The sequence below is a fragment of the Mustela putorius genome, unplaced genomic scaffold (assembly GCF_011764305.1).
Source record: "Mustela putorius furo isolate JIRA1106 unplaced genomic scaffold, ASM1176430v1.1 tig00003898_pilon_pilon_pilon, whole genome shotgun sequence".
NCBI classification, from domain to species: Eukaryota; Metazoa; Chordata; class Mammalia; order Carnivora; family Mustelidae; genus Mustela; species Mustela putorius.
This window is the reverse complement of record NW_025422047.1, coordinates 14,414,021-14,522,214: the sequence shown is the minus strand read 5'-3', so window position 1 is coordinate 14,522,214 and position 108,194 is coordinate 14,414,021. Positions and strand designations below refer to the sequence as shown.

Genomic DNA, 108,194 nt, shown 5'->3' with positions numbered 1-108,194 from the left:
ATTATTTGCCCACGATCATACAGCTGACAACTAGAAAGAGATGAAGCCAAGATTCAACTTAAGGTTGTCCGGCTTCAGAGTCCCTACACTTAGCCACTGTGCTCTGTAGGTTTAACTGTGCCTACCCAGTCTGTGATTAACTCTTCTCCATGCGGAGCCTGCTACGTGCTGTGTTGGCCAGTTCTGGCGGTTAGATGGGGGTAGGAAATTAACCAGGCACTCCTAGCTTCACAGTCGATCATGCCCCTCCTTGTTGAGACACTTCCTCACCAGGCCATACTCTGGTTTTCCTCTTACCTCACTGGCTGCCTCGCCTCTTCTCAACCGCTCTTCTTCCCCAAGATAATAACCCGAGGAGGGGCACCTGGGTGCCTCAGTCAGTTAAGCATCTGCCTTGGGCTCTGGTCATGAACATGGAGTCCCGAGACCCCACCTGGTACCGGGGGCTCCCAGCTCAGTAAGGAGTCTGCTTCCCTCTGCAGCTCCCCCTCCTTTGCCCCGCCCTCTACCCCTCCCCCTGCTCGTGCTTTCCGCCACTTTCTCTCTTTCTCAAACGTTTAGTCTTGCTTCCTCTTTCTCTGTCAGACGTTCCCTTATCTAAAAATAGTTTCTTCATAGGTACCACGTGCTGCTTTGCCCTGTTTGGTTTTTCGTCACAGCCTGTAGTGTTACGTGCTATTACCTATTTATTCATTTCACTCGTCAGTTGTATGTTTTCTCCTCTAGCATGTAAGCTCCATGGTGGACCTGAATCTTTTTTTTTTTTTTTTTTAAGATTTTATTCATTTGTTAGAGAGAGAGAGAACACAGGCAGGCAGAGTGGCAGCAGAGGCAGAGGGAGAAGCAGGCTCCCTGCCGGGCAAGGAGACTGACGTGGGACTGGGTCCCAGGACGCTGGGATCATGACCTGAACCATAGGCAGCCGCTTGACCAACTGAGCCACCCATGCATCCCTTCGATCTATCTTAATTTGGGTTCTTTTCAGATGTTCTGTTTCTTTTTATCCTTTCAAATTTTATTATTATTAATTTTACTTTAATTAATTTAAATGTTTTACTATTTCATGTTTCCCTTTTCTAATTAGGTATTTTGTTCTCTGATACTATGTGTTTTAGATAAAACATGTGTGCTTAATTCATCAGTGTCTAAAGTCTATAACAAAATTTTTATCCTGAAAATGCTTTAACATCACTTTCTTTGCTTTTCTTTCAGTATCCCAGATCTCCACCTAGGATCTTTGTCCTTTTGCCCAAACTTCTATGAGGAAGTTCTCCAGTAGGTGAACTTTCTTGATTTCTGTCAGAGCAAAACCCTTGAACTCTTCTTCAGGGATAGTGCATTCTTTGACCATCGTAGAAGAATGGAAGAGGTGAGAACATTCAAGGAAAATTATAATTCCCCATAACTGGATAGTTCTGCTATATCTGAATTCAGAACATTCCACCATGGGCAAAAATACTTCATTTATCATGCCACAGTTCACCTTTACCAGATGTATTTGTAAGCTGAGAAAAGGCAGAAGCCATACTTTGGGTCCTAGTACCAAAATGTGGAAGTTCTATGTCTCAAGCCAAGTTTTTTACACCATGGACAAAGCACCAGAGTAAGGCTAAGGATGGGTGAGATATATACCTATTTTTTTATAGAAGGGCAATTGAGGGGGCCCCTGGGTGGCTCAGTAGGTTAAAGCCTCTGCCTTTGGCTAGGTCATGATCCCAGAGTCCTGGGATCAAGCCCCAAATCGGGCTCTCTGCTCAGCGGGGCGTCTGCTTCCTCTTCTCTTTCTGCCTGCTTCTCCACCTACTTGTGATCTCTGCCTGTCAAATAAATAAATAAAATCTTTAAGAAGAAAAAAAAAAAAAAAGAAGGGCAATTGAAATAAGGGAGATGGAGAAGAAATAGTAGTATACAGGCAGATCAATTGCAATAAAAAGTACGTCACTGTGTTTGCTATCTCAATGTTTGTCCTTTGGTCCAGAATACCTCCTAGAATATCTTGTGTTTCCTTAGGAGTACCTACAATCCAATTCGAAAACACCAAACTAGCATATAACTTCTGAACCAACAGGAATGTTTCTGCCAGGCTCGGGAAGAATACAAAAATCAAATATACGTAGTCTTTCAATTTCAGGACTCCTGGGTGGCTCAGTGGGTTGAAGCCTCTGCCTTCAGCTCAGATCATTGTCCCAGGGTCTTGGGATCGAGCCCTTCATCGGGCTCTCTGCTCAGCAGGGAGCCTGCTTCCCTCTCTCTCTCTGCCTGCCTCTTTGATTACTTGTGCTCTCTGTCAAATAAAAAAAATCTTCAATTTCGTAAGAGCAGCAGCACATGGATCTTAAGCATATAAGTAGCTCAGGAGATCAACATTATGTTGAGTGTCAGTTCAGTAAACAGGTAGGGAGGTAGCAGATAGTTAACAAAATAAGCATTTTTTAAAAGATTTATTTTATTTATTTGACAGACAGAGATCACAAGTAGGCATAGAGGCAGCCAGAGAGAGGGGATAGCAGGCTCCCTGCAAAGCAGAGAGCCTGATGTGGGGCTCGATCCCAGGACTCTGGGATCATGACCTGAGCCAAAGGCACAGACTTAACCCACTGAGCCACCCAGGCACCCCCAAAATAAGCATTTATTGCTACAAAACTACTTTGGACTAATTCACAAATGGCTGCTGCCCAGTACTACAGAAGTCCAAAGGGATCAGAATGGTTAACACATAAACTCAGAACCGCAGTTTTCACTAATACACTGAATACCCAATCTCTTAACATAATCATCATGAAAAGTTGACTGAATTATGCCAGTGTGTGTGGGAGTACCAGAAGGTGCAATTTCTGTAATTACAGCCCAGAGTACGACTATTGTTATTTCATTTTAAAAATCACTGAGTTTTCAGGTAAAGAAAATAAAAGCAGATAGCTTGAGAGCCAGGATACACATGAAAATCACCTAGAAACCTTGGTCAAATGCCCATGTCCAAACCCTAATAACAACTGACTACTCAGAATCCCCCAGCAGGATTCTTGTTGGCCACCTCTGGTTAAGGACCACTGCTTTAGGGGATTTATTTCTAGAGATTCTGCTGGGGTCAAGCACGCCAGAGAGAATTCCTTTACATTTAACCAGCATCACAAGCTTCGCCCAAACCATTGTGCTCTGAACTATTTTGATAGAAACTTCATGACCTTAAATACAGAGGCCTTTACTCCTAGCAATACATTTGCAGTATAATTTTACTAAGAATAATTGCATCCCAGTCTGCCTTTAGAATATGGCTTGTTTCTTGGATAAACCAAATGGAGACCATTAAAGCAAGTCACAAAAGGTGCCCCAATCTTTAAATAGGACTAAAAGGCTGAAACTTGCTAGCTTCTAACTAGTAAGTTACTAGAAACTTACTAGTATGTGAAATGAAAATGTGAGCATTAAGAAACTTGATATATTTGACAGTTTGACTTGCAAGACTAAACAAAGGGGAAAGCACCAGGGGAAGGGTAGGATATTATGGATTAAACTAGAAAGCTTTTTAAGAACTAAGTCACCCCTAGATTTCTACGGTCTCTCCTGGCTCACAGGACCCCTTTGAAATTATGTCTCCTTCCTTCATCTTATGTTCATTTTGTTATGTTTTATAATGTAACCATGCCTGCTGACTGGTTCCTGATTCAGAGATTAATTGTATGATCTACCCTGGCCAGAGTAGCCAAGTTGGTTTCACTCCAGCCCACGGACACTTTCTGTCAGCACCGCAGCGTAACTCCCCGTTACGCTGACTGCAAACTGTTCAGTGTATTCCTTTCATTAAACACGTTTGGTGATGGAACCACTGGAAGATTCTGACCAGTGTCTCCAGGGAATCTTTTCAGGTCATCTTCAGCAATTCTCACTAACCTTCCAGCCTGCTCTGTGGCAGGTCCAGAAGAGGCATCTCAGATCTTCTGACATGCAGAGAAGCTTAGTTGGAAAATGATTGCCATTTGTAGCCTTTTGAACAGAGGAGTTAAGCAAGTAGAGTGACATTTGACCAGCGTTTGGTGGAATACGAATCTCAAGGATGACTCAGAGACTAGAGAGACTGGAGAAACTGTCAGTTTTATATTGTGCTACTCTAAGCTTGAGGTGATAAAGACTGCATAAGTTTTCTACTGCTGGTGTAACAAATGACACAGGGAATCACCTTGGTGGCTTAAACAATGTATTGCCTTATAGTTCCTTAATCCAAAAGTCTGCCACGTGTCTCACTGAGCTAAAATCAAGATGCTGGCAAGGCTTCAATCCTTTCTAGAGTCTCTAGGAGAGAATCCATTTCCTTGCCTTTTCCGGCTTCTGGAGGCTAACCACATTCTCTGACCTCCATCCTTCACCTCGAAAGACAGCAGCATTAGATTGAGTCCTTCTTATGCTGCCGTCTCTCTGGTTCTCTGATGACAGCTGGGAAAGATTCTTTGCTTTTAAGGACACATGAGATTAGATTGGGCCTACCCAGATCATCCAGAATAATCTGTTTCAAGGGCAGTAGTCTTTTTTTTTTTTTCTTAAAGTAGGCAGAGAGGCAGGCAGAGAAAGAGAGATGGGGAAGCAGGTTCCCTGCTGAGCAGAGAGCCTGATGCGGGGCTTGATCCCAGGACCCTGGGATCATGACCTGAGCCGAAGGCAGAGGCTTTAACCCACTGAGCCACCCAGGTAAGGGCAGTAGTCTTAATCACATCTGCAAAGTCCCTTCTGCCCTATAAGGTAATATATTGTTGGGTTTGCCGCACCTGGGTGGCTCAGTCTGTTAAGCGTCTGTCTTCTGCTCAGGTCATGATCCCAGGGTCCTGGTATCGAGCCCCACATCAGGCTCCCTGCTCAGCGGAGAGTCGCTCATGCTCACCGTGGCTATCTTTGTCTCTCTCTCTCTCAAATAAATAAAATCTTTATATATATATATATGTATATATCTCTTTGGGTTCTAGAGATCAAGGTGTGGATGCCTTTGGGGCATGATGTCTACCATAAACACTCAGAACAGATATTTTAAGCAAATACTTAACTGGGTCAGTGGCTCATAAGTCAATTTGGTATAGGAATGGGGTGGAAGAGGTACAAAAATGTATTGGGATCAAGCATTAGTCATTTGAGTAATTTTACCACTTTTTAATTATTCCAAGATATGTAAAGACCTCTTTGCCCGCTGCCTTTAACAGGAACAACTTAGTAGTCAGAAAAGCATGGGTGTCTTGGGGAAGCCTCTAGATCTGGGACCAAAAAGCCTTAAAAAGCAGGCCTGGTTTTTTCTTGAGTGTTCCTAGGGATGGGTTTATTTTTTCACCCTCCCTGAGAGCACTGGTGCCTTTCCTTTTGGCTCCTAGTTGCCTGGGACCATCTGCCCCTTTCTGCTCCTCTTTCTCAATATGGGCTCCATTTCAGTCAAGTCCATTTCCTGGTTGAAGCAAATGGACCCAGGAAACAGATACAAGAATGAATGCGGAAAAAGACGATGTTAGGGCCACACTGGACAAGTCCAGTGTAAGTGGAAACCCAGTGGATGGTTGGTTTGGGTCAGGCAAATGTGTGACAATCACTCTGAGCAGAAACTGAGCCTGAGAGCCTTTCTATAGCATGGCGGGTGGTTCCAGGAGAAAAGGCGCTTGGTTAAAACACTACCTCAGACAATTTTGATCTCTCTATTTCTCAGGTCTTGTTGGTTGCACCTGATTTCCTCCATGACATTAAACAACTGTTGTATGATTTTTCTGTTGGTAGAACACAGTTTTTCCAAATTAAAAAAAAAAAAAAAAGACAGGAACAAAAAGGTTATGCTTTTCATCTGTGTCTGTGCAAACAAACCCAGTAATTACCATAACTCAAATTGCTGCTGAAATTCTCCATATTTTAATGTGCACACAGTCGCTCTTGCTGCTAACTCTATGCATATATCCTGGGAAGTTAATCCTGAATTAGGAAACAGAAAAACTGATTAAGATAAAATTGGGCCAAGTCCATGATTTTTATATTCATAAGATTCAAAATTTCTGTGAGGAAATGTGCAATGCAAATTGAATTATCTTCCAAAGTAATAACAGAAAGAAAGAAACAAACAAACAAACAAACAATGGTAAAATATGGGTATCCATGCAGAGAGATGTATGAATTAGGCCTGCTAAGGTTTCAGTTGATTGTATTCAATATTCTGCCCCTCTGAAACAGCCTTTACTTACTAGGCTGCACAAACTCTATTCTGTTCTGTCTTTAGTGCATATTACCCAGTTTTCATGTAGCAACATTTCGTCAAATTTTATACTCTGATCAAAAGAGGTTTTTCTGCTGAACTTTGAAGATAGCATTATTAGTCCTTATAAGTGTTTTAATCACTGTCCTTACTGATCGCCTTAGGACAAAAGGGCAGTTGTAAATGTTCAAAGAAAAGTCAGGAAGTTTTTGTGAAGTTTTTGAGCCTATAGGCATAGGCTGGGTGATATTGAGTATTAAGGAAATAATGTAGAAAACCCAAGTCTCCACATTTTCTTTCAATAAATTGGACTAATTGGAATGTTTTTATTACATCTCTTTCTTTTTCCCTCCAGACTCCCTCTCTGTCTCTCTGATCTCAGCCCCAGGAGGCTGAGATCTTCGGATCTCACCAGTGAGCTCTCTTGTCTTCTGGCTTGCCTTGGGGTTTGACAACAGAGAGCCCCAGCAGGAGGTCAGAGGGAGTGGGGGGGAATAAGTTCTCGATCCTCTCTGGATGTCCCTCCACTGAAGACCACTGCTCTTGCCAAGGTTGCCCTGTATTCTAAGCTCTGGAAACTACTTTCTCCCCTTTCCCTTCAGGGCTGCCACTATTAGAAGCTGCAGGGTACTACACTCTCCTTTGTAGTTTTTTCCTTCATCTTGGCCCATAGCTTTGTAAATACCTTCTTCAGTCAGGAGTCCCACACAGGCCTGGAAGTCCAGTAGCTACGCTCTAGAGTCCCTGGCTTGAGTACCAGAGGACTACCTTCAACATGGGACAGCATGTGCCTACCGTCACAGGTCAGCTAACCTGTGTGTATGCAGCCATCAGGATTAGTCCCACCACCCTCTATCCATCACAGGGAAGTCCTGGGCTTCCCCTTGCCCCAAGTGCCTCCATCTTCTCTGTGTCATACACCTCCCACCCCCTAATAAAAGAATAGCCCCTAAAGTAAACTGGGCTCAAATCACCCCGATTTGACTGTGCTCTGTTTCATATCACAACCCTTATAGAGACAGACTCCAGTTTATCCAGTCCCATATTTAAATTCTTCTCACATTCTGGGGCCACCATCATCTCTTACCAGAACTACCAAGAGATCTCTCCACTTCTACACTTTATGCCTCAAAATCTTTTAATGTTTTGCTATCACAAATGTAAAATCCAAATTCCCTCCCATGGGCCAAGGCCCTGTATGGTCTGGTTCTTATTCAACTTCACCTTGAGTCATACTCATCTCCTAGGTTCTAGAATACACCAAATTCTCTTTTGCCTGAGGACCTTTGTCCATATTATCCACTCTGCCTAGACATTTCTGTTCCCTGATCTTCATGTGGTTAGCACAATCAAAGACAAAAACTGAGTAAGGAGATAGATTTTATTCAGTCTGTTGCAATAGGGAAAGCACCCCAGATCCAAAGATGAGAGTGTATATTATTTTCTTATGGTTGCTGTAACAAATTACCACAAAGTTAGTGACTTAAAATCACAGGAAGTTATTCCCTTACAGTTCTGGAGGCCAGAAGTCCAAAATAAGTCTTAATGGCTAAAAGTGAGGTATTGGCAGGGCTGTTCTGCCTCTGGAGAGTCTAGGGGAGAATCTGTTTCCTTGCTTTTCTCCACATCTAGGGCTGAATTTCTTGAATCATGGTCCCTTACTCTACCTTCATAACCGGTGGTATAGCATCTTCACTCTGACTGATTCTCTCTGCTAGAAAACACATGACCACTTTCTGTCTGTGGTCACATGTCCTGCATCCCTCTTACAGAGACATTTGTGATTATATATAAGGTTGACCCAGATAATCCAGGATAATTGTCCCATGTTGGGCTCCTTAATCACATCTGCAAATACCCCTTTTTCATATATGGTAACGTTTATAGACTTTAGGAATTAAGACCTAGAGATCTTTTAGGAGTCATTATTAGCCTACTATACTATATCCTAGGACAGTGGCTATGCCCTAGATCTTTATAGGAAGTTGGAACAGGGAATAGAAAACATTTATTTCTATGTCTAGCTAGTTTTAGGGGCACAAACAACTATAATGTCAGCTAATTATTCAGGAGCCAAAGAACTAAGAAAGTCTATGTCTGACTTTGTCAGCAGTTGTAGGCAAAAAGGAAATGGTTTAGGTTTGCTCTTGTCACAGGTAAACATGAGTGTAGAGTTCAGGTGACATCCAACATTGTCAACACCTTCTCATTCTTAAATATTTTTCAATAACTACCCTAAGTACTGTGTTTCCATTATTCTGTCACAGTTACCCCTTTCTTTCTAGTATTTTCCATAATCCATAATTCTTTTGTGTATTTATTTGCTTGTCTATCAAGACCATAAACTTCTTGAGGACAAGGACATGGTTGTCTTATATTTGGAGAGTTTAGAACAATGTATCTTTATATCTTTAGAACATTTTGGATGACTTGACCAAAGAAGAAACACCAGATGGCCAATAAACTCAGAAAAACTATCTAGTAATTACCTCCTTGTAGTCAAAACAAAACAACAAACAAAAAACAAAAGCAACAAAAAAACACACAAGGATTAAAAAAAAAAAAAAAGAGTCAGAAATCCCATGCAGGAGGACCCACATATTCTCAGAGACACACAGAAGTATGTGTGAAATGTGAGTCACAGCTGGTGTGGGATGAGGTCTGAGCAGGCTAGGGTGAGGCTCCACAGTGAATGAGAAACCAGACCCAAGGGAGCTTAGGTTTTATACTTCTTGTTCCCCTCTGTGCCCTACATTCATTCATCTTTCTTTTTTTTTTTTTTTTAGATTTTATTTATTTATTTGACAGAGATCACAAGTAGGCAGAGAGGAAGGCAGAGAGAGAGGAGGAAGCAGACTCCCTGCTGAGCAGAGAGCCTGATGCAGGGCTCCATCCCAGGACCCTGGGATCATGACCTGAGCTGAAGGCAGAGGCTTTAACCCACTGAGCCACCCAGGTACCCCATCATTCATCCTTTCAACAAGTATTTGTTGAATGTGTTTCATATGCAAGGCACTGGTCTAGACTTTGGGGACACAGTAAGGAACAGAACAGACAAAAATAAGTTTGACAGTAAGTAGAAGTGATAGAAATAAACAGTTCTAGTGTTAAGGAGAAAAATAAAGTGGGTGAGTAAGGTGTGGAATGTAGGCTGTAATTTATAGAGTGGCCAAGAAAGGACTCAGTGAGAATATACTATGTGCCAGGTGTGGAGTTGCAGGGGAGGGGGCCCGTAATCATACCTAGAGGAAGTAATATCCTGGAGAAGGGCATTCCAGGCAAGGGGCACAGTAAACACTCAGATCCTGAGGTGTGAACTCAACTGTAGCATGGTGGGTTTGGACTGAAGAGAGTGACAAAGGGTCTTACAGTTGTAGGAGATGAGATCACAAAAAGGGGAACAGGATCCAGTTGTAGGGCCTTGTAAGCTTCTGTAAGGACTATGGCTTTTCCACTGAGTACACTGAGAAGCCACTGGGAGATTTTGATAAGGGGAGTGACATACTCTCTCTTCATTTCACAGGATCACTTGGGCTGCTATGCAGAATGAGACAGAAAAGAATCAAGGCGTGATTCAGGAAGACCCTTGAGAAGGCTGGTTGGTGATCCAGGGGAGAAATGAAGGAGGTAGTATGGATCAGGGAGGTCACAGGTATGGTAAGAAGTGGCTAAATTCTGGGTATATTCTGAAAATGTTAGGGGACAGAGAGAAGTCAAAGGATGACCCCAAGATTCATGGCAAGGATGGGTCATTGCCATTTATTGAGCTCTGGAAGAGTGCTAAATAAGCAGCTTTGAGAAGGAAGGTCAAGAGCTTGGTTTGGGAGAGATTAAGTCCAAAGTGTACAAGTAATATTTTTCAAAAGATAATTCATCTTGTAAATGTACCTGTAAGCATTAGGATATCATAGAACAAGGCAATCATATCTCTCAAATGCGCTGATTGCTTTAGTGGCTGGCTGGCTAGCTTCACACCTTTCCAGACCTGTCACTGCTTTCTTCCCTGAACTTCCCACCTCACCTGAGAATGTTTCTACCTCTTCTTTGTTGGGAGACAGTACAATAGGAAAATTTGAAAATCCAAGTATATAGTTGCTTTGGAAATAGTAACAGCACAGCCCATCTGTTGAAATAACCCCTTTTCCTAACCTTTTGGGCATCCAGAAGAGCTGATAAACTGTATTCAGAAGCTCAGGAAAGCCACCAACTTTCCTGAGGGAAAGGGCTGCAGCAGAACAGAGGCCCACGCATGCTTTGGCCCCTAGGGCTCTGCAGCTGGGTCCACAGCTTGGCACGTCTTTCTCTGGTAAGTCAAGTGCTTAGCTTTGGCCCCAAACAGCCCTCTGCTGAGAGGTCATCCAGGCAAGAAAGCAAGCCAAGCCTCTTTGCTCCAGATGTCATTGCTCTCACCTTCTTTGAAGCAATGACATTCATAACCTGCATCTTGGCCTCAACTTCTGAGTTTCCCTTCCACAGTCCTCATCTTGAACTACCCAACCTGAAAATACATTCTTTAAGTCTTATGCAAGAGTGCCGTGAATTCTGCTTCATCGCAGTCATTCCATGTAAATTAATTTTCCAGATAACTGAAGCTTAGCCATCCCTTGACATCAACTATATGAAGAAGAATTTTTCCGAGGATGAACTGCACCTATTCTTGCCGTCTTAACCAGAGTATATGGAACAAAGTCAAACTTTTCGGCCATAAGGCTGTCCTCTCACAAGTGACAATGTCCTCAGGCTCTCGTGAGATATGGAGAGTCTGTGTCTGCTACATTGAACGACCTCAGACTGCCATGTTTTTGAGGTGGGATTTCTTCTTAAAAACGTGTTTTTGATGTTTTGCTGCATCATCCCTGCTGACATTTGTTGTTTATTTATTTGCTGCTCATTTAACGTGCTGGAAAACACTGAAAAACAATGTAATCAGAATTGTGCATGAACATTCTGTCCGAGAGGCTTGGCTTAGTGCTAGAGGATCTCTGAGGTCTTTTTCAGCTTTAATTTATTTTAATGGTCCTAGTTCCTGAGAAAGGGGCATCACTCATTATGTGTAGATAGTGGGCTTTTATTTAGATACAACTCAGGGCATTTTTAACTTATTACCTAATTGCCAATTCAGCTCTTAGTGGCTGATACATGAATCTTCAGAAATGTGAGGTAACATTTGTGATAGAATTCTAAGATGGTTCCTTCATGGTCACCCTGTGTCAGCGGCTTCCCTTGAGTTTGGGCAAGACCTATGAGTATGACGGGACAGCACTCCAGTGATTAGGTTACCTTGTATGTTTGACAAAGGTGAAGAGACTTTTTTTTTTTTTAAGGTGAAAGGTTTTGAATATGTAATTATAATTTTTAATCAACCAGTGTTAATTTAATCAAAAGGGAGACTGACTCAGGTAGATCTGGCTTAATGAGGTGAACCCTTTAAAAAAGGGTCTAGAAGAAAGAGGTTGTCTCCTCTACCAGCCTTGAAGAAGTTTCTGGCCATGAGTTCCTCAGTTGCAAGGAAATTAATTTAGCCAAAAACCATGTGAATTTGAAAGACATTGAACCTCAGATGAGACCAAAGCCACTGCCAATACCTTTACTGCAGTGTTGGGAAACCCAGAGCAGAGGACTTGGTTAAGCTAGGTCTGTACTCTCCACCCACGGGAGCTGTGAGATAATAAATGGGCATTGTTTTAACCTGATAAATTTGTGATAGTTATTACGGAGGAACAGAAAATTAAGACAGCATCCTAGTTGGATTTTGTGTTTAAAAAAGTAAAAAAGAGCATACTACACTTGCCATGCATGGGTTCATACAAACTTAATTATATTATTGTAATGACCTCATCCTACCATGGATAATATCAACTCTGAGTTCTATGCAATCCAGGAAATAAAACCCAAGGATTTATGAAGATTATACTTGTCCTCTCCTGAGCTTCAGTAAATAAAATGTGCAGGGTTGTTACTGACTGTTAAGCCCAAGCCAACATTTCTCTATCACTGTTTTTATCTAGGAGAGAATCATAAGTTTTTGTTTTTGTTTTTTTTTAACTCTCACATTTAAAAAAACAAAACAAAAAAAAGACCTAAACTAAACTAAACTTAGTGGGTAGGAGGTAGGATCAAAAAATTTTTATAGTGATGATTTTGTTGCTTATTTTATAGGTAAGTGCAACAGAATCTAATGATGGCATAATATCTTACATTTTTCTGTGCTTTATAAAACTTTTTAAAGCTTGTTACATGTGACCTCATGATATATGTCATTTCAACATGAGTTAGTTAAAATACAACCTGGCAGGCAAGTAGTTCAGTTATTTATGGATTTCACTTTTTAAAATTTTGATGCCAGTATAGTTAACATACAATGTTATATTAGTTTTAGATGTACAGGATACTGACTCAATAGTTCCACACATTATGGATTTCATTTTAAAATATTATTTTTGAGGGGCACCTGGGTGGCTCAGTGGGTTAAACCTGGGCCTTCGGCTCAGGTCATGGTCCCAGGGTCCTGGGATGGAGATCCACACTGGGCTCTCTGCTCAGCAGGGAGCCTGCTTCCTCCAACCCCTCTCTCTGCCTGCCTCTGCCTACTTGTGATCTCTGTCAAATAAATAAATAAAATCTTTAAAAACTATATTATTTTTGAGTAGTCATTATGACAGATTTAAAATTAGATCTCTCTCTCTCTCTCTCTCTCACACACACACACACACACACACATACCTGTGCTTCATTCATCTTGGTTTTTTTAGAGTCAACCCTTACTGGTTATCTGAGCATTCTTCCAGAGGAATTCTATGCAGTTACAATTAAATATTCAATAATTATGCATCAATAAATGGTAGCTAATGCTCAATTTAACTGATTTTCTGACAGTAAGGGTGGGTATCTGTATTCCTGATTATAATAAATTATCACTTGAATATATCGATAAAATTGAATTGTTAGTCTTTCATTTGAGATTTTTCCATGTTTATTCATACAAGAAAGTTATTTGTCCCTTCCAGTTTTTATGGTGTGTCATCTCTTGGTATTGCGATCATGAGAGTTTCCCAGAATAACTGAAGAAGAGAAAGACTTTTATCTTGCTCCATTCAGCAACAGCTTAAATAGGATTGTAATTATCTTTTCTTTGAAATTTTAAATGGTGTCACCTAGAAAAAAAAAGTCCCTTGGGTGGATACCTTTCTGCAGCTAATTATTTGACAATCCTTACACTTTATTCCAAAGTATTAGATTTTGTCAGGCATTTTTGTCTTCTTGTGTTAATTTTAGTAAAAAATGTAAATTTTGCTGGAAAGTAATATATTTCACTGGAACTAAAAAATTTACCAAGTTAGAGTTTTAAAAAACATTCTTCTTCAAAGTTGTACTAACAGTCTCTAGCCCATTTGTAAATTTGGATATATTTTTTATCTTTTATGCTTCGATGATTCTTTTTTGTTTTAGTTATAATAGCAACAAACAGCACTTGAGTTTATCAGCTGTACTCTTTTTGTCTTTTATGAAAATAATAACAGCTAACACTTAGTTAAGTATTTACCATCAAGTGCTCAGCCATTAATACACATGATCTCATCTCTTTGCAACAACCCTCAAGGGTAGGTTTTTTAAATAATCCTCAAGTTACAAATGAGAAAATGGATTCTTCAGGAGGCTAGGGAGTGGTCCCTGCACTACTAAGTAGGGACACTGAGACTCTCAGTCTCCTCTCTGATTCCAGACCCTGAGTTTTTTATTTCAATTCCCTCCTTCCCTAGTTTTTTCTTCATGCTTTCCTACAGTTGCTTGGCACAGCTTCTAACTTCTTGAGTTGAATGTTAACTTCCATTTTTTCTTAGTTATGAATGAATCTCTTTATAGGTGTAAATCTACTTTTGAGTCCCGCTTTCTCACCATACATTTTGTTACATGTAGTTATCAATGTTTTGTGTTAATTATTCTAAAATTGCACTTTTAAATTGAATTTAGAAGAATTTTCCTTTCCCAGGGAGTAAGGTTTTTGATGTTGCTGCGTATACATTTGTAAATAATGTTAGCTGGATTGTGATAAAAATATATTAACTATTTCCACATTTGGCATTTACTGAGGTATCTAATATATAAATTGTTTTTATAAACATCCTAAAGATTTCTAAAAGGTAGGGTATTCTCTGTGTATAAGCACTATCATACCTATCAAATTCATTTTTATTTATTTATTTATTTATTTATTTATTTATTTATTTGACAGACAGAGATGACAAGTAGGCAGAGAGGCAGAGAGAGAGAGGAGGAAGCAGGCTCCCTGCTGAGCAGAGAGCCCGATGCGGGACTTGATCCCGGGACCCCGAGATCATGGCCTGAGCCCAAGGCAGCGGCTTAACCCACTGAGCCACCCAGGCGCCCAGCACTATCATACCTATCAAATTCATTTTTAAATGTAGTTTGAATTCTCTTATCCTTGGTCTGTCAAAAGTTGTGATACAGGTGAGCTGTTTCCCAAGAGCACTAACTTGCTGCAACTTTCCTTGTTTCCAACAATTCTTATATTATTTATGTCAATGTTATGCTATTTGTTTACATAAAATTCATTATTATAGCTATCTTGTGACTATGTATTTTTTTTGAAACATAAAATGGTACTTTTTCTTTCTAGTTCTTTTAGTCTTAAACTTTTAATAATACTGCCAATTCCTAGGTGTCTGGGTGGCTCAGCGGGTTAAGCCTTTGCCTTCAGCTCAGGTCATGATCTCAGGGTGCTGGGATTGAGCCCTGCATTGGGCTCTCTGCTCAGCGGGGAGTCTGCTTCCCCCTCCCCGCCACCTGCCTTTCTGCCTACTTGTGATCTCTGTCAAATAATAAAATCTTTAAAAAATATTGCCAACTCTTTTTTGTTTGAATGCTTCTGCATTTTTGTTTATTCTTTTGTTTTTATCCTCTTTGCTATATAATTTAGGATACAGTGCTGGCAGATCATGAACAGAGTTTGATTTTATTTTTCATTAAATTTGAGTCTAAATTAAGAAAGATAAACACATTCATGGTTTCTGTTTATTTCTTATGTGCATGATCTTCTATTCTTATGTGCATGATCCCATGATATAATTTTTTTCTTGTAGCTTTTTCCCTAAATTTTGTGCTCTTTATGTATTAAAATTTACACACAATGTTTTAAATTCCATTAGAAGACACATTTAAGTTATTTTTTTAATAAAAATAATACTTAGACTTACAGTTATCCAAAACATTAATGCCAATAACAAAATAGTGTCTATTGGTTTTCCCTTGTGAGAAACTACATTGCTAGCTCTCCTGGTGGCAGTGAAGTCCTGTGATGTGGAAAAATGGGGACATCAGCTCTAAGTGGAAACATGAATAGAGGAGCAGGACCCTGAAGTGGAACCAAATTTATTTTTTACTTCTCTTTCCCTTTTTTAAAATATGCATAAGAATGGCATATGATTTAAAATTCTATACTTCTATAAGCCTTAAAAAGGTATCTCTATTAATAGAACAAGAATGTCAAGTAATCCAATACCGCATCATTGTTGAAATAGCAGAGATTTTTCTTCCTCAGTGGGAACTAAAATAATGGTGTGTTTAGGATGGTGTTACAGATGAGAAGAAATCTTATATGTTTTTTTGAAAACACTTTTTCTGCACAGAAAAGGAAGGCTGAGATCATTGTTTCAACATCAGAAATCCTAAAAGAGGTATGTAAGACTGGCCACGCCTCACTGCAGAGAGGAGGTTGCACCTGGTGACCTGGGCTGCTAGGGTGTGTGGGACAGCGGGGGATTCTGCAAGGGCCCCTGGGCCACCTGCTGGGGTCAGAGCAACAGGCTGACTTCTGGGCTCTAACTGCAACTGATGGGGGTATCATGATCTGTGGGCAGTTGGGACAGAGTAGCACTAAAGTGAGTCACTCCCAAAGAGAAATTTCTCTTCTTCTCCTCTTGTGGAGCCCAGACAGATCTCATCCTTATGTCAGCGTGTCCCTAAATCTCTGCAGAGGAATGCATATCTAGGTGACCCGGGTGGCAATATCCAGACGGCAAGGACCCCAAGAGGCGTAGGGTCTTTTAAACCACACTGATGACAAGGAGATGTGGTGGGACTTGTGTTGGACGCAGGGACCTCTACCGCACCACCCGGTTATTGTGACAATCTTCCTATTTCATCTGCCCCAGAGGCTTGCTTGATAGCAACTCACCATTACCAGGTTAGTGACCTGAGAACAGAGACCAAGGGCCGGGATTGTCCCTCTCTATGACTTTTCTTCTTTGCATTAAGAGTTGTGGACTGAAAGTTGGTTTTTCCTCTTTGGCTCGGCCTCTATAGCAAGCACACATCCTTCGTAGCTTTCAAGGGCATTCATGAGACGCTCCATGGCACGAGCCATGTCTGCTTCAAGTGCTTGGGGGGACTCTCTGGGTAGTCTTTTCTGGATACTATCTGTATCCCAGCAAAACAGACCCCACTCGGTGCTCTTCTCTGCCCGACCTCCAGTTTCTCATCTCCAGATGCAAACTGTGGAAGGGGGTTGGTGGAAATCTTTCAGGGTCTCCTGGTGATTTTTTTTTGCTGGAGTACTGGTTGCAAGCTGACCTTTGATAGATTCCTTTAGTCTGGTCCCAGGTAAACCACAGCTTGACGGTTTTTAAAAAAATATTATCATATGGACGGCATCCTTCCGTCGGGGGAGCTGATAGACAACGGAGGAAGTCTTTGCTCTAGTTGTGTGTTTTGGGTACTTTTTTTGTTTTTTTCCTTTTGAACAGAAGTCTGGTCATCCTGCATCTTCCTGCATCTTACAAAGAGAAACACTGTGAATGTTGGTAGTTGACTATTTGGATCTGAGCCTTTGGGGACACGTGGGTGAGAAATATGAATCTGAGGAACACAGCCCATGGTGGCAGTCAAGAGACAGGAATAGCAGAGACTGCCTGGAAAAGGTTCTAAAGTCTTGTAGATCACTGGTCCTTCTCCCAGATTCTAAATTAGTAGGCCTATGGGTCCCAAGAATCGACCATCTATTTTTTTTTTAAGCCTCCAAATAAAGATTTCTAGAATTGGGTATTAAGAGAAGAACTTAAAAGACAATGCTCCCAGGATGGTCCTATTTAGAAAAGAAAGGTTTATGTCTATTACACATAGATATGTGATAGGGATGGGGGCAGAGTCCTCAACTGAAAAAACTGATGAAGGTTTTGAGAAGTCACTATGAGGAAGAAGCAGGGATGCTGATGGAAAACGTAAACAAAGTGAGAGGGCAGAGAAAGTTTGACACCAACGCACATGGTCACGCAACTTTCTCCATCCTGCCCTGAAAGCTGAGGATAGATGTGGAGATGATGAGTGGTTGGCTTAGTGGAGCTGGGTGAAGCAAGGGACAAGGGCAGGACACCAAGGGCTATAAGAATCTTCTGGTGTCTGACCACAGCCTCCATCCATTCAGTTTCCTGAGACACTAACCTATTCCCAATACAGCTACTCTGGGCCTCAAAACTGCCAGTTCCTGCGGCCACCCGTCCCTCCTCTCTCGGGCCATGTACCCCTCTTTCACTAACCCAGAATCCAGGGACATCACCTCAGTCACTCTCTTGCCATTAGCCCTCAGGAAATTAAATAATTAGTTTAAGGTCAAACCACTAATAAATGGTGAGATGAAATCTGAACTCAGACCAGTCCAAGTTTTTTGTTTTGTGTGTGTGTGTTTTTGTCTTGGTTTGTTTTAGACCACTCCTTTATAGGACCGCTGTGGCTGGCACAGTGATATCTCACCAGACACTGTTTAATGAGGGACTGTACCCCAGCAGCGGGGACGGTGATCAGCAGACTGGACTTGCGCTCTCAGGCCCCCCAGGGACGCCTCAGCTGCAGAGAACTGCCTCACCCAAGGGCACGCCCCTTCCTGGGCAGCACAGGTCTTAGTGAGGGATCAATGCAGGCGTATAGAGGCCTGGCTTTCTCAGCCCAGCTTGGAACGACTCTGAAGGAACTTTCTGTCTCCAGAGCTCTCTGTGGGGTCGGCTGAAGCTGTCCTTGGGCCCACATTAGAGCTTACCTTCTCCTTCTCCCTCCCTGCTCTCTTCCGCTCCCTTCCTTCCTCCCTCCCTTCTTCCACAGGTGTTGATCCCAAAGGTCTTCCTCAGTAAACATGCTCCATGTTCAATACTCTTTCAGAGTCTGTTTCCCAGGGAACCCAGTGTGCAACAGCCTCTCAAGGATACAAGAGCCAGACTTTCCTATTACAGAAGTTGTATGGCTTCTCACATTTCCCAGAGACCCTCTGAAGTGTTAGTGAGAACTGTCAGGTCCAGATGAAGCTGGATATTCCTTCCCCTGGGTCACTGTGACCATGTCTAGTGTAGTGTTTGGATTTCAGGCATATAGGGCTCAAGAGAGATGGTTTAAATCTGGGGCTCAGTGACACACATGGCCCCGGACTGGGGAAGTGGCCAGCCTGCTGCTTAAGTTTTACTGTTTCCCCTTTCCTTCCCGGTCATCCTGAGAGGAATGTGGGCTTGGAATTCTGAATCCTGACTGCCAGTTTTAGACAAGCATCAGATGAGGCAACCGATTGAATTTTTAATGCTCACATCTGCTTACCATTGCACGGTGTTCTTAGCAACTTAAAAGTAAAAATGTGACCTGGGCCAAAGCAGACAAATTTCAGGTTCATTGTTTCCTTTTATTTTAACAGAATAAACAGTCAAAACATGTTAAGAAAAAAAAAAATCAACTCATCCATCATAAAAAGAAATTTGTTGGTTTTTCAATGTGATTAGATATTACAGGAATATTAATAAACATGAAAAAATCAACACTTGTACATTATACACAACACACAATTTTGTAATTTTGTCAGGTTCTCCACTTCACCTTTTAATGATTCCTTACAATCCATACAATCAGTATATAGACTAAGTAAGTATATGATTCAGGATATATTTCTTTATCATGGTTTGAAAGTTGGTGGTGTTTGGTTTTCAATTAGAAATCTACAAAGATCTCATCTGTGTTAACCACTTCATTAGAAACAAATATGCAAAGTCATCCTACGATGGAGATTCCAAAATGTTTAGCAGGCAAAACAAATTTTATATATTAAAAATGGAATCTAGTTCATCTAATTGGAACATTGTCGCCTTCTAATCCAGCTGACATACTCTTCTGTCAGCAGCAAATTGAGGCCATAGGTTATCAATGATCGCTCAGATCTCTCTAAGTATATACGCTGTGTTACATTAAATAACCTTATTTAGGTAACTGCTTTAAACATTTTGTAGACTCAAGGACTTCTTAAAGTTTTCAGTTATTGATTTTCAAATCTTCTTTGTAGGTATAAGCCTCTCAGAAGGCCAAGCATAATCGTGGTTCCTGCCCAGCTGGTCTTTGCCTTTGATAACCACCTACGGTTACTGGACTAGCTTGTCAATAAGCATTTAATGAGGACCTGCTGTGGGGCTGAGGCCTCTACAGGGGCCTAGCAGCAAACACGAGATTAGGTTTGCCTGGAGAAGTTTACAATGAAGTTTGTGATTTTTAGGAGCACAAGCCAGCATGGTTTCCTTAATTTCCTTGTTTCTCAACAACCGCAACAATAACGATGTTTTTCTAGGGGTGGCGCTATCCGAGGCTGATAGAAAAGAAACAGCCCCCAATATCTGATGAAAAAAAAAATGCTGACACGGTTTATATGGAATCCTGTGCGATTGTCTCAGGTTTGTATATCCACGGATCAGATTTACAACATAAAGCATGAGAATGCGTTTCTGACTTATTCATACATGAAGTTAAGATGTGTTCAAATCTTTTCATGGATTAAGAGTAAAATGTCAGTACATTTTTGTGGTTTCCTCTAACTAGTAAAACAGGAGGGAGGTTCTTGGTGAGGATTTCCAACCAAGCCATGTACAACCAATCGGATATAGATCCTTTTCTTGCCACTGGCAGGCTCCTGACAGTATAGAAGAAAAATTTTAAAAGCGACAATTATTACAGGCAGTAACATCACTAATCATCTGAGCTATTTAATAACCAGTGACCTGAAACTTCTGTAACCCTCCCCCCCAACATGAAAGCACTGAAATTATTCTGAATATAGATATCAAACTGATGTATTTCTCAGATAAGACAAATTATCTGTAAACCAGAAAAACAGGCTTAGGCATTGTAGAGCAGCAACAAAACAGAACTATCAATTCTCACTCCTCTTGAAACAAAATTTGATCAACCAGTATCTCTTTTTTTTTTTTTTCCTGATGGAAATGATTCTCCCAATAGCTTAAAGCTCTCATATCTGGCAGAAACCTCAGAAAACAGCTAGGTGAAACCTTGTACCCAGTTCTGGAGACTGTTTGAGGCCTCAGGTGGGTAGTCCCCCAGTGCAGACCTTGAAGACATAGGACTCTTCATACACAGGCCTCAGGTCATGAGGTATAAATGTGAAAGAGGGGTTTTTCATGTTCAGCTATCAAACCTTAAGGAAACATTCCTATTTCCAGCAGTACACCTCGAACATTTGTGGGGTGAAGAGCAAGACTATAAAGGGAAGAATCTTCTTCCTTTTTTCCTTACCTTGTCCTCTTCCAACACAGAGAGGAGCCTCCCGCTCATGCTGTGGAATCTACCACAGGAGGACGCGGGGAAGGAGCCCGTGAGCCTCAGTGACTGACGAGAGGCTTGTTGGGCGGGGATTCCAGGGGCGGGTTCCCGGGGCACCGTCGGAAGGGGGAGCCAAGGTTCTGCGGGCGGGGCCTCCAGACCGAAAGTCTAAGGGGCAGGGTCCTGAGGTGCCATTTATTTTCCTTCACTAAAATTCCACATGTTCCATTAAAAAAAAGCTTTCCACCTGAATCATCATGACTTTTTAAGTCAAATAACCCATTTACCTACGATTCCCCCTTGGAACATTCTTCAGTGTCTGCCGTGGTACTTACAGGACAATGAGATTAGCGGCTCTCGAGTGCTCCTGTAACAGTTCGTTCAGTCGAACTTGGCGGTAGCTCTGTGGACAACATTCAGATTTTGTTGAGGGCAGTTCTACCCAGAATTACGGAGGAGAATCTATCTCTTTGCCCCAAATTATGGAGAAGTAGAAAAACCTCACTTGAAAAAAAAATTAGTTATTTCCTTCAGGTTTGGAAACTAATTTTTTTTTAAAGATTTTATTAATTTGTTTGACAGAGAGAGACACAGTGAGAGAGGGAACACAAGCAGGGGAAGTGGGGGAGGGAGAAGCAGGCTTCCTGCGGAGCAGCAACCCTGCTGTGGGGCTGGAGCCCAGAACCCTGAGATCATAACCTGAGCCGAAGGTAGACGCTCAACCGACTGAGCCACCCAGGCACCCCTGGAAACTGATTTTTTAAAAGCTCATGAGAAATTCTAGAATTATAAAGAATAAGACCAGGTGGTTGTTGTACTAGAGTGGCTTATTAAATTCTAAGGGGGAAAAAAAAGCGAGCAGAAAACATGGATAATAGTAAAGAGAAGGTGAGAATGGTCCAATCTGGATTTGAGGGGGAAGAACTAACTAAGGTTTGAGGGGGAAGAACTAACAATCTTGATACCAGTTTGATATCCTAAAAACATAAATTATATCCTAGTCTACATTGTTTAGGCTCTTTGAATATTTTATCAGCAGAGGGGACTGGTTTCAACTAAAAGGCAGCCAAGACTCACTTGGAAAAAATAACAGTATTGATGATTTTTACAGTGGTGAGAATAATACTTATTACTGTATTTCAATGGTTCAGAAACCAAGGCTTAGATGTATGATTTGCTCAATTACGTGAAAAATCTTTGTTACAAGTGGGCAGTTTATTAAAAAGAGAGGGAGAGAGAGGCAAACCAAAAAGCGACTTCTAACTACAGAAAATAAACTGAGGGTTGCTGGAGGAAGGTGGGCAGGGGATGGGCAAAGTATGTGATGGGCTCTAAGGAGGGCACTTGTTGCCAGGAGCCCTCCGTGTTGTATGGAAGTGATGAATCACTAAATTCTACACCTGAAACTGATATTATACTATATGTAAACTAACTGGAATTTAAATTAAAATGTGAAATTAGGGGCTCCTAGGTGGCTCTGTTGATTTAGCGACTCTTGGTTTCATCTCAAGTCATGATCTCAGGGTCCTGAGATAGAGTTCCACATCTGGCTCTGGGCTGGGCATGCAGCCTGATTAGATTCACTTGCTCCTTCTCTCTCTGCCCCTTTGCAAGCTCTCTCTCCCTCCCTCTCGTAAAAATAAAAAAAAAAATTTAAATTTAAATTTAAAAAATCTTCCCAACCCCCATAATAAATAAACAAGCAAGCAAACAAAGAACTGAGAAGTTTATTATGCACAGTTTATAAATCTTAGCTCAGTAGTTTCTCCACTAAATTTGAAAGGCTTTAGTATCACTTGTTCTAAATTGTTTCAAGTTCAGCCCCTAATGTAGTTTATTTATTATATCCCTCCTACAACATGTGCCTCATCCAACTTTCATAATCATTGTTCCAATTAAGTATTTTCTCAGATTGCTTTGTTAGTTTTTGTAACCTCATCATTTTAAAATTCTTTGTCACTGTGTTAAATTGTGAATCAATTACCTTTATCTACTTTGCACACATATTGACTTGACTTGAATTATTTTAGACCCATGGATCTCTCTCCTGTTCTATAAAATTAAATTTGAAAGGAGACTTCACTATATATCAATAATCTGTTTTTTAAAAAAAGAATTGATTTTATATTAAGTAAAAGCCATTTTCTAAATCCTCATATGCAGTAATGTGATTGAAAGCACTTGAAAATGCAGAAACCCTAGATCTTGAATAATGAAATTCTATAACAGATGTGTTACTTGTTGATTTTTGAATCAATCACTGTTTTCTTTTTCAACTAGTTAGACAGTAAAGTAAAAGTTAAGACAAGTCCTCACCTTTTCCTTGACTGCTTCCAGTTCTGCATCTGTAATTTTCCATGGGCTTTCTCTCTTTAATTTTTCAGCAGTTGTTAAATCTTTGCAGCTTTCATGGAGACGATATGGTTCAATCATCTCTTCAAAGACTTTCCAGCTGAAATTGGAATTATAAAGGAGGGCTCACAGTGGGAAACTAACTCATTATTTCACAGATACTCAAGGTAGGACCGGCTCTGCTGGCTGCAGAATCAGAGATGAATGTCATGGAAATCTTTAAGAATTATCTTTGCAGGGGACTTACTGTGAGTAAAGCCATGGATATAATACAGCCTCCCTACCCAAGGAAAGGTCTTAACATGTTAAAGCCTTGTTAGCCTACTGTGTATTAGATTCTCAATCTAAACAGACCAACACACAGATAGTAATTATTCTGCAAATACATTTTCTACCTGGTATAGCCCAAGACACCACTGTCATGTAGACACTTTAGCCCATAAGTAAGTTTCCATCTCCTTAAATTGAGTTTCCATCTGCTTATTGTACAGACTGTCTAGGAGGCGTTCATGAATTAATGTTGGAGATGAACTAGGTTGCTTGGGATGGGAGTTGGCTAGGCCTGCCCTCTCCTTTAGTCCATGTAACCTTCCGCTTGCTGGCAGTGGGTGGTCAGTGGGGCAGCTAGAAGAATAGCAAATTCAATGGTTAGAGAGCAATTTGAATGTTTGCTGCAAATAATGTAGCCTTTGTCCTTCTGATGACTACTGTTGCTGTCTGAGATTTTTAAGTAACTATTTTTCAGGTGCATGTTAGAGGAAAGAACAAAAATCAATAATATTTCAATGTCTACAGATCTGAAGCCATTTTAGAGCAATTAAGAAGAAAGTCATTGAGCAGAAAACTAGCAGCAGTATCACACAGATGTGGAACGTTTTTAAAAGTGCTAGACAAATCTCATTCTTGTCTTTCATAAGAACCTCAAAGATTTTTTTAAAAACAGTAGTACAGAACAAAGCTTACAGTTTATGAGAATAATTCTCTTCAGTGTGCTACTAGAAGATGAGGTCAAATATAAACGACACCTTTGGTTTTATATAATGTGGCTTACTTACAACTTAGTAACTTTGGGATGAAAAGTAACTAGAATCAATGTGCTATTAGGTTAAGGAGTTAAGATATGATGGCATGAGTTCAATGATCTCATCGCTTGCCCTGATTTAGGATTTGCAGATCTAAGTGCAGAGGTGATAAAGGAGAACCTACTAGTGCCTTCGTTAAGTAATTGAAGAGATGCTTAATGTGGTAGATTTCTGATGCTGATTTGTTTCGAATGGTGAACAGCAATAGGGAGCCACTGATATGCCCTATTATTCTTTCGACTACATAATACTTTTATATGCTATTCCTTCCAAAGGTGCCATGCCTTCAGAGACCTGTCACAGTAATCTGTGCAATGGAAAGTTGCCAGCCTAGGACAGAAGAGCCTTGGCTCTTGCACTGGCTCTTCCATTGTCCTCCTGGCCCTGGATAACTTTGCCAATGAAAGGAGGTAATGGTGGCTGCTCAGGGCTGGCCTGAAGATTGGTGTAATGGTTAGATGATGATTTGGGTGACTGTGCTCTGGAAAGTGTATAGTGCCCTGCAAAACCAAGGCATTCATTTTAACAAACAGCCACGGGACTGAGTTTAGCAGTTGAGAGGCTCTCTGTTTAAGCTCTACATACACTTATTTTGATCAGGATAAAAGTTTTTGCATCTCAGCCCAGGTGCTTATTAGAAAGACCAGTTCAAAAGTAGTTTCCTAAGAAATGGAAGTGGAGTGGAGGTGGCTTGTTGTCTCCCCAGCAACCACTGTAGTCTGGGTGGGAGTGACTCCATCGCCAGCATCAGCTAATCACACAATTCTATTCTGTCTGCCAGAGTGTTTGGCCAGGATAGCCACATAGCCCAGGCGAGCTTCACCAAGAGGCACCTAGCATTCCACTGACCAAGTAAGTGGCTCAGTGGCTTAGGTTGGTACAACTTTTATGGAGCCCGTGCCCTGAGTTCAATGACTAGAGAAGAAACAAACTTACTCTCCCACTGAACATAAATGAGTGAGTATGTAGCCCTGGTTGCTGTCATCTTATTTTTATGAGCTAAATCAATTTTGATGATTTCATAATGGACCAAGGCAGAGTACAGATAATGGAAAAGAATTAGTCCTTGATTATATATAAAATTAACCTTCTAGATCAAGCTTTGCCTGAAAGCCAAAACATAATTGGATTTTTCAGTTATGCTTGCCAATAATTTTATTACTTAAGTCATTATAAGTTTTCTTTTCTTTGCATTGAAGCACGATAAGTGACATAATAGGTTATAACGGGAATGTATTTGCCCATTCATATTCTCTCAACTCTTACTGTTTCTTGTCTACATTAATCTTTGACTTCATCCTAAGGTTCATCCCTGAACTGGCCATTTTCCATTCTCCTAGCTAGGTGACGCAAAGGTGGCTCAAGACTTCTATCCTGATTCTCAGTATATCTAATTTTTCATATAAATATTTTTTTAATTGACTCTAGAATAGGCCAAGTAATTGAGTCTAGAATAGGCAACAGACTCTAGAAGAGGCCAAATAAGTTACACTATTGAATATAAATGACAATTAATTCAATTTAAAAATTAACTTACACCTGCCCTGCCTTCCCCATCCTTGTTCTTTTTTTTTTTAATTTTTTATTTTTTATAAACATATATTTTTATCCCCAGGGGTCCAGGCCTGTGAATCACCAGGTTTACACACTTCACAGCACTCACCAAAGCACATCCCATCCTTGTTCTTCATGATAACAAAGTTTAAAAAATTTTTAATTGTTAAAAAAAAAACTCTTTAAGTTCATATAAGATTTCCTTTCTCAAGTTAATATAGTAGTTGTTTTGTGGCCATTCTAATATCTTTTTTTTTTTAAGATTTTATTTATTTGAGAGAGCATGTGTGTAGGGAGAGGGGGAGAGGGGGAAGGAGAAGCACAGGCAGACTCTGCGCTGAGCACAGAGCCCCACACAGGGCTGGATCTCATGACTGTGAGTTTATGCCCTGAGCAGAAACCAGGAGTTGGCTGCTTCATGGATGGGATCACCCAGGTGTCCCACCACTCTAGTATCTTTAAATTATCCGGTTAATTGCTTCTACTTTCTCTTTAACTTCTGTATAAGGATTGTTGTCTTTTTGGCCTATGACTTTTTATTCACTCTATTCTATAAAAAATGAAATTTAGCCACAAGAGATTTTCAGTTTCTCCAGGCTCAATCATTTTCTCATTAACTTTGCTTTTGTACTCCCTTTCACCCTTGCCCAGACATCTTTATGAAGTTTCTATGGTAAATATCTCCATCCACACTTACTGATGTTTTATGGGTCGTTGAAAGATTTATTAGAGACAATTTAAGTATGTTTAACATTAGCCTCCAACATGGAAATAATTGACAAACTATTTTTGACATTGTGTGCACCTGATGACCGAGGAAAAACAGTGATGGGGAGATAATTGTTAATGGTAGGTACTGGCTGTCTGGCCAAGGAGAGCTGAAATTGAATTGGTGCTGTGAGCATTCGGCCCTGGGACAGGGCCTGCATCAGCCTGGAGGAAGAGTCTTCTTTCTCTAATTGAACTCAGAGGAATTGCCTTTTAAAAATTATCACAAAGTCCTCAACAAAGTAGGCTTAAAGGGGACATACCTCAACATAATAAAAGCCTTATATGAAAAACCCACATCTCACCATACTCAATTGTGAATTACTGATAGCTTTCCTCCTAAGATCAGGAACAGCACAAGGATGTCCACTCTCACCAATTTTATTCAACATAGTACCAGAAGTGCTAGCCACAGCAATCAGAGAAGCAAAAGAAACAAAAGACATTCAAATTGGTAAGGAAGAAGTAAATTTTGACTACTTGCAGCTGACATGATACTACATATCAAAACCCTAAAAATCCTACCCCAAACTACTAGAACTGATAAATGAATTTAGTAAGGTCACAGGATACAAAATCAATGTACAGAAATCCATTGTAATTCGATACACTAATTGGGAAGCTAAGGAAATAGAAACTACGAAGGCAATTCCTTTCACAATTGCACCCAAAATAATAAAATATCTGGGGATAAACTAATCAAGGAGGTGAAACACCTGCACCGAAAAGTATAAAACATTAAAAAGAAATTGAAGATGACAGAAACAAATGGAAAGATATTTCATGCTCAAAAATCGGAAGAAAAAATATTGTTGAATGTCTATACTACTTAGAGCAATCTACAGATCTAATGCAATCCCTATGAAAATACCAACCACATTTTTCATAGTACTAGAACAAAGAATCCTAAAATTTGTATAGAACCATGGAAGACCCCAAATAGCCAAAATAATCTTGAAAAAGGAAAACAAAGCTAGAGATACCATAAGTCTGTATTTCGAGTTATACTACAAATCTGTAGCAATCAAAACAGTATAGTACTAGCACAAAAATAGATGCATAGATCAATGGAACAGGACAGAAAGTCCAGAAACAAACCCCTGATTATATGGTCAATTAATTTTCAAAAGGAGACAAGAATATGCAATGGGGAAAAGAGGGTATCTTCCACAAATGGTGTTGGGGAAACTGGGCAGCCACATGTAGAAGAATAAAGTGGGATCACTATCCTACATCATACACAAAAATAAACTCAAAATGGATTAAAGATGTAAATGTGAGATCTGAAACCATAAAAATCCTAGAAGAGAGCATAGACAGTAATTTCTCTGAATCAGCCACAACAACATTTTTCTATATCTCTTAAGGTAGGGAACATAAAAGCAAAAATAAACTATTGTAGTATATCAAAATGAAAAGTTTGTGCACAGTGAAGGAAACAATAAACAAAACTAGCAGGCAACCTACTGAAGAGAAGAAGATATTTGCAAATGACATATCTGATAAAGAGTTAGGATTGAAAAAAATATAAAGAACTTATATAACACAACCCAAAAAGCAAATTATCCAATTTACAGATGGGCAGAAGACATGAACATTTTTTCAAAGAAGACATAGAGATGGACACATGAAAAGATCCTCCACATCATTCATCATCAGGCAAACATAAATCAAAACTACAATGAGATATGACATCACACCTGTCGGAATGGCTAAAATCAAAAACACAAGAAACAGAGTGTGATGAAAATGTGGAGGAAAAGGAATCATTGTGAACTGTTGGTGGGAATGCAAACTGGTGCTGCTACTCTGGAAAATAGTATGGGGGTTCCTCAAAAAATTTAAGACTACCCTATGATCTAGTAATTTCACTACTGGGTATTTACCCAAAAGAATACAAACACACTAACTTGAAAGGGTATATGCATCCTTATGTTTATTGCAGCATTATTTACAATGGCCAACTTATGCAAATAGCCCAAGGGTCCTTTGACTAATGAATATAAATATATATATATATATATATATATATGCCACATCTTCTTTATCCATATATATATACACACACATAATATATTATTCAGATATGTAATATATTATACATATACACAATATATGACTCAGCCATAAAAAAGAATGAAATCTCGTCATTTGCTGCAACATGGATGGTGCTAGAGAGTGTAATGCTATGTGAAGTAAGCCAGTCAGAGAAAGACAAATAGCATATGATGTCACGCCTATGTGGAATTTAAGAAACAAAACAATGGACAAAGGAAAATGAGAGAAAGAGAAATAAACTGAGAAACAGATTCTCAACTAGAGAGAACAACCTGATGGTTACCAGAGGAGAGGTGCGTGGGAGGATGGGTGAAATGCCTGAAGGGAATTAAGAGTACACTTGTGACCAGCGCCAAGTCACGTGTAGAATTGTTAAAGCACTATATTGTACACCTGAAACGAATATAACTTGGTTAAATATATGGGAATTAAAATAAAAAACTCAATAAAAAATTATCACAAAGCTACCAGATGTGCTACCAGTGGTCATCTGTGAGACTTACTGAGTGATCACTCCCTGTTTTAAAATAGGGTCGCCTTTATATATTTGAACATTGTTGCTGACACCAGACACGTGACTGTTTTACAAAGCAATACGGTGTCAGTTACCGTGGAGAGCTGAAGGGAGGGGAAGGGCCCTTCCAGCACCTCTCTTCTTGGTGGGATTTCGTCCTCATACCAGGGTACATTAGCTGCAAAGATTCTTCTATTCCAGGAAAAATGGACCTTGTTTTTTTGCATCTTCCTCAAGACCTTGAACCATCAGAGAAAAAGATCTCCCAAACTGTGAAATCTAATTCATTTTTTTCCTAAGAAAGGGAACTAGATCTCTTCATTGCAGGATGATGAGGACATGGAAGAAACAGCACATTAAAATGGTGTCTAACTGCAAATTTAGATACCAGGACAAAAGCAAAAATGTCTGGTCCTTCGTTTTTTACTCATCTCCATAATGTTGGCTCCCTAAGGAGAGAAAAACATGGCACAAAGTTCAGGATTAGCAAAAGAAATTGTGTCTAGCCTCTGATGGGTCCCCAGACAATGGAAAGGCGCTAATGGAAGAAGTACATGGACGTCCTTGGTGATAGGACAGGTAAGTAGGGGGGAACCGTGGCAGCTGGGCAGAGACTAGCATGAAAGAAAGGGAAAGAAACTTGTGTTTCTTACAGAAAACCAGACTGATCTGTAAAGAGGCAAAGATATAGGAACAAACGAATCAGCAAGCACAGACAGCCCTTAACTGTTATTAAGAAAACAGCAGCAAGAAGGATTTGGATACAAAAAGTAGATGACGAATTTGCGCCGAGCACTGAGCCAGGGTTAATAGGAAATCTGAAGTCAGTAGGGGACACCATGACTACCCTCCGAACAACAGAAAGTGGCCCTATGATAGCAGAGCCCTGGTGGGCTCCGGCCTGTTGCAACACGGCACACACTAGGAAATCATTGTGCCTGCTGTGTTATGAAATAGAATGCATTTCCACCAATCAGAGACATAAAAGGAGCCTGTTTGATCACATCACTGTAAATGCCAAAGAGGCGATGACTTAGGAATAAAAATCCTTCAAATGAAATGTGGAAGACCACCAGAGATTACTACATGACAACCCAGTTCATAGCAGAATGTTCATTCCACTTACCAAGGAGTATTATAAACTCATCTCAATTTTTCTCAAGTATTTAAAACTGTAGAAATATAGGATTAGAAAGCATTAGTGGAATATACAGCGTGAAGAAATATTGCCTAGTGATAACCCAGGTGAGCTCTGTTGATTGTAGCTTTCTTATCACAATTAAGATGTTTTGTAAAAGCCATTTTGATGGACCCGTGGCCTTGGAGGAATCATGAGTAGCCGCAAATGATATGAAGTTCCAGGTTGTGAATGGTCAACAAGACTGTATCTTGTTTTTTTTATAAAGATTTTTATTTATTTATTTGACAGACAGAGATCACAACTTGGCAGAGAGGCAGGCAGAGAGGGAGAGAGAGGAGGAAGCAGGCTCCCCATGGAGCAGAGAGCTCGATGTGGGGCTTCATCCCAGGACCCTGAGATCATGTCCCGAGCCGAAGGCAGATGCTTTAACCCACTGAGCCACCCAGGCGCGCCAAGACTGTATCTTAGTATGGGTGATTTTCTGTTAGGTATTAGGCTCATATAGGATAACAATGAATGAAAAGAAGGGAAGAACAAGATTTAAGTGTGGAATTGCAGGCCATCAGGAGCTGCAGGAGGAAGGAGAAATGACAGTCAACAGAAGTGAGAACAGGTCCAACAGGCCAGTGAGAACCGGAGCTACACTGAGATCCTCGTGTCCCTTTGTATCCTCAATCTGGAAGGCCCACTTCACACCAAATCACATGTATTAAATCCTTTCCAGGTGCAACAGTAACTATGATTTTGGACTGTAAACAACAACAAAATATTATAATTGGTAAGTTATCACTCTAAGCAGTTTATATAGTAGTGGCTCTAATTTCCAGTCCATCTTCTTGCACCTCTGGGACTTCCTGGGAGGATCTAATCTACAAGCTGTTTTCCAGTATCATGGACTTGACAAATCAAATGACTAACGGGGGTTAAAATGATACCATGATTTGAAGACACTTAAGCAATTATTTAAATTTCAGCATTTTAAAATTTTGGAGCCAATACATCTCCTTGGTAGGCTTCAGATAGTTTTAGAGGACCCCCCAAATTCCACGGCTCTAGGTGTTGGGTCCTTTGTGCCTAAAAGTGAAAATGGCCATGGAGGGTCGGCTCTGTCATTGTGCCAGGAAGACTCAAGCAGTTTTGTTTCTAGCTTCTGTATCAGAGCTCCCCATCCAGGATGCATCACCAGTTATTTAAAAAAAAAATTTTTTTTTTTAAGATTTATTTGTTTATTTTAGAGGGAAGGGAAGGGCTGAGAGAGAGAGAGAGAGAGAAAGAGAAAGAATCTCAAGCAGACTCCCCACTGAGCATGAAGCCCAATGCAGGGCTCAATCTCATGTCCTTGAGATCATGACCTGAGCTGAAATCAAGAGTGGACACAGCTGTGCCACCCAGCTGCCCCATGAGTAACTTTAAAGAATGAAAACCTGCCCTGACTGCCCAGTCCAGACTAGTCTGAGCTTGTGCCTCCTGCTACTCTTGCCACCAGAGAAACCACGAACATGAAGGGCAATCCTAAAATGCTAACTCACCTGTGTGTCAACAATTCTCCGCCTCAAGCTCGACTTTACCGCAAAATCATTTCCTTCCTTTATGATATATTTGATCACTCTGCGTGGTTATTCCAAGTCCCTTTTTATTATATCTTATTAGGAGTTCACTACAGTCGATAGATAACATTTTTATTCTTTAATAGTCAGCACAAAGGAAAATGAGAGAGTACTGGGAGCAAACAATGGGTCTTGTTAAATGCGTCATACCTCTCTTTGTTTGGCTTAATGTTGATGTCACCAATGATATGGATATCTGCAAATTTGATCCTAAATTTGCTCAGAAGAGAAGCCATTCTGGAAATACAAGAGAGAAATACTTCATCATTGCATATGTAACTATTTTCAGGCAAAGAGTTGACGTCTTATTTCAGCTTCACAGTCAGACAAAGGCTGTGTTTAGTTTTGATTTCCATCACTGTATATTAAATGCAGACCAAGCATATTCCACTAAAGGTAAAGACAGACTCATGTAAATTCAGATCCTAGGAATAGCAAACCTAACTCTGCATTCACATTTCAGGTAAGATAATACAGAGCTGTACATGCTTCCTTACCATTTGGGAAAAAAAGAGAACAAGTTTTAACATTGTTGACTATTATCTTGCTGATCATTTTTAGAGTTATTGACAATGTGCTGACAAACTAATAATTATGATATATCATTATATATTGGTGGTTCTTCCCCTGGCAACTGAAATTTTTGATACAATTGCAAAGGTACAGAAAAATTGCAAGGGTGGTGCAAAAAAATCCCCAAATCACCAGGTGTTTATTTGATTACCACCTTTTTCTCTTGCTAGACAGCGCGTCTGTCTATCTACATCTTCCTTCTTTCTTGCTTGCTTTCTACTCACCCATCCACCTGCCCAGCTAGAGCTATTGCCCCTTTACCTATAAATCCCTCAGTATTTCTTAAGAATAAGAACATTCTCTTATACAAACAAGGTATACTTTTTGAAATTAGCAAATTTAAAATTGATGCCATGCTGTTGTCTAATCCACCAACCATTTTTAAATTTCATCACTTGCCCCAGGAAGTTACTGGAGGCTTTAAGAAAATATAAATTATTATAGCCAACATGTTAGTTGCCATTATAATATGACTCTCTTTAAGGGGAATTAAATATATATATATATACATATATATATATATGCTTACTATATATAATTTATATTATATGTGGGTATATAAAATATATTTTGTATATGTATATGCATATGTATATGTATATGTGTGTATGTATATAAAATCCTCTCAGCACAGGGGGAAAAACACAAAAAATGACTGAATAAAAGCCTGTCATTATTTTGTGATTTCTGGAAGGGCTCAGAACTTGGGCCTGCCATGAGGGATTCAGGGCTGCTGAAGGTCCCTCTCCAGATTTCCCCCAGAGATCTTTGGACGCATGGCGTTCCTAACATGCTTATTGCTCCCACAATGACTAAATCATGCTCTCCATGACTAAATCAATGACAAAGATGCAAATTTGCACTCGGGAGACTGATTTTTTTTTTTTTAAATTACAAGACTTTTCAATAGTCATCCATTTAAACTGTTTTCAAGCTACAGATGAGAAACTGGGCACCCAGGTCTGGGTCCTGGTGACTGTTGCAAGGCCCCACAACTCATGGTGGGAAGGGCTGGGATGAGGACCAGGTTCAGTGTCTCGGTTCTATTTTTTAAGTGTGCGGTGCTGGAGCGGCCACCACAAACCAGCAGTTTCGACTGGCCCCAAAGAAAGTATTGGACGCAAATTTCTTTGGGCTTTTCCTTTCGTGGATACATTCACTGGTCAACTCCAAGCAAACATTGTACAAGGTAATGACAGTCCCATTCAAGCCTTGAGATGAGGCCTCTGTGTGAAATTCCTTTTTGAAAAGCATTTGTGGCAGGGGATCAAGGGACATGAAGACAGCGATTACAAGAAGTATGCAGATGACTTAATGACCAGAAAACCAAGTAAACATGAGACCCATCATGGTGGTTTTGTCTTTAAATCTGCTATGTCTCAAAAAAAACACTTACAGTTCTTAGAATTAAAAGCATTAAAGTAACAGACCTCCAAAGGGCTCTAACGGCAGGAGTGATGAGTTACTTACGCAATTTTTTCTTCTTCGATGCGGTTGATCTTCCCTCCAACATAGATTCTTAATTTACAGTCTTTCCATTTTTTTCTGAGAGTCAAGATATAGGGGATAAGGAGTGTTAACCCTGAAAAAAGAATAAATTACGACAGAAAGAATGAATCTATCTTGCTGAAAGGAAATGAATAGCTTTACATCTTTATTCATTCCCACATTCATTGCTCCTAAATAATTTAAAATCTTGGGAAAACACTGAAATATCGTTCTCCAGCTGATAGCGTTTTCATATACCTCCCCGTGCAGTTAGTTAAATTGATCAACACGGTAATTCTGCTCCCTAGTGTATATTCTGGAATTGTTTTTACCTCCATCATCAAACAACCACCACACATCAATTGTGCCTTTTCCTTGCTTCTTTTTAAATTGGGTGCTGGCTTCTACCAGTTTCTGGTTGAACTCCCCCACGTGCATTGACTGGATGGTGTTCATGCTGCTGTCTGTAATGAAAGAAAAAGAAATAGACCTATTTGTCTTTTGAAGAAAGAAACAAAATAACTTGCCAATAAATCTATTCAGGAAAATAGAGGGAGGGCCATGAATTTGTAAGCTTTCTTATCCCTATGGGTAAACAGTGAGCTTGGAAAAGGCGAGATAAAGGTCAAGTCCCACAGTAATTTAGATCACCTTGAATAGTTCACAAGAATTTGGTATTGGTTTCATGATTACAGTTTTCGTTATAAAGCAGTAGATTATTTTCAGGTCTCTAGTAATGTGAGGGCAGAATTATTACTTAGGCAGGTAACAATGCTACATGATCTGATACAATAGCCAAAATATCCCCATTTTTCAAAATTTCAGTTATAACTCTACTTAATCCTATTTTCAAATTTACTTGAAAGTAGAAAATGTGGTGATTGATCTTCTAGAGATAAGCAATAGAATCAGAAGTGTTTCTTCATTAGAGCATTTATTTGAGTGCAGTTGGTGTCAATTCCACGAATGTCTGGATAACAAAGGTGGCTCGGGACCAGATGTATCTTGACTCTATGACCCTTTGGTCCTAATGTCAGCCTGGCTTGCTTTTCTGTTTCGGAGAAAAACTTGTGAAGTGCAGGGAAAGCCACTGAGCTATTTGAATTTCTGTGAATGAGATGGAGAAGCCAGGAAATATGGAGAGACAAAATTCTTTCACTTGAGGTAGAGATAAGGGTGCACAGAAAGTATTTAATTTTTTTTTTTAATGCACTTTCCGTTCTATCAAGGATCCAGTGACAGTGTCCTTGGGAACTAGGCCAGTGTTTGAGGAGGACCCTGGCTCCTGTTTGCCAGCAGAGGTTTTCATTGCTCCACTCTAGATATTATTTCTCATTTCCACCTCTTTTAATGTTGTGACTTTTTTGCTCCATTTCAAAGAGTTGGTGTCAGCAAAGTGCTTAGAGTTGAGCTGACGGCTGCTTCAGAGCTTCCTCTCTGATCTGAGAGGTTCTGAAGATGCTTTGTTCTGTCCTTTGCCGTTTCCATGTTTAGGGCCTGTCAGTTCTGAAGCAATTATCTTACATGGCTTCTCTCTCCCTAGGACTACTGAGAGAGAAAGTAAATATCTTTACAAAATGGACCAAACTCGACCCCCACTTCCATGCAAATCAAAGCCCTCAGAGGACCCAGGCATTAGTGCCTGGAGGTAGGGTCTGTCCTGATCTAGAACTCCAAACAGTTGTCAACCAGTGAAAGCCCAGAGAGGTGAAGGGACCTCCTTGAGGGCTGCATTTGAAATTTGAGGTGTGGGAAATATAACGTAATATCTTTTTGCTTTTCTGAGCAGACATGTTGACCTTCAGAGGAATGCATTTCTGCCGAGAGATGTGTGACGCAGAAATAGGCTTCCAGGATAAATAAGAAGTCCCTTCTCATTAATAAGAACACGATGCTTCCCTCTCCCATCAGCCAAAGAACAGTGTTGGGCTATGACTTCTGAATTTGCCACTGCTTTTCCACACTGTAACTAACATTGAATAACTGAATGGTAGAACAGATACAATGAATAGTTAACATTTCTCATGAATAAACCAAATAACTGAAAAGGAAAGAAAACAATTAGCATCCAGATGGTCTTAGTCTAATATTTACACCCAAAGGTCCTGATGTACCTCCAACTCGAGACTCAAACGTATCATTTTTTTGGACAATGTCATCTTAAAGTGGACAATACTTAATAGGCTTTCCTATAGCCCGGTGAATATTCCAGAAACCCAAGGATATTTCTATTATTTGAAGAAGGGCGATGTTTACATTTCATGTTATTCTATGTAAATATTGTATTACAGGTGAAACTGTCCTTGGGCTATAGCAGGAAAACAAGCAAACAGAACCAAACGTTTCCTGGGGTATTAGAGGGGCTTATTGAAGGATCTCATTGAAAGGGTGGGTCCTGTCAAACTAGACCAGAAGCCTGCTAAGTCTCCATTTGGATCTTGCTATTTGACTTGAAAACCCTCCCCAGAGAAATGATGTTTTCTCGGACTCACACCAAGTGATTTCTGTTACGTGTAGGATTATTTGTGGATGTTAACATTCTAATTTTCTACCAGCAGAGGTCGCCGTGGACCTCATTAAACGCAAGTGGGCAGTGTTTCTGCAAAGAAGATGATTGTCAATTTTCAAAAAAGTCAGATGTTTGAATCACCTGTTTATACGTTTTATAAAAAGCTTTCATTCTTTAGTCTCCCATGTCTGGGGTGCATACTGGACATTCAGAGGTAAGTGTACCACTCAGCTGAAATCTACAGGTAATTAGTTTCCTAGTCCAAAAGTTCCAAGTCCAAAATTCTGGTTTGCGACAAAGATAGAAGCTTTTCAAAATTAGGGTTCTCATTTACTGTCCTAGTTAACTTTTAGTCTCCTGAAATGTCTGCAAGGGGAATATAAGGGCGTGTGTGTGTGTGTGTGTGTATGTGTGTGTGTGTGTGTGTGTATGTGTGTGTGTATGTGTGTGTGTATGTGTGTATGTATGTGTGTGTGTGTGTATGTGTGTGTGTGTGTGTGTGTGTAGATAAATCCATTTGGGTATTGGTTCTTAAATTTCTATCCTCTTTCCATCCTAAGAAATGTCCATTTTATGGCACTCTAATCCACGTAGGCGCCACGAGACTCCCAAACCAAATATTATTATTTTAAAATTAAGTTTTTACAATGAGATGGCACACAGGGCTTATTGTTACTGATAAATAACTTACATATTTCATCTGTACTAATATCTTGAAAGAAGTGTCTTTCAGTCCTTTGCTGACTAAATGCCCCCAACATCTTAGATGCTGACTTCTGACCCCCAACAATACTCAAGCAGTGGCTCATTTCTGGATATTTCTTGTGAATTTTAAAGGTACTTACCTTTCTTAGGAGCTGGCTTAGTAATGTTCAACTTGCTAGCTTTTTTAAACAAGCCTCGGATGCCTCCACTTCCTTCTTCACATTCGTTATCTTTGATAGTAGCTTCCAAAGCCAGCCTCTCCTGTTCCAATTTCTCTAATTCATCTAATGCAAAAAGACAAAAATCGTTTACTTAACTCAGAGTGATGAAGTTTCTAGGAGCAACTTATAAACTATTTTAATATAAAAAACGGTGTTCCATTTGCAACGATATGGCTGGAGCTAGAGGGTATTGTGCTAAGTGGAAAAAGTAGAATATTCCACTCTATGTGGAACTTTTAGAAAGAAAACAGACAAACATATGGGGGGAGAGAGGGAAACAAACCATAAGAGGCTCTTTTTAAAAAAATTTTTTAAAAATATTTTATTTATTTATCAGATAGAGAGAGAGAGATCACAGAGATCACAGAGAGATCAGGCAGACAGAGAGGGGGAAGCAGGCTTCCCACTGAGCTAAAAGCCCAATGCGGGGCCCAATTCCAGGATCCTGAGATTATGACCTGAGCCGAAGGCAGAGGCTCAACCCACTGAGCCACCCAGGTGCCCCAAGAGACTCTTTAAAAAAAAAAATTTTTTTTTATTTCTTTATTTCACAGAGTGAGAGAGAGCACAACAAGAGAGCAGCAGAGGGAAAGGGAGAAGCAGACTCCTCACCGTCCAGGGAGCCCAAATGTGGGACTCGATCCCAGGACCCTGAGATCATGACCTGAGCTGAAGGCAACCGCTTAATGGACTGCGCCACCCAGGTGTCCCCATAAGAGATTCTTAATGATACAGAACAAACTGAGGGTTGCTGGAGAGGAGGAGGGTGGGGGATGGGCTAGGTGGGGGATGGGTATTAAGGAGGGCAGTTGTGATGAGCCCTGGGTGGTGTTTCTAGTTGATGAACCACCGAATTTTAAACCAATATTGCACTGTATGTTAACTTAGTGAAACTTAAATAAAAAGAAAACAAAAAATGAAAAACTGTGTCTATGCAATAAAATTATTATACATCATATGACTTTTTCCAAATGATTATTAAAAAGTAATATATATCGACAAGTTATATTCAGAAAGTAATAACTAGCTTGGGAAAGCAGCTCTATGTGTTGTCATAACCCATGGAGTCACTAGGTTTTTCTTTGTGAAGATAAGGCAGTCTATTTAATAACCTCTTCATTCGCTTCCAGCAAAACCCAAAAAGCCAGATCCACTGTACATAAGATCTTGTACACAGTGCACCACTGATTTCCTGACCTAAACGACTGGGTAGGATATTTGACAAGTGGATGCCCAAATTACCAAAGTATACCGGGTGTGTACCAGGCACACAACGATGCCTCCTGAATTGCGGCATAAAACTAGACAGGAATTAAGGAATGGTAACCAAACTTTATATAAAGCCTTGTATGGGCTCTAAATTGAAATTACAGTGAAAAATGCCCACTGAGAAATTTCTTTTAGAGAAGGAAGACACAGGAGGCAGGAAGAGGGCAGAGGGAGAGGGAGAGAACCTTAAGCACCTTCACACCCAGCACGGAGCCCTCAAGTCCCTGAGATCATGACCCGAGCTGACATCAAGAGTTAAACACTTGACCGACTGAGTCACTCAGGCACCCCAACAATTCTTTCTGAGAAGCAACATACTTTCTGGAATGAGTGACTGAAGTGAAAGAAAGAAAAGCTGAGGTTTCTGCGTGCCTGTCAGAGTTCAATAGCTAAGAAACATCTCGTGACACTCAAGTCTGGAGCAAGAGTCAAGCCATGTCCTGGGCTGAGACCCACCTCCAAGCTTTGATGTTGCCCCTGGCTGCCTTTTATCTTTTTTGGATTCTGATCGTGAAGACAAATTCTTCGCTGCTATGTAATGCCTTGCATTCCTCTCTGATGTCCGCTTGTGGTGGGTCAGGGGAAACAGGGCTTCACAAGCAGTCAGGGGACAGGGCTAAAGAATGACAGGCATCCTTGCTTACACTGGCCAAGGTGGCCTCTTTTCAGATCCCCTCATCTTGCTTGCTTGCTGGGAACAGAGACTTAGAAAACGAGCAGTGTTCTGAGGAACAGAGTAGAAAACCTAGCCTCAGTGTTACAGAGCACTGGTAGGGCTTCTGTAAATGTCAACCCTTGGAGCCTGTTGCCTTATCTATCTGGGAAGCGAAGCTATACAAAATCTAGATTTATCAATTATGTACTAACTAAATCTGTCAGGACAGTCACATCCCTAGACGGTGTTGTTATTCAGCTCCACAGAATTGTCTGGCCTCTTTCCAGGTCTTAGCAATTAATCTTTTGCCAGTGGCATGAGATTTAAGGTCAAATCACCCATGTGATTTCCCCAAAGCTTCAGAGGTTCTCAAGATCAGCAACTATAGAAAATCTGAGAAATTAGGCTGACGGTATTAAAGCTCAGACAGGAGTTGCTTACCCCTGACTTTCGGAAAGGTGAACAGGAGCCGCATTGCATGGAGGGGGGGTCATGACCGGCGACAGCTCTACAGAGGGCTTTATGTGACATGAAGCGAGTCATTTACTTTTCCTATGCCTCTGATTTCCTATCTGTGAAATGGAAAATTGTAACCCTTCCCCTTTCCAACTCTCCCAGCTTTGCGAAAAGAATAAACAACCGTTTCTGCAGGGTGCTTTGTGCCTCCTTAAAGAACAAAGCAACGAGCGTGTTCTATAGGTGGTGTATTTATGCAACCGCTGGAAATGGGCTTAGTCAAGCAAAGCAAATGGAGTATTTTGAGAAGCCCGGGAGTTATTTCAGCAGTTACTATTTTTTGCACACTCTTTGGGTGCCCGGCACTGTGCTGCATATGATTCCTTCTCAAATGACTCCGAGATGGCTACTATTATTACTCTCACTTTTGTAGATGAGGAAACAGAGACTCAGAAAGGTTGAGTAATCTGTCTGATGCCACCCAGAAAATAACAGGGTTCAAATGCAAAGAGGCCGGCTTGACTCCAATCCTGCCAGCTTCCCACTCTGAAGACCTTTGGCTTTTGGCTTGGTACTCTTATCTCAGAGTTGTTCCATTACCCTCCAACACATCATGGTCAGGCAAACCTCATCACTCTTGGGCGTGTGGTGTCATGCCAAGTTATTCCACCGAAACGAAGGTCCCTCCCATATGTCATTTTAAAGGCAGGACCCTGAAGACACAGGTACAAATGACAGGCTGGCCCCAGGGTAACAGGATGGGCAACATCACCCACTGGGGGATGGCCCCCTAACTGTTATCTCCTGTTTGGGGTGCTGCAGGGGTCCAGCTGTGGGGTAACCTCTTCTTTGGTGATGTCTGGAAGGTGCATATTTGCGAGTTTCTTTGGGGGGGCAATGGCTACAGCCACGCTGGAAAATGGTTTCTTTTGCTTTCCTTTTTTGGCAAGCTCCCGCACACCCCATGATGAGGAGCTAGTCACCATGTTCTTTGTCCTCGAGTTTGGACAAAGGAGGAGAAAAGATAAATCCTGCTTTGTCACAGAGTCAGCTGGCTGAGTGAGCCGGGAACTACTCCAACTATTTGCTCAAAGGTATGTACACAACCCATCCTGGACAGAGCAGACTGCAAAATCTCAGGCCCCAGAGACAAAACCAGACTTCACCGGAACGCGTCAGATCGGCAGTCCCCTCCAAGACGGGAGACAGAGGCCGACACCAGCAGAGAAAGGTCTGTGCTATGGGCTAAGATCTGCCTGCTTGGCCCTCTTGGATTTTCCCATCCCGTGCACTGTGATTTTACAAATTCCTATTAGAGCTAATTCTTAATCATTCCCTTTGTAGGTGATCTAAGGCCTCCCCCCATGCCATCCGTCCTTTCCTAATTTCAGCGCTAAGCAGAAGGAACGGTTTGATGATCTGTTCTGCACAACCTAGCTGGCGTCCTGCTCGCCTCTGTCCACACGTGAGTCCAGAGCACACTCTGTCAAAAGATTTCTTTCAACAAGAGCACAGGCTAGCCGACCTGCCAAAGTGTGCCATTGGCCACGAGGGGGGGGAACCCAGGGAGTACAGTCGGAGAGGCAGGAATTGATTTCCACGAGGCTGAGGATAACAAGCCCTCATTCCATCCCAGCTGCATCTGATTCTCCGGATTCACAAAGCCCTTTCCCCAGAGGATCTTATTTGATCCCAACGCCAGTGCTGGGATTCAGGCAGAGCTCGCAGGCATTCCCACCATTTTCCTGGGAAGGAAAGGGGCTCAGCCCGTTCAAGGTTGCACAGCTGGGGATGTACGCTCCTGCTTCCAGTTCTAGCGTTCTCCCTCGTTCCCACCCTTCCCTGGCGATGCGCTTGGACTGCCAATATCCGCCTGCTGAAGAAATACATGGTCTGCATTTTTTCTGAAGAAGCCATTGCCCCAATTCCCCAACCGGACAAATTTTTATAATGCTTTACCTTTCCACAGTGCTCTGCTCCGAACTTTATTCCAGTAACTACACCTATGTGACAGGGACTAGTTTTAAGACACATGTTTATTTTATGCTTTCTGGACTGCAAATTCCTGGGGCGTAGCTTATGTCGTATTTTGTCACCTACGTTTATTGAGAGTTTCTTTTGTGCTATGCACCATGCCAAACATTTTGGGGCCATAATATCCTTTCACACAAGACAGTAAATCTGTGAGGTAGGAGCTATGATTATTTCCAACCGGAAACGTGAAAAGTGAAACGGAAAAGATGAGTAATTTGACTAAGGCTGCACAGTCCAAAAGCATTGAGCTGGACTTTGAACCCAGGTCTGACCAATTTCAAAGCCTATGCCTAGACTTTTCACATTATTCGTTGTGCCTGTGCCTCCCTACTCATGTCTACCACCATGATAAACACTCACAAAGAGTCTGTTGGAATAAAAGGACAAGTCAGTGCTATTCAACACAGTTCAAACCATTTGAAAGTATCTCCGGAAAGGAAGGGAAACAAAAAGATGGTGGTCAGGCAGGGGTGAGTGAGTGCAAAGTCCTGTGGGGAGGGGCTACAGAAGACGGTGTGGAGAAGAAGCAGGGTTAATGCTGTATACAGAGTTATAAAACGAGGACCCAATAGGGGCTGATGGTACAAACCAGGATGCAATGTGACAGAAGGTAGGACAGGCAGGACTGAGCAGAAGAATGAGAGGCAAGGAAAGGGATCCTTTTCCTAAAAAGATCCACTACCTGAGCATCAGGTAGGAACTCGAAGCTTCTATAGTAGATAATTCTACATGTCTATCGTGATTTATAAAAACTACAATGCTAGGGACACATGGGTGGCTCAGTGGGTTAAAGCCTCTGCCTTCAGCTCAGGTCATGATCCCAGGGTCCTGGGATCGCGTCCCACATTGGGCTCTCTGCTCAGAGAGGATCCTGCTTCCTCCTTTCTCTCTCTCTCCCTCTCTCTCTCTGCGCCTGCCTCTCTGCCTACTTGTGATCTGTCTGTCAAATAAATAAATAAATAATCTTTTAAAATAAATTAAAAAAAAAAACCCACAATGCTAGAGAGAAAGCGAGAGAGCTAGAGAGAGAGAATAAAGTTCTGCCTGTCTCTCATTCCAAGAGTAAGGGAATCCCTGAGGTTCTAATGATGGAAGAAAAAGCTTAGGCCTTTCTGTTCTCTCAGTCGAGGGGGTTTCTAACCAATTCTTCAGACATAACCCAAACAGTTCTCATAGTAAGAATCCTGAGCCCCATCTTCATGCAAATGCCAAGACCACTTGAAGAACAGTTACCCCTTCTCAAGTGTTTCATAAATTGGCATTGTATGGTAACCAACTGGAGGCACTGTAGTTTGAAATTCAACTTACTCGTCATGATTGCCTCAAATGTTCTATCCCCAGTCTTTTTTTTTTTTCTTTAAAGATGTTTTTAGAAACAGGCGGGAGTCTACACATTACGATTCACTTCGAATCTCAAGGATGGAGAACAGTCAATTATCTGACAGCAGAAGAGGGAGTGGGGAAACCCACTGAGGAATCTCGTCCCCTCCCACTTCACAGCAACCTTTCTCTTTATTAATTATTAAATTATGATTCTTTCCTGGGTCCATCAGCTCGGAGCTGTAAACGCTCACATGAATCAACGTGACTTACCCCAGGTGAAGTCTCGCTGAATTGAAGGCAGGAAGCAATCCTGCAGTGGACGTCTTCCAATCAAATAATTATTTACTACACCGCCATCTGTCTTTATTTGGCTAAGCCACTCCAGCAGACACGGCAGAATCCCCGTGCTCTGAGATGGTCATAAATCGTGCAGTACTTACACGGAACACTTGACCGCAATAGACTGCGGATCACGTTTCGTCACTTTATTCCTACCAGGACAGTGTGCACGCTTTGTTGTAGTTGGCAAACTTGCTAAATACCTCTGGGAATTGAACAATATGAAATATCGCATTTTTTGATGTTGTCAGGCAATAAATTAATTTATTAAGAGAAACTATCAGCCATCGGTACTGGAAGATTTGCTGCGGTATACATGTTAGAATGTTATGAGCATCGATCTTATTTATATACAATAGTTATTCTCCTCACATAAGCCCGTGACACAGTATAGAAATAATTGCCATTAGCTGGTAAATTACCTATAAAGCTGATTTCTATTCACTGCTTTATTAACTACAGTATATGGGCACTCTGAATTGCTAATATTTCCTTTAAATTATAATCTGTGATGACACTGTGGTGCCTGTGTTGGAAAAGCTATGATGATAATCATTAACATAGTGTAATGCAATACTTAAGATTTATCAGGCTCTTATTAAGCCCTATATTACAGTATAATATAATGAAACGCAAGCTTATTTCTTCCAATTCAAAATCTAATATGAGGCTGGTGTCATAAATTACATAAACTTCAAAACAATGCATGGAAATGTGGCATAAAGTTAATTTCTATCATTATGCTGTTGTTTTTCTGCACGTTCTTCACGTAGTGATACAACACCGTTTTTTGTTTACCCTAGATAATCGGTACTTAGAATTATTTTATTAGCATCCAACTGTATTTTCCCTTTTCTGACTAAGAAGCAGAAAGATTTCAAACATCAAAGTTGATATAAATTGGATACATCCCATGGGAAATTAAAAGGGGATGCAGTTCACTGCCAGGATTTTTTCAGAAATACTACAGAATTTGCTTGCTCTGTCGACTTACAGGACTAAATTGGTGGGGTGCTTTGGCGGATGGAGCGGTAAAGGTGGGAACATTATTTTCCAGCTACAACACATCTTTCGGCTCAAAGAGGTCAACGTAATGTACAAAGCAAATGTGTAATCTAAACACAAATTGAATTTTGTATTCTCATTTTTTAGATGGGAAAACATAGCACAAAAGACAGAAAAGAGCACAGTGTAGAAAGTTAGCAATCGAGCAAGTCTCTTATTAGATTTTTGTAACTGTCCTTAATGTCATGTCTATCTTATCATAGATAGGCAGCTCCCCTCTCCCCCTTAAAGGAATTATTCCATTCCCATATCTCAGATTTCACCACTGGCTCTCTTTATCTTAGTCATTGTCCTCTCTAGATCTCCTTAAAAGTTAGCATAGTGGTTTTAAACAGACATAGATTTGAATCTTATTTCTATCAATCGCTAGCCTTATAAATCTTGGGGGAATATCTCAATTTATTAGCTATAAAATGGGGACAAAGATAGTATTTTCTCTGTAGGGTAGTTGGGATGACAAGTGTTATATGTGAACAGGAAGCATACACATGGCACATGATAACTGCTCAAAAATGGTTAAGGGCACCTGGCTGGGTGCGGAGCATGTGACTCTTGATCCAGGGGTTGTGAGTTCAACCCCACTTTGGGCATGGAGCCTACTTTTAAAAAATGCTAACTGTTGTTGCTGCTAATGTATTAAGTTCTACTAGAAAGAACTTTAAATTAATCATGGACACTGAGCAGGAATTAGTATATCCATCTGGAGATGTAAAATGTCCATAAAAGAGAATAGGGGCATAAAAAAGAAGCCTGAAGGCTCCAGAGTATCGTCTTTGCTACAGTTTTGCACCGGATAGACTTTCAGTTTTACTTTTAAAGATCTTCATGTGGGGTGCCTGGGTGGCTCAGTGGGTTAAAGCCTCTGACTTCAGCTCAGGTCATGATCCCAGGGTCCTGGGATCAAGCCCCGCATCAGGCTCTCTGCTCAGCGGGGAGCCTGCTTCCTCCTCTCTCTCTGCCTGCCTCTCTGCCTACTTGTGATCTCTGTCTGTCAAATAAGTGAATAAAATCTTAAAAAAAAAATAAAGCTCTTCATACATAATCATAGAGTATATATGTCAGACAGTGGTTCTCTAGCCCTTATAGACACTTGATCTCCAATTTTGCCTTCCTCTTCCTCTCTTACAACTCACCAGAACGGCTGCCTCAGAAAGTTCACCAAATCCTCTCACCCCACCTTCTGTTACGATGAAGACAATCCTACATGGCCAGATAGAATCTGGACCCTCAGGCACCAGCACTCCCAGATCTCTTACAGGCTGTTCCTTTCTGCTGAACCGATCCAGCAAAATCCCGAGTCTCCTCTACCTGGAGATCAAATGCCCCTAGACAAAACCTGGACAACCAGCGGGACTGCTGCACCTTCAAAAAGAACTGAGAGCAATTTCTTTTCTCCTGTTTCAGGCCCCTTCTTCCATCCACACCCTTGCCTTGATTCATCCTGCTCCTCCAGAATCTTACTCCATGGGTCATCCTTCATTTTATTTCACTAATTGATTAATTAATTAATTTTTTACCTCCTCCTTCAATCTCCTGCATTTTCTTGAGCCCATTTCCTCAGTCTGAAAACATCCCCCTCTCTTCCATTCTCAGGTCGATGGGTCTTCCTATGGTCAACCTCCTCAATCTCATTCTTCTCTGTTGCATACAGACTTCTCAAGGTGGTGGGCCACACCCAGATTCTCTGCTTTGTCATCTCATATTTTGTGTTCAACCTACTGCAATCTGGAGCCTGCCAACACCGCTCTGCAGATACTAGTATCACTAAGATTATCTGTGCCTTGTTAACCGCATTTCATTCACCATCTTACGTGTGTTTCCCGCTCTGTTGGACAGTAATGGTGATTCTCATTCTGAGCACACTGCTCCCATGGCTTCGGTGACACCACAGGCTCCTGGTTCCTTTCGCTTCCTGAAAACTCCTTTCCTGTTCTTTCTTTGGGGTCTCTCTGTCAGTGTCTTGTGCATGTCTGACTACATGCACTCTTTGTATTATTTTTTCCAGGGCTGTTGTTTCAATTTTCACCTGAACTATGATGTCATCTGTATTGGTCTACTCGACTTGCCATAACACATACCCCAGACTGAGTGCTTAAACAACGGGCATTTATTCTCTCACAGCTCTGGAGGCTAGAAATCCAAGATCAAGGTGTTGGCAGGGTGGTTTCATTCTGAAGCTTCACTCCTTGGATTGCAGAGAGTGGTCTCCTTCCTTTCCTCTGTGCTAATCTGTGTCTTAATCTTCTCTTTTCATAACAACGTCGGCCATACTGGGTTAACTCACTCTAGTGATCTTATTTTATCTGACTTACCTCTTAAAAGACCTTGTCTCCAAATACAGTCACATTCTGAAGTTAGGACTTCACCATAGAATTCACAGAAAATAGTTTGGTCCATAACATCTCCTAAATCTGCATCTCCAGCTTACACTTCTCCTTTAAAACCAGGACTGTCTAAATGCCTACTGGACATTTCTGGTAAAATTCCCCACAAGAGATTATTTAAGCCCACTCTTCCTCTGTGTTTCCCATTTCCACAGGCAGCACCACCCTTCATGTAGTCAGCCAAGGGGTATTTTTTCATTCCTTCCTCTCCAGTATCCCACACATTCAACCAAAGTACTCCTGTCCTTTCCTCTCCTCTCCATCCCTGGCTTTAGTTCAGGCTGTCCCCTTCTCTGCCTTTGATTATCATACAAATCTTTTTTATTTTTGATCTGCTTCCCTGTTTCCATTCTAGTCCCCTTTGAGTCCATGTCCCCTCAATTAAATCTCTTCAGTGGTTCCTCATTGTCTGCGGAACATGCGTACACTTTTTAATATGGCAAATGAAGCTTTTAAAATGAGGATCTTATATCAGCAGCCTCAAATTTCACTACTGTCTGTTCATACTTTCTACTTCAGTAACATGAATCTGCTTTGGGTAGCCCACACATTCCATTCTTCCTTAAACTCGTGTATTTACACCTTTGCTGATTCTCTCCTCTTTGTCCGGAATGCTGTTCCTCAAACTCTCTCATTTCTCTCTCGCCTATCATTGTCTAGTTAACTCTACTCATCCCTAGAGTAATTTCTTCCAGAAAGACTTCTTGGAGTAAGAGGTCCCCCTCTCTTTCCCATAATACTCTCTTGATATGCTTATTAGCACAGTAGTGATAATGCCCATCCCCATTTCTAGGCTGTGTGTCTCTTGAAGATACAGACTTTTATTAGCCTTGGTTTACCTAGCACTGTCATTTACACCATGCCTGGTACACAAGAGACACCTAAAAAAACCCTCTTTGTTTTAGTCTCAGTCATTAGTGGACTCTATTTTGAAGTTCATCTAAAGAGGTAAGTCACGAGTGAGGGCCCTGTCCTAATATTTCAATGACTCTTTAGATGTGTCCTTTATTTCATACATAAGAGGGTATGTTTAAACTCTTAAGATTAAACAAGTATACTAAATCCTCTACAGGGAAAAGCAGAACCACTAATCTGAATTAGTGTTTCTGCCTTGGACTTAGATTAGTGATTCACAGCATGATACACTCAGGCTCATTTCCATGTTAGCTGCAAACCAGATCATAGTCTCTTAAAAACAAAATACATGGTTCTTCAAGGAAAGAATTAATCTTTATTTTCTCAAACATCTTGCAGAAATTAATTTGGCAGTTATTTTACCAAAGGTGTTTATTTTCAATGATGCTGGCTTTGTGGTTTTATGATAAAAAGAATAATTTATGACTGCCCCGGATTACTCTATATTTCTATATATTTCCGTAGCAGGATAAAGGCCTTTTATGTTAGCAATGGGGAAAGCAGTGGGGAAATGGACACACTTCAGGTCAGCACAAGGATAAGGAAGCTCCATCATTGGGGGTTTTGTCTGTGTTGTACACTGCTCTATCCCCAACACCTAGGAAAAGGACAGGCATGGAGTAGGTGCTCAATAAATATCTGTTGTTTGAGTAAAGAAAGTACATACCTTGCACTTGAAGAACCTGAGAGATGTCAAACCCTTGGCTGATTCTGACTATGACCACACCAATCTCAAAGTCAAACGCATCACTGAAAGTAGAAGCAAAGTAGTTAGGGATTTGAAAGACTCCTTTAATCTTGAGGATTTGTACGAATAATAAGAGAGCCTAAGAGTCTCAATTCTAAGATTTTAATGTAACTAAACTATGAAAATTCACTTTAAATATAGAGAAGAGCTGACGCCTCTTTTGTTAGTTTTTTTTTCTTTCCCTTTCTGTCATTTAAAAAGGTATTCTGGATAAAGGTAATTAATTCATTTACTCTGGAATCAAATTATTCAAATAATATTGTCACCTAGAATTTTGATTAAGAACTTGCCACATACTTTTAAAGTAATTGTTTCTTTTCTAATGTAAGTACATATTTAGAACAGAGAGTTTCCAGGCTGCAAAGACCCTTTGAAATTATCAGCCAAATCTCTACTTATTGAGAAAGTATCTTACAACATTGCTGATGTCAAGTTGCTTCTTAAAGATACGTCCAGTTCCTCCAAAGAATGTTCACCATTGACTCTGAGCAGACCACTTGAAGCAATGCTTTTTCATGACAATCCTTTGCCATTAAGGTTGGCTGTTGCCTTCTCTACACTCAATCCAACAGAATTAGGTTATCTATAAGGTAAAGAAAAGCTCTCTTTCTTGTATGTCTATTCTTGTAGAATATTGTTTTCTCTGTTCCTAAATTGGGTTAAACAAATTAGTACTTTGAGTTTTATTTAAAATTTCCTCCTCGGAGGTTCCTTTGTTCAGTCTCTATTGGATCTAAAGCCTTCCCACTGAATGTCGCCCTCTATCAGAAATAATGAAGTTTGTGGTTGTCTCACCACAGGCAAACGAGTTTCGATTAGCCAAAGTGAACCTGAATTTTCAAATAACGATATAAGTAAATTCAGTGTAATGTGAACATTCATTCAAAATTTAAACCTTAAGTGATTGTCACTGAGCAACATGGATGCATTCGAGCAAAAGTTGCTACAAAATAAATTTCTGAGAAATCTTGTTTCTATTTGTCCTTGTGTATAAAAAGTGGACCACGTGTTCCACAAATAATATTTGGGTCCTGTGTCAGGCAGGATAATTTTAAACCCTCCAAAGACATCCACATTCTCATCCCTGGAACCTCTGAATATGTCACCTTCCATGGTGAAAGGAACTTTGCCCATGTGATTAAATTGGGGACCTTGAGATGAGGAGATTAACCTGGATTATCTGTCAGGGCTCTGTGTCTTTTACCACCAGGCTCCTTAAAGAACGTTTGGGAAGTAGGAGAGGAGGTCAGAAAATAATGAGAAGGATATGACCCATCAGAGCTTTGAAGATAAAGGAAGAGGGCCAGGAGCAGTGGGCTGCCTCTAGAATTTAGGAAAGGCAAGGCTAAGGATTCTCTCCTAGAGTTTCCAGAAGAGAATAGCCCACAGTTTAGCCCACACCTCGATGTTAGCCTATTGAATTAGTATCAGACTTTTAGCCCATGCATCCATAGGCTATGAAATTTGTGTTGTTTTAAACCACCAAGTCTGAGGTAATTTTTTTACAGCTGTCAGTGAAAACTAACACAGATTCTAATTAAAATGAAACCATATCTAAGAATATTTATAAACATTTAAAATCTTTTATTCAAAGAAAAATGAGAAATACTATGCTATTGTAATAATACCCCTATGTTAACAATAATACCATGCTTTTAGTCATAAAACAAAACAAAACGAAACTAAATGGAAGGGAAATATAATACAATGTGGAGGTATGATGGTCTTCCTTCTATATTGACCTCACTGCTATGGTACTAAAGTCATTTAAATTTACTAAACCAGCTAAGCTTTATACTAGTACAAATTCAAGCCACCTTAACATTGAATTTTATTACCAAGAAGACCAATTATTAATTTGGTATAAAAGCCAGAAGTCTCCTTGGCCTAATATTACTGGGTTTGATTATTTTGGTCCCTTTTAATTTCTAGAATGTTTGGGACAGTGGAGGTTGGAAGATGACCCCAGATAATTTTGTTATCAACTATTAGACGTTTAATCACTGAAGGTTTACATTAGTCTTCCTGTTTGCTCCAATCCTTTTCTTCCCAAAGATGAAGAAGAAATTTCTTTCCTTTCCACACCTCTCTGCCAGTGGTAAACATGAAATTTTACTGAACAATCTGGATTACAGAGAGCAGATCTGATCTATTTCCAAGAATGGTCAGTGACTGACTGTGATTATCAATATATCAAAATGCTGGTTGCTGAGCACAGTAAAATTCTGATCCTGATCACCTGCTTTGGCCTTAACCTGCTGAACTCAAGGTACATGGCCGCATGAGGCATCCAGGCTTCATACCTTTGGGGAACACGATTTGGGAGGATGCATTTAATACACAGGTTCTCTGTGTTAGGAAGATTTTTACGTGAATTTCTGTTTGGTCAGTAATGCATATAAATTTCAGAAGATGGAAATGGTCTTCTTCGACGTCTTTTCAGCAAACTCATACTAGAATGCTTTTGTAATGCTTCGCAAATCTCCCCCAGGTAATGATAAAAGGGACGCTCGTTCTAGCAGGGCCCAGCGACACAGGCTGGTGTAAGGAGCACTGTGTATGTACATGTTTGTTTTAAAGGGGTGAGGATTTCTTTCCTGTGTATTACAGATTTTTAAAGTGCAGTCGGACTTCTCAGGGCACACTCTTTGCCCTGTGGTGTGGAATCAGAGCAAAGCCAGACTCCAGACTGGAAATGTTCCATTTTCAGAGCTGTTGACAAAAGAGGGCTGTTACCATAGCTAACATTGCCCCCTGTGAGACAAATTCGGTTAAACATGTTCAAGCCCGGAAGAAAGGCTCAGTTTTCTAGAATGGTCACTGAAGACACTCTGAGCCTTTTTGTATGTGAAGAATTTGTTTTCTCTTATTCAGAGAAACCGAGGAACCGAGCCAGATAATACTTCAGCTCTACATATACTTTCGGAGGCAGCAGAGCATTGTGGACATGAGTCTAAACTTTCAATTCAGTAGCCCTGGGTGGGAATTCCAGCTCTGTCACAACACGGTCATTTTCTGCAGCCTAATTAATTTTTAACGTCTGTATCTCCACTTATAAAACCACAACAGTATTTGTACTACAAAGGCCTCTCGTGAGAATTCAATGGGATAATTCATGTCAAGGACGCTAGCCTGCGACCTGCTTGTCTTTTGGGGACTATCATGATTGCCCTTGTCCCAAGACTTCCTCGATGTTTAGATATGAGATGTCACGTTCCACTGAAAACTCACTTTTTGTTCTTAAACCCACACAGAAGCATCTATACATGACAGCCTCAGATCAGCAGAAGGGGAGCCGAGGAGGCTCTGGGGTAGTCAATTCCTGATCCAAGCCTCAGGAGAAGACAATGACACAGCAGGGTACACGGGCCAACCCAAGATTCTTGGTGTTTTGAATGACCATTTCCTTTCTCACCGAGCTGTCCTTGCTCTTAATCTTGTGAATAGGTTTCAAGATTGTAATGCTTAATATTTACCTTTTCCTGTGACATCGAGTTTCCCCCACGCTGCCTCCTCTGATGCTATGATCCCATGCAGCCCTACTTGTGGCAGTGTTTTTTCACTTTGGTAAAGAACTCAGGGTACCAGGGGAATGAATGCCCTCTTCCCAGGCAATTTCATCTACAAGAGCGTCTGTTATGTACTGCCCTGTTTAGTGCTTTGTAAACAAGAACACGTCTTGAAAGCCATCACTTACTGTATAATTCCCACATAGTTCTCAATCTCTGTCAAGGGAGCTTTCCTCCAGTTTTTTTTATATCCAATCACCAGAGTGTTTGGTTTCATTCTTCCTAAGCCCGAGGCCTAAACAGAGGAGATAAACACATGGGCAATCCTTTCCATACCAGGAAACTACCACAGCAAAATGAAGAATAATGTCCACAAGAGCACCGAAGTAATGTCCGGAAGATTTCTGAAGATGAGATTACATTTTAGTGCATGTCCTTCATGCCCGTACCCAAGCATAAAATAGAAAGATTAGTTCTAAATCATCTCAGCCATAAATGGATTTTAGATGACAGAAATGTAGCTTTTCTAAATTAGCAGTCATTTGCATTTCTTCTGACACACTCATTAAAATGGTTCAATAATTTAAAATCAAGTGAGGGTCAGCTTAACCGTTGGCATGCATGTTGTAACTTAGTGGTTCAAAGCTCATTTCCACCTGTTTTACCCATAATGTCATTAGCAATAAAATCCATGTTTGGAAAAATGCTTAGATGCAAGCATCACTGAAACTTTAACTTCCATTATTTCGTGGAGAGTAAGTGAGCTATGTCTCTAGGACCTAATTCTCTCGCAGGACAGTATTGCAAATAGTCATCTTCCACTGCAGTTTTTACTCCCCCCATTAGGTGATGGGATATGGCTTCTGGTTAATTAAACTTCACTCAGCAATATTATTGAGCACCTATTAATTGCAGAATGTTATGGTGGGTGCCGTGGAAGAGCAGTGAGGCATAGTCTTCGGCCCTAAAGAGATTAGAATACTGTGAAGGAGGCAAGATATACACAGATAATTATAACTCAAGTGTACAAGCAGTAGGAGCTCCTATGGAAGCAAAAAGGAAGAAACCTTGAATTCCAGCTGTGGACTCAAGGCTGGCTTCAAGGGAGAGGTGGGATCTCATTATTACAAGTTGGTGAGAGGTTGACAGGCACAGAAAGGAGAGTGGAGGGAGTGAAGGAAGGACACTTTGGATCACAGGAAGAGTGAAACCAGTGACCAGAGTGGGACATGTGAAAGGGGGCAGTAGCAAGCAGGAGGAGATGGGAATCAATGGGAGGGTTCCTGCCGCCATATTTGTTGTGTTTCTCCCGGAATGGTAGAGGTAGCAGGACAGCTCCTTAGCGCTCTCATTTGGTGCTCAGCAGGATGGACTTGTCTTTTCTGTGACTGCAGTCCGGGGAATGTGATCATTCGTCCTGTCCTTTTTTTTTCTAAGATTTTATTTATTTGTTTGACAGAGATCACAAGTAGGCAGAGAGGCAGGCAGAGGGAGAGGAGGAAGCAGGCTCCTCGCTGAGCAGAGAGCCCATGTGGGGCTCGATCCCAGGACCCTGAGATCATGACCTGAGCAGAGGGCAGAGGCATTAACCCACTGAGCCACCCAGGTGCCCCTTGTCCTATCTTTTTGTCCTGGTACAGGACTATACTCCACTTTTCTTTAAGCAAATCCAAGTGAACAAGCTTTCTGCATTGTTATTATTATTTTTTTTTACAGTTTCTTCCAGAGTTGTGTAACAATTGTTTTCCAGACCCATCTTTTCTCTCCCTGTTTATTCCATGTTAGTCCACCCATTCCTCCCTGAAAATTTGATTTACCAATCTTTTGTGATAATTTTACCTGATATGTGTAATATTCTTAACATATTTCACCAAAGAGCTACTGAAAAGTAGTAACTTGCTACAAAAGAAATCAGCCTCTTAAAAGCGCATCTATTCCCATGGCTTAGCAAATTCATAACAGATGAAAAGATGCTCACTGGGGGTAATAGGTCTTTCAGAAATGGTTTCTCTGCATGTGCAGCTACTTTGCAAGAGTTCTTCAGGAATATTAGTGACAGGAATGCACCAAATACTCTTCATCTCCAAAATACGACAGTTTAACCAATTTTTTTCTTTCCAGCTTGCGTAAGCATCAGAGTTCCTAGACAACGCCCTGAATTTTGATACTCCTAGAAATGGTAACTCTGAAAGCGAGTACTTGGTATATGTAGAATCAGGGCTTTCCAACCATATTAAAGCCAAAATGTTTAGAAAGCCAAGCCCTACAGTTTCTCAGGGTCTCCTTGGATTGTTTTAAGGATACCTCACCATTCTAAGCTATGGTCAGGCCTCGGGAAAGATTCTATATACTTATTATGGAATCGAGGAAAAAGGAAAGAATAAGGGAGAAAAGATAGAGTTGTGGGTTTTAGCGTGCAACCACAGACATTATTACATTTTATTCAACATTCTGGAAATAATTTAGGAGGATAGGGAGACTTTACACCCAGATCACCACACGTTTATTCAGTGGAAGCTAGCAGCTTGCCCTCGTGCCATTTGCAGGAGAAAAAAGAAGCAGAATGCCTGACTTGAGCATTGCTACATGCAGTATGAAATGCAAAAATAGTTTGAAGTTTTAATAGGATCCTGAATGTCGTCAACCGTCAGAACAAATTTGCATTTCAATAAGTGTGGGGACAGAATGTATGCTGGTGGCCAAAGGCAACCTCATTTTCCATTTCCAGCGTATCATCCATAGTTCATTGTAATAGAACCTCTCTGCTTTTGTTTCAGCTTTGTCTCTCCTCGGGAATTCCAAATGAATTCCTTAAGCATCTGCATTGATCTCTGGGCCTGCGCTAACTGGAGCCGTTCGCAATGGGAGCTTCATTAACGGGGGAGGGCTAATCGTCTTTTGCCTCCGTGCTCCGTGCTCATTCCCTCAATGCCAGCCTTACCTGAAGGAGACTTCGGACACCATCTCGGAAACAGTCTGCCGCCACCGCAGCATAAAAAGCCTTGATTTTGTTCTTTATAAGCCAGGCCTGCTTTTTTGCCATGCCACTGTTCATCTCTTTAACACACAGCTTGCGCGGTCCCTGTATGACACGATGAAATATTGGTTAGAAGCCCTGCTGTTACCTGACGCGCTGCTGATGTTTTCTAAAGGACAAAAATAGCCAGCAATGCCCCATCGAGTTAAGAAATGGGAAAGAGGGGAAAACACCTCACTAAACAGGGTTCACGCAGATTGAACCTTGTGGAGTGGGTCTGTGCTGCTCCCGTCACTCACTTGCCACGCAGAATGTCCAGATGCATGAACACCTGCTTAATTAACTGCCTCATGCCAATGGAAGAAATAGCCGAGGGCATCATAGCGCAGGAAAATGAAAATGCGACAGAAGAAATTCAGGAAAAATAACACGATCAAACTTTGACTCAACAGTAAAAGGCATGTTAGTTACACTAAGGGAATCTCAGCTAGAGCCCAATTTGAAGAAATGGACTGAGCTCCTGGGAGCAGAACATGGTGGGTTCTAAGTTCTACCACGAACTACCACATCTTGACAATTCTACTAGGCCCATTCATTGCTTTTTGTGTGCGGTAAAAACACCCTTGCGTCACTTTTCCTTATGTAATGTAGACTTATTCCTACCCAAATAAATTAAGATCTCCCTCCACTCATAGAATTTGGTGAGAACAGAGGTTCACAAGTCTATAGCACAGGAAGAATAGTAGAGCTGAAGAGAGGAGGAGACAGGTGTTCTCGTGGCAGATGAAACGGCTTATAATTTTAAGATTTGAGTTCTGGAAACTCATTTTAACTAAAATTTTGATTCTTTTCCTTCTTCCCCCAAAGTCCAAGCTAGCTCTTTTCTTTGTAAGTTTCAAAGCAAACCCCAAAAGTGTTTCTGATGATCTATAATACGACTGATAAGCTAAAGAATCTGCTACTATTTTCCTAGGAAAATTCTCTCAACTCATGGAGAGATTAGGTATGCTGTTGAATTGTCTTAGATTTCTTACAAGCCACTTGGGATCTTGATGAAATGCAGTGTGTAGGTCTGGAATGAGGCTTAAGATTGTGCATTCTAGGGATGCCTGGGTGGCTCAATGAGCTAAGCCTCTGCCTTCAGGTTGGATCATGATCCCAGAGTCCTAGGATGGAGCCCTGCATCAGGCTCTCTGCTCAGCAGGGAGCCTGCTCCCCCCCCCCACTGCCCCCCTCCCCCCCGCCTGCCTCTCTGCCTACTTGTGATCTCTGTCAAATAAATAAATAAAATCTTTTAAAAAAAATCTGCATTCTAACAAACCCACAGGTGACACGGATGCTGCTGGTCCTCAGGCCATACTTAGGGCCACAGTCTTAGAGGGTATTAGATTGGAAAGGGCTTGCAATGTATAAGAAAGATGCCAGGCTTCGTGGTCTGCAGAACTGGTTTCAAATCTAAATGTGGCCACTTTGGAAGTATTATTTCTGTGTTTTGGTCGATTTTTCTCAAAACAGGGGTAAAATCTCTATTCTGCAAGGTTGTTTTGAATAGTAATGATAAAGTGCCTAGTCTGATGTCTCGAAGGTAGTAGGTACTCTTCCAAAGTTGGATGATTTTTATTACCGTAAATGAATGCTTACGATCTCATGGAAGCCCCAGATTTATTTCCATCACTGTGTTTGCTCTACGACAGAGTGCTAAACTGGAAGCCAGAGTGTTGGGTGTAGATCTAGCTCTCACACTGACTGGCAGGTACCCCGGTGCCATGCAACCTCTCTTGGTGTGAGTTTTACATCTATTAAAATAAGGAAATTCGGGGCGCCTGGGTGGCTCAGTGGGTTAAGCTGCTGCCTTCGGCTCAGGTCATGATCTCGGGGTCCTGGGATCGAGCCCCACATCGGGTTCTCTGCTCAGCAGGGAGCCTGCTTCCCTCTCTCTCTCTCTGCCTGCCTCTCTGCCTCCTTGAGATCTCTGCCTGTCAAATAAATAAATAAAATCTTAAAAAAAAAATAAGGAAATTGTCTAGTTCATCACTGCCGAGTACAGTAGGCCCTGCCCATCTGCTGCTGAGCATATGAGATATGTCTGGTCCACACTGAGATGTACTGGAAATGGAAAATACACACTGGATTTTGCAACCTTAGAATGGAAAGAAAAATGTTAAATATCTCATTAAAGTTTTTATAGTGTGCATATTGAAATAATAACATTTAGGACACATGATATTAAATAAAATCTATTAAAATTAACTATTCTTGTCTCCTTAAATTTGCTTTTTCCAATGGCTGCTAGAAAACTTTGAATTACATATGTTACACATATTATATTGCTATTCCATAATACTAGATGATCTCTGTGATCACTTCCTTTTTAACATTTTATTTGAATTGATCAGATTCTTTATGTACTGATTTTCACCAGTGTATTTTCTAGAACTTGCCAACTTTTCAAAAGATTTTTCAAAAACAGCTTGGATGACTTACATTAAATTAAAAAAACAAGAGACTTCAATGAAGATGGGCTAGGGACAGTAGTTATTAAACCAGAAGACCTAACCTAAAGAAACACATGTCATTATGGATCAAATTTTGCTCAGGGTTCTAGAACGTCAATGCATTTTTGAACCATTAGTTCTTCTTGGGCTTTCTAGGCTCTGTCAGCAGCAAAGAAAGAAGAAATATTTTATTCAGGAAAATTCAATGGTAACCCTGAGACAGAAGAATAACCAACAGCTGGAAAGGGTATTGGGCCATCAGTATATTGAGTTGTACCACAATGACTATGAGCCCCTGGGGAAAGTGGCATTTATTTAAATAAATACAGTCTAATGTATGTCTATTACTGCCACAAAAATCCAGATTAAGCATTAATTGTGACAGAAAGATTTACATGAATGCCTAAATTTGCCATACTGAGAAGTCATAAAAATATTTCAGGCAGAATCTCTCTTTGCTAAAAGCGATTATAATATCTTTGTAGCACACTTATGAATGTGAGAGAAGGTGGCAACACAAATGGAATAGGGAAAAACTAACTAACAAAGAGAGAAGACATACTCGAATATAGTTATTCGACATTCAAATTTATCATAGTCACCAAAATGGATTTTACCACTCAATTAAAATATTGGAGAGATTAGCTCAGTGAGGCTCCAAAATATGAATGCATAAATTAATTTAGAATTTGAACAAAAAAGCTCCAAAAATCTTATATATATATTATAACTTTGACATCGACTAAGAAAAGGGTAAACAAATTCTATTTAGTCTACAGAAGTAGTTGATGTGATGCTACTACAAAAAAATGAGAATTATGAAAAGAATTTGCAAAGGAGTTCCAATATCATTAGTATCAAATAGAGAAATTTGGGCTAAAAGCAACATTCTTTCCAGCATTCATTTTTCAAGACACTGAGAGTCTTGCTGCTCTGTCTTTGTTTTCATTGTCACTCTGGTTGGAAGGGTGGGAGAGAGAATTTTTCCTTTCTGTTTTGGTCCATATTTTGTCTTGCCTTGTGCCTAGTGCCCATTCATAGGTCATTTCATTTTCCCTGCGCTGGGCCATGTCACTATCTTATACACATTGTAACAGAGGCTTGATGGCTAAAGAAGAATAGATGCATCTATAAACATGCATCGACTTGGTGGTTGTGAACATTAAAAAGAGGTTGAAGGGGCAGCTGGGTGGCTCAGTGGGTTAAGCCTGCTTTCGGCTCAGGTCATGATCTGAGGGTCCTAGGATCGAGCCCTGCATCGAGCCCCGCATCCAGCCCCACAATGGGCTCCCTGCTCAGCAGGGAGCCTGCTTCCCCTCTCTCTCTGTCTGCCTCTCTGCATACTTGTGATCTCTCTCTCTCTGTCAAGTAAATAAATAAAATCTTAAAAAAAAAAAAAAAGGTTGAAGAGAGAAGAAAAAATGAGAACTGTAGTTTCCCCTGGTTTGTCTGTCCTTGAAATGCATAGGATTTGGTTGCATTCCCTGACTTTTCTGAAGAGCATCTTTGAATTCCAATAGAGCTTTAAGTTTTCTTAAGATATTTTATAAATTTGGGGTGCCTGGATGGCTCAGTCGTTAAGTGTCTGCCTTTGGCTCAGGTCCTGATCCCTGGGTCCTGGGATTGAGCTCTGCATTGGGTTCCCTGCTCGGCGGGAAGCCTGCTTTCCCTCTCCTAGTCCCCTGCTTGTGTTTCCTCTCCCACTGTGTCTCTCTCTGTCAAATAAATAAATAAAATCTTTTAAAAAATAAGATATTTTATAAATTTTAAGGAAAAAAGAGAAAGGGAAACAGTAAGGGTGAAATTTTGTTAAAAGGAGATCTACATGAGGAAGCTAATCAAAAACTATCTGTTATCTCCTTTATCATGAAAGGAAAGAACAGGACAATCAAAGTTTAAAGGATGAGAAAGAGTAGGAAACATTAATCAAAATAGATCTACACCTTGGTACGTTTAGGTGAACTGAGTAGAAGAATACCAGTAAACCTCAGATAACATTGCTTTGGAGAGGGAGAGAGCCAAGAAATGGTTTTAACAGGGACTTGAGTGATGATGGTTTATTTCATTCTAAAAGTGAGTAGGAACATCCATGACAAAAATGTTAGCAGTCATTAATTAAAATGAGTAGGATATGGGTGTCCTTTAATTTTATATAGTTTACTCAGATGAAATTACCCATGTTCCACAGTTTTGACTGACAAAAGTGTAAATTTCATATGATTCAATCTACTATTTTTCTTAATGTTTCAAAATTTAAAAAATAGAAGCAATCTTAAAAAAAATCTTTATGTTTCAGCCACCAGAGCGACCAAATGTACTGAAAAGATGCTACTGCACCCTTGAAAGCCTTTTGCAACTTTAAGACAAACCAAATCTCGTAAAGAGGTAAGTGTTACATTTGGGGCACAAAAAAGGCTTTATCTGATTTGCGTTCTAAATCCCAGATCAATTGGATCACGTTTCCATCTTTAGGTTATTTTTGTCTTTGATTTGTTTTAAATAAAAAAATACCCTGCCTTTAAACTAAAACTGAGAAGTAGATGAATGAGGGACTGTCGACACCGGCGTGATGCCTGCCCACGTGGAGAAGAGAAATGTGAGTTGACACCTTACAATTTTTAGAACCAGAGTGTACCCAGAGAAAGAAGACTCCCTACGCCTAAACTAAGTTATTGCAATGATTGGTTTTATTGTCTTCCTAACTCCTATAAATAAGTGAGGAAACTGATGGACAAAGAAAGAAAGTGTGTTTTTATGTCATGGTACACGGGGTACAATCGGTGGAGACTGCAACTCCTGACTTAATACTTGCCTGTTGCCAACCCCCCTGATCTGGACAATGCTTGACAATATGAGAAGATGCTAGAAGGGTGGAGTCCTCCTCCCTCTGATCTTTCTGTGACTATAGGAACGAAGCATAGAAGAAGAAGAAAATTACTTTTGTTCAATAAAGCCTCTTTGGGAGATATATATGTTGATGATTTAGCACGTGTTAACTCCGAGGAGGAGTAGACAATATTGTGAGTTACCAAGCTGGGTTCCTTAAAACAAAACAAAACAAAACAAAACAAAAGATGCTCCTATCTGAAAGATGAAGGATACTTCTGAAATATTTAGGCTGGGTAGGAAAGAAGCAAGAAGGAGGAAGAGGCTCCGATGGGGGAGTGCTAAGAGTTGGAGAGTTGGAAGTACACGGTGGGGGGCTTGGGGTCCAGCAAAAAGAATAACTCTTTCCATTTCACTTTCAGCAGCTCCAAGGGCAAGTCCTTTAAAAACACCTTTGCTGTAGAAAATGGCAGCTGTAGCCACATACTTCCCATCCACCCACCAGCAATGAAATACCAGTGATCTCTGAGTCTTGCTCCTTCCTTGTAGCATAACCACATTTTAAGTCAGCACCAAGATAAGCAAAGACCACCAGAGGGACGGAGCATAGAGCCTGCTGTCCTATGTTTATTCAGCAGGAATATGTAGCTCATTGTTCTATCATGATCATGTTGGATGCCCACAAATAGTCCAAAATCCAGTACTGGGATCTGGTTTCCCTAAGAAAGGATGTTTTTGGTTTTGTTGAAAGGGATATATTTTTGGAGTGAAAATGGCAAGCAACTGTGCTATACCAAAAATAATGGTGATGAAAATAACAGTTCCAGCAATAACAAGTACAATTAGTTGTGTAATTACTATTTGACAGGTGATGTGCCAAGCCCTGGAAAGCTCACCTGCTAGAATTCTCACAACAGCTCTACAACATAGGTGCTAATATTCTTATGATTCCCATTTTATAAGGAAAGAGAGAAAACTGCGGTTCAGAAAGACTAAATTCTGTACAAAAGGGACTCACAGCTAACAGGTGGCAAAGAGTGATGCAGAATTTGACCGTGTGTCTCAGAAGCCCATGAGCACCAGCATCCCAGAGCTAAGAACTGCATTGTCACCTCTCAAGATCATTGTTCCTATTTAACCTTCCAATAAGGATGGCCCAACTACCGACAACTGTGCTTTTGGAAAAAGTTTTCTAAGGGTATGCAGCGGACTTCTCCCGTACCCCATTTCATCTGTTTCTTTGCAAAGATGATTGACAACTGAGCCTAGAGTTGAAATGCTGATGGCATCTGCAGCCCCAGGGGCTCACAGACAGCGACTAACTGGAGAGTCATTAACTGATGCAGCAACTCTTTTCTGTCCCCAAGAGAACCTCAGCACCTGGGAGCATGACTAGCAGGCCTTACTCAGAGAGACCAGCACTGTGATATATAACGTGGTCCAAAAATACATGTCGAACACCAGGGCCAGTGGAGGCACAGACACAGGTGCATACTTCATATGATATTCCACAATCACGCTCTTTTATTAGAGTGAAAGCAGCAAAGGGTCGATTACGTAGTGATCCAAAGGGGCACGTGCACCCGAATGTTTATAGCAGCAATGTCCACAATAGCCAAACTATGGAAGGAACCTAGATGTCCATCAACAGATGAATGGATAAAGAAGATGTGGTATATATACACAGTGGAATACTATGCAGCCATCAAAAGAAATGAAATCTTGCCATTTGTGACAACATGGATGAAACTAGAGCATATCATGCTTAGCGAAATAAGTCAAGCAGAGAAAGACAACTATCATATGATCTCCCTGATATGAGGAAGTGGTGATGCAACATGGGGGCTTAAGTGGGTAGAAGAAGAATCAATGAAACAAGATGGGATTGGGAGGGAGACAAACCATAAGTGACTCTTAATCTCACAAAAGAAACTGAGGGTTGCTGGGGGGAGGGGAGTTGGGAGAAGGGGGTGGGATTATGGACATTGGGGAGGGTATGTGCTTTGGTGAGTGCTGTGAAGTGTGTAAACCTGGTGATTCACAGACCTGTACCCCTGGGAACAAAAATATATGTTTATAAAAAGTAAAAAATTAAAAAAAAAAAAAGCTGTATCTCTCGGGCGCTTGGGTGGCTCAGTGGGTTAAATCCTCTGCCTTCAGTTCGGGTCATGATCCCAGGTCCTGGGATTGAGCCCCGCATTAGGCTCTCTGCTCAGCAGGGAGCCTGCTTCCTCCTCTCTCTCTCCACCTACTTGCGATCTCTGTCTGTCAAATAAATAAATAAAATCTTAAAAAAAAAAAGCTGTATCTCTCATCTCTATGAAAAGATCTATTCTCCTTTGCCAACATATGACTTTTTATACTCTCAGTTCATTTCTCCTGTCCTAAAAATATTTTATTGCCTGCTAAACTAAGTTTTCTCTAAATTGGGAAAAGAAAAACACCCCAAACTGCTTATTCCATCAAAACCGGCTCCTGTATTATCTTGGCCAAAATGAAATTCAGTAATCCAGGGCACCAAAATTGATAATAGAGAGAAGGGTTCTTGATAAGATTTTTAAAAGTCCTCTGGCATCACAGCGGGTCATTACTTAACCTGTCAATCTTATGTAGTCAGTAGCGTTCCTTCCACTCCCTTCTGGATAATTATGTTGAGCTCTATTGTCTCAGTTACTAGCATATAAGCACTGAGAGGAAGGAGAATATGACCAGTATGGCATCTAGAGTATTGCCAAGTGTACAAAATGCTTAAGTGCTGGTCATGATGATGTGTAGTAAATTTGTCCCTGCGTCGTGGCACAGCCAGTGGGTCCCAGAATTACACGGCTTTCTGTCAGCCCTTCTCCCTGGCAGGTGTTGGAAGTTTGGGTAGCAATGCCTGAGTCTATCGGCACTTCCAGGGACACAAGTCTGCTAAGATCTTCTCCTCATGAGGTAACCCAGAGCACAGCTAGGTGGCCTGGACTGACACCCTGCTTCTCTCACTTTCTTGTCACGTGACCCCGTGCAAGAATTTCATTTTCTTAAATCTCACTTTTCTAACCAGTAAAAACAAGAACAGAGATCCTTTCTCCTTTCTCCTCACTAGACTGTAATATAGGTCAAATAAGAAAAATTGTAGGAAAATGCTTCGAGGAATAGGTATGTCCTAAAAAAATTCATTGAAGTAGCTAAGGACTTTGAGTGGCATGTGCTTGTGTGTGTGGGAGAGACAGACAGAGATGGAGATAGAGAGAGCGAGATTGTTATGGGAACGCAGTGGAGATAGACTGGTTTGAAGGGCCTAGACTTACTATTTTGCTATAATTTTAATGCTTTCTCCTCACTTTGGAGACTGGTGATTGGTCGATAATTATGGTTCAATTTTTAGAATTTGCTTTGCATTCCTCCCAGGATAACCACCAATAAGTTACCATTAGTCTATCACATACTTCCTGAACAAAAAGGAACTCATTCATCTCTGAATGTTTATCCAAAGCCTGGGAAACTTGGTTTAATTCTCTAGATATTTGTAGGGTCATCAATTTTATCCAAATATTTAATCTAAATTCTATGTGCTGTCATTTCAGGATATTATGTCTGTTTTTCATCTCTTTGGTTAATCTACATAATAGCACTCTCTGGCTCATTCCATCCTTTTATATTTCTGTGGACAGTTACAACCCCAAATGCCTTCCTTTTATTTCTGAGCCAGTTCTCTTTTTCTTGTCTCAAAGGCCATAATTTGGAAATATTTATCACTTTTAGTTGGTCTCCTATGAAATCTGAAACACTTTTTATCCACTCGTTTAAATTCGGGATCATGGCCCTTGCCAGTCCTTGCTCTGTGAATCAAGGAAAGGGGCTCTTGTCCAAACTGCCTTGCCATTTTCCTGTCACGGCCTGTACCCACCTGACTCGCCTAAAACAATACAAGGTGAGCAGGGAGGGAGGCATCTTCCTGGGGTGAAGTAGCACTTACCACAAAGACTTCACAGCAGATGCAAAGGCCACTATTCTTAGTAAAGGCGTGAGTAATGTCCAAGAGAGCAGGTCTTGTCATTGGTCCCCCCGTTAAGACAATGCACTGGGGCCTGGAAATGGAGAAAAGAAGATGTAAGAACTGGCCATTATAGGAAGCCTATGAGCCAGAACAATCTCAGTGGAAATGGCAGGAATGGAGTGTTTGACCAACTAGGACAACCTCCCCGCTAAATATTTCTTGGGTTCCTCGCCAGAATTCTTGAATCATCCTATCTATTCATCTTTCCACCTTTGTATCCTTAGTTTATTAGTGATGGCAAAATGTGAAGTAAGGGGGCGCCTGGGTGGCTCAGTGGGTTAAGCCGCTGCCTTCGGCTCAGGTCATGATCTCAGGGTCCTGGGATCGAGTCCCACATCGGGCTCTCTGCTCAGCAGGGGGCCTGCTTCCCTTCCTCTCTCTCTGCCTGCCTCTCTGCCTACTTGTGATCTCTGTCTGTCAAATAAATAAATAAAATCTTTAAAAAAAAAAAAAGTGAAGTAAGGAAAAGGTGGTCTTGTGTTCCCTTTTTCTCTCCAGGCACCACCCTTTCCTAAATCCCCAGTACAGCCTGTCCTGCTCCAGCAGCTATCTCCAGGCCACTTTCTTTCATCGTCCCTGCAAAGGGAGGGGTGGTCCATTCAAAATAAGATATAACTAGTGAAGAGTTTAAAATGTTGCTTTTGGGGGCACCCGGGTGGTGCAGATGGTTAGACCTCTGCCTTCAGCTCAGGTCATGATCCCAAGGTCCTGAGATCGAGCCCCACATTGGGCTCTCTGCTCAGCGGAGAGTCTGCTTTCCCCTCTGCCTCTCTCCCCTGCTCATGTTCTCTCTCTCAAATGAATAAATAAAATAATAAAAAAATAAAATTCTACTTTTCCTAAGAGAATTCAGTAAGCCACAGAGCCTTAAGCTGAATGGAGACAGCACCAAGGATTAACTTCCTTAGGGGGTGTCTCTCTGAAATCGCATCCTGAGATCACCTCTCTATCTCTGTGCATGAAGGTGACACCCAGCATCACGAAAGTTTACAGCTGGGGGTAAGCTTAGCTCAGAGTGGAAGAGAAGAAGCACACATTCACAGAGATGTTGTTGTGAAAATGAGGCAGTTCTGTAGGACTCTCTAGACTTAGAATGCACCCATAAAGCATATCACTACTCGAGTGCATCTGTCTCCGCTAAAGGAAAGACACTTCTACTGTGGAGAGACACCAGGATGCCTGAGAAGCCGACTTTACCTGAAATTTTTCACGTGGTCTTCCACGGTAGTCAATTCCAGGGCATTGTCTAACGCACTGACATAGGAAAGAGCCTGTGTGGAGGAGCCCCAGTTCACATCTGCGGACAACAGAAGATTTTGGCATTAAAAGCATTGACCTTTCTCTCTGTATGCTGTGAATAATTTTTATAAGTCATTGCCTTCTATGATTTTCCTTGGCTAGGTCATCAGTGAGGAGTGCCCAAATTAGAGAAAACACAATGTAGTATTTCCTAGAAAGAGCATTGTGTCTTTCTATGAATGCTTTATGAATTTTTAGAAGTAAGATGGCTCTTTCCAGTTAAGGATCAGACTTTAAAGCTGTAGCCCCAGCAATTTTACCTGGTGGGAGAGGCTATGTGATAACCACATTGCAAGTGGATAGACTTGGATAAATGGTTAACCCCTAAATAAATTCAAAACGTCTTCACAAATTCTTGGATTGAAAAGAGGCATTTCTTTTTTTTTTTTTTTTAAGATTTTATTTATTTATTTGACAGACAAAGATCACAAGGAGGCAGAGAGGCAGACAGAGAGAGAGGAAGGGAAGCAGGCTTCCTGTTGAGCAGAGAGTCCGATGCGGAGCTCGATCCCAGGACCCTGGGATCATGACCCGAGCCGAAGGCAGAGGCTTTAACCCACTGAGCCACCCAGGAGCCCCTGAAAAGAGGCATTTCTGTCGACACGGATCATTTTGAATAGCTATTTTGAATAGCTCAGGATCTCATTTTTTGGGGTATCCATGAAGAGGTTTCAGCAAGCATTTTAATTTTTGATCTTTTAGGACCTAATCTTCGTCACGAGGGAGGTAAATACTACCATTTCCTACCCACTTTTTTTCCCTACCTTTTTTTGAAGAAAAAAAAAATTAGATGGACCCTTTCATCAGGAAGTCCCTGGTGAGAATGTACAGATTTACTCCAGAGGGCAGACAGAATCATTTCCCTAGTCTTACTTGGAAGAGTCAGGGAAATGGTGGGGAATGATCTGGAGATAAAAAGATTAATATTGCCTAAAGTGTTGACTATGAGCCAAGTATTTAACGTACCTTAGGTATGCTATTTAACTTACACTCTACTTAAAATATTAGCCCCATTATGTCCTGCTACCTTGGCAAGTGATCAAGTTTCTTCATCTGTAAAATGGGTCTAAAAATAGCCAATATGGAGCCTTATTGTGAGGATTCAATGAGTGCATGGTCTATAATAGATGCTCAACATAGTTAAATATTATGCTGTATTACATTATTAATATCCACTGTCCACATGGCACACCCAAGCACATAGGGGCTGCTCAATATACCTTTGTTGAAGGAATGGTTAGTCGAGGAGTGCTTTCAACGCCCCCCCCATACAGTCCTTATCTTACCTGGCTTCTTGTAAGTCACATAGATATAGAGGAAGAACTCAATGACGTAGGTGATGACAGCTGCCCACCAGTTGATGACAAACATAACTGCACAGCACAAAATAGCTCCAAAAAGAGATACCCACATGTTGTAAATTCCATATGCAGGTCTCCATCCTGAAAAAAAAAGTCTCAGTGCATAAAAAACTTTTACACTATTGCTTCATATCACCGCATATGATTAAAACGCAGGCAACAGTTTTTCCTAGCATAAAAATCAGAATGTTTGGGTCAAGCTCCCAATTTTGTTATTAGTTTTCTGTGATCTTGGGTCCTTGGCTTAGGAAAGTATACCAAATGAGAACGCTGTGAAATACCGAAAAGGTGTCATTTATGGCTTTCTTCCTATGTCCTGCACGCCCCAATCATCTTCCTCAACTATGAGACCTTAAGCCTCTCCTATCTCTACCATCAGGAGCTGAAAGGAGGCAGGAGAGATGAGAAGAGTGGGGTCGAGTGGGAAGGATGGGGAAAACGCCTTGGTGGCTCAAGAAAGAGGAAGGTAAGACAATGGGCTTATTGTTCCGATGAAAAAGGCAGAGCATCGTCAAAAGTCAAGCCACTAACTTTCTGCTAGTTCTGTCTTTACCTTAAGAGGATAGTACTTGGGGATGGGAGGTCGAGGTACCAGGTGGTGGGTATTATAGAGGGCACGGATTGCATGGAGCACTGGGTGTGGTGCAAAAATAATGAATACTGTTATGCTGAAAATAAAAAATAAAATAAAGGGGAAAAAAAAGAGGATAGTACTTGCCCTTTCAGAAATAATAATCTATGGGAAAAGAGGGAGACATTTCTCAGCATTGGCTTCTTAAACCCAATGCGTTCATAAGATTTTGCATTTTACAGTGAAAATTTCTCAGGGTTCATATATGCATGGGAGAGTCCCCTGTTCTCTTAGTTCCCTGCCATGCAGAAGCTGGGGAAGCTCTGATTTGAAGGGCATTTGGACAATGGACATTTTAAATTTGGAGTTGCCAAAATACAGAGCTTTCCAAGTCTTCAGGAGCAATTTCTGAAGTGGCCACAAGATGGAAATAGCACTTTGAGGACATCACTGAAAATGCCCTTATTTCTCGGAGTCTGGCTGTGTGTGTGTCACAGGGGCACTGTGTGTGTCATTTCGGGATTTTGTGTATCCACTTGTCCCTATATGGGCTGCTCTTTTTCCTCTCTCTCCTTTTCTCTCTTCCCCTTTCGCTCCTTCCTTTCCAGTCTTTCCCTTACCTACTCTATTATTTCACCTTGTTTTTCAAAGATGAACATAACGTGGTGCAGAGGCACCCATTTCTATAACTTGTATTCACCAGCTAGGACTTTCTGTTCTCTGCTTAAAAGAAGACAACACAACAGAAATAAAAATTCCTCAGTTATCGTCTGGAGCCGAGTGACGTTGGGTGGACAAAAGCTTCCCTTCCATCCATATTCTGTCTTATTGGCAGCAGGATTTCCAAAGGAAGCTGGAGACCACAGCAGGCCCTAACAGAGTGGAAATGCGTTCATATCCCTGAGAAAGACCCTCCTGGGGAAGAACTTTCTGAAGGTCAACGGTGACGAGTGTCTATTCTGGTGGAAAGGCAGAAGGAATTCTAATAGCCAATGAAAGTGAGGAAGAGGGGGAGGTAGTGAGGTAGGAAAGGTTGTTCGGTGTGAAATTCTGCACCTCTTTCAACCACAGTCTGCGGAGGGCAGGGATGTCACTGGCTTCAGCACGAATCTGCATTGACTATACTCAGCAGGTAATTATGGGAACTACTCATCCTTCTCTTCTGCACCATGGGCAGGAAACAAATTGATAGTAAGGAAGTTTCAAATATATACATTTATTCCACTTCTGTGGTCACTTTCACCCTGGAAATAAATAGTGGTGTTTTTCTACTGCTGAAATAAATGTGGTTTCTCTTGCAATGAATAATTTATTGCCGCAGGAGAAAATTGACTTTACGGTTGGTCAAAAAGGCCATTGCTCAAATGATTCTTTTTCTATATCAGAAGTCACCATCCCCCCTCCAACTCACCAAAATAAAGTAGATTACGCTGCCCACTAAGATATAAGGATACATACAAACACAGATTGATCACTTTTCACTGATTTCTTTCATCTTATTGAGACAAACTAACTGTCTGCTTAGGGTTCTTTTAGTTTTGAAGAGTCAACTTACCCGGAGATTTGGCATATGAGGCATGGAAGCAGGAGAAATTAATAAGTGCGTATGAGGCCAGGAAGAAGTTGGAGATGATGGGAGCAATGGTGTTCAGTTCCGCTGTGAACGAAGCAGAAGCGAGCATGTCCGTGTGAGTTATGCGACCAGGGGCTGAACAGCTGTCAGAGCCTGGAAGCTTGACTTTATTTGGAAATTGAAAACATAGCTAGCATCTGTCAAAGTTTAAGAAGTTAGTGATTTTTCTTTGGGATTGCATTCATTTAAAAATATATTCTCAGCCAGTGTTTCCATAAAGCAAGGAGCAAGAAAACCTCCCAACGAGAAAATAGACGACAGACAAGCCTTCTACCTAGCAAACATTCAGAGGGGCGTGGGTAGAGGGTTTGGCGACTGGGCAGATGATAAACTCCCCTGCTGCTCTTCCAGACGTACCAAATCCTGCAATCTTTCTCTGCTGTGGATCTAAGCAAAAAACTCTGCAGGGCAACAGATTAGTTAAATACAGGGACGCCCGAAATGCCTACCTGGGAATTTCTATGCCCAACTTGCTCTCCCTGACTCTCAGAACTCTTGCTAGTCCTTTGGCCTTTTCTTAACATTTCTAGAGAGTTCTACCTCTTTGCCAAAAAAAATGTTTACCCCAGTAGCTAAATATCAGCATAATTTAATCCTAGCCAAATGGTTTGCTGTATAAGAAATAATTTAGAAACATTCTCATTTATCAACCTCAGTGACACAAATGCAGGTGGTAGCTGGGCGTGATTCTAGAGCCTAGATGCCAGCAAGGACGTAGGCAAAAATAGCTGCCACGGAGCTTGTGCAATGAAGCTCATCTAGGTTGATCTGAACAATTTTTAAGGATAACATTTAATTTACACAATTTTTTTTAACACTTCGGCTATTTGATCACATAAATGCATTATAGAACAATGATTCGAGATCTTAAAAGTTTAAGGTATGTAATGGGATATTTCTGTACATAATCACTTTTTGTTTAATTTCTTAAAAAATCTAACAAACATAGTCCTACCTTCCCCCTCTTCAACCCTGTACAAATCCTATAAGGATTTAGGAATTACAGCCACTTTCTGAGTTTATGTGATGATGAAGGGCTTTTACTATTTGGCACCACTGTGCTGAGGAAGGGTCTGCCCTGCTAGACCGAGTGGCGTCACACGTGGCCTTGCCTTTTGCTTCTTTTCCTCTGATATGCTCACCAATAAAGGTGGCACCTTCGGGAGGAACGAGGAATGCGCAGGCTCCAGCTGACGAACGTGCCTCTCCAAGATTATGCAGCTGTTTCTATAATGCTAAGGGAGAGGGAGTCGAGATGATGGTCTGGGCAAGTGGTTCTCAAACCTCAGTGGGCTACAGATCTCTTGAGGAGCCTGTATACATGCAGATTCTTTATCTCCAGAGACTGTTTCTAACTCTGAGGTTGGGCCTGAAAAATCATTTTGTTAACAAACCCCAAGTAGTTGGTTCTGATATAGGTGGTCAGTGGGCCACATTTTGTAAATGACACTTTAATTCTCCCAGTAGCTGCCAGCCCAGGAGATGTAGAAACAGGTGGCAGCTGGGGAAGGCTCTGGAATTAGACGATATTGGATGGCTTGGAGGAAGGATTTGGTTGCATTTGCTTGGATGGATTTCCAACATTCGGATTCAAAGAAGAGATTAAAGTCCAAAGTCTACCTCTAGTCCTCAAACGCTCTCTACACACAAGGATTCCTCATTACCTTCTTAGTCAGACTCCAATAGTCCCAGTTGGGATATTAAACAGAAAACAGGTAATTCTGCAATCTAAAAGGAAAACCCTACGAGAAATCAGAAGAATGCTTTGGTTTTCAGTAAGACAAGAAAACTACGAACCAATAAGAATGAACGCCATGGCTATAACGAAAGTAAGAAAGTATCCTCTCAGGGGTTCGTTGTTTTTCCCATATCCCTTTGCAAAGAACTGCAAGGCTTTGTAGATGTTGTCCTTGCACAGAGCCTAATGGAAAAGAAGGGGAGAAATTCGTCATTTAGATCTATGCACAGTCATTTTCCCTAGGTGATTCAAACAAGAAGATTTGGAGATGAAGCGATACACAATACGGGCACAAGTTAACACTGCAGTTTATCATTCTTTACATTATTTGAATCGATCTTGACTATGTGGCAGACAGCATTTGAGCCAGATGCAAACGTTAAACTGTTTCAGAAAATGATGGAAAATGATGGCTGGTGAGAACGAGTATTTCAGCTTGATCCACGTTCAGTGGGAACAGACATAGGGGGAAGCATGTGCTCTTGGCCTCTATCACCTGGAACACTTTGGGCGCGCTGACGAGGGAGGCCAGGGCTGAGGAGAGCGTTGCAGAAAAGATGCCAGCTGTGATGAGGGGGCCGAACCCTGATACCATGCTCATGACCTTGAGAAAAGACACACCAGTAAGGAGACTCACCCAACACACAATTAAAAAACAGACAGACAAACCAAGCCAAAATCTTACGCAAACGCTTCCCCTTCCACTTTCTGTGATTTGGAATCTCCGTTATAAAAGCCAGTTGCTTCTAAACAGATTTCTACACCCCTGCCCCCACCGCTTCACTCTCCAGGACCATGGCAGGGGCTTTCCCAAAACTGAGATCCATGCACAAAGTACTGTCCACATATTAACTATCTAAGTCTCTCCTCCCCACCATGAAATCTTGTACCATTGATTGGAAGATGCCGTATATCAGGCAGCAATCTTCCCTGGTGATGTAATTCATGCAACTGCCTGCTATCTCCCCACCGTAGGTAATGCAACCACAGGATGTGCTGCCTCATGTCCACAGGGGCTCCCCTCCCTCACACATGAATTGTTCTGTGCTGAATTCAAATGGACCAATAATCAATAAGTTGCAAACTCAGAAGTTTCATGATACTACATGTGACATTCTACAAATGAAAGCAATAGCAATAAACATTTTTTTTTCTCTTCAAACCTGGAAATTGTTCATTAGCCCATATTGACATGGTTCATGTCGACATCTTGAGAAGTCGTAGCCCAACCCACAGGCTGCTGAACCATTGCAGTTCATCCCAGAAATGACGGTGTCATTCATGCTTCCAGTGGCATCTCGGACCACACAGGCCCCTGGGGAAACAAGCGTGGCTCGTCAGTTCTTTATAAGGGTTCTGCTCCCAAAGGATTTTCTCCCGAAAACATAGTTTAATTTGAGTTGGTGCAGGTCGACTGTCATCCTCTCTGGTCATCCTGGGGACATGGTACCTGGAAGTTCCCATTCTCAAAGACTCAAGAGCGCCCCCCGACTCTGACTATCTGCCACTTCTACTGCCTTGGGGGGTTTAGGTCCAAGCTCTCACCTACATTTGCAAGATACTTAGGGTTTGGAACTCTCTTCTTTCTGAAACACACATGGCAGTGCTTTGCACATAATATTAAATTCATATTTCTAGCTAGGTGCTACTGGCTAGGTGTTTTTCAGGTAGAACAATTTATTTCCTCATCTGCAAGAGAACTAAGGGATGGCATTTTCAAATTCTGGTAATTAAGAGAACTGAGCCCTTATTTTCAACTGATGATAGTCAGTGCATAATTTTTTAAACTATTATAATTCTACTTTATATAGAATTTTAAAGGTTTAAATAATAAAAAAATGTTTGGGGATAAAATATTGAGATTTCCTTAGTAATATTAATGGTCAAAAAATATTCTATCAAGTGTCAGTTTAATCCATTACTTTTACCCATTTTGCTATTTTTGTTATTTACCATTATAAACATTCTACGATGAACATCTTTGTGCACAATTTTTTTCTTCTCTATTTCAAAATATTCCTCTAGGATAGATCCCTAGATCAAAAAGTTAAGAACTTTTTGAAGATTCTTGATATATATTTTTTCACTAACCATCCATAGGAATTTTATAATGATAATCTCTGCCACTATGTATTTGATAGAATTATGGAAGTATATGAATATATGTGAGAAATATATAGAAACATCTCTGAACTACCTGAACTAGGATAAATATTTTACAAACTAAATCCCAAATAGTAAAACTGTTTATTTTGCTCTTCAAACTCCAGCTGGTATGAGTTTTCATGCCTTGCTAATAACTTTAAGAGAGGTCCCAGTGACAGGTACTAATGGGAACCCTTAATTTTATCCATGGAATTCATATCCTGTGAATCTGTGAAAGACTTAGAAATGACAGGATCTTTGAGTTGAAATAATCAGTGTAGGAATCCTGTTTACATAGCTCTGAGGGGTGACCGCCTAGTCTCTGCTTAAACAGTTGAAATTATGAATGTTGCTTACCAGGTAAAACCATTTGTTCCAGATTTTACCTTTTTACTTTGTTAATTTTTGTTGAGCTTTTCGGGTATCATACTTTTTGACTTCTGTATAGCACAACTCCCTAAATTTCCATGAAGCCATGCCATGAGCCAAAATTTGCACTAATGACAGGCCGAGGACCCCAAGACTATCCTCTTTTCCAGGGAAAAGTATAGAAATGGAATTTTCTCCCACGCAAAAACTGGAAGAATCTCTGAAATGAGGTCTATAACTTTACTCATTTCTTCATTTTTACATTGTGTGAGCTAGGAAACCATTTGGGAAATTTAACTTAAGGTGATTTCAATGTCATTTAAAAATATGTCAATTTTATAAGTATTGGAGTAAAATCTCTCTTCATGTAACTAAACTTGGAAGTGCCACAGCAACATACCTAACATTATCCAATTTCCTCAAATAAGAGACAGTGAGAGAAGTGAGGGTCTCAGTTGACTGTTTTGCTTTTCTCTCCAGAAACCAATGTAAGATAAATGCACTTCCCTGATTTCCTTTAAGCAGACAATTGGGATGTGCCCTTCAGTAAAATGGTCATTCGGGCTTCCGCAGTGGGGAGCTATATTCCCTAGTGTGCACAGAAAAGAGTTTTCTTCTCTGAATGTTCCACATTTCTTCTTCTCCTCCTACGGGATAAGCGTGAGGTGACCCCCAGCCAGGAGGAGGCGTGGCTGCGGCAGCAGGTGGAACGAAAGTCAGCCTAGAAACAGCAGGTGCATCCACATATTTTCTGCTTAGTGAGCAATGTGGGGGCTGACCACCCACACGGCTGGCAGCTGGATCTTGTTCTGATTTCCTACCAACTGGTGACAGTGACATTTCCATATTAGGGACAGTAGTGCCAGGAGGAGATACAACGATCAATTCTATATCTTTCATACATTCCTCAGGCTTTTCTTTTTGTTTTTGTCTCGTTTTGTTCCTGGCTTCATTTCTCTTGCTCGTTTCTCACCTGCCTCCCAGGGCAAGGGAAGTGGATGCTGGGAGTGGTGGCTTCTTTGATGGTGGGATTTTCACCTAGAGTAGCTACATGGGATTCTCTTTGTGTTCAGGGAGAATAACAATCTGATTAACTCTACCCTAGCCCTGACCCAGAGGTGCCGGTATTACAGCTTAATTATATTCAAACTCCTAAAGCGCCCAGGAGGGGAATTAAAAATGTTGTCTTTTAGAAAAACACTTTCTACTTATGATCCCCTGAAAGCCCACTGGACATGTATGACCAGACTCCTTGTAATTCCAGCATTTGGACACCAGAGACACACGACTTACCTACACAAATAGCAACTCCTATGTAGGCAACAGTGGTGATGAAAATGGCCAGCATGGTTCCTCTGGGGATGGCATCTTGGGGATCCTTTGGAGAAATAATATGGTGGGATGAAGAGACAGGGTGAAGTAAGAAACAGAAATGACTTGGAGTTATTACGGTATTTCCAATGTTTAGGCTACCCTTCCTGAGGCAGGTTCGAAAGAAAAGATAAGCAAATGGCAAAGTGGTGAGCCTGAGCCATTTTTCGACAAAGAACAGGTGTCAGGGTGAAAAAAGAAATGTCTAGAATTTTGTGCTGAATAGATCTCTAATTGTCCAGGACAGAGTTTTTATAGAAAAGTAGACCAGTTAGCTCACTCATTAATGCGTCTCCCTCCCCTTTATCTCCTGTGAATTTCATGCAGATATGTCAAACCTTAAAGTATTAGGGGAAAGACACAAACATACTCCGCACATTGATGCACCTTGACAGTATCTGTATATGGGTATTAGTTTTGTACTAAGCTTAGGCTTGCCTTAAAAACAAACAAACAAACAAACAAACTTGAGGCAAAAAGGATGATCTGCTAAGTTCTCCAATCCCTCAAATTTCCCATTTGGAATCTAGTTCAGGAATGACTGCAATGGGAGATATTTCATTTCCATAAGCAGGCATAAAGAAAGAGGCAAATTTAAGCTTATACCAGAAAATGGGCTTCTCTTTTGCTTATGCATGCATATAAATTTACTGGACTGAGCTCACATCATATGTAACATACCATTTTATATCCTATTTTGGGAGCTAAATTATAGCATAATCAATTTCCAAGCAGCATAACTTCTAAATAATTGAATTCATCTTAACAGGGATTATTTTTTTAACAGGAATTATTAAATAGAGATTTCAGTGTATTCTTGGTTATAGAAGACAGTGCCTGGCATATAGTAGGAGTCAATAAATATTGAATTGAGGGAGGCACTATCTCAGTAGATATTAGTTCCCCACCAGACAATCTGAGATGTAGTACTACAAATATGCAATAAATGCAGTCAAAGTTCGAGCTTTTCTGTTTTTGTTTTTAACTTAAATCTGCTGATCAAAATCCATCAGAGAGACCAATTCATGGTAAATTTCCAACCTGACACCTGGAAATAACTTTACCAGTAAATTTGCCCTTAATGAGACTAAGTCAGTTCTGTGGATCCGCTCTGAACATGGATTCCTTCCCACTCTTTTAGGAATATTTGCACAGAGGCATGGTTCTGCTGCATATATACCTAGCCTCCTCCTTCCAAACTGTTGTCTACAAAAGTGATTTTGGGCCAACAGGTGCAGGGGAACAGCATGTCAAAGGAAGAAGAAGGTAATTAATGGTGGCTGACATGAGCCCCACTCAATCTCCCAATTCATGCTGTGTTTCAAGTTTTGTTTTATTAACTATTTTTTGTGATCTGAGTAGAAGAGAAGATTAAATTAAATGGGAGGAAAGGAGACATAGATACAGATATAGATATATGAGGTGTGAAGGTGGAAGGCAGTCATGTACCTCAAACATGAAAACTTAGTCTTCATGTAGAACTACTTCATGCTACAAACTCCGAAGTTACTTACTTAGAATTTACCTAAGGGTCAGACTTGACCCAATATAAATTAGGATGTCAGTATCTCAATGTATGATCATATATTCACACTGCCTGCTCTGGCTCCCTTTCCCCTAAACAGAGACCAGGACTTCAACAAATTCTTCGTTTTCACTCTAAATGTTAGTTTCCATCTCCCCAGCTGTAACCTAAAAAATCTAACCTTCCTTCGCCTTTCTTCGTGAGATGTTACATTTTTTTCTTAAGACAGAATACATAAACAATCTACTAGATAACTGTTTCCTGAGGGTCAACCACTTCTTAAACTTATATTTTGCACATGATTCTGTTCTTGCTTCTCATGACTCAGAGTAAGTCTGTCTTCACCTTAGACCATGAACAGCTTGGAGGACTGAGTGCTTCTTTGCTTCCCTAGTGCCTAGCGACATGTTGGCTGAGCTGAACTGATGACTTTTTTCTAAGGAAAGTGTAATATTCTTTCATTTAAATGTGTGCTTAGGGGCGCCTGAGTGGCTCAGTGGGTTGAGCCACTGCCTTCGGCTCAGGTCACGATCTCGGGGTTCTGGGATGGAGTCCTGCATCGGGCTTTCTGCTCAGCAGAGAGCCTGGTTCCCTCTCTCTCTCTCTCTCTCTGCCTGCTTCTCTGCCTACTTGTAATCTCTCTCTGTCAAATAAATAAATAAAATCTTAAATGTGTGCTTACAGTTTGCAGAATTTTATTTATTTATTTATTTATTATTTTTTAGAAAAAAATTTATTTATTTATTTGTCAGAGAGAGAGGCAGGCAGAGGGAGAAGCAGGCTCCCTGTTGAGCAAGGAGCCCAATGTGGGACCCAGTCCCAGGACTCTGGGATCATGACCCCAACCAAAGGCAAATGCTTAATGACTAAGCCACCCAGGAGTCCCTACAGAATTTTAGATCAGTGACCTCTGATACTTTTCCAAATCTGAGGACACAGCAGCTCCACATACATAGCTAAATTTCATTAAGCAGTGATATTTAACTACTAGAATCATTTTGAACAAGTTACTTACTTTTCTGAGCTTCCACATAATCTATTTTATGCCATATCTCAACTCAAGAATTTACCATAGCACTGTGGTCCCTAATATGACAAATAGAAATGCCTTTATTCATTCACTAAATAAATATTTACTGAAATCTTCCTAGCTCTGAAGAGGCAACAATGAGTATAACCAAAAGCAAGGTCCCCACCCTCATGGGCTTACATTCCAGGGTAAGCACCTCTTGCTCCGGTCCCACCAATGCCGATTTCCCCTTGTATTATAAGGTCATCCAGCCTCGTCAGGACTTCTCCAATTAAATTGTGAGGGATCCCTTACTATTTCCCAAATCCCCATGCCTAAACTCTTCTTTAGTGTTCTCTACCTGGAATATGCTTATATTTTCTCACCAACAATCAGTATTGAGCTTTTGCTCTAAGTTCACACTTCAAAGTAACATTATTGAGGAAACCATCCCAGCTTTAACAATTACCTGTTTCTTATGTTTATCTCACAACTTATTTAAACAGTCTATATGATTTTCATTTATACGTGTCTCTTCATGGCTCTTACAAATATTTCTTGTCTTCCAAAGTTGATTATAAGTGTATTGAGGTAAAACCGGTGTCTTCTTTTGTGTATATGGTAGGGACTATTTACTGTCCCCCAATAATCATTCTCACCTTCCTCCTTTTAACACAAGAACTCCCTAAAATTCTAGTCACATGGCTGCACAGCTAGAGACTACATTTCCCAGCCTTCTTTGCAACTAGGCAAGGTCGCAGAGATTAAATTCTGGCCAATGGAATGTTAGCAGAAGTAATATATGCAAGATTCAGGAATTGCTTGCCCTCTATTCCTTACTCTTCTTCCTGTGGGCTGGAACATGATCTTGGAATTGACCAGTCATCTTTGCAGGTGAGGGCAAACCATAAGGGAGTGGTCAATCAAGGGAGGTCATCTGGGATCCTGGTCTACTGTTTGGAACAGACTTTTCTTTTTCGACTCCATGGCCTATGAGCTCAGATTTTGATCCACTAGAAAAATAAACTTCTATCTTGTTTAGGCCAGTACTACCAGTCTTTTATAAAACATTCAAACCAATATTCTAACAGTGCTCATTACAGTACTTAACATAAACTAATATGAATGCAGTGCTAAATAAATACCATTTGAATAAGTGAATATATCTCTGAATGTAATGTCATAAAAATTCACTAATAAAGTGATTTTGAAGGGGAAGTAGGGAGGGTGTTTTTGTTTTGTTTTGTTTTCCCTGAATGATATGTGCTTTTGTTCCTTAGGTGTTTAAAAGAAAAAAGTTGGTTCTGATATTTTTTTTCACTGGGATATATTCATTTTGTTGGAAATGTTCCACACTTCCCAATTTTCTCTACCCTTCCGATATCACTGAATAAGTCCATCCAAAAGGATGGACTATCAAAAATAGAATGGTCTGGCATTAAAAATTTTGGCATTAAAAGAGAGAACTTTTAAATTACTGGGGACCCCTAACAGAAATTTTGGTTTTAACATCGATAGAGAATTATGGTCACTGTTGACTTCTATAGCTCGTGCTGCTCACCAACGGCACCACCACTTCCCAGGATTACAAAAGCAGAGGAAAACGACATACCTCCAAGTCTCCTGAGATATTGGCACCAGCAAGAATCCCAGTAGCTGCTGGGAAAAAAATGGCAAAGACAGAGAAGAAGCCTTCTCCTTTTGTGAAGCTTGGCCCAAAGTTTTCTGCAAATATTGACGCTGCAACACAAATAATGAGAACATTATCTTGTAGACTTTCTTTACAGAAAAGGAGATAGAGTTTCCTTTAGCTTCTATCAATGTATCATGCAAATGGGTCCCTATATTCTAAATGGGATGAATCTGAAGATGTTGCTATACTCCTGATGAACCTCATGTTAGTATTTGCCAAGAGACAGTATATGTATCGCAGGGTTTTAGATTTCTAGGATATAACTCTGAAAACTTTTTTGTGCCAACAGAGACCCAGGCCTCCAGATATTTTTGAATCTAAAAGACTGAAAAAGAGGCAAATGGAGAATTTTTCTCATGCCCATGCTGTCATATTCCCAAGTATAACACACATGTACACTGCCTTCAACATACACAACTCATTTCTTACGTGCATAAATATTCTAACCAAACACAGCTTTTCTATGCTTTTTTTTTTTTAATTGTAGGGGGTGGGTGAAACTATCTTAAAATTTGGCTACTTATGTTCTAACCTTCCCACTCCTTGCTCCCAGAGATTAGATCTTAAATTCTATGTCAAATTGTCATACATAGGAGAATGATAGTAGCAAGGAACTTTAGTCATAAAATAATACTATCCCATAGGGGTCTCAACAAATTACTTAAATGAGAAGGGAAAAATGCAGAAGAAAAACAGAAAAGAAGGGAAGAAAAACAACAAACAAAAGATCTAGGGTGATGCAGAAACAAGGAAAAAAAATTAAGTCATGAGAAAAAGTACAGCAGGAGCTAGAAGGAGGGAAAAGAATAGAAAGGAAAAGGATGTTAATATGCAAAAAAAGACAAACTTTATAAAGAAAAAGAATCAAGAAGAAAGAGGTGATCTGATACCAAAAGGAAACAGACACTAGTGACTGAATAAATGATGAACGGAAATATTTTTTAAATCTCAGCAGTGGATTCTTGAGCAAGATAGAGTGGAAAGCTAGGAAGGTGTGCAGAGGTGGAGGAGAATTTCATGCTTTGTGACATTCCCTCAGGATGTTATGCCAACTCCTACAATATTTTGTGCTTGCAAACCTGACAGTGATGCTTAACTAGGTAATGCTATAGATAAGCAAGGTGCAAAAAAGTTCAGCAGGGGGGCACCTGGCTGGCTCAGTAGGTGGAGCGTACAACTCTTGATCTCGGGTTGTGAGTTCCAGCCCCACAATGGGTATAAAGATTGCTTAAAAATAAAATTTCTTTAAAAAAAAAAGTCTAAAAGGAAAATGATTATGTTATTATTAATGTTCTCAGGGGTTGAACAAACTGCCTGAACTCTGTTCTCTTTCCTTGCATGTACAACTCTATTTCTACTATTTGATGGCAACAACGATTTGTCCCATACTTGAAGGTTTTCAAAGCACTTTTGCATCCACTATCTTATTGACTTCTCAACAATCCCCTCAGGAACTTGCTATCACTCACACTACCTCAGGCAAATTTGAACCTCAAACGTGTTAGGGGACCAGTCTTGCTGGCAAGCAGTAGGATTAAGACTCACTCTGGATCTCCCGAGTCTAACTAACCCCCGGCTCCTCCCTGGATCACACTGGGATTCTAATGGCTGATGCAGGGGTTAAAAGGGTAGATGGATGGAGGCAGGTAGTGGAGAACCATTGATTGCAAAAGCAACTCATTTGTAACACGTACCTTGGTAGTTAAAGAAACCTCTGGACTTCTTCTCATTGTTGGATGGAATAACGGTTCCAATGAAGAAGTTTGCAATAGCAATGAGGAGAATGACCAGGAGTATCACCTGAGCCTAGAATGGCAAAGTGAAAGGAGGCCAGCTTAGAATGAACAACTTTTTATACAGTTATAAAAGTCATGTCCGCAGAAAGTCCACTGGACCAAGACTACGTGGTTATTCTGATTAGAACTACTATCCAGAGTCGGTAATAGTGTTCTCTTACAGAATGGCATCTTAACAAGACTTATCTGACCTGAGTGTGGAAGTTACATTTTCAATGGCGGCATATGCGTGGGCACTTGAAGGTGACATTTCAAAAACATTCCAAGTTCTATGTGAGTAACTTACTGCAGTGCCCTCAGGAGTATAAATGGAGCCCAGAGTTTTATTGCGGATAGCGTATTTCTTTTCTAGGCAGAGTGCCTATGGATTCTTTCCTTTCCCAGTGCTAAATGCAACAGAAGTTTCATTAATAACACAAAATTCATAGAATTCTGAGATGCCTTGTACACTTGATGTCGGACCACCTGTGTGTGCCCAGCACAAGTGGTTTGCAAGGTTGACCAACTGAATTGTCTGTCTTTGTCCCCCTTCTCTCCCTGCTGACATTTCAAGGGTCTATTGGCTTGGTATTCCTATATGCCGTTCCCTCTGTAGGGAATACACTTCTCCCTATGCTTTGTGTAACTATTTCCTTCTTCTCATCCTTTAAGTCTTAGTTACTTCCCCTGAGAGGACTTTCTTGACTGCTGAATCTAAATAATAACAGCTAACATTCATGGAGGGCTTACAATAACAGACAGATTTCACTTTATCAATATTTTTTAGATAAATAGTACCGCCAATAACTATACGAAGTAGGTAATATTGTTACCATCATTTAAAAGGTAAAGACCCTGAGGTACAGAGAGATTAGGCACCTTTCTCAAGGTCATACATTACAAGGTCATACAATATAAACCAGATTCAAATCTAGGTGCTGCGGCAACAAAGCCAGAGCTATAAACCTACCCTTTATCACCATGAAACTACATTGCCTCCCTCAGGGAACAAAGTCATTGTAAGTAGATACCCCATATTTTCTATCTTAGTACCCTGTTTATTCTTTAAAGCATGTTCACAATTTACCGTTCTATATTTACTTGTTTATCTACTTGATCATTACTCATATCTCCACAGACCAAATGCTCAACTAGGGCCAGGATCGTGCCTGTTTGGGTCACCACTGAATATCCAGTACCTAGCAGAATGCCCAGCACCTAGTAATCACTGAATTAATTTTGGTTTGATGTGTGAATACATAATCCACAAACAAATGCTGTGTAGGAATGCTTCTCATTGTCTTATGAAGATGGGTGGGTTTGGCCACTTTTCAATCTCTGGAAATCTCCTTAAGTCTAGGTACGGTATCTCCAGGGACTTAAGACCAGTTGCAATTATATCAGTAACTGGAGAGTTATAAATCAGACAAAAGACATGCTCCTATCATTCAGAAATTTACTGTATTACTACTAGTTAAATCCACCCAGTGTCTAGTTCCAGGACTTACTCCCAAAATACTGTATCTTGGAGGAGAATGATAGTTGCTGCCTCTATGCTCTTCTCCCATCACATGTGAGAGAAGCCCATTTCCTCTGCACCCAGGTCAGCTGGAAAATGAGACACCAGGGGTGGGACTGGGAGACACAGGTTTCCAGCATGGACTGTTGCTACGATCATAAGGGGCCTGGGTGTGAAGATGGCAGCAACCATGGTGTCTCTGTCAAGGTGATGACAGCACAAAGAAGGAAAAAGTGCAGGCCTGATCACGTGACACAGGAGCGGGAAGTCATGACTGCCTGGACCCCGTGTGTTTGGAGGGCTTGGATTTCCCTCCAGTGCTAACCCGCAGCTTCTGCCAGAGCAAGTAATAATAACAATTCTTTTTGAATATGGGGTTTGTTCTATTTCTGCAATTTGGTCAAGACCTCAGCAGCAGTGGTTGATAACATCATTTTGAGAAAATCACCTTTGCTTCCCATTCCATTCCAGCTACTGAAATTCCTAAGAGAATCACCACTGTGATGGAGCCTATTATCCGGATGTCATTGGTGGGATCCACCATCATTGAATTGCTCTCCTGGAATAGAAACAAAATTCATGAAAATGGTTAGAGATGGAGGTGTTTTTTTTGTTTTGTTTTTTTGCCGGTATGTTGTATTGTAGAATTGAATAGTAAGAAGAAATACTATGCACTAACGACCATATAGGATCATGGAAAAACAAGCTGTTCCTAAATCAGAGATTAACATTATTTTGTCCTAAAATAATAGGCCATTGATAGCCAAGGTTGGAAGTTGGAAATTCTAGATGCTCATTCTAGTCACAGCTTCTAAAGCTATTGCAGCACTGAGATAAGTATGGGTACATATAAACATACGGTTTTGTTTCAGAAGAATGACTACTTTTGTGTCTCAAGGGGAATCTTAGAGAAATAAAAACGAGTGATTTTCAATGTGAATATTGGAAAATAAGCGTTATTCAATTAAATAACAAACTCCATAAACCAGATAACACATTTCTTGAAGATCACATAACTTATGAACTGTATAATCCCCCCATCTTCTCACTAATTTTCAAATAAAGGTACTGCTACTAATTGAATTCAACGAATGCTATCACTACCGTGAAAGAACTAGAAGTTAGTTCACCTACCAGCTAGTTAACACTCTCAAAGACAGACCGACTAGATGGTGTACTTAAACTAGGAAATGCTTAGTTTTCTGCAGTGAGTTGTTCTAATGTTTGAACTGTCTTTCATTTGGAAATCGATACCCATGGTAGTAATATTGCTGCTGATAACAGCATCCATTATTTATCTTTTGTTTCATGTTTTACACAGTGTTTCATGCATATTATCTGTTCTGTACCACATTTCTATGAAATCTATAGAACAGTATTATTAACCCATATGATAGATTTGAGAAATAATGTTCAGATGAATGGAGGGACTGGCCATCTCTCTGAGAATCTCTCAGCTGATCAATATGAGAGCCAGGATTTCAAGTTCTGATGCCAAGCCTAAAGCTCCTTCAACTATATCCAACTTCTGCCTTCTACAGAATAAATCTATTTCCTCTCATTCTGCCATAATGATATCCCCTAGTGCCCTAAAAAGGCAAATTGAACTGAATTATCTTATGTGGCTGAAGTAAAGAGAAACTTTTAATTACCTTAAGAAGATCTACCACTGTTTCAGCAAATCCCACCACATACATGGCAACAGCCACGGCATTGGCAAAAGCAAAGATCAAGCCTATAGACCCACCGAACTCGGGCCCTAAGCTTCTGGAAATAAGATAGTAGGCCCCACCTAAAACAAAAAATGAACATGCTTTACTCTGAGGAAGTGCTAAGGGATTTAGTTTCTATGACCAAATAATTTTGAATAATTTTTTAAATATTTTATTTATTTATTTGACAGACAGAGATCACAAGGAGGGGCGGTAAGCAGGCTCCCCACTGAACAGAAAGCCCAATGCGGGGCTCGATCCCAGGACCCTGGGATCATGACCTGAGCCGAAGGTAGAGGCTTAACCCACTGAGCCACCCAGGTGCCCCAATTTTGAATAATTTTTATTCTGTTAAAAATATTGCAACTTCCCAATGATTTTGAGAATCTTGTATCACTTTAATGAATAAGTTAGCCATCCTTTCTTTGTACTCTGTGAACTATAATAGAACACAGTAGAATTATCCTGATTTAGTAAGTTCTGATTTACCAAAAGCCAATTATATTCCAATTGTATACAAATAAGACTACAGCAAACTTTACTAAAACAAAATACCTTGCCTTCTAAAAAAAAATTCATTGGTGAGTTCAAATCAGTAATGTAACCAAAGTAAAGTTTTATATTTGAAATTTCCCGGAGCAGGCAGGCTTAGGCAGAAAATGAAGTAAGTGAAGTTTATCATTGCTATTCTAACTTCCTTACTGGTGTACTTTTCTTGTATGTATTTGCTGCATTAAAAGGTGTCTGTTTATAGGTCCCCTGGGTAGTACTGTTAGTTGAGCACCAACTCTTGGTTTTGGCTCAGGTCCTGGTCTCAGGGTGGTGGAATGGAACCCAATGTTGGGCTCTGCTCTCAGCTCAGAGTCTGCTAAAATTTCTCTCTCCCTCTGCTCCTCCACCATGAAATACATAAATTAATCTTTTAAAAGGGGGGGGGGGTCTGATTATCCACTCTATAAATTGGAATTGGTTCTCTATGTTTTTAGGTCAAGAAGGCCAAATACCCATATGAGTATGGGGGTGGCAAAAGGGAAGAAAGGTAGGTTTGGAACAATCACTTCTCCTTTGGACCTTGAAAAGATCAAAATATGTGTCTATGAACTTCTTTCTGTACACATGAAAGACTGAGCTGCCTGGTTACTCCTAGAGGGTAGTGAGAACAGGTAAAAAAATACTAGGTGTAGAGAGGCCTAGGTAGCTAGAAGCTCTGATAGACTGTAGGAAACTAATGACTTCCTGCTCTGAGCTAGTCTTGGAGGTGGGCAGAAGTGGTAGGGGAAAGACACTGAGGGCGCCTGGCTGGCTCAGTCCTCAGGCTCCCTGCTCTGCAGTAAACCTGCTTTCCCTCTCCTTGTCCCCTGCTTGTGTTCCCTCTCTCGCTGTGTCTCTGTCTGTCAAATAAATAAATAAAATCTTAAACAAGCAAAGAAAAAAAAAAAGGAAAGAAGGAAAAACACTGGACAAATATATCTTAAAACAAAACAAAAACCTATCTTTTTTATTTTTTTTTTAATTTATTTGACAGACAGAGATCACAAGTAGGCATAGAGGTTGGGGGGGGCGGTGAGCTGGGGAAGCAGGCTCCCTGCTGACCGAATGCAGGGCTTGACCTGAGCCAAAGGCAGAGGCTTTAACCCACTGAGCCACCCAGACACCCCCAAAACCTATCTTTTAAGGAAAAGGAATTTCCTCCACTGTAGTAACTCCTCTGGGTTAAAGGGTCAAAGCTCTCTTTGGAAATGTAACCAATTATCTGGGTGGAGTGAATCACTTCCTTTGTCTGGAGGTCCTTTAAATAACTTAGGGAGCAAGTTATTTTGGCGAGGTCAAAAGGAGAGAGGGGCAGGGGAAGCTGTGAGTGGGGGTGTGTTTGTGGGAGGGAGGGTGCCTTAAAAGGCCCCTGGAAACCTGGATAAGGTCCCCAAGTTGCAGCCCCAGGAGCCAAATAGAATGGGAGGGGGAAGACAGGAATTAGAAGCAAAGGTAAACCTCGCGCTCTTCATTTTAGGCCTAGGCCTGCTTTTTCCTGGATGATTTAAAGGTAACTCTTTTTTCTGTTTAGTTGTTTCTATTTTCTTCTGAAGGATCTTTTCAGGCCTGGGGCCACTGGGAATGTCCTGTTGGGCAGAACTCAGGGCTTACTAAACCGGAAGTGTCGGCTGGGGTGCTGAGTGGGCCTGGGAGAGGGCCAGCCGGGCCCAGCTAAGGCACCAAGAAACCATGTATTTTACTGTAATTATTTATGTCTTCTTTCTAGACACCTAGTCACTCTCTATAAACATGTTTAATCACAGGAAACGGGTCAAAGAAAACCTTCTGGAGATCTCTTAATTTTAGTTGAGAGAATTTTGCCTTGATGTTTACATTTGGGTTAGTTCGTTTTACTTTAGAACTTTGGGGACTAATTATGAATATGAAAATTTTCCTTCCAACATTAAACCAACTGTAGACTTTACTCCGTAAGCCAAGCTTGTCGTCATAAGTAAATGAATTGACTTACCTCCTCTTACTACTCCATTTGTGCAAATAGCGGACATAGAAATACCTGTGAGTGTTGTCACCACCACACTCAGGCCGATGATGATGACTCCGAGACCTGCAAAATCCCCCAAGAAAGGAGTTTGGCTCCAGTAGGTCAAGAGGTCACCAGCAACTGGAGGAGGCAGCAGTCTGCGTCCTGTCACAGTAGGGTCTGTCTCCCCATGAAAAAACCTGAAATGTTCTAAAAGGTCCCAGTCCATGAAGGTCTCGGAAGCACCTGCAATGTACTAAACTTTAAAGCTGAAGCCACGTTGGGGAACCATTTCCCCAGAAACACCGGCAAGAGGCTTGCCGACTGGCCTGAAAAAGAAAACATTCGTCGGAGGAATTTGACACCTGGAAACTATGAATTGCAGATGGGCCCGCGAGGTCCATTAGAGGCGATCCCTCCGCTGAATGGCACGGACCAGGACTGAGCTCACGGTACCTTAGGTTTCCTTCTGCATCTGGCGTCAAGAACAGTGGGCTCCTTGCTTGCTCCAGTCAAAAAGAAATATATAAAAACTTTTCCTACCCGTGGCAAGCGATGAGGACATTAGGTATCTTAGAAATGTTACCTCCACGAACAAACCCGTTAGTCGCTATTGCAGAAGTTGACAACCCGGTAATAGAAGTTACCATGGTGGAAAGAAGAATTATGAGAACTCCAAGACCTGTTAGCAATGAAAGATAAAAGACAGTACGTTTTACTTTCCTTACTTGGGTTCCCTATTGCTGCAAACTACACTGCCTCTGATGTAAGTCTTCAAGTCCACGCCTTGGGCCCCAGTGGAGTTGCTTTCTACTCGGGAGAAACAGGCTTGCCTGGCATAAAGATCAAGTCCGAGGCCTGCTCATTACGATGAAGGATGGCTTCCAAAAGTAAACACAATCTAAAAGGTGCCCTGGAAAGGAAAAGTTGACTTATGCTGGTGTCCTGGGAAAGAAACTACCCCGGCTGCGGAAAGAGAAAACATGACATTTGACTTTCTCTCTTGCTCGAGAGGAACCTGCGTGAGAGAGTTGGGGGTTTGACAAAGGTTAAATCCTTCCCCGTTTTTCTTGCATCTGTCTTGCCTGGAGGAGGAAAAAAAGGAGCCAACTTGGATTACCTTTGAAAACACTCCAGAAAGGTCAGTGGTGAACTATCTGAGCCTGTGTTGCCTTTACCTTACAAATGATCATGCAGGTCACAAGTCTAATTACCTCCTCTGACATATCCATTTGTGGCAATAGCAGAGGTGGATAAACCAGTGATACCAGTCACTGTCACGGCTAAGCCGATGATAATCACACCAAGACCTCAGTTGAGAGAGGAAAAATAAAGGCAATTAAACAGTGGAACAATCCATTAGATCATTTACATAAAAGCCAGCACGTCTAGGGTAATCACCAAAGGACCACGTTGAAATGAACAAGTTGGCTGGAAATCACCAGAGTAAATGCTCAGCTTTGAAGTTCTCTGCCTGTAGCAGCACAGATCCTAGAAAAAGAAGAGCTAAGATGTGCAGCAAAAATTGCCCACAATTGAACAACGATGGCTGGTCAAAATTTGACAGAACCCCATTTTTTATGCTGTTCTAGATACCTACAAACATTACAATTGGTCCATCCAATTCCAAGCTGCTCATATAACTGAAGAGTAAATGTTCGTCCTTCCAGGTGACTCTCTTTTCATGTCCATTTGGTTGTGTGGGAGTGCAAAATTACATACAATATAACGAGTTGTTCATCTGGCAGATAAGTAAAGTGCAAAGAATCAAATGGAACTATATTCATTTGTTGGCTACACGACCTCTAGCAAGTTACTTATTTTCTGAGCCAAACATGGCAATAGAATTAGAAAGGAGACATGCGTAAAGTGTCCAACACACTGAGTGGCCCTGCTTTTTTGGCCCGTGTCCACAATAGTTACAATAGCTATTGTTTATTGAAAGTCTACTATACATCCAGCCAGGTGTCAGGTAGCAAGAGAAATGCAAGGAACAAATAAAATGAGATGAAAAAAGCTGCCCTCAAGCAACTTACAGCACAGAAGGCCAATGATTCTAGGAGAGAGAAAGTGATAAACCAGGATTCAGAGAAAGGCAAGGCTACTTTCAGTTTCAGGAAGGACACAGTCAGGATGATACTGAAGGGTACCAGAATCTGCTACCCTGAAATGTACCCCTTTAGGAGAAAAATTAGTTTGAGCTAAAGGCAAAAAGAAAAAAGCAGATACTTCCCCCTATTTGCCTAAAAGCAAGACATAAGTTTGTAAAGTGACTCCATTTTCTCTACAGCAGGAAGAAGTTAAACCTCAGAGCCAATTCTAGACCCTTATCAGCTGGAGGAGCACCAGAGGAACCTGCATAACGAACTCCTGATTTTCCAGTAGTCCCCACACGTGTCTGCCTTCCCACAATCTGCCACCCTAGAAACTCAGTCCTTGCCCTTTGTCTTGTGATATCTCTAAGAAAATCTCGTACTCTTGTTAAAATGCTATGTAAGCCCGCTCCTTTGAATTACTCATTGCTGAGTCTTTTGTGTGTACACACAATGTGGAACTTAATAAACTTGTGAATGTTTTTCTCTTGTTAGGCTGTCTTTTGCCAGTGTTGCAGAAAGAAGTTTGGGGGCACAGGCACTGAAATCCCGCTGGCTCTAGCCAGAATGCCGTCCCCTGAGTCTGTTTGGCATGCTCCGTAATTGTTGGTGGCAGACTGTCTTGCTCCCTCTTAGATGAGAGGCCGTGATCCCTCTGGCCATGAGAAGGGGGAAGTGGAGGAGAGGAAAGACAGACAGAAATGGAAACAGGGCACTGGAGGCTGCCTCTTTTGAAGCTCCCAGCTGTATCCTGGCTCTAAGAGAAGTCTCGAGGCTACTTCACAGTTTGAAGTGCAGTAGGAAGAGGCTAACTATAAGTCTGAGATGTAAACTTGGACCATATTGCTTCGGACCCTACAAAGTTTGGTGTTGTAAGAAAGAGTTGCACTAAATTCTTCGAATCTGTTGCAAGGGATCATCTCCACATTACCATGTGGCCTCAGTTCTGTGTACCCCTACAGATAATTTCCTCTTATCTTTTGCACACTATTTTGCTTCTGATTTTGTTTTGATGACTTTTGATGTCAAATGTTCAGCTGACCCCAGCAACTTTGCAGAACTATATAGTTTGCATTTCAGGACATTAAACCTACTCTGATTACTTCCTTACCCTTATTTTCCCTTTGCTTCTATTTTACTAACAATTCTTATTTATTCTCTTACATTGTATATATTTCTGTAAAACATTTGAAATCCCAGAACAAACCTTTATACATTTAAACGGCAAGAGATTTACTTTTCTCTCACAATCAAACATAAAATCCCAGGGTAAGAGGCAACTTCTGGAACATTCAGTTTGTAGTTTCCTCCAAGAGAGTTGAACCATCTGCTTCAGGAAAGACCTGAAGTGTTTATTAAAAATGCCCAGACCCACAGGGTACCTGGGTGGCTCAATCCATTAAGCATCTGCCTTCAGATCAGGTGGGGCCGAGCCCCACCTTGGGCTCACCCTGGAAACTACCTTTCCCTCTGCCTCTGCCTGCTGCTCCCCCTGCTTGTGCTCTCTCTCTCTCAAATAAATACATAAAAAGCTAAAAAAAAAAAAAAAAAAAAGTGCCTAGACCCACTGAATTTGAATCTTTCAAAGTGAATCCCAGGATTCTGTGGTTTTGTAACCCAGCTTTCCAGGTCATTCTTAGGCACCCCACAGTCTGGAGACTACTGCACTACCCCAGCCTATCTCAATTTGTGTTGCTTAGACAGCAAGGTTCTTTAGCTTTATCTTCAAAGAATTGGTTGGCAAATAATTAATCCAGCTCCTTCATTTTGAGATGAGAAAATGAAACTCATGGAGTATAAATGACTTGCTTCAGGTCCTACCTGTTTCATGCCTTTCTTCCATGCCTGATGTTTATTAGGAACTATCTTGCCCTAGCCAAAGTCTCTGAGACAGAGAAGAACAATTCAATGGCATTAATGGCTTATTCTACTATTGGCTTTTGGGGAAGAGAGAGCCCAAACTCATGGCCTTAGAGCAGCTACCCAAGGGCTGTAGCTACTGTGACTCGTGGCTCCAGCTTCCTTCTGGCTTCGTTCCCAGGATCTCCTCTAGAAAGTGTATTCAGTCTTTTTCTCCAGACTATCCCCACAACATGGCAAAACTACTTGGATTTGCTTCTCTTCTTACCCAATAAAAGGACTCCACAGGGACCCAGAAGATGACTTAATCAACTCATTTAGCTTTAAGTTCACAGCAAAGGCCAGTAAAACTGAGTAAGGGTGGTGATAAATTTCTACAACTCACTAAAGTCTACTTTCTGAGAACTAAAACAATGACAGACAAACCTTCATTCAAAGGAAAACCCGCTGGACACCCCCTTAAAGTAGGATATGACTACTTAAAAAAAAAGTCTTTATTAAAACAATGCTGATATCTGAAAGTAGAATACAGTTTAGCAGAAGATGGGGTTCTCCATATTTTACAATTTTATAATAAGCGTGAAACTGAGAAGACTAATGTAAAATCTGATTAAAGTTCAGATTATGGCCCAAACTCGTGGATGTTAAATAAGTTGCATTAGAAAGAATTACTCTTGCCCTTGGCTATGCTCACACCTCCAAACAAAGTAATGTTGCTTGATGATCTCAATAAGTTACTAAACTGCCCTTAAAAACTAATTTTGCATGAAACCCTGGAGCAAACACTTGGCAATGCTAAGATGCAGATTTTCCATGGAACAGCATACACTTACTTTGGGCCCTGCGGCTGTAAGCATTCATTTGATATGCATCATAAAGCTGGCAAGCAGCCCTTTGTCAGGAACCCAGCAGTTGCCAAACATGAAACGTGGAAACACTATGGGAACTGGTTCCAGTGTTTCAATTTACAGCTCAGCCCTTTCTTGTTGCGAGTTAGTCTGCCGTTGATGCTCAATATGTTTTGAGGGGCAACGGCAATAAATAAGGACCAAGTACCTTTGAATGTGAATTGAGGTACATTCTGGAGCAGTTATCTAAAAGTGCATTTGAACCTCTATGGTCTTGATACTCATGATTTATAGGTGTTCTCCAAAAGGGATCTATAATGTATTTCCCAAAATACAGAGTAGAACATCATTAATTTTTATCACATTGAACCAGGAACTTTGATAAAACTCAATCAAATTTTTCATATAAATTTTACCACTATATTCTAGATTAAAAAAAAGTTTGCCATAGGAAACGATATTTTATAAAAGACCATCTTTAAGAACATCAAATAATGGTGTGGAAAGTTGTCAGCATTTGGTGTCAGAAGGGAAGTGTTCTCTGAGTATACATAGGTGTTTTTCCTTTTGGTAACACAGTATTTGGCAATAATAGGCACTCAATTGATGTCAAAGGGATGGTGAATTATACATTAAAAAAATCAAATAATCACTCAAAATAATTTCAACATCATGCATTCTCCATTAGAAAAATTAGTAATAGTTATATATCGTAGTCATTTTATTTATTATTTTTAAGCCTCTATCTGGCAACATTTTATTAATCTTTGTTTTCTTACCCCAGGTACCTGAAAGTAACACAGTTATTTTCTTTGGAAAATGTTCAACTGATTCAGCATTAACCTGGTCACACTGTTACCACTTTTCCCACAAGCTGTTTTCGATGAGTGAAATGTTGCCAGTAATCATAAGGGAGATACACAAATGTCAGTATGTCCCCAAATATGAATAGTACTACTTCAAATGTATATGTCTCTCTATATCTGTACACCTAAAACTCAAGGGAAAGGTAAAAATATTTGCTGAGCATTTATCTGGCTAGTGAGCTGGAAAATTCCAGTCTCCCAGAAGTTAACGCTTCACCTTTCCTCTCTGACAAACATCGTCAAAGAGGCAAAGGGAAAGAGCTGGCGCACAGATTATTTCTGTGACCTTCATCTCACATTCAGCGTTCATGGTCAAAACAAGTTGTGTATGGAGTTTATCCCTGACATTGAAAACTATACGCGGGGCATGGGGAAACGTGCTTACCAATTCCAGCTTCTCCAACGATCCAGGAGAGGCGAATGAAGAGCATCACACCCCAGATGTTCAGCATGCATCTTACCTGTGGGTTGAAGGAGCATCAAAAGGGATGTGAGACACGCGAGTGGGACAAAACCCAGCCCTCTCCATAATTCTGGTGTCCAGGCTTTGCTAACCCTGAATCCCCAAGGACACTGAACAAACAGATTTTATTTGGAAACATAGGAGCTTTCTCACCAGCACACCTTTCACCCATCCAAACTTCACAGCACCGGCTTTATCCTCCCCTTCCTTGTTTTCGGCTTCTTCATCTCCAGGCATCCCATCCCCGTTAGCAACCCTGTCAGCGGAACCTGGTGCCACTGCGACGTTCTGCGTTTTTACAGGTAGCAAAAGCATAATATTTGGTCAACACAGGGACCCGTAAAACTTTCAAAAGCAAATCAGAACAACTGACACAAAATTTTAGACACGCGCAAAAAAAAGAAACATATTCTAGCATTTGAATAAAATAATATATATATATATATTTTTTTTGCCCTGGGCGCTGATGGGTTTGTTTTGTGAGTGATTTCAGGCACAGCAAGGCTGCATGGGTGGTAAAGGAACTTGGGCAGTTCTACTGGTGAAAATATTACCTTAAAAAACCAGTTAGATTTGGGTACATTTAGAAGACAAAAAAGAACAAAGGAGAAAAAAAGAAACTCAAGGCAGGGTGCAAAGCCTATCAAAGTGAATGAGGGTCTTTGAGGCATAGTAGGAAGTTAATCTCATTGACGCAGACACTCTGGACTTCTTTCCAGTAACCTCCCTGGGCTTCACTTGATTCACTTAAAATAATGATAATAAAACTTCTCTAATCATCATCTTTAAGAAGATTGAATGAAAGAACACACAAAGCGTTTCTTTAAAAACAAGAAGAAAGGGGTTACAGTTCCAAAGAGGTTTAAAGATGCTATCTGGTGACAAGAATGCTATTCCTGTAGAGGAAGTTTCTTTTACATTTGATATGTCTTTGCCTGAAAATTGCTGGATGTCCTAGTAGTCTTGTACAAAGGGTAAGAAGTCTCGTGACTGACTGACTACTAAAAAGGTAGGTTGAGTAGAAATAAGGAGTAAATTGTATAAAAAATGTCAAAAGCTTATTTAGTGGTTTTTTGTGACCTGATTTTGAAGACATTCCTTGTCAGTAGGATAATCTGAATTTAATGGGGGAAGAAAATAGCCCTGTTTCTCTCAAGTAAAGAACAAATCGAATTTCTCTTTTAGATATGACTTTGAATACTTTCAGATGCAGCCACTTGATTTAGCCTATCTGGCACCTACCTGACTCTGGCACCTGAGTTACCCACTGAGTTCCCCAAAACAATCTTATCCAATAAGGGGTGGAAACCACTGGGGATGTCTTTTAGATTCAGCACTTAATTACCATTATTAAAGAACAAGCTTATTCTATTTAAGTGCTCTAAATTAGTTTAAAGCTGGGACAACGTGTTCCCACATTACTAGTTAAGGAGTCTCAGACAAGGACAATTGTTTCCCCCTCTAAAATGGGACTGGTATGAAATAAATATTCAGTATTTATTATAAGGACTTTATTTGAAGGTGATCAAAATCCTTGTCCTTACTATGCTCAAGGTTTATTGCTTCTTTGGGCTTTGATGTATCATTAACATACCCACTGTAAGCTGACTCTAATTTGGGCTATTTGCTCCAAGTGACTGACTTCTTGTCTCCATGTTCTTCTACTGCTCTGTGTAAATAAGGATTTCCTCCAACTTTGTTTTCCCACAAGATTTTTTTCATACTAGTACGACACTTGGGTAACCAGTGCAATTCAGTTTGGTAAGTCATGGTATATTAACTGGGGGATGTGGGCTACTTCTCCTCAATGCCTGCCAAGAGCCAACCATATAGCAGGTCATCAAAAAAGAGTATTGAATCCATAAAGTGGATTTGAAGACCACCTGACCTCTACCATTGAAGAACAGATGACCTTGTTTCTTATTCATTTTTGCCTCCTATTTCTTTTCTCTTCCATCCCTATTGGGTATTACATTTCTCATGGTTTCCTCTATATAACCTACATTTGCAAAAGGGAGGGGGAAGAGAATGAATCTCAAGGCCGACCATCTTACTGTTTTTCCAAAAGAACTGGGAGTAAAATTCAGTGAAATGAATAGTTAAAATTTAGTCTTGAATTACCTGAGGAATATCTTAATTTTAAGCTCCCCAGTCCCTATTTGCACAGAAAATTGAAAACTGACATCATATGTTCACATCAGAGTAAGATACGGATAAAAAGAAGTCCACAGAAATCGAGGCTGAACGAGCAAGGCAGAAACTGATTATACCAGCTAGAGATGCAAGTCATGTGTGTAATTCAAATATTTCCAGTAGCTCCTTCTAAAAAAGTAAAGGGAAATTTAAAAAATAACTTGGGTTCAGATTTGGACCCTCAAGTTTTAAAAATATACTTAACTTTTTTTTTTTTTTTAGAGATTTTATTTATTTATCAGAGAGAGAGAGAGAGGGAGAGAGAGTGAGCACAGGCAGACAGAATGGCAGACAGAGGCAGAGGGAGAAGCAGGCTCCCTGCCGAGCAAGGATCCCGATGTGGGACTCGATCCCAGGATGCTGGGATCATGACCTGAGCCGAAGGCAGCTGCTTAACCAACTGAGCCACCCTGGCGTCCCTATACTTAACTTTTGAACAATATATTCTTAATGTTTGCAATTAATTCATTAGCTATAGTGGCATCCCACCTTGGAGGAGGAACCTGAAAATGGACTGTTTTAATAATATATTTAATAATATATTTTACTTAATAGACTTCTATAAAACATTATCATTTTAACATGAAAGCAATAAAAAAATTAATGAGACATTTTACATTGTTTTTCACACTACGCCTTTGAAATCTGGTCTGTAGTTTACACTGATAGCACATCTCAATTTGTACTAGCCACAGTTCAAGGGATCAAGGGCAGCAGGTGGCCAGGGTTATCCTATTGGAGCGCACCTGTCTGTACACTGCAGTCTATTACAGATGGATGAAGCATTTGAGGTTTCTCTCCAGGCAATTAAAAATTCTATTTTTTTCTCTGAATGGATTCTATACTCATAAGGCAGCTGAGTGATTCATATGTAACTTTCATTTTCCATAACTAGAAAATCAATGAAAGCACAGAATTGAGGAATGTGTTAAGATGCCCACGAATGTTGAATAGATTATTTCATTAAGAAATTCAGGGGCGCCTGGGTGGCTCAGTGGGTTAAGGCCTCTGCCTTTGGCTTGGGTCATGATCCCAGGGTCCTGGGATTGAACCCCACATCGGACTCTCTGCTCAGCAGGGAGCCTGCTTCCTCCTCTCTCTCTGCCTGCCTCTCTGCCTACTTGTGATCTCTGCCTGTCAAATAAATAAATAAAAATCTTTAAAAAAAAAAAGAAAAGAAATTCATTTATTTGTGGGCGCCTGGGTGGCTCGGTGGGTTAAAACCCCTGCCTTCGGCTCTGGTCATGATCCCAGGGTGCTGGGATCCAGCCCCGCATCAGGCTCTCTGATCAGTGGGGAGCCTGCTTCCCTCCTTTCTCGCTGCCTGCTTCTCTGCCTACTTGTGATCTCTGTCTGTCAAATGAATAAATAAATAATCTTAAACAAAAAAAAAATCATTTATTTGACTTGGTTTGAGAAAAACTTTTAAAATTGTCAATATTCTAGTTAATCAAGATCTCCATGGCCAGACTCTCAACAGCTACTCATTCAGGGAGAAGGCAATTTCCTTTCCCTCAGTTAATTGTGGATCCCATGAGACAGAGCCCCTGGCCACTTGCTTTTTAGAGGCAATCTTGGGAATAAAACCTATGTTTTCTGATTAAACCTAAACTTGAGGGTTTGGTGCAGGAAATTGCTTTGTTCCTGGCTGAACTCCAGAGGTAACTGTGCCCCTTACATCTGGATTAATGGGAATACCAATGATTGTTTAAAAAAAAATAAAAAAACAACAACTTACAAAATAGGCTAAAGGATGAATAAGATATTTAAAATTTCTCCTTAAATGGGCATTTCTACCTGGCAGATGCCCTTCTTCTGAGCACAGTTTAACAGTTCTTCAATTTGTCATTAGGACATCACAATATGAAGCAAAAGGACTATTCTATGAGGGCACATCAGGGAACTCATCATATATGGAAGTTAGTAAGGCCATAATTTTTAAAAACTTCAAAAATAGAGCCAGTGTAGGATGTTCCACTCTTTCTTAGGTGAATATTTTCCATCTCCTAGAGTTTCAAAGTTTTTAATATATTTATGCCATAGAGGGGGAAAACCTTTAAATGTATATTTCTTCTCTTGACTATAAAGGACTGTAGTGAATTTTTAAGTACAGAATCCATTTCCATTGCTTACTCTCTTACAGGAGCTGAAAAATCACTGCACCATATAATCTAGGAGACTTGGAATCTGGTTTCAGCTATGCAATTAATTCAGGGTGTGTCCTCTAGCAAGTTACTTAACCTCTCCTGGATACTGCCAAGGAGAATAAATCCAAGGGGTTTTCTGAAAATCTTGCTTTGAAATAATTTACTCTAAGGAAAAATCATTTTTCTGTGTTTGTCATCTTCTCTTCTAACATGGCAAAGCAAAACTTGGTTTCACTCTTTAATAGATGTCTCCTTTGTAAGCCCTACAGCAATTATAAAGTCAACTTATCATCAAAGTACTGAAAAGACTGGGTCGAGGGTTTGTGGGCACTTGATGGCTGAGAGCTATAACCAACCAGTGGCTGGCAGGCTTCTGGCTGGTGCATGTTCTTGAGACCAAAGTCTCAAAGACTAAAAGTTTCATGATTGCTGCCTGAAACCAGTTTTTTCCCTCATACTTTGGATTAATTTGTTTGTTCACACTCCATTACCATAAATGATGACCCACCACCTTTCGTAAATGCATTTTAAATTGCATGGCTTTAGGGAGTGATTATTTATTTATCGAAAGTTTTACCTGGGCATTAAGTTTTCAAGTAGGTAAAAGGAGATGCATTAGGAAGAAAGAAAGAAAGAGAGAGATAGAGAGAAAGAAAGAAAGAAAGAAAAATAAATAAATAAATAAATAAATAAAAGCCATTTCTCCCCTCCAATACTGATAAACTAGTGAAGTTTCAATCACATAAAATCTTTTACTTAATATAAAATGTGTGATTTTTCAGACCTCAGAAAAATGACAAATACTTTTCTAGCTGTCATCGAAGAAGAAAGAAATAAATATATTTATTCTTTAAATTCTACTAGATAATATTTGCTACTATGCATGTCTTTAGGTTTCACCTTTTAATCTCAGGATGGTAGAAATCTTATCCCATCATTGAGAAATAGCTCCATAGATGTTTAGGACTACATGATTCCCTCCCAATTGTTTTAAACTTTCTTTTATTATTGAAATATTTAAATATATGCAGTAGTGGGGAGAATAAATAGATCTCATGTGCCTATCACTCAATTTCAACAATTACCAACATATGGCCAGTATTATTCTACTTAAACTTCTTACAACACTGGGATTTTTTTTTTTTTAAAACCAATCCCAGTAAGGATCAGATAATTCCCAAGGTTCATTTCAGAATGAAAAGCACAAGTCTAATCACATGTCTATATTTTATTGATCAATGTTATTATAGTTGTACATTACTAGCCCTTTATGATAAAGGGGAGTATTTTAAATTTGGAAAATGAAGGTTTTTTTTTTTCTTGTTTTAACAGTTACTATAAACCATGCCTCTCAATTACTGCCAATGGTCACAATTTGTAATCACAATATTTTTACTGTACCTGAAAACACTTAGTTCACACACGAATTGACATATTTTTAGTAACTTAGGCCAAAAGGTGGCTACTGTGTGTAATAAAGAGCATAAAAAAACAAAACCAAAAGATTCTTAATATTTTCCACATATACTTCAAAGAAACTTCTGCTTTACTTACCATCTATTACTGAATGCTAGAGACTACAGCTAAAACTTCTAACAAATATTAGAATGAGTCTTTAGTTGCAGATTTTCACTCCAACAAATATTTTAGGCCACTGGTCCTTACTGACCTTCAAAGCATTTATTGCCTCAATTTTCATGTCTATTTTATTTGGCTTGGTGATATTTCTAATTTTGGATACCCCTAGTCTGAATGCTAAAGTTCCAAATTTGAACTTCAAAATACTTTAGAAAATATTATTTTCCAGAGAATGTATTTGTACACCTTTGTCTTTTTATAGACTATAAACACTTATACATCTGCCCATAATAATGCCGTTTGACATATAAAATAAATTCTGGGTAGTAGATATCAAATCTCTTTAACTGACTTTATACAGCAGCTCTTATAAACAAAAGCTTAATAAATGCTTTTGATGATGACAATGAAAAGGATTGAGACCAACAATTAATTCTATAGGAGAAGCAACATGATCTTAAGGAATCGGAATCTCCTGTTCTGCCCATCAGGACTGAGAAGCAATTTCTTCTTTGAGCTTGAATTCCACTATTTCCTATTTCCACTATTTCTTCTTCTTCTTCTTCTTCTTCTTATTATTATTCCTATCACTATCCACTACTTCCTATTTCCTAATTCCACTATTTCCTATTTCCAAAGTGCTATGGGAGAGCAGACTGAGGATGAAAAGTTCTGAAAAAGAACATGGACTCTAGAGTCAGGCAGACACGGGTTCAGCTTATTAGACACATGACCTTGGCTTCTTGACCTTGGAAGTATACTGACTTGAGTTTTTGTTTTCTCTTCAAAAGGATCCATAGGATTTTATGAAACCTTTGCTATCTATAAAATAGCAATAATAACATTAGTTACCCTGAAGTGTTGTTCTAAGGACTGAATGAGAATTTGCCAAGTGTGAGCATCCCATCTGATACATTAAAAAATGCTCAATAAAAAGTTTGTTTTTACACCAGAGCGTGTGTATTGGTTTTTATTCACAAATTACTTTTTCTAATGCTTTTTATTCACAAATTACTTTTTATCGATGATAGCCTAATGGCCCCAATGTGAAGTCACCCCATTGTTTTTATTTTGGAAGAGTTTGTAAATGGTTGGTTTCCTTTAAAACAATAGTTCTATCTTAATTTTTACATTATTTTATACTTTTCATAGACAGTTTATTTCAATAACATGAGAATGCTGACTTTGATTGAAAGGCTGGATATTTTCCTGATTTCTATATAATTATATTTTTCTGAAATGCTGACAACAATGGTGGTTAGTAAGGCTGAAAACGAATTTCATTTTGGTTAGCCCTGTAGTTAGGAACTGTGTACTAAAAGGTAGCCACAGGAGTATACTGGACACTAAAAGTGGAATTATTTTTACAAAGTAAAAATACGAGATTAAACTTGTCAGATGTCCAACAATCATTATACATGTTTTGATATGAAAAGACCTCCAATGTATATTACTTAGTAAAAATAGTAGCATGCAAGGCAATGTGTAAAGTACGTTTCAATATGTGATTGAAAAAAATTACAGACAGAAAATTAAATTGATAGGAATAGAGAGACATAGATATATTTGTATGTTTGTATAAGCATAGAAAATTTCTGGGAGGATTTATAAGAAACTGCCAGTAATGATTGTCCTACAGAGAATAACTGAAGATCTATCTTAGATAAGAAACATTTGTATATATTTTTAGTACTTGTTAAATATGTTATCAGTGCATATTTTACTTTTTAAATAAAAATCAGCTAATATGAAAATTACCATCATTATTATCAACAACCTTTTATTGAGTTTCTAACAATTGTAGGCACTGTACTACACTTTGCATACATATAAACTCAAGTATTTACAAACATCCTACAATATCAGTTGAAATTATGTAGCTTGTATAGTATTGCAGAGAAAGAAAAGGATAGAGTCATTATTTTCCTGCTTTTGACTAGTTTTTGGAAATCCATAATTCATAGCCACCTGTATAGGCATTTAGCTCTTTACTACACAGAAAATGAAAAGATTTCTTCAACTCTGATCGCAAATCATTGGGATTACAAGTTTTGTCAATATGTATTACTCCTAGAGTTTCAGTTAAGGTAGAGACTTAAAATAATGTCTTTCAAATCTATTTTTCATTTCAACTATAAGGAAAACCTTTCACATTTTTTTTTCTGACTTGGAAGTTCTAACTTGGATTTGCACAAAATCCAAATAGTCTCTGTCTAAATATGTTCTGTCATGTAGTATGAATGTACGATTCTCATATGGCTTTTTAAAGCATTAGAATCATGGGTACAAAAAAAAATGTCACTCGGGTGCCTGGGTGGCTCAGTTGGTTAAATGGCCTTCAGCTTAGGTCATGATCCTGGAGTCCCGGGATAGAGTACCGCATCCGGCTCCCTGCTCCACGGGGAGTCTGCATCTCCCTCTGACCTTCTCCCCTCTCATGCTCTTTCTCACTTTCTCTCTCAAATAAATAAATAAAATCTTTAAAAAAAAAAAAGTCACTTGTACTATGTTAATTGGTTCCCACTTTTAAATTGTTTAGGTAAACATTATCATTTATAATTTTTTGCATACAAAATCTGTGATGTGTCTGGGTATTATTACACAGCATTTGCTCTATTGATCGTTCCTAGTTGTAGTCTGAGGGACCGCCATTAAAATGTCAAGGGCCAGGAAGGAGCAGCAAGCATAGCTACATTCCACTACAGGTCCTCATCTATTATGCTGTGAAGCAGGGGAAAATAGAATCAAATTCACTAACAAAGAAGAAAGAGATGAATTGAAGAAGGCCTGGATGATTCATGTTTGATATCGAAGGAGAGCACAGAAGTAGAACATGTGGAGAGGTGAACGGGGCCCTACAATTTTAGAAACATTAGAATGTGTATTCCACTGTTGTATTTGAATTCTGCTCCTAGTTTAGCTATGTGGATATTTCCGTATGATTTAATCAAGATGAGTAAGATCTTGGTAAGTAAGGGTTGGATTCATAAAAAGAGTGACTTATTACTATACCTTATTCAGGGCATTGGGCCTAAACCTGATTTTTTTTTTTTTAAAGATTTTTATTTGTTTATTTGACAGAGACAGATCACAAGCAGGCAGAGAGGCAGGCAGAGAGGGGGAAGCAGGCTCCCCGCTGAGCAGAGAACCCGATGCGGGGCTCGATCCCAGGACCCTGAGAGCTCGATCCCAGGACCCTGAGATCATGACCTGAGCCGAAGGCAGAGGCTTAACCACTGAGCCACCCAGGCGCCCGTAAACCTGATTTTTTTTAAAAAGTTTTAATTATTTTAGAGAGAGAGAGCACAAGCAAGAGGGGCAGAGAGAGAGGGACAAAGAATCTCAAGCAGATTCTGCACCGAGAGCAAAAGCCACCACAGGGCTCAGTCTCATGATCCTGAGATTAGGACCGAGCCTAAACAGAGTGGCATATTTAATGGACTGATATTTAATATTTAATGCCATCCAAGCACCCCGGGCCGAAACCTAATTTTTAAACTATTTAATTTGCTACTTCTTTGTAGCTGAGAAAAAAGTGTTTGAGGTCAAGGTTCAGTCCTTTGTCTCATTACATCTTTCCAAAAAGAATATGATATCCCAAACAGCTGTGCAATCCGTCAAATACAGCTACTTCATTTCGACCCCGGTCATTCAGATGGCTTTAGAACAACCAACCCGACTATTGTTCCCTGAGAGGTTTTCTCCACTAACATAAAGATTGCCTTGAACTGTGGCTTTGGGAATTGTAAACAAGCTACATATCACGCTCAGTATCGGTCCAAAGAACAATGCGAGTTTGCTCCATTTCCTTTTTAATGGAATTAGAGTTTTATTTTGTTTTGTTGTAAATGAGGAGAGGAATGTGAGTGAGGATATTTAAATTTTGATGGCAGTTTTGTGAAAGATGCAGGTTTTAAAAATTATCATGTGTAATGAGGTTGATTATGGTAGGAGAGAATTTCAGGTCTTTTAAAAGTCTCATTTTCCTTCTTCAGAATAAATTGAAACCTCTTTAGAAGGCCCTAAATTTCTTCTTCTGCCCTTCCCGTATCTTGAAAATTTCTCTCCTCTTGAAACCCACTTCTCATTCTTTGCCTTCTCCCCTTTCTCTCTTCTTTCCTCTCTCTTACATGATGCAAAGTGACACCTCAGTCTGATTTCGGGAGCTTCAAATCAACCTCCTTCTCAACATTCTTAATGGGGGCTGCCATTTTTTTTTCACATTGTCACCTTGCTAACATCTTTTGATGAAAATGTCAAATATCCCAGACAAATTCTAAATCTTCTATCTGTAAAGAAACCAGCCTTTCAGCCCAGTGTTTGCCAGTATGGTCCATGGGACAAGTAAGGCTTGGTGGGGAGAAGGGATAAGGGTACAGAGTTCACAGCATAGTCTCCCCTCAGGAAGTCTCTCAGTCTCTGCTAGTAGGATGCAGAGTCAGGGATGCTGGGAATAAGGGGAATAAGTTTTAAAGATGGGTGTCCTTGTGGAAAAAAGAATGAGCAGAAACTAAAGGGAAATCTTCAACTTTATCGGCATCTCTCTTGGGAGCAATATTCTAAGACTCCCCAGAGTGGGTGATCATTTGATTAGGAAAAAAAAAATTGTTAAATGAATGAATATGAAAGGAATTGTTTCAGTTAATTTTTTCTTTCACCTCAAAAGCTGAGCAAAAGTAAACTACATTTGGCTATGTGACAGCTAATTATTCTTTTGAGCAAGTAGTTATATCCATAAAGAATGATATTCATTCCAAACCCTGTTCCAGAAGAGTAGAAAGATAAAGTGCTTCAACCTATTTTGGAGCAAGGTATAGAAGAAGCAATCTACTGAGTTTATAACTGATTGCTACAAGATTAGAAAAAGTGCTGCCTCATGCTTCTAGCAGATTTGGGAACCCTGGCTATATTCCTTAAATAATGAAAAGTTTAGCCATGTCTGTTGCTTCTGTACTTAAATTTAATTTAGTTACTTTTACATGCTTAAGAGCATTCAGGAGCCTTAGGCAAAGTTTTGAAGAAGAAGGGATAAAATGCTGAATCTTATAAATCTTTGCTCTCTCTTTAAAGAATATAAAATACCCATGTGCTCCAAAGGCTTGCATCACGGTATGAAGTACAGCAAGGGCCTGTGATTGTTTCTTTTTTTTGCAACAGCTGCGGAGGCCTTAATACTAAGGTGAAACCAGCTTAGTATTTAGCTTGACATGTTTAACCAAGTGTGCATTGAGCAGACCATAACGGTAAACAAGATACGACACATTGCCTAACTTTCAGAGCTAATTTTTTCTTTCTCTGTGCTCAGTCCATGAACGTTCGTGAGTCACTTCTGTGCATTTTCTGGTTATCGGGAAGTAAGGGGGCACCTGGGTGGCTCAGGGAAGTAGGGACAATCATGTCAGGAAGAAGGGTGGTTCGGAATAGACCTCTCCACCAGACATGGTGACATTCAGTGCGTTCTTAGAGAGCAGGAGATCGCCTGAAGGAGCAAAGGAGGGCACGTGCCTGTGCCCTGAAACTTACCTTTGCAAGTTGCTCATGAATCTCAAGCAGGCTGGGTCGGTTGACCTTGGGCCCACTGATGCTACCGGTGTTGCGATAGTACTCAATCTTGGGAACGGCATCCACCGTGTTGTGGCCAAAGGTTTGTAGGTAGTATGTGTTTGTGTGAGAATCGTAAGCATGAAAACTGGCATCTGTTTTAGCGTTTTCTCCATTTTGGAGGAAATTGTCATAGCACTCCTGATTCCCAGGCCTAAAGCTGATTCTGAATCTGTTATGGGTTTCATCCCCAAAAGAGGTTTCCTCATAATGTGGAGGGTCGGCATTGTTATCCACAGCTGCACTGCTTTCATGACTCTCGTTTATGACATTAACTTGAAAGCGATTGCTATTCCCTGGCACTGAATCCAGAAATACATTGGAAGTGTTGTTCAGAGACATCTTCCAAAGTGGATTTTTTGTTTTTGTTTTTGTTTTTTGGACTAGGCTGTCTACTTTGTGGTTGCTTTTTTTTTTTTTTTTAATCTATGTCTTTTCTCCTCAAAATAAACTCTATGTGTTTACTTTAGGGAGTTCCTGGCTTTTGTTTTAGAAGGACTCAATAAATAGATTCTTGATGCATTGTCTCCTATACAGTCTTCAGAATGTTCTTCAAAGCTGTCATTGAAAAAGAAAAATAAACTTGTTTCAAGAAATATAAATACATTTAAGTAGGGATGGGGCTATGAGGAAACAGTTTTATGTCACAAGACATACAATTTTAAGTTTGTTTCATTAAAAACTACCTATCCAGGAACTTTAGTCACCGGAACAATTAAATCCCATAGTAAATAACTGGAGAACTGTTTCAGCAAACATAATTTTCAATGCAGTCACCAAACTGTTATATGTGTTTGTAGTATTTGTTTAGACTCAGTGCAGTTGGATTTAACGTGATTTTAGAAAAGATATAACTCTACCAACTGAGTACAGGAAGAGCTGATGAGAATAGTCTCAGTTCTCAGTCTGAAACACAGTTCATTGACCATACTAAATGTTGAAACTGCAATCTATTTTATTACTGCTATGAATACATATTATGTGATAGTGATAATTTTATTATATGATGATTATAAAATTTTAAAAATATTTTTAAAACTTCTAAGAAATACATGCTATTAGTTTATAAAAATACATCCTGTGAAGAAGATAGCTTTGTAAATTTCTGGATTTTTAAAAAATTTCTGGATCTTTTACTGGCCTTTTTTTTTGCTCATACATTTATATTTTACAAATGCTATCATGGAATCTTTAAAAAAATATGAATATTAGGATAAGGAAATAAATTTCAGTCCTTAATAAAGTTGTATGCTATATTTAGGTAAAAATCACACCTTATTGATTCCCTTTAATGAAATAGTCTCAAATACATAGAGAAGCTTATATTTAGCCATGAGATAAATAGATTACATAATCACTTTACAATCCATGAGCCCATCTTAGAACATTCTTTAATTAGAATAATATTTCTTTATTGATACCTTAAATTTTGGCTTTTTAGAAAAACAGACAAATACAAACAAAACCTGCCTCTCTCCTAAAGTTCTTAAGCTATCTATTTGAACTAAAAACAAAAAACAAAAAAAAAAAGAAAGAAAGAAAGAAAGAAAATTTTAACTTTAACTTGCAAATAAACTTTTATGGGGGAAATTATAAGTGAAGTTGTCATCTCTTTAGTTTTTATAGAATATACCACTTATTATTGTAGTCTTCAACATCTTTTACTTCTACTCCACTCCTCAGAATCTACTTTATGACATAATATTAAGTGTGATTTTTACCCCACCCAACAATGTTTAACTTACCACCAGAAGAAGGAGAGTTCTTCTCAGGAAATGTTACCTGTTTCAACATCACCCAGACATATATGGGGCACTCAGCTTTCAGCCCAGAATCGTAGGCTTCTTCTCATTGGTTGGAATCTTCCTTGAAAGAGATGATTGAGCAGTGATTGGTGTGGGATCAAACTGTGGGCGCTGCCCAGTCATTAGCCCTGAGGAAACTTAAGTAACGCCTCAGCTAGTAACCAGTAGTAAACCATTAATCCGTTTAGATAGGAAGTCATATAAAGTTTCTTTAATTCATAAGGGGAGTTGGATTGCTCAACAGTAATCATCCAATAAAATATAAGCAGTGCTTCAGTCGTTCGTTGCTAAGTAAATTGAATCCCATTGTCTTCACATGATTCCTGGTGACTTCTTATTGTTTAGCATGTATAGCAAAATCTAGGCTTCCAGAGGTAATTTCTATACTTTGTAACTAGAATATGGTAGTTGAGGTCATTTCATCTTGCTTATAGTAGATATTAGCTTAATTCTTCTCTGCATGGGAAGTGAGCAGATTGAATGTAGACTCAGTGATTTACTGAAAATATTTCTTAGTGGGAAAACCGCTTCAGGCAAGAATGAAACTATGTTAAGTTTCCCAGTGGCCTTTTTGTCTCTACCTGACAAAACATTTATTTCAAACCCAGTTTTTTAGTTTTGTTGAGGGAAAGGTTTTGTTCAAATCTGTGAGGTGCTGATTATTAAGAGAGCACAAACAATTCCTCTGTGCAAGTTCTGTCACTGGTTTTCGATCGGGTGACGATCGGGGTGACTGAATGAATCCTCCTCGTCTTTTATAGAAGAAGCTGTCCAAGTGATTTCCAGCTATCTGAGCAGCATGATTGTAGCTTGATGCAGTGCCTAGGAGCAAGACTCTGAAGTCTGTATACTCAACTCACATCCAGTTTTGCCACTTCCTGTGTGAGCTCTGGCAAATTGGATGATCTCTCTGTGTCTTGACTTTCTCAACTATAAAATGCACTTGTGAATAATAATGATACCCACCTTGCTGTAAAGTTATCAAGGGGATAAAATGAGTTAATTTGTGTTGGATTTAGACCAGTCCTCGTTTGTACTTAAGCACTTTCACTGTTTTGGAAATATTTACAATTCACTGATGATTTTACTTAGTCACATCGGAGATTCCAGGGTGAATCATTAGAGATTGAGAGAGGTACTATGCCTATTAAAGTAGGAGAAAAGGTAGGTCAGTGAACCAATGCTGGATTGTAGAAAAGGGTCTGCAGATACCTAAGTAAAACCCCTTAGATGTTAGGCGAATGCCATGTGAATCAATCAGGCTAATGTCATGAGGCTGTTTCAGAAATAGAGACAGAATTACAACTATGTACCACTAACTCACTCTGCTCTTAAGTACAAGGCATTTATCTGTTCAACAAAAGGTTCTGAGTCTCCACACAGAAGGCACAGATTCAAATTCATTTGAGATTATTCCAGCTCTTGCTATTATTTAAACAGCTAAGATGGGGCTGGGACTCAAAACAAGCCCTCATCACTGGCCCTGGATGGAAGCTGTGAACTCACTGGCAGTTACTTCTGCTACTTCTAGTCCCCTTTTCCTTCAACCATTCCTTCAGCAACCCCCCCCCCCCCCCTTCAGGAACCCACCTATTTATTCCTTAATCTTTTTCCTCTGCCGAAGATTGGGAATGTGTCCTATAGTGGTCAATTTCCTTTTTCCTTGCTGCTTGTCTGCCTGACTACAGTGTCGTGTGAGTTAGTTTTAGTCTTGGTCTTATATCAATCAGACATTTTCATTCTAAGCCTTTTATCTGTAACTGTGAAATGAAAGTCTTTGTTCTCTATTAAGGGGATTCAGACGTTCTGGAGCAGATGGGAGATGGTTTGGGGGATATGGATGAAATTATACCATCCATAAAGCCAACCTTGAAAGGTAAACCCAAATTGGGCTTTTCAGACATGTGGGTAAAGTAACAGGAGGAAAATGTCTGGAGGTATGCTCCTCTATTTTCTCTCTTGTCTTTTCTGATGGGGCTCTCAGGAAGGGGCAGCTAGGGGATCATCTGACTGTAACATTGGACATTCCTAGAAGAATTAGCATCTCATGAAGTTTTCATGATGTATGCATACTGTAACCATTCTTCATATTTTTT

The 108,194-nt window shown here is 40.3% G+C and overlaps 1 protein-coding gene across 1 annotated transcript; it reads right to left on the bottom strand.

The window, feature by feature from the left end:
• Window positions 1-18,869: 18,869 nt before the first annotated feature.
• On the bottom strand, window positions 18,870-106,073 carry SLC12A1 (solute carrier family 12 member 1). The gene is given in 27 exon segments (NM_001310193.1): window positions 18,870-20,156; window positions 21,139-21,206; window positions 23,120-23,255; window positions 32,030-32,116; window positions 33,923-34,034; window positions 34,273-34,404; window positions 37,295-37,438; window positions 48,483-48,565; window positions 52,261-52,367; window positions 55,014-55,154; window positions 64,332-64,443; window positions 65,610-65,709; window positions 66,998-67,153; window positions 69,199-69,300; window positions 71,074-71,197; window positions 71,511-71,618; window positions 72,178-72,329; window positions 74,822-74,906; window positions 79,046-79,173; window positions 80,821-80,932; window positions 82,869-82,979; window positions 84,073-84,212; window positions 86,633-86,728; window positions 92,697-92,772; window positions 92,928-93,062; window positions 104,216-104,851; window positions 106,039-106,073. Coding segments are annotated over 26 exon segments (3,303 nt in total). The 5' UTR covers window positions 104,636-104,851; window positions 106,039-106,073; the 3' UTR covers window positions 18,870-20,020.
• Window positions 106,074-108,194: the final 2,121 nt, after the last annotated feature.